Source organism: Giraffa tippelskirchi, chromosome 7, assembly GCF_054371585.1.
Source record: "Giraffa tippelskirchi isolate mGirTip1 chromosome 7, T2T-mGirTip1v1.2.pri, whole genome shotgun sequence".
In the NCBI taxonomy this organism is placed as follows: domain Eukaryota; kingdom Metazoa; phylum Chordata; class Mammalia; order Artiodactyla; family Giraffidae; genus Giraffa; species Giraffa tippelskirchi.
The window spans coordinates 142,515-265,687 of record NC_137281.1 but is presented as its reverse complement, the minus strand read 5'-3'; the positions used below and the strand labels follow the sequence as shown (position 1 = coordinate 265,687).

The following is a 123,173-nucleotide window of genomic DNA, read 5'->3' as shown; positions in this document are numbered from 1 at the left end:
CTCATCTCATCTAGTCCTCGAGGCAGCCGAGAGCCTCCGTCCTCAGCTGGGCCTCCCTCCAGCCCTGTCTCCTTCCTCTGCCTTGCTCCCGAGTTAAGCCTGCTGGAGGCGACCTGGTGGTTGGCAGAGCCGAAATCTGATGCGGGTCTGTCTGATATCTGCACTGGGCAGGTGTAGGAGGGAGGCTAAAAGGAAGGCCTGATTCTGGTGCCTCCATAACACCTGAAACCAGGAGAGCCTCAAAGGGCAGGTAGCAAATGCACCCCCCATGCTGCTCCTGGTAAGAGCCCCGAGTTAAACAGCTCCCCTCAAGTGACTGATTCCCCCCAGAGCCCGCAGTCACCCCAATAAGCCAGTCACACCCTCAGCAGGAGCCAGGGGCCCCCCCAGCCTCTCTTGACTACAAAGCCTGCCTCCTGGTCCCATGGGCACGTGACCCTGCGTGGTGGGAGGTGCTCTCCTCCCCAGGCTGAGATCACCTCCACGTGTTGTGTGTTCAGCCGTCTCGGTAGCCCTACGGCTGGTTGAACAGGAGATAGTTACAACGCTGGGCCCGGGAGCAGGCTGCCCGCCATGGGCGCCACGGCACTCGATGAAGACGCTCCAGAGGCATGTAGGGTACTGCACCCCAAAGCTGCTGAGCAAGGCTGGGGCGGGCGGGGAGAGTAGGGCGCTGGCCTGGGGCACGACTTTGAAGGGACACGACAAACTCAGCCAGCAAGATAGGTAAAGGCTTAATATTCTAAAAAATGAAAATGCACACGTCGTAAAACGTTAAATTTCAGTGTAGAGATTTTTTAGCAGCTTTATGGAGACAGCCCTATGCCATGCAATTCACTCCTTGCAGGTATACAATGCAGTGGTTTTTAGTGTGTTCACAGAGCTGTGCTTCCATCGTCACAGGTTTAGAGCTTGTTCTCACATTACCCAGAGCGCGCATCCCTGGTGGCAGTCCTCCCCCAAGTCTCCTCCCCCCACCCCTGGCAATCACCCATCTCTTTTCTATCTCTGTGGATCTATCGGAGCTGCTTTTTTTTTTTTTGCTGCTGCTGCTAAATAATATGCATTTACACATTTAGCACATTTGGTTTATCCATTCCTAAGTTGTCTGGGCACTGGGTTGTTGGCAGGTTGTCTGCAAGAGTTGGTGTGGACATACGTGTTTATCTCAGGTATAAGATAACCGGGATAACTGACCTTATGCTAACTTCACATGTAACCTTGAGATGACTTGTTTTCTGTTTTGCACTGGGTCTTTGTTATGGTGCGTGAGTTTCTCTCCAATTGTGGCACCTGGGCTCAGTAGTCATGGCATGCATGTTGCCCCAAAGGCACGTGGTGTGGGATCTTAGATCGCCAACTAGGGATCGAACCCCTGTCCCCTGCATTGGCAGGTGGATTCCAATCACTGAGCCACCAGGGAAGCCCTCCATCTTTTTTTTTAAATATCCACAAACATCTGTTGACGTGGACACGATCCTCAGTTCCATTTTACAATGAAGGAAACCAGTGCTCGAGAGGCAAGTGGTTCTAGGCATTGCCCAGGCCACCCGGCCTGGAAGTGGCCAGCTGTCAACCCATGCTGCAGGCTCCGGGACCCACAGACCCAGGTTCCTGTTCAGCATGCGTCCCCCTCCCCCCCCGCCCCTCACGTGGCTCTCCAGGCTCCCAGCACACGCTCTTCTGTTGACGGAGTGGGTGCTAGCCTCTTCTGTCAAGAGGAAATGCAGTGACAGCCTCAGCTGCCAGGGCCCCTTGAACCGGGCCTCACCAGGGGGGTGGCCACAGCTTAACCCCACTTGCTGCACGGCACATGCCCGAGAAATGGACGTATCTGCCGGCGGAGGTGGTTTGGCACAGGAGCCCAGGGACGCCTGAAGAGCCGAGTCCAGCGCAAGACATGGCAGGAGCACCTGACCACAGCGGGGCCGTCACCAGCACTGCTGCCCCTGCTGACGGCAGCCGGCCTGCTGCTCCCGCAGCGCCCCCGAGGGCGCTTCCAGCCCCAAGATGCCATGGCCTCCGTTCTCCAGAAGCCTTGCCTCTGGCCCTTGGCAGAGCGCACCTCACGGTGCTTCTCCCCACACCCTCCAGACCCCGTCCTCGCCTGCAGCCCGGGCCAGCCCCGACAGAGGCCACAGGCAGACTCAGCGTGTTGTCTCCTCCTGGAGTGGCTGCAGCGGGGCGCTGGCTCCTGCCACTCCCCTGGCCTTGTCCAGACAGGGCTGCCCCTCGGGGGGGACCCCACACCTCTGGCTTGTTCCTCATCCACACAGACATCCGTGTACACATCCGGGTTTATTCTCGCTCTGCTGTGTGCCAGGGTCACCCAGCCTGTGAAGCTGGGGATAAGGCCAGGCTCATCCGGGTCTGGGGAGTGGGTGAGGGGACAGGCGGAGGCGGGGACCAGCGTTGGGTCGAGCGCCTTCGGATGTCCTGTGAGCTGATGGGAGGTCAGAGTCTCCAGGCTCCCTCACACACTGCCCGGTATATGTCTGCAGTCAGGGGCCGGAAGGCTCGGGCCTGGTTGTCCAGCACGAACAGGGGGTCAGCGACGACGCTCACGTTGAAGCCCTCGCGCACCAACCGGGACTTCACCAGTTTGAACGTGCCTGTGATCTCCAAGGTGTCCTGTCGGGGGAGAGACTGTAACCTCGACTGCAATCGCCCTGCCGGGCCTCCCACCCACCTGCAGGGCCTCCCACCCACCTGCTCCCTCCACCACCGGAGCTCACCTGGATACGAATGAAATGGGGAGCGGCGTAGGCCGGGAGCGAAGTGCGCACGTGCTGGTACAGCCTCTGCCCGTCGAAGGCCTGGCCGGGCACCAGCTGCACGGCGGCCATGCCTACCTTGCCCTCACACCCTGGGGAGCACGTGCAACCTCAGCACCGCAGCTGCTCTCTCCCGGGTGCGGCGGCTCCCCACCTGGAACAAGCCCCCGCCCCTCCAACAGGGCTGTGCACTCCTCCGCACCTGGCACAGGCACACCGTACACGTTCACTTCCTGCAGGAAGTCCACGAGTGACAGCACACTCTCCACCTCCCGCGTGGACACGTTCTCACCCTTCCACCTGCGGGGTTGGATCGGGTACCTGGGATCAGGGCGCGGGAAAGGAGGCTCCGCCCCTGACCAAGCGCCGCCTCCTGGTCTCTAGGCCCCGGCCTGTCCCGTCCTGAATATGTACGAGGGGTCCGCCCCTGGAAAGGATAGGCCCCGCCTCTTGGCCATAAGTCCCGCCCCCTGGAAGCGGCAGGCCACGCCTCCTTCCCCAAACCCCGCCTCCAGGAACCCATAAGTCCCGCCCCTGGGTAGGAGGGGCCCCCCTCCTGACCACCGAGCCCCGCCTCCTGGTCACTAGGCCCGCCTCCCCTGGGTAGGAGAGGCCCCGCCTCCTTCCCCAAGCCCCGCCCCTCCCCGAATCCACACGTCCATCTCTGAGGAGCCCCGCGGTACCGGAAGGTGTCCCCGAGGCGGTCGCGGAAGTAGAGGAAGCCTTCGTGGTCCATGGCCAGCACGTCCCCGGTGTTGTAGTAAAGGTCGTTCGGGCGCCGCACGTTCTTCACCAGCTTCTTTTCTGACTGCTCCCGGGGCCCGCGGTAGCCCAGGAAAGGTTGGTGACGCAACACCTGGGTCAGCAGGAGTCCCGCCTCCCCTGGGGTAGGAGCGGGAGTCGGGCATTAGCCGTGGCCGAGTGCGTCAGGAGCCCCCCAGGTCGCGGCTCTGCCAGAGAAGAGAAAGACCCAGAAACGGATCCAGAGACAGATACAGGAAATGAGAGTGGTATCAGAGGGTCCCCTTAGAAGAGGAAAAGGCCAACAAGGATGGACAAAGGAGAGACACAAATGGTGATGGGAAGAGAGATTCCGCTGTGACCTTGCCAGGCCCCAGGAGAGAAGACACTCGGAGAAGGTTCAGGACGGGAGTCTGATGCCTGGGAGGATGGGACTTCCACAGAAAGTGCAAGCGAACACCTCAGATGGACACCCAGAGACGCAGCAGAGCCAGAGGTTGAAGCAGAGGAGCTGGCCAGAGCCGACCAGCTGAGAGGGAGAGGAAGGCCCCAGACCGTGGGCAGACAGACCAGGGACTCAGGGCCTGGCTGAGGACTGCAGGCGCCACCACTGGGCATCAGCCACCTCGAGGCTTCGGGTGGCTTGTTCCAGCCACGGAGAAGCCTGTGGCTCTCCCCGCTTCCCACACCCGGGAAGGATCCCCAGCCCCATACCTGGCCTCGCAGGGATGCAGAGGCCCTGAGTGTCCCTCAGAGGCTCCTCTGTCTCCAGGCTGTACTGCACCAGCTCGAAGGGGGACAGCATCTGGGTAGAGGGTGGGAGGCATCAGCAGAGGTCCAGCGCGGCCCCAGTCAGGGCCCCGTCACGCCCGGCAACTCACTCGGAGGAAGCAGCTAGTCTTGCCCTGTGCCCCACAGCGCCCCGGATAGTTGATGAAGCCGACGTTGCCCTCGGTGGAGCCGTACATCTCCCAGATCCGAATGGGGCCGAAGCGCCGCTGGAAGGTCTCCCACACTTCTGCCCGGAGTCCATTGCCAATCGCCAGGCGGACTTTATGTGTCTGGTCCTCTGGCCGCTGCAGGGACACCCCGAGAAGGGTGAGGAGGGGCTGCCCTTGGGTGTGCCCAGGAGCCCTTGTCCAGGAGTGCTACCTGGGAGGTGACGGGGGCCTGTATCTAGGGGATCTGAGTTCATACTTTAGAGTAGTTACCTGGCTGGAGTCTATACCTGGAGAGAGTTACTTGCAGGACTTACCTGAGGAGGATACCTGGGAACCTCACTGGAGGAATACGTAGGGGTGGCCAGAGGCCTCCTATCGGGTCTGACATAAGGGAGACCTCTGGGGTCTTATACAGGGGTGCTTATCTGAAGCTTTTACCTGGGGGCATTTACTGGAGGCCTTAGCAGGAGGGGTTACTTGGGGGGCCTTTACCTGAAGGTAACCTGGGGGAGTGACTTGAAGCTTCATCTTGAGGAGTTATCCGGGGGCCTTACTTGGGTTAGTTACCAGGAACCTTTTCCTGAGGGGTTACCTGGAGATTTTATTTGGAGGGACATTAGGGCTCCCCTGGTGGCTCAGATGGTAAAGAGTCTGCCTGCAATGCAGGAGACTATGGTTCGATCCCTGGGTTGGGAAGACCCCCTGGAGAAGGAAATGGCCACCCACTCCACTATTCTTGCCTGGGAATTCCAAGGACAGAGGAGCCTGGTGGGCTACAGTCCCTGGGGTCACAAAGAGTCGGGCACAACTGAAGGGCTAACACACACTCCTTGAGAGAGTCCCCTGGGGTCCATATGTCATTGATCCATAGGATGAGACCTGCTCAGGTCTAGTGACTTGATCCTGAGCCACAGCCTCTGCTCGCGGAACTTTACATGTTTGATTCTCGCTGCACCCGTGAGGTGTTATTCTGTTTCCCCAAAGAGGACACTGAGGCCGAGAGAGGTGAAGTCACCCCCCACCCCGCAAGATAGCACAGCTGATCCTCAAAGCAGCCATGGTGGGAAACCTTGCGTGGAACCCCCTGTCCCGAGGGCCACTGTGTGAGCCCTGGCCCGAATCGCCCTGAAGCCTTCTCTGGGGTGAGTCGGGCGCTCTGCGCCTCTCACCTGCGGCGTGTTGCACAGGTACCGCAGGATCTCGCCCACGTACTGGATCACAGTCACACCGTGCTGCCGACAGTCGTCCCAGAAGCCGGAGGCAGAGAACTTGGGGGCTAGGACACAGGTCACCCCTGGAAGGGAGGAGAGGACGGGGTTTCAGGTCATGCCTCTGAGCTGCCGTGAGAAGCTGCTCTGACCACCTGGCTGTGGTCCCGGAAGCCCTGGATGGCATCATGCTCATCTCTGTGTCGCTGGCCCAGCCAGGACTGTCCCCATGAGAAGAGCACAGCCTGACCTGAGTCCAGAGCCTGTCTTCAGAATGCGTGGAAAGCTCGGTGCCTGGTACAAAGCAAGCCCTCCTGAATGCGGGCTGTGAGCAGGAATCATTCGTGATTGTGATAAATGTCTTAGGAATGCCTGTCTAGCTGGGCAAATGGATAGTGGGTAGAAGGATGTATGGGTGATGGGGGGCTGGGTTGCTGGATGGATATATGGATGTTTTAAAGGATGGAGATGTGGATCAGTACATCTTAGGGGCCACTACAGTCACTCCATGGAGAAGAGCATGGCAACCCACTCCAGTATTCTTGCCTGGAGAATCCCATGGACAGAGGAGCCTGGTGGGCTACAGTCCATGGGGTCGCAAAGAGTTGGACACGACTTAGCACGCACAGTCACTCCAGGAAAGTGCTGTTTTTCTGATCCCCTCCTCTGCAGCTGGCCGTGTGGATGGCACTCTCCCTACCTAAGCCCTAATCCTCACAAAACCCCGAAAGCTAAATATCATCAGTCCTGCACCCAGAGGGATGATTGCTCGTGTGCTTGGGAAGGTAGCAGGTGTGTGTCTTCTTCGAAGCTGTATCTTGACGGAGGTGAAGTATGATTTCCTGTCTGTGAAAATGGATGCTGGGTCCCTGAGAGCAACAGCTCTGTTGGCAACCCCAAGTGAAATGCCTGGATTTTGGAAAGGGCTTCAAGAGCTGCTAAGACCAGGGGGAGGTTGATAAGGATTTTTCCAATGAAAACGTCCCAATTCTTCTTAGCCTAAGATGGGATACCAGTTTTAAGAAGTCTCAGGTGTGACAAATTAGGAAACGTGCACTGCACCGAAGTTCTTCCCACAAATAATTAAACTGAATCTAAAAACATTGCGGGGATTCCTCTCTGGTGGTCCAGTGGTTAAGAATCCACCTTGCAATGAAGCGGACACAAGTTCAGTCCGTGGTTGGGGATCCCACCTGCCACAGCGCAACTAAGACTGTGGGCTGCAAATAGGGTCTGGGCACCACATCGAAGGCCCCGCAGGACACAACTCAGACCCACTGCAGCCAGATAAATAAATAAAGATTGTTTCAAAATAAATGAAAACACTATGACAACCTGGAGTGGGATGGGGTGGGAGGGGGGAGGGAGGTTCCAGAGGGAGGGGACACACGTATGCGTGTGGCTGATCCATGTGGGCGGATGGCGGGACCGGCACAATATTTTACAGCAAGTACCCTCCAGTTACAAATTCAAAAAAAAAAAGTGAGTCTTTTGTAAAGAGCAAAAAAAAAAAAGTAAAAAGAAAACAAGGACTTCCCTGGTGGCCTAGTGGCTAAGACTGTATGCTCCCAATGCCAGGCGCCCCGGTTTGATCGTTGGTCAGGGAACTGGATCCTGCATGTCACAACTAAGACCTGGTGTGGCCAAAGAAATAAAAACTTTTAAAAATAAATGAAAACATCTCTAGAAGGAATATCTAGTTTTAACAGGAATGTGGGAGGGAGAGGAACAGAGACCAAGCAAGTGCGAACAACACTTGGACTGCAAAAAGACAGCAAGATAATCGGGGTAATTTTTAAAAATATATTTAATCATTTATTTGGCTGCCCTGGGTCTTAGTTGCAGCATGTGGGCTCTAGTTTTCTGACCAGAGATCGAACCTGTGGCCCCTGCAGTGGGAACACAGTCTTAGCCACTGGACTACTAGGGAACTCCTGGGAAATTTTTAACATGAAGTGAGCATCAGATAGTATCCAAGAGTTACTGTTAATTTATCAAGTAAGTGTGATAATCACAGTGGTCACAGGTGTTTTAAGTTCTTACATATTAGAGATACATACTGCAATATTTACAAAGAGAAAGATAGTATCTAGAATCTGCTCCAAAATAATCCAGAAAGAAGGGAGTTCCTATGAAATAAAATTGGCAACATGTTAACAGTTGAGGCTGGGTGAGGACTTCAGAGACTTCATCCAACTATCTGCTCTGCTTTCCTGTATGTTTGAAATGGCTCATGATTTTAAGATTTTTGAAGATTACAAGAGTAAAACGTGAGAGTAAAGGGGAGGTGATAAAACACAGAAGAGCCAACTACTGCTCGTGGCTGGAGCTGGGTGGTGAGCACCTGAGGACTCGTGCAGAAAACTTTAGAAATTTTGATATTTCAATATTTTCCATGTTAAAATTTCAGAAACAACAACAATGGCAACAAAACTGACCAGGCGGTCTGTTCACTGAATTCCGGGCCAGGTGTCTAGGGAGACAACCGGAAGGAAGGCTTGCTGCGGGTTCCCTCACGGGCTCCACCTGGGACACCGCCTGCCAGGAATGACCGACACCCACAGTGGCGCTGCCTACTTCCCGCCCACAGCACAGCCATGAAGGACTCCCCGGGTGTCCAACCCTCTGTCCAGGTAGCCCTGGGGTTCGCTGCCCCTTGTCAAAGATGGGAACCTGGGGTTCCGGGTAACCTATGGGGCTTGTCACCCTGACATCCAGGCTGGGAGTCCTGTGGATTGAGGGGGGACCTCAAAGAAAGAAAGGCTTACCAAGGTCCAGGCAACTGAGGACTCCAAGGACAAGCCCCATGGTGTGGTACAAAGGCAGGACCGTGTAGAGCACGTCATCAGCTGTGACCCCACACAGAGTCAGCATCCCTGCTACCTGCAGCACCCGCTCGTAGGTGAGGATGGCAGGCTTGGGGAGCCCTGGGGAGAAGAGGGGAGAGGGGGGTAGGGCAGGCCGGCAAGCTCAGCGGTTTGAGGCTCTGGAAAGATGGCCAGCGTGGGTGGGTTTTCATCGGCGTTCAGCGGATGAATTCCAAAGGTCAGGGTTTCAGCGTCTGTTTACCGCCCAGAGGCAGGGTTCTGGCACTGACCATTCAAGTAACACTGGCCGTCAATGCCGGGGCCAGGGGTCACAACCCAGGGGCAAGGTGGGTTTCAGAGGCCAAGTTTGAGGGCACAAATCAGGCTTGGGGCCAGTCAGGTCAGCAGGAGAGTTCAGAGGTCGGGCCTGGACGTCAGGGCACACTCACCGGTGGTCCCCGAGGTGTAGATGAACAGGGCTGGGCTTCGCAGCTTGATGTCCGCGCGCAGGTCGGCGGGCACGGGGTCTGAGGGGGCAGCAGCCAGGGCAGCGCCCAGGGCCCCCACCCCAGGCGTAGGGGAGCTGCGGCCCAGGTAGAGGCAGTGGACCTTCTCTGCCTGCAGCTTGGGCAGGACCTCCTCCAGGTTTGCCCGGAGCTCTGCGGGAGTGGTCAGAGGAGGCTTCAGGGGGGGGCCCCCTGCGGTGGGAGGGGCAAGATGTGCCAAGGTCCCCCCTGTGGCCACGGAGGGAGCAGCCGGCCGCGAAGCGCACCTGCCTTACCTGTAATGGGTATTGGGGTGCGTAATGCCCGCAAATAGCCAAGCTGAAGAAAACTCAACAGAACTCTGGTACCCTCAGCATTTCTGTCCAGCAACTGGGTTTGGGTTCTAAGAGCCAGCCCCCACTGGGACCCCCTGGACAGCAGTCCTCCGCCGCCCTCTCCTGCCTGCTGCCCACCCCCTCTGACCCCACCTGTCCTGGGACTCTCACCTGGGTCCACCACCAGCACGCGGGCCCCGGAGCTCAGCACTGCGTGTACCAGGGGCGGCCCACGGCCATGAGGGTTGATCCAGACCACCGGACAGCCCAGCTTGGCCAGCCCCAGCCACAGGCTCAGGGCGGGGAGCGTCTGTGAGGGCAGCACCAGCAGGGCGGTGGGCTCCCGGGCGCGCAGGCCCGCGGCGCTGGCCAGCTCGGCCTTCAGGGCCCAGGCTGCCTGGCAGGCCCTGGTGTCCAGCTCCCGGAAGGTGACTGCGCGGGCCCCTGGCCCGGTGCACACCAGGATTGTGCGGCCCGGCTGCGCCCGGGCGTGCCGCTCAAAGGCGTCCACAAAGGTGTCCGGCGGCTGGTGCCGCATGCGCGCCCAGGTGCGGAGGCCCAGGTGGAGCATCCGGAAGGTGTAGGCCAGGTCGGCCGGAAGCCAGCGGAGCCCGGGCGGTGGCCGTGCTGGCAGCAGGGCCAGTAGTAGGGCCGCAGCCGCCAGGCTCAGCCAGTGGGGTGTCCAGGGGCCCAGCCAGGGCCCTGCCAGCACAGCCAGGCCCAGCAGCGCACCGCAGGCCGGGTCGCCCAGGAGCCAGCGCAGGGCCGGGGCCGCTGCCGCCACCCATGGCGACTGCCCCAGACCCCGCAGCAGCAGCAGCAGCAGCAACAACGAGAAGGCCAGTCGCCTCCAGAGCCCCATGGCACCTGCTCCTAACTCCGGGAAATGTCGAGGAGTGCCCACCTCCGCCTGCGACCCGCCCCTGCTCGGTGACTCACGGGCTGTTGACCGCTGTGCGGGCCCCGGGACTCTGCCCTCCCGCCCTCCTAACCCCAGGTGTTTGTTTGGCTCTGCCCGTTCGTCTGCATGTCGCCGGCCCCTCTGCCCCCATTCCTGCCACTGGGTGCCAGTCTCTTGGGAAACAGGCAGACAGTCCTCTGAACTTCCAGCCAGGCAGGATAGCAAGACAGCTCCGGCGGCCAGCAGACCTCCTGGGAGGCTCCCTGTGCACCGACCTAACCTGACTCCGCGGGAGCTGGGTGGGGGCCAGGGACACAGCAGGTGCTGAATCTGCCCTGAAGACCCGGGTATACGTGCCCCTCCCTGCTGGCCGGCACAGAAGCCCCGGGGTCACAGCACAGGCCGCCCCATCACCCGAATCCGACGTGCTTCATGTCGCAGCGCCTGAGTTCAAACCCGGTCCTGACCCCCCTACCCAGGTGCCCCACTCTGACTCTGCTGTACACCTGGCCTCAGTGGGGACCAGGTTCAGGGTTCAGGAGGCTGAACTTTGCCTGGAATGTGGGTGTGGCGGGAAAGCCTCAGCCTGGGAGCGAAGAAAGGAGCCGCGGGCCTAGGATCCTGACGTGTGGGCCCGCAGGCCACACCTCACGCACACACCCCTGCCCCCCGCTCGGGATAATTTGCAGGCGGTGCCCGGGCCTTGCTCCAGCGATGTGAAGGAGGCCAGCGAGGAGGAGCCTCGAGCTGACCCTGGCTGGCATCTTCAGCAACCCTGGTGGGCAGCCCAAGGGGCTGGGCGCTGGTGTCTGTGCTGCCCCCAGCCCAGCCGGGCACTCGCGACCCTGCAGGCCAGGAGAGTAATTCTGGGGCTCAGGGCCCCGCCTGGTGGTAGCCTGGCCCCAAAGTGAGTAGTTCAACCATCAAGGCCATCAGGACGCGGGAGGGGAAGCCTGAAGGCCAGAGGATCTGCCCTGAAGATCTCTGGGGAGGGACCTTGAAATCTGCATCTTGGGCGGGGGGAGTTGCGGCTTCCAGACGCTAATCAGAGAGAGCTGTCCCCCCCACCCTACAGGAGTGAGGGCTCTAGGGAGCCAGGCGTCTCCTATCAGAGAACAGAGGCATGAGATGGCAAAGCGGCCCATCCTGCAGCGCGCCGCCCAAGGGAGCGCTGCCCAGGCGCACTGCACCCCAACACCCAAGACGGTCACAGACGGCGAGGCACACATGGGCCGGGACTCGCGCTTCTGGGTTTGGACCCCACGGCCCACAGTCCTTTATTACAGAGCAGGGCTCCCGAGGCCGGGCCTCAGTCCGTGGCGATGCCATAGGCGCCAGATGAGGGAGGGGTGGCTCGGGTCGGGGCGCTGGGGACCTCGTAGCCTGGCACGGGGTCCGAGGAGCAGCCCCCACCCCACTCCCTGGAGGTGGGGCGGCGTGAACTGGAGTCGGAGCCATGGCTGAGCCCTAGGTCAGCCTGGAGATGATCCAGTTCTCGGAGGCGGTGGAGTCCCTGACCACCCCCAGCCGGCCGCCACCAGGAAGGCCGTGTACGCAGGAGCGGAGGAACGAAGCAGGCGGGGCTGGGGAACAGGGTGGGCAGGAGCAGGGCCTGCGCTCGGGGACAGCGAGGGCCGGCGGCCGGAAAGCGGCCAAGAGGCCGCAACAGGTGTGACGTCGGCGGTGGACGCGGCCGCCAGCGGAGTGGCAAGGCCAGCCCCACGGGGCGCGGCCAGGCCCCAGGCCCGCATCAGGGCGCGGGGTGCGCGGCCAGGTGGCGCTCCAGCAGGGCGCGGTGCGAGAAGACCTTGCCGCAGGCGGGGCAGGGCGCGCGCTCCGGCCGGTGGGTGCGCATGTGCACGTTCAACGAGCTTTTCTGCGTGAAGCGCTTGGCGCAGACGGCGCACTGGAAGGCGCGCACGCCCGTGTGCGTGACCATGTGCTTGAGCAGGTAGTCACGAAGCGAGAAGGATCTCCAGCACACGGCGCACTGGTGGGGCTTCTCCCCTGCGGGCGACAGGGCGGGAAGCGCGCTCAGGTCAGCTGGGAAGGGGCTTCGGGGCGCTGTGCGGGACCGCGACTCCCCTCCGCACCCAGACGTGTCATTAACCCGGAATCCCCCCACCCGGCAGGGACGGCCCCTCTCCCAGACCCTAATGGTGACACCAGGGTCACTACCTGTCAGTGACTCCCGACTCCAACAGGTAGCCTCCTAGCAGGGAAGCCCGCAGGTCTGGGACATCGTTGCCCATCGAGGCTGACCACTCAGGTCTACCCCCACCTCCAGGGACGAGACCTCCCGCCTCAAACTTCCTGGTGCCGGGCCCGGGGCCGAGCTGGCCCTCCTCCACCTCTGCCACGCCCGGAGAGCCTTCTGAACTCGGGTCACTGGCCGCCGTTCAGGCCCAGCGGCCTCACACTGGGAAGGACCCGGGTATACGTGCCCCTCCCTGCTGGCCGGCACAGAAGCCCCGGGGTCACAGCACAGGCCGCCCCATCACCCGAATCCGAGAGGCGAACCAGGCTGTGCTGACCCTTAGGTCATCGACAGTTCACGAAAGGCCTAACTCCAAATCGAGGGGCCCAGAGGCCCACCCCGGCTCACCCGAGTGGATGAACATGTGCTTGGTGTAGTTTTTCCGAGAGCTGAACGTCTTGTGGCAGTGGCTGCACTCGTAGGCGGGCGGCTCGGCACCCGGGGCGCGCGCGGGAGTGGTCGAGGGGGCCGCGGGGGGCGCGGACGCGGGGGCCGGGGCCTCCCCTAGAGGCGCGCTGGGAGCTGCGTCCGGCTGCAGCGCTGGGTAGAAGGCGGGCGGGGGTGCGGGGGCTGGCCCCGAGGGCGCGGGAGGGGGTTGCGCCGGCGGCCCGGGGGCTCCCAGGTGGAAGGGGAAAAGCGCCACGGGCGGCCCGGGGGTCTTCACGCCAGGTGGGCGGGGCCCCGACAGGACGCAATCGGGAGGGGCAGGGGTCTCGGCCGGACAGCCTTCGGGGGCGGCCTGATCGCCTTCTTGCCAGGCGGAGACGTAGCCGTCGGGGAACACATCCTCAGCGGCCGAGGGCCCCCGGAGGAAGTCCCTGCCGGGCCCGCTGTAATCTGAGAGGCCGGCGCGTACGGGCGGCTCCTCCCGCGTGCCGTCCGCGGCGGCGGGCAGGAAGCCCGCGGCGCAGTCGGGGAAGGCGGGGGGCGCCTGACCCTCCCCCGGGCCGCCGCCCTCGCCGTCCTCGCCGTCGGTCTCGTCGTCGGCCTCCTCGTCGTCGTCGTCCGCGCCGTCGTCCGCGGCCGCGGTCAGCGCGGGGTCGGCGGCCGCGCCCTCCGCCTTGGCGGGCGCGGGGGGCGCGGGCAGCTGCAGGCGCGCCGGCTGGCGCTGCTTGCGAGGGTGCGCGGCGCCGGGGGGGCCCGGGGGCCGCGCCGCCAGCAGGTGCCGCAGGCGGTGGCGCAGCTGCGCGGGCGCCAGCGGCGGCGGCACGGGCGCGGGGGCACCCGGCGCAGGCGCGCGGGCGCGGGCGATGATCTGCGTGCACTCGTCTATGACCGTCTGGATGCGCAGCACCGACGCGGCGGTGAGCACCTGCAGCGCCTCGCCCTGCGCCACCACCAGCGAGCCGCTGTAGAGGAACTCGACGAGCTGGCGCACCGTCTGCGCGGGCACCACCGGCGGCACGCGGATCTCCGAGTGGCCGAGCAGCAGCTTGTCCTGGAAGAAGGGCGAGCCGGCGGCCAGCACGCAGCGGTGGGCGCGCAGCGAGGCCTCTCGGATGCGGACCGTCACGTCACAGAAGTGCCCGCCCAGCCGCTGCCCGTTGAGGGTCTCGAGCAGGGACCGCGAGAAGTTCTGCAGGTGGATGTGGTGCACCGCCTCCGCCGCTGCCGCCATCTGCGCGGGACGGGCGGTGTGAGCAGGGGGACCTCCCCTCGATCTGCACCGGACGGGGCGGAGGGGGGTCAGCCATCCCTTCAGGGGGCCGCACACCCCCAGGCCTCAGGAGCCCCAGCCCTCTCCAGTGCCCCTGGCCCCTCCAAGTCCTGGTTCCCGGCCCAGCAGGACTCCCCTCCCCGCCCCCCTCACCCGCAGCCTCCAGCGCACGGCTGGGAGAGGGCTGGGGACAGCAAAGCTTTGCAGCCCTCCTGGTCGTGCTTACTGCCAGAATGGGGAGACCCAGGGCTCGCCTCCCCTATTTTGCCCTACTGACCCCCTCTCCCCCCAACTCCCATCCATGGTCTCCCCACCTTCTCCTCCAATAGGACATGCTGTGGAGAAGAGGGCAGGGGCCCCTATATAGAACACCCCCTCCCCACCCTGCCAGCTAAGATGCCCACCACTAGGGACTTCTTTTTCATCTCCCCTTGACAGGGCCCTCAACCTTGGAGCATCCAAGACCCTTGCAAACCCAGACCCAAACCCAGAGGTCTGCTGCCTCAGAACCTGGTTATATCAAGTGTATGCACAGGTCTTCGATGGGGTGGGGCTGGCATGAATGGCCTCTGGGTCTAAGGGTGCTCATAGTCACAAAGAGTTGAGAGGAGGTTGGGCGTTAGCCTGGCAGGTGTCCTGAGTGCGCACTAAGTGGCTTCAGTCGTGTCTAACTCTTTGCGACCCCATGGACCGCAGCCCGCCAGGCTCCTCTATCCATGGGAAGATTCTCCAGGCACGAATACTGGAGTGGGTTGCCATGTCCTCCTCCAGGGGATCTTCCCAGCCCAGGGATGAAACCTGGGTCTCTTCTGTCTCCAGTATTGGTAGGCAGGTTCTTTTTTTTTTTTTTTTTCGGCAGGGAGTTTCTTTACCACTAGCGCCACCTGGGAAGCCTGGCAGGTGCCGCTGGAAAGGAGGAAAATACATGGTCTCTGGCTGAGGCGAGCACGTCTAGTGGGAGACACGTCTTGCAGCCTGTACTTCCTGGAATCTTGATGCGACCTATGGGGCACCCATGGGACCCAGGGTGTGGATGTGGCATCGAGAGGGGCCTGTGGACTGCCCAGGGCTGTGTCATTGGTTGGGTGCAGGTGGAGTAGCAGAGACCTCAGGTTCAGCATGGCTGAGCAATATGGACACTTCTTGTCCAACTACGGCCTGGGAATCCCAGCACTGCCCACCCTTAGGCACTGAAAAGGGGAAGGGATTCCCAGGGATCTCTGGGAATCTGAGAAGCTCAGCTACTTCACCGTTAAACAGGCAGCTGCTTGCTGGGCCTCAGTTTCCCCTTTATCAAAGGGATGAGAAACCCTGAGATGGGTCCACTCTGCACCAGTCTGGTTCAGGTGAGACCTCGAAATCGTCGGAGCCTGCTGGGGTCTCAGACTCACCCCCTCTGGCTCCTTACGTCCAAATCGACTTTCCTTTGCTGGGGGCCGTTCATGCTCCCTATCTGACCCCTCGGACCACTTTGCACACCTCCACCAGGTTCCCCCACCTCCCGGTCTATTCCCCACCCGACAGCCAGAGGGAGCCTGTTGAGATCTATTAAGAACAGGTCGGGACCCTCCTTAGCTCTGGTGTCTCTGGGGCGATTCCTTACGCAGGCCAAGTCTACACATGCCGTTACCTCTGCCGCAAGCACCCTGCACCGGCTTTATTCGCCGGCACCTAAAGGACTTCCAGCCTGTGCCCGGGCGAGCCAGTCCATGGGGACTGGCCCTTCCTTTTCCGCCCCGCGCCCCGGCAGGCTCCGATCTCTGCAGGTGCAGCGGAGTCTCGGAACAAAGGCCCACCTTGAGCCGCGGCTCCCAAGCATCCTCGCCGCCGCCCCTTGACCCACGCCGTGCCCCCTGCTCCGAGCACCCTCTCGAGTTCCCTGCGCCATGCCTCGCGCCCCCCCGACCCCAACACCCCGTTCTCCGATCGGCTCCGGCTGCGCCCGCCCCGGCCCGGGCCGACCCGGGTTCCCGCCTCCGCGCCCCGGCCCGCGACATGCCCCCGTCCTGCAGCGCCCCCTCACGTCTGCTGCGAGCGCGCCGAGCTCAGCGCGGGCGCCCCTCCCCTGGCACGCCCCGGCCTCCCCGCCGGCCCTGCGGCAGGGGGATGCTCGCCTGACCCCACCTCCGGCTCCTCCTCAGGCACCAGGCCGGGCGGTGGCCGCCTCCAGCTCACTACCTCCGAGGGCGCACTTCCGGGCCGCGACGCCGGCGGAACCAAAGTCCGCAGCTGCCGCGACGCGGCGAACCACTCGGTCAGAGCACGTTTCCGGTGTTTCCATGGAGACTAGTCGCCGCCGGCAGGTCGCACTTCCGGCCAAAGTCGCAGGGGGCCGGAGCAACCAAGCCCCTTCGCCCTAGCGACGGGGGGCGGGGCCTGCGCTGTCCATCTGTAGGCCACGCCCCTCGCTCGTGCTGCCGGGCCGGAGAAAGCGAGGCGGGGTGAGGCGGGGTGAGGCGGGGTGAGGCGGGGTGAGGCGGGGTGAGGGCGGGAGGGCGGGAGGGCGGTGGACTCGCAAGCCCGGGGGCGGGTCCCGGCAGGTCAAACCCCTCATGTAGATTACGACACCCCAGGCCTCCACCTATGTGGGTCTGGGGCCTGCGAGTGGAACGTGGGAACAGACGGGCACCACCTTGCCCTGGCCCAGGGAGAAGGTGAGGCACCCGGACTCGATGCCCCTACAGCAGGCGCACCTGCCCCAGGGAGGGTTGTGAGGAGGGAATGTTCAGAGTGCTTTCAGGAGGCCACACTCCACGCCAACACTCACAAAATAAAGGCGGTAGAGGCGGTGAGATGGGTCTTGCGTCTAGCTGGGAGGTGGTGAACAGCCAGACTTCAAAGAGGCACTTTAGAGCCCAGAATCTGTGGGAAGAACTGTCCGGGCAGAGGAACAGCCTGGACCCCCGAGGACCTTGAGTTCGGCCTGGCTGTCCAGGGTCCCCCGGGAGCCAGGCCCACTAGATGTGGACCGGCCGGGCCTTAGGCTCTACTCATGGGGGCTGAAGGAAAAGGGAGGTGATGCCTAGACCGCAGTGGACCCCATGCTTTGTGCAGCAGGTTCGGAGTCCAGAGTGGAAGGGGCCGACTTCTCAGCTCCAGTATGAGGATAAGGTCAGAGCCCCTGCCTCCTGCCTTAGGCAGCTACTGATCGGCTGTGTTCAAAGCAGCGAAGGGAGCCCAGGCCCTGAGGAAGCTCATTAAAATCCCAGTCTGAAGGCCTCATTGTCCTTGTTAAGAATCTGAGTCCTCCAACAATGGCCTGCCCAACTCCCTGGATCTCTTCCGTCCAACCTCTCATCCCCGGTGCTGTGCCCACCTCGGCCTGTGAGGCCAGGGGCTCACCTGTGTCCTGTGTCTTGACAGCTGTTGCCACTGCAACCTAAACAGGAGTGGAACTGCCAAAGCTGCACTGGACTGGCCTGATTCCGCAGGATTTGGGGGCATTAAGTGAGAATTCTAATAGTTCATAGTACATAGCAGGTATAATTAAGGTTGCTAATCAGCTGACTAGATAAGGAGATAGTCCTGGATTGTTTGGATGGGCCCTAGGGAATCATAAGGATTCTTTGTTGTTGTTCAGTGGCTAAGTTGTGACTCTTTATGACCCCATGGACTGTAGCATGCCAGGCTTCCCTGTCCTTCACTATCTCCTGGAGTTTGCTCAAACTTATGTCCATCCACTCGGTGATGTCATCCAACCATCTCATCCTCTGTCATCCCCTTCTCCTCTTGCCTTCAATCTTTCCCAGCATCAGGGTCTTTTCCAATGAGTCAGTTCTTCTCATCAGGTGGCCAAATTATTGCAGCTTCAACTTCAGCATCAGTCCTTCCAGTGAATATTCAGGGTTGATTTCCTTTAGGATGGACTGGTTGGATCTCCTTGCAGTCCAAGGGACTCTCAAGAGTCTTCTCCAGCACCACCGTTCAAAATCATCAATTCTTTGGCACTCAGCCTTCTTTATGGTGAAAATCTCACATCCATACATGACTACTGGAAAAACTAAAGCTTTGACTATACAGGCCTTTGTCAGCAAAGTGATTTATCTGCTTTTTAACACGCTGTCTAGGTTTGTCATAGTTTGTCATAAGGGTTCTTAAAGTTAGAACACTTGAAGTAGGAGGAGGACTCCGAGGTTTTGAAGGCAGAGGGCCGTGTGGTGAGGAATGGCCGTGTGGTGGTAGTGGACTCTCGAATCTCAGAAGAGCCCTGGGAGACAGCCAGCAGGAGAACAGGGACCTTGTCCTACAGCCTTATGGAGCTGGCTTTTCTAGCAACCTGACTGAGCTGGGAAGTAGACTCTTCCTGCCACCCAACACACTCATACAGTTTTTGTTTTACTTAATGTTAATTATTTTTTGACTGTGCCGCGTGCCTTGTGGGATCCTAGCTCCCCGACTAGGGATGAAACCAATGCCCCCCACCGTGAGAGCATAGAGCCCTAACTACTTGGCATCCAAGGAAGTTTGCACAGTTTGTGTCAGGAGTCAGAAGCCTCAGCCCCTCCTCCCAGCTCACCCAGGGTCCCCAGTCTCCCTCCAGGTTCCTGCTGTGGCAGCCACCATCCAAGGGGAAACCCAGTGTTCAGGTCTCCAAGCCCAGCCCTATCCTGGTGGACATGAGCTGTGCCAGGTGTGGGATCTCACACGCTTGCAAAGTAATGCTCAAAATTCTCCAAGCTAGGCTTCAACAGTATGTGAACCATGAACTTCCAGATGTTCAAGCTGGATTTAGAAAAGGCAGAGGAACCAGAGATCAAATTGCCAACATCCCTTGGATCATCAAAAAAGCAGGAGAGTTCCAGAAAAATGTCTGCTTTATGGACTACGTCAAAGCCTTTGACTATGTGGATCACGACAAACTGTGGGAAATTCTTCAAGAGATGGGAATACCAGACCCCCTGACCTGCCCCCTGAGAAATCTGTATGCAGGTTAAGAAGCAACAGTTAGAACTGTACCTGGAACAACAGACTGCTTTCCAAATTGGGAAAGGAGTACATTAAGGCTGTATATTGTCCCCCTGCTTATTTAACTTATATGCAGAGTACATCATGCGAAATGCAGGGCTGGAGGAAGCACAAGTTGCAATCAAGACTGCCGGGAGAAATATCAATAACCTCAGATATGCAGATGACGCCACCCTTATGGCAGAAAGCAAAGAAGAACTGAAGAGCCTCTTGATGAGAGTGAAAAAGTTGGCTTAAAGCTCAACATTCAGAAAACTAAGATCATGGCATCTGGTCCCATCACTTCATGGCAAATAGATGGGGAAACAATGGAAACAGTGAGAGACTTTATTTTCTTGGGCTCCATAATCACTGCACATGGTGACTGCAGCCATGAAATGAAAAGATGCTTGCTCCTTGGAAGAAAAGCTATGATCAACCTAGACAGCATATTAAAAAACAGAGACATACAGACATATTAAAAAACAGAGACATACAGACATATTAAAAAACAGAGACATTGCCAACAAAGGTCCATCCAGTCAAAGCTATGGTTTTTCCAATAGCCATGTATGGATGTGAGACTTGGACTATAAAGAAAGCTGAGCACTGAAGATTGGGACTTGAACCCATGATCTTTTAATTAGAATCACTCACCAGGTGTCTGGACTTTCTGAGGCTCAGGTTCTTTGTGTCTCATGACCGGAAGAATTCAGTGGGAGAGAAAGAGGTAGGTAAGAAGTGGATTTATTCAGGGAGAAACACACTCCACAGAGTGTGGGCCTTGGCAGAGGGTGAGTGCAGCCTTGAAATGTGTGTGGTTAGCTTTTATGGGCTGGGTAATTTCATAGGCTAATGAGTGGGAGGATTATTCCAACTATTTTGGGGAAGGGGCAGAGATTTCCAGGAATTGTGTCAGTTCAGTCACTCAGTCGTGTCCGACTCTTTGTGACCCCATGGAGTGCAGCACGCCAGGCCTCCCTGTCCATCACCAACTCCCGGAGTTTACTCAAATTCATGTCCATCTAGTCAGTGATGTCATCCAACCATCTCATCCTTTGTCATCCCCTTCTCCTCCTGCCTTCAGTCTTTCCCAGCATCAGGGTCTTTTCCAATGAGTCAGCTCTTCTCATCAGGTGGCCAAAGTATTGGGAGTTTCACTTCAGCATCAGTCCTTCCAATGAATATTCAGGACTGATTTCCTTTAGGATGGACTGGTTGGATCTCCTTGCAGTCCAAGGGACTCTCAAGAGTCTTCTCCAACACCACAGTTCAAAGCATTGATTCTTTGGTGCTCCTCTTTCTTTACAGTCCAACTCTCACATCCATACATGACTGTTGGAAAAACCATAGCTTTGACTAGATGGACCTTTGTTGGCAAAGTAAAGTCTCTGTTTTTTAATATGCTGTCTAGGTTGATCATAGCTTTCCTTCCAAGGAGCAAGCATCTTTTCATTTCATGGCTGCAGTCACCATGTGCAGTGATTATGGAGCCCAAGAAAATAAAGTCTCTCACTGTTTCCATTGTTTCCCCATCTATTTGCCATGAAGTGATGGGACCAGATGCCATGATCTTAGTTTTCTGAATGTTGAGCTTTAAGCCAACTTTTTCACTCTCATCAAGAGGCTCTTCAGTTCTTCTTTGCTTTCTGCCATAAGGGTGGCGTCATCTGCATATCTGAGGTTATTGATATTTCTCCCGGCAGTCTTGATTGCAACTTGTGCTTCCTCCAGCCCTGCATTTCGCATGATGTACTCTGCATATAAGTTAAATAAGCAGGGGGACAATATACAGCCTTGATGTACTCCTTTCCCAATTTGGAAGCAGTCTGTTGTTCCAGGTACAGTTCTAACTGTTGCTTCTTAACCTGCATACAGATTTCTCAGGGGGCAGGTCAGGGGGTCTGGTATTCCCATCTCTTGAAGAATTTCCCACAGTTTGTCGTGATCCACATAGTCAAAGGCTTTGACGTAGTTCATAAAGCAGAAGTAGATGATTTTCTGGAACTCTCTTGCTTTTTTGATGATCCAAGGGATGTTGGCAGTTTGACCTCTGGTTCCTCTGCCTTTTCTAAATCCCGCTTGAACATCTGGAATTGTGTCAGTGCCCACCTTCTGGTTCTTGATGATCCCCTTGGAACTGTCATGGCGCCTCTGGGTGTGTCATTAGCTTGCTAATGTGTTACAGTACTCACCTGTTACAATACTTACATGTTACAATACTCCTGTGTTACACTGAGTATATACTCAGGATCAGGAACTAGTCAAGTTGCCCCGTCTGCTGTCTTGGACACATGCATCTGGTTCTAACCAGTGTAAGTTCTGCCCTCTATGTTACTCTTGAAATAGTTGTGCGCTTTCCCCTTCCCTCCAGTTTCACATTGTTGCTTCTCCAAGGTCAATGCACCTGGGTCCCCTACTGGGCCCTTGGATTAATTTCCAAAAGTTAAAAAAAGAAAACAAGAAGCACAGAGAACAGTAGAGCTCACAGCGGAGCGCTCGCATTCTCGAGCCACCAGAGTCAAGTGAGAGTCGCTCAGTCGTGTCCGACTCTTTGCGACCCCAATGGACTATACAGTCCGTGGAATTCCCCAGGCCAGAATACTGGAGTGGGTAGCTTTTCCCTTCTCCAGGCGATCTTCCCAACCCAGGGATCAAACCCAGGTCTCCCGCATGGTAGGCGGATTTTTTACCAGCTGAGCCACAAGGGAAGCCCTACAAAGAGTTACGAGGGAAGCCTTTAAAATAAAGCTTGTAGGCACAGGGAGAGCCACTGGGCCTGGCACACCTAGGTGTCTGTCCTGATGGCTTCCTGTTCCGCCCTTGGGTTAATGCATCCCTCGAGGCTAGGTTCAAATGCTTGTTTTAACCAGTGTTCCTCAGTGCCTTCCCCTCCTTTCCGTTGCTCCTCCTTGACCTGAGGCTGGGAGTTCCTGGCACCCTGGCACAGGGACCCAGTACAACCTTTCCTACCTCAGAACACCAAAGTCTCTGATAAATTCTCCATCTCATGTGCACATATGACCCAGTCATTTTTAGTCAATTCACCATTCTGTGGCTCAGCTGGTAGAGAATCCGCCTGAGATGCGGGAGACCTGGGTTCGATCCCTGGGTTGGGAAGATCCCCTGGAGAAGGGAAAGGCTACCCACTCCAGTATTCTGGCCTGGAGAATTCCATGAACTGTATAGTCCATGGGGTCGCAAAGAGTCGGACACGACTGAGCGACTTTCACTTGCGCTTTCTTTAGCATCCTCCTGCTTTAGAACATTTCTCTCACCTCCACTGAGGTCCCTCTGCCCTTGCATGTGCGTCTCTGTTGCCACTCCTGTTCCAGGCAACTGCAGATCTAACGTCACTGTAGACTTGCCTGTGCTGGACATTTCATAGCAGTGAAACCGCACCATATGAGGTTGCCATAGCTTTGGCCGGGCTGCTGTGCCCACCACCCAGATGTTGTGAATTTTGTCTTGTTCGATCGTTCCTTGTTTTCCTTTCAGAAGCTGTGCCCTTGGCCTCAGGTCTGGGGAGCACTTCCCTGCTAATGTGGGTGACTGCTGCTGAACTCCCAGGCCTGCTCTTCCAGCCTGTCTGCTGCTGCGTCCACGGAGGCTGAGGCCCACTGAGCCCGAGTCCCTTCCACTCTGCCCGCTTTGTGTTTAAGATGCTGGCTAACTCTTCTCTTTTTGTTTTATCTTCATTTTAGTTTTCTTGAAGTATAGTTGGTTTATAATGTGTTAATTTCTGGTGTTCAGTAATATATATTACACATATATACATTCTTTTTTATATTCTTTTCCATTATGGTTTAATAGCAGGATATAGAATATAGTTCCCTGTGTAGGACCTTGTTGTTTGCTGATTTCTGATTTAGTTGCTCAGTCATTTCTGACTCTTTCCAACCCCATGGACTGTAGCCCACCAGGCTCCTCTGTCTACAGGATTTCCCAGGCAAGAAGACTGAAGTGAGTTGCCATTTTCTTCTCCAGGGGATCTTCCCGACCCAAGGACCAAACTCGCATCTCCTGCGTTGTCAGGTGGATTCTTTATCACTGAGCCGCCTGGGAAGCTCACCTTGTCGTTTATCCATCCTACAGGTACTAGTTTGTGTCTGCCAATGCAGGAGACGCAAGTTCAGTCCTTGCCTCTCGTACCCTCGGCAACCGCAAGTCTGTCCTCTATGTTTGTGTGTCTGTTTCTGTCCATAGGTAGGTTCACTGCGTCATGTTTTAGCTTCCACGTATAAATGATATCATATGGTATTTGTCTTTCTCTGGTTTACTTATTACAATAATTCCTAGGTCCATCCATGTTGCTGCAAATGGCATGATTCCATTCCTTTTTATGGTCAAGTAATATTCCATTGTATATATGTACCACATCTTCTTTAGCCATTTGTCTGTCAATGGCCATTTAGATTGTTTCCATGTCTTGGCTATTGTAAATAGTGCTTCTGTGACCTCTAGAGTGCATATATCTGTTTTTTTTTGGCCGTGTGGCATGTGGGATCAAGCCTTGCCCCCTGCAGTGGAAGCATGGAATCTTAACCATTGGACAACCAGAAGTACCTGCATATGTCTTTGATTTATGGTTTTGTTCAGATATATGCCCAGGAGTGAGTCTGCTGGGTTACATGGCAACTCTGTTTTTAGTTTTTTGTGGGACCTCCATACTGTTCTCCATAGTGGCTGTACCAACTTGCATTTTCACCAACAGTGTAGGAGGGTTTCCTTTTCTCCTCACCCTCTCCAGCGTTTATTATTTGTAGACTTTCTAATGTAGACTTTCTAATGATGGCCATTCTGACGGGTGTGAGGTGATACCTCACTGTAGTTTTCATTTGCAGTTCTCTAATAATTAGCCATGTTGAGCATCTTCCTGTGCCTGCTGGCCATCTGTATGTCTTCTTTGCTTAACTTTAGGATTCATCTTTTAAAAACGAGGATGGTTTCCTAGCTGCCTGTCTTCGGAAGCTTCCTTACTCCTTAGCGTGTCTCGTCCACATCCCCACGTCACCATTTGTCCACAAACAGCCCTGAAGGCTGGCTTGTTCTTGCCTGGGACCCACTCAGGCTTGCTTAGGTCCTTTGCTCCCTGCTGACCTGGAAGCCTCATCTCTTCTTTTGAAATAAAGGTCATTCACATAACACAAAAATTAACCATTTTAGAGTGAACAATTCAGTGGATTTTAATTTAGTTGTAGTGATGCATAATCACAGCTCCGTTTGATCCCAGAATATTTCCCTCCGATGGCTCCATCTCCCTCCAGCCCCTGGCGATGAATGACCTCCGCTGCATGTTTCTGCGAGTCTGCATATTCTGGGTATTTCACGTAAACGACATTATATTATAGGGTGTCTTTTGTATCTTATTTTTTTTCACTTAGCATGATGTTTTCAAGGTTCATGTTTGCTGGAGCACATACTAGTGCCTTGTTGTTCCTTTTTATGGCTACGACTCCGTTGTATGAAAATACCACGTTTATTTATCCATTCATCAATCAGTGGGCATTTGGGTTGTTTCCACCTTTGAGCATTGTGAATGGTGCTGCTGTGAACAGTGCTCTACCAGGATTTGTTTGAACACCGTTGTCAGTTCCTTTGGATGCAAACGTAGTTAACTGCTGGATCAAAGCGTTAAGTCGATCTTTAGCCACTTGAAGAACTGCCGAATTTTTTTCCAGGATGACTTTACATTCCCACCAGCAAGGTATGAGGGTTCCAATTTCTCCATATCCCTGCCAATACTTGTTATTTTCATTGAAAGAAATGTTTGTTTTATTCATTATTTATTTATTTGGCAGCGCTGGCTATTAGTTGGGGCATGTGGGATCTAGTTCCCTGACCGGAGGTTGAACCCAGGCTCCATACATGGGGAGTTTGGAGTGTTAGCCACTGGCCTACCAGGGAAGTCCTTATTTTAATTGTTTTTTTAAACCATCCCAAGTGGGTGTGAATCAGTATTTCGCCGTGGTTTGACTCGTGTTTCTCTAATGACTAATGATGTTGAATGTCTTTTCATGTGCTTATTCTCCCAGCCCATTTGTATATCTTCTTTGGACCTTCTCTCCTTTTTCTACAGTTGTACTGCTTATTTAACTTATATGCAGAGTACATCATGAGAAATGCTGGACTGGAAGAAACACAAGCTGGAATCAAGATTGCCGGGAGAAATATCAATAACCTCAGATATGCAGATGACACCACCCTTATGGCAGAAAGTGAAGAACTAAAGAGCCTCTTGATGAAAGTGAAAGAGGAGAGTGAAAAAGTTGGCTTAAAGCTCAACGTTCAGAAAACTATGATCATGGCATCTGGTCCCATCACCTCATGGGAAATAGATGGGGAAACAGTGTGAGACTTTTTTTTTTTGGGCTCCAAAATCACTGCTGATGGTGATTGCAGCCATGAAATGAAAAGATGCTTACTCCTTGGAAGGAAGGTTATGACCTACCTAGATAGCATATTGAAAAGCAGAGACATTACTTTGCCAACGAAGGTCCGTCTAGTCAAGGCTATGGTTTTTCCAGTGGTCATGTATGGATGTGAGAGTTGGATGGTGAAGAAAGCTAAGCGCTGAAGAATTGATGCTTTTGAACTGTGGTGTTGGAGAAGACTCTTGAGAGGCCCTTGGACTGCAAGGAGATCCAATCAATCCATCCTAAAGGAGATCAATCCTGGGTGTTCATTGGAAGGACTGATGTTGAAGCTGAAACTCCAATATTTTGGCCACCTCATGCGAAGAGTTGACTCATTGGAAAAGACCCTGATGCTGGGAAAGATTGGGGGCAGGAGGAGAAGGGGACGACAGAAGATGAGATGGTTGGATGGCATCACTGACTCGATGGACATGGGTTTGGGTAGAATCTGGGAGTTGGTGATGGACAGAGAGGCCTGGCGTGCTGCAATTCATGGGGTAGCAAAGAGTCGGACACGACTGAGCGACTGAACTGAACTGAACTGAAGTATAATTTATATGCCATAAAGTACACCCATGGCAGATACACTTCATATTGTGCAGCCATCGCCACAATCCAGTTTTATAACATGTCTCTCTACCTAGAAGCTTCTTTCATGGGAATTCACTGGAAGTCCAGTGATTAAGACACCCTACTTCCACTGCAGGGGTCATGGGTTCAATCCCTGGTCAGGGAACTAAGATCAGCATGCCACATTGTGCGGCCAAAAAAAAGTAGCAAACAGGAGAAACTTCTTTTGTACAGTCTGTGTCCATTTCTGCTTCAGCCTCAGCTAGTCGCTGCTCTGACATCTGGCTGGAGGTTTACAGCCCCCTCAATGAGGACGGGTGGGGGACACTGGATCCGGGCTTCTGGCAGGACCTGCCCCATCCAGATGGCCTCTCTCCCTTCCTCCAGCATCCCCTTCAGCTCCCATGGATGGAAAATGTGATCTAAAGACTTGCTGGGCTTCGGGCCAAATGTTGTTGGCGGGAACCCCTCACAGTGGGCGGGAGATGAGCGCCATCGCATCCCGTGCAGGCTCTCCTGCTGCTGGTCCTAACTGCGCAGAGGCGGCTGGCTCCTCTCAGGCACGTCCCCACCGCCGTTCACCTTGCAGTGTATACGGCATGTATTCGGGCCGGCTCCAGACTCTCATTACTGCCTGGGAAATGATGTTTTCTGAATTCTAGCATTTAATTATCTCATCAAGAACTGGGACCATGTGTTCCCCTGAACCGCAGTTTCCTTTGGGAAGGCAGCATCAGTCTGCATTCTCAGTGAGGAGGTGCTGTAGAAGCAGCACCATGTGGTAGCAGATGGCCCTATTTTTCTGACTCTTTTTTTAAAAAATTTTAAGCTATAACATTTTCAGAAAGACTTTTATTTCCTTTACACAACAGTAAAAATTATATATTACAATGACTGTAATTATATAAAAACCAATGACTGTCACTGACTGACCCACAGTGAATCCACCCTATCTGCAGTTAAGTGAAAGTCGCTCAGTCGTGTCCGACTCTTTGTGACCCCCATGGACTGTAGCCGACCAGGCTCCTCTATCTATGGGATTCTCCAGGCAAGAATACTGGACTGTGTTGCCATTTCCTTCTCCAGGTGACTCTTCTTTTTGAGAACCCTTGGGTTTCCCTGGTAGCTCAGCTGGAAAAGAATCTGCCTGCAATGCAGGAGACCCTGGTTTGATTCCTGGGTCGGGAAGATCTGGTGCAGAAGGGGTAGGCTACCCACTCCAGTGTTCTTGGGCTTCCCTTGTGGCTCAGCTGGTAAAGAATCCAACTGCAATGTGAGAGACCTGGGTTCGATCCCTGAGCTGGGAAGATCCCCTGGAGAAGGGAACAGCTTCCCACTCCAGTTTTCTGGCCTGGAGAATTGCATGGACTGTATGTATAGTCCATGGGGTCGCAAAGAGTCGGACATGACTGAGCGACTTTCACTTAACTGCAGATAGGGTGGATTCACTGTGGGTCAGTCAGTGACAGTCATTGGTTTTTTCGAGGCGCAACTCCTATCATTAGGTTTGGCTTCTGTGTTGTCTTAACAGGTTCCAGCCATCCTTTGGGCACTGACTGTGGTGTAACAAGGTGCTCCACGGGTGCATTTCCACTGCAGGGGCACAGATTCCATCCCTGGTTGGGGAACTAAGTTCCCTCATGTCCCATGGCACGGCCAAATAATAGAGAAAAATAAATAAATACACATAACCAGGTGCTCCAAGCTCACCTGGAGCTTTCCCTGAAATCCTTTGTCCCAGGATCCCTGGTTCCTAACTGCAGAGAAAGAGCTAAAGCTCTGGGCTCTGGATGTCTCCTGTCCATTCCCTCCCTGCCCTCCCTGGGGGCCAGAGATTCCCCAGGACTGTGGGACCCTGGACAACACGGTCTACTCACTGGGATCGGTTTTCCCATCTGTGAAAGGGGGCTGCAGTAGGCAGAAGGGTGGCCCCAAAGATCTATATGACCTAATCCTCGGAAACCACAAGTGTTACCTCATCAGGAAAAAGGATCTTGGCAGTTGCGATTAGAGACCTGGGATTGGGGAAATTATTCTGAGTTATTTGGGTGGACTCTACATGTTAATTCACATACACTTTTATAAGAGCGAGGCAGTTTGTCATCTGTCTTAGTCGGCTCTAGGTACAAAAACAAAATAGTGATACTATAGACCAAGTAACTCAAATGCCAGAAATTTGTTTCTCACAATTCTGGAGGCTGAGAAATTGAAGAACAAGATGCCCACAAGGTAGGTTTCATTCTGAGGCCCCTTCTCTTGCCTTGGAGGAGGCTGCTGTATGGCTTTACAGTCACATGACCTCTTCACTGTGATCACAGCAAGCTGTCTGGTGTCTTTCCCCCCACCTTTTTTTTTTTAAATTTGTTTTTGGCCACTCCTTGTGGCTTGCAAGATCTCAGTGTCCTGACTGAGACTTGAACCAGGACCACGGCAGTGGAAGTCTGGAATTCTAGCCACTAGGACACCAGGGCACTCCCTGCTGTGTCTTCCTAACAGGACCCTTAATAGGACGGTGGCCCAGAACATTGTACAGGAGGGAGTGACCGAAACCATCCCTAAAACATAAATTCAAAAAGTTAACGTTGTTGTCTGAAGAGGCTTCACAAATAGCTGAGAAAAGAAGAGAAGTGAAAGGCAAGGGAGACAGGGAAAGATATACCCAACTGAATGCAGAGTTCCAGAGAACAGCGAGAAGAGATAAGAAAGCCTTCTTAAGTGAATAACGATACAGAGAAATAGAGGAAAACAATAGAATGGTAAAGACTCAAGATCTCTTCAAGAAAATTTGAGATATTAAGGGAACGTTTCATGCAAGGATGGGCATGATAAAGGACAGAAATGGTATGGACTTAACAGAAGTAGCGGAGAAAATGGAGAGGTGGCAAGAAAACACAGAACTGTCTGAAAAAGATCTCAATGACCCAGATAACCATGACGGTGTGGTCATTCACCTAGAGCCAGACATCCTGGAGTGCGCAGTCAAGTGGGCCTTAGGAAGAATTGCTACAAAGGAAGCTAATGGAGGTGATGTAATTCCAGCTGAGCTATTTCAAATCCTAAAAGATGATGAAGTGCTTCACTCAATATGTCAGCAAATTTGGGAAACCCAGCAGTGGCTACAGACTAGAAAAGGTCAGTTTTCATTCCATTCCCAAAGAAGAGCAATGCCAAAGAATGTTCAAACTACTGCCTGACTGCGCTTATTTCAAATGCTTGCAAGGTAATGTTCAAAATCTTTCAAGCTAGGTTTCAGCAGTACGTGAATCTAGAACTTCCAGATGTAGAAATTGGGTTTAGAAAAGGTAGAGGAACCAGAGGTCAAATTGCCAACATTTGTTGGATCATTGAGAAAGCAAGAGAGTTCCAGAAAAATACCTGCTTCATTGACTATGCTAAAGCCTTTGACTGTGTGGATCACACAAACTGTGGAAAATTCTTAAAAAGATGGGACTATCAGACAACTTTACCTGTATCCTGAGAAACATGTGCAGGTCAAGAAGTAACAGTAAGAGCCAGACATGGAAAAATAGGCTTTCCAAATTGGGAAAGGAGTACAACAAGGCTGTATATTGTCACCCTGCTTATTTAACTTATGTGCAGAGTACATCATGCAAAATGCTGGGCTGGATGAATTACAAGCTGGAATCAAGATTGCTGGGAGAAATATCAACAACTTCAGGTATGGAGATGATATTTGGAATGACAGACTAATTACAACTCAAGTAGACAGATCCTTTATTAAACAGGCAGCAGGTAGTACACTTCTGAGACATGGGAGCTGACTGACGTTGAAGGAGTGACCATGATCCCTTTTTGTTGTTCAGTTGCTAAGTCAGGTCTAATTCTTTGCGATCATGAACTGTAGCATGCCAGGCTTCCCCGTCCTTCACCATCCCCAGGAGTTTGCTCAAACTCATGCCCCTTGAGTCAGTGATGCCATCCAACCATCTCATCCTCTGTTGCTCCCTTTCCCTGCCTTCAATCTTTCCCAGCATCAAGGTCTTTTCCAGTGAGTTGGCTCTTTGTATCAGGTGGCCAAAGTATTGGAGCTTCTGTTTCAGCCTCAGTCCTTCCAATGAATATTCAGGGTTGATTTCCTTTAGGATTGCCTGGTTTGATCTTGCAGTCCAAGGGATTCTCAAGAGTCTTCTCCAGCACCATAATTCAAAACGTTAGTTCTTCAGAGCTCAGCCTTCTTTATGGTCCAACTCTCACATCTGTACGTAACTACTGAGAAAACCGGGAAAACCATAGCTTTGCCTATTTGGACCTTTGTCAGCGAAGTGTTGTCTCTGCTTTTAATATGCTTTTAATAAGCTGCCTAGGTTTGTCATTGGCTTCCCTGGACCTCAGTTGGTAAAGGATTCACCTGTAATGCAGGAGACCCCGGTTCGATTCCTGGATCAGGAAGATCCCCTGGAGAAGGGGTAGACTACCCACTCCAGTATTCTTGGGCTTCCCTGGTGGCTCAGACCGTAAAGAATCTGCCTGCAATGCTGGAGACCTGGGTTCAATCCCTGGGTTTGGAGGATCCCCTGGAAGAGGGCATGGCAACCCACTCCTGTGTTCTTGCCTGGAGAATCCCTGTGGACAAAGAAGCCTGGAGGGCTACAGTCCATGCTGTCGCAAAGAGTTGGACACGACTGAGTGACTAATATTTTCACAGTTTCACTTCCAGGTTTGTCATAGCTTTTCTTCCAAGAAGCAATTGTCTTTTAATTTCATGGCTGAAGTCACCATCTGCAATGATTTTGGGGCCCAAGTGAAAAAAGTTTGGTTCTGCCTTACTTTCTTCTTTTTATATCCCTTGTCTCCTCCTCTTGGTTCTGCCCTGTGCAAAAATGCAAAGACGCATATGCTCAAGGCCAATCAGGGAAGGGGGCGTGTCTGGGCACATGCAAAATAGGGCTTTTTACATATTCATATAGGTGGGAGTGGACTGAGAATTTGCAGGCTCTATTGCACATGTCTTTCTCATAATTCAGTCTGTTATAATCAGATGTATGTATGTGTAGAATATTTATGAGCCCTTAATGGTCTCCTAGCTGCCTAAGGTTACTTGAGGACACAGCTGTGCATCAAGGGTGCTTTTGCCAGAGTGGGAGAAGCCTCTGTGGTTAGTTTGTATCCACTCACTGTGTGCAGGAGCTGGAAAAGCCTGTGGTTATTTTTGTAAGGTATCTGTGAGATCTGGGTGTGTCTGGGATGGGGTTTAGAGATCACCTTCCTTGGTTTTTGGCTAGGCCACTCCCTAGTTGCTGATGCCTAACTTCCTACATAACAATACAGTGATACAGCTCTTAATGGCACAAAGTGAGTTCAGTTCAGTCGCTCAGTCATGTCCGACTCTTTGCGACCCCATGAACTGCAGCACGCCAGGCCTCTCTGTCCATCACCAACTCCCGGAGTCTACCCAAACCCATGTTCATCGAGTCGGTGATGCCATCCAACCATCTCATCCTCTGTCGTCCCCTTCTCCTCCCGCCCCCAATCCTACCCAGCATTAGGGTCTTTTCCAATGAGTCAACCCTTTGCATGAGGTGGCCAAAGTATTGGAGTTTCAGCTTCAACATCAGTCCTTCCAATGAACACCCAGGATTGATCTCTTTTAGGATGGATTGATTGGATCTCCTTGCAGTCCAAGGGCCTCTCAAGAGTCTTCTCCAACACCACAGCTCAAAAGCATCAATTCTGCGGCGCTCAGCTTTCTTCACCGTCCAACTCTCACATCCATACATGACCACTGGAAAAACCATAGCCTTGACTAGACGGACCTTCGTTGGCAAAGTAATGTCTCTGCTTTTCAATATGCTATCTAGGTTGGTCATAACCTTCCTTCCAAGGAGTAAGCGTCTCTTAATTTCATGGCTGCAGTCACCATCAGCAGTGATTCTGGAGCCCAAAAAAATAAAGTCTGACACTGTTTCCACTGTTTCCCCATCTATTTCCCATGGAGTGATGGGACCAGATGCCGTGATCTTAGTTTTCTGAACGTTGAGCTTTAAGCCAACTTTTTCACTCTCCTCCTTCACCTTCATCAAGAGGCTCTTTAGTTCTTCTTCACTCTCTGCCATAAGGGTGGTGTCATCTGCATATCTGAGGTTATTGATATTTCTCCTGGCAATCTTGATTCCAGCTTGTGTTTTTTCCAGCCCAGCGTTTCTCATGATGTACTCTGCATATAAGTGAAGAGGAACTTAAAAGCCTCTTGATGAGGGTGAAAAGAGAATGAAAAAGCAGGCTTGAAAATCAACATTCAAAAAACTAAGATCATGGCATCCAGTCCCATCACTTCAAATAGAAGGAGAAAAAGTGGAAACAGTGACAGACTTTATTTTCTTGGGCTCCAAAATCACTGCGGATGAAATTAAAAAACACTTGCTTCTTGGGTGAAAAGCTATGACAGAGCTAGACGGTGAGAGATTTCGACCATAAAGAAGGCTGAGTGCCAAAGAATTGATGCTTTGAAGTTCTAGGGCTGGAGGACTCGTGAGAGTCCCTTGGACAGCAAGGAGATCAAACCAGCCAATTCTCAAGGAAATCAACCCTGAATATTCATTGGAAGGACCAGTGCTGAAGCTGAAGCTCCCCTACTTTGGCCACCTGATTGTAACAGCTAACTCACTGGAAAAGACCCTCAGTGTTTTGCTATCAGAGCTGGTTACCAAGGATGCTCACTGTACATGTGATGTGTATGCTTTTCTCTACATATCATAAGGCTCCATGAAAAGGTTTAAAAGTTCACAGAAACAGAAAATAGATCAGTTGTTGCCACTGGCTGGTTGAAGCAGGAATGAAGAGTGAGTGCTGATGGATTCAGAGTTTCCTTTTGGGGTGATGAACCTGTTCTGGAATTAGATGAACTGGTGGTTGTACAACATTGTGAATGTATGAAATGGCATTGATGTCATACTTCAAAGTAGATAAATTGATGGGTGTGATATGTGAATTTTAACAGTTTTTTTAAAAGAAGGTTTAAAAAGTAATAGAAGGGGCTTCCCTGGTGGCTCAGTGGTAAAGAATCCGCCTGCCAATGCAGAAGACACTCGTTCGATCCCTGGTCCTGGAAGATCCCACATTCTATGGAGCAACTAAGCCTGTGTGCCACAACTATTGAGACTGTGCTCTGCAATAAAATTCACAGCAATGACAAGCCCGAGTGCCGCAACGGGAGAGTAGTCCCGCTTGCAGCAACTAGAAAAACCCCTGTACAGCAATGAAGACTCAGTACAGCCAAAAATAAATAGGTAAGTTTTAAAAAAGTAATAGACCTCAAATCTCATCTTGTAGCCTACAGAACTGGCATCATCTCCAAGCATTTGTCCTTTTACTCACTGACTGACTGCCCTCTGTGTAGCAGGCCCCAGGTGAGTTGCAGCAGACTGAACAGTGATGTAAACAGTTTGGAGCTCCTGTCTTTGTGATTCTCTCCTGTTGAAATGTGAAAGAAGAGGAGGAGCCAACCAGAAAGAGAGGTGGGAGAACATTGTGGGCAGAAGGAAAAGCAAGTGCAAAGGCTATGAGGTGGGAACAAATGGGTCAGCTTGTGTGGCTGGAGCTGAGTGTTGAGATCAGAGGTCAGAAGGGACAGACTCACCAAAATCGGATTGTTATATGCATGGTAAAATACATAAAATTGCCATTTCGACTCTTTTTATGTATATGATTCAGTGGCATTAAGTACATTGATGATGTGCAACTATCACAACCGTCTTGTTCCCAAATGAAACTTGTGAAGATGCAGAAAGAGATCGGAGTGATCCTGCTACAAGACTTCCCCAGGACGTGGCTTTGGGGGTGATACCTGAAGGTTGGAGGTTGAGCCCTGTGCAAGCGTGTGGAGTTTGGGAACTGGAGAGGCAGTAAGGGTGGCTGTCTGCAGGCAGGTACACTGTCTGCAAAACCAGAATATAGTCAATTTCTAGTGGTCCAGGATTGGAAAGGGTGAGATGCTGTAGAGGGTGGCAAGGAACACAGGGGTTAAGGGTGTAAGGTGACACCGGCTTACTGGGGAGTAAGATCATGCCCTGCCATGCTCTTCTGGACAGGCTGGCTCCTCAGGGAGGACTCAGAGGCAGGTTCTGGCCTGGCCTTGCCCTCCTGTAAGCCCACTTCATCGTGCTTCTCTGAGTTTGTCTGAGCCTGATTTCCACTTGAACCTGCCTCCACCGATGCTGTTCTGAAAGAATTGCCGGAGTCTAGTGAAGGGACTGTAACCGGGGCAACCGGAGGACCCAACCTGTCCTGCAACCTCTAGGCACTTCCCATCTCTCCCAGTCACTGCTCCCTCGGTGCCGTGCACTTGCTTCTGCCTGAACTGTTCTGTGCTGTTGGAGAAGACTCCTGAGAGGCCCTTGGACTGCAAGGAGATCCAACCAGTCCATCCTAAAGGAGATCAGTCCTGGGTGTTCATTGGAAGCACTGATGTTGAAGCTGAGACTCCAATGCTTTGGCCACCTGATGCGAAGAGCTGACTCATTGGAAAAGACCCTGATGCTGGGAAAGATTGAGGGCAGGAGGAGAAGGGGACGACAGAGGATGAGATGGCTGGATGGCATCACCGACTCAATGGACATTAGTTTGGGTGAACTCCGGGAGTTGGTGATGGAGAGGGAGGCCTGGCGTGCTGCGGTTCATGGGGTCGCAATGAGAGGGACACGACTGAGCGACTGAACTGAACTGTTCTTCCCCTAGCTGTTAGCGCCAGCCCTGAGTCCCACACTCTTGACCATCATCTAGTTATTTTGACTGTCGGGCCAGGACTGTGGCTCATCCCTACCCCACGCAACCCGGTGATTTTGGGGCCTAGCACAGAGTGCTGGATGGGGTCATGGAAAGTGCTCAGCAAATAATTACTAGAGGATTCTGCGCCTCAGGCAGCGCACGGCCAGCCACCAACTTGCCTTCTCCCTTTTCCTAGGAGGGAAGCGGGGTCTGAGGCCCAGGCCGTGGGGGAGGGCGCGGCCCGCGGGGGGGAGGGGCGGGCGGGCGCTGCGGCGGGAGGGCGGGGCGGGGCCGGGACTGGGGGCCGCGCCCGAGGCCAAACAAAGGCCGGCGCGGAGACAAAGGCCCGCGGCCCCCAGGCCCTGCGGGGGCCAAAGATACCGCCGGCCGGGCAGCACCGGAGGCGCTTCCACCGCCCCCTCCGCGTGCGGACTCCTGGGGAGCCGGGTGGGGGAGGCCGCGCCCCGCTCCCCTGAAGCTTTTGCGGGGTCGGGTCTGGGGGCCGGACGTGCCGGCCCTTCACGTTCTGTGCGTCCTCGCAGAGTAGCCGCCAAGCCTCCTCCCGGACTGGAGGCCGCAGGACCGGGAGCCCCGCGCAGGGACGGAGGCCCACGCCAGGCACAGCTCCTGGGCGCCCGTGCCTCTGGTTCTTCTCTGCCCTGTGACTCCAGACAGATCCCCTCCCAGCGACCTTGCTTTCCTCTCAGGACCCCTCCTCCCCCACTCCAGCGGCAGGCCTGCTCCTTTGCCCCCGGGCCGACAGGGCTCCTCTCCCCCTCAGATCCCGCCCCACCCCCAGCATTCTCCGCCCAGACTCCGCTTCTGACAGGATTCTCACAGAAAGCCCGTGTTTGTCTCCACTAAGGTTCCTCCTCCAGGCCTAGCTTCCCCCACCTGACAGAACTCTCCCAGACACTGCTTCCTTCCTCCGACAGGCATACCCGCCTCCCACGCAGATCCTGCTCCCCGCTGAGGCAGGCTTACCCGCCCTCCAGATCCTGCCTCCCTCCTCGGACGGACCTCCCCACAGACTCTGCTCCCCTCTTCCGTCCGCCCACCCGAAGAGTGTCAAAGCCAGTGCAGTGGCTGGCTAAAAGGCGGTCAGGGGCGCTTGGGGACCAGGCGGAATTTCAGTTTCGCTGCTCTGAGCCCCTTGGGAGCTTAGCTGACTTAGGGTTCAGTGTTTCTCACGTTAAACAATAAAAAGGTTAGGACGCCAGTAAGCGGCCCAGCCACGGGGTGGGGACCCTCGGCTGGACCCTCCTTGGCCAGCATCTCCCCTAGGTCTCGGCCCCGCCCCCTCCTGAGAGCGCCCGGTGACGTAGCTGCGGGCGACCTCTCCGGACGGCCCGAGAGGCGGGGACCCAGGCGGGGCCAGACCACGTGCGCGCCTGCGCAGCAAGCGGCCTGGAGCGGGGACTACAGTAGCGGGCACGCGCCCGGCCGGCGGGTCAGGCTGCGGCGGCGGAGACGCAGCTGCCCGGCCCCTGCCTCAAGAGAGGCGCTGTGAGGGGTGGTGCCGAGGGTGGCGCCGGGGGGTGGGAGAGGCTCGGGGTTGCGCGTGCGTACTCGCGGCCTCGCGTGTCCCGGCCCCGCCTCCGGGCCCGAGGCGCCCAACGCGCCTGCGCGACGGCGTCGGCGCCAGTTATTTCTGTCCCGCCCCCCGACAGTGGCTCTTTCTGCGAGCAGGCGCGCGGGCGAGTGGTTGTGCGCGTGCCGTGTGGCGCTGGTCTGAGCAGCCGCTGAGGAGGCGGCGCAGGCGGCAGCGGCGGCGGCGGCGGGAGAGCGGACAGCGGCCGGGTGAGCTTCGGCAGCGCCCCGCGCGCAGCGGGCGGCGCCCCAGGCTTTGCCTGGCGGCGCTAGGCCTCGCGGCTGAAGCGGCCCAGCCGTTGGCTGCGGGCGCGTCTGCGCCTGCGTGGCGGGCCCCGCGCCCCTCCTCCCTCTTTGGGCGCCCCCGGCGGCGTGTGAATGGCGGCTTTTGCCGCGGCGGCGGCGGCGGCCTCGGTGGCGGCGGCGACGGCCGCCTCCGGCAGCCCGGGTCCGGGTGAGGGCTCGGCGGGCGCCGAGAAGCGCGCCGCCGCCTCCTCGGCCGCGGGCTCCGCATCGGCCTCGGCGGCGGCGTCCGCCTCGGCGTCGTCACCCGCGGGGGGCGGCGGCGAGGCTCTGGAGCTGTTGGAGCACTGCGGCGTGTGTCGGGAGCGCCTGCGGCCGGAGAGGGAACCGCGCCTGCTACCTTGCCTGCACTCGGCCTGCAGCGCGTGCCTTGGGCCCCCGGCGCCTGCAGCCGCCAACAGTTCGGGGGATGGAGGTGCAGCGGGCGACGGTTCTGGTGAGTGCGATCGGGCCGGTGGCGGCCCCTCCCCCACCCTGCAGCCTAGGTTCGGAAGAGGCTCGGGTATTGGGGGTCGATCTCCAGCGTGACTATGGAAGGGGTCATCTGGGTGAGAGGGTCGGGACCGGACAGTGGCCGAAACGGGTGCGGGCTGTGGGTCTTGTATTCGGATGGGGCGAGTGTTTCAAGTTAGGTCAAAGAAGGGTTTGATTGCTTTTCCCGGAGCGGAGGGTTGGCCTAGTATGGGGTGAAAGTTGGCCTCTGTGGAGGATGGGATCACAGTCTGGATGTGAATATGCGGTGATCTTGTTTTCCCCTGTTGTTCGCAGTGGTGGACTGTCCAGTGTGTAAGCAGCAATGTTTCTCCAAAGATATCGTGGAGAATTATTTCATGCGAGACTGTGGCGGTAAGGCCGCCACGGATTCCCAGGATGCGAATCAGGTATGTGTTGCCCAAGCAATTCCTGGAAGGTCTCTGGACGTAGGTAGGAGTCTGCAGCGCAGAGCATAGTACCAGCTCCAGGTTTTACTACGGCTTTAGCAGGTTGTCTAGGCTAAGTAAAGGCATCATCTTACCAGGTTGTGTTTTCTAGGTCTGAATGCAGATGTATCTGGTGGTGCTGTCTTTTCTGACTCTGCCTTTGCTCAGCAGTGCTGCACTAGCTGTGAGGATAATGCCCCAGCCACCAGTTACTGTGTGGAGTGCTCTGAGCCGCTCTGTGAGACGTGTGTGGAGGCGCACCAGCGGGTGAAGTACACCAAGGACCACACCGTGCGCTCCACTGGTAGGCAACACCGAGGGGGCTGCCTTGATTCTTCCTCTACATGTTTCTCCAGCTGCTTCTGATGCTGGTTGCAAATGGTGGTGGAATGTCAGGGAATTTCTGAGGGGGTACCAACTGAAAGGCCTGAGGGCAGAATTAAACAAGGGGGAGGCTGGTGCTCTGGTGGGTTGCCTCTGCCGGTCCAGGGAGAAGGGGAAAAGCCACAGGCAGGGAGTGTGTGGAGTGCAGAGGGGATCTCATGCTGCAGTAGAGGGTGTATCAAGGCTTTGAGGAAGCACTTCAGGGAATCCCCAGGCAGGGAATATGCCTCCAGAGGTGGAGGGATCGCATGTACAGATAGGGAGATGCAGGCTGTTTGGGGAATGGTGTGAGGGATCTAGGCCTGAGATGCCCTGGAATGTCGTTTTAGGCTTTGTAGGAAAAGTGAGGTCTTTGGACCTTGTGTCCTCATAAGCCATGCGGGTCCTCAGAGTGGCACTGACTGGTGAGTGCTCCAAGTGTTCTTATTGTTAGGTCACAGATGTTTCGAAGTCTAACTAGGTACCTTCAGACTTTTCTGTGAACGTGGTGGCAGTTCTTCGGAGAGGGGCTTGGGCTTGGTTTTTAGTCCAGAACTCCCCGTGAATGGTGTTTTGGTAGTCACGCCGTGGCTCCTGCAGCCCAGAGGACAGTTTTGATGGGAAAATCCAGATGGAGGTCGTTGCTGTGAGTCACGAGGAGCCAGGAGGGAAGGGCAGGGGTCTTCAAGGGGGTCCTGGGTTCTAAGCAAAGATCAGGGTGCAGGAGGGGGCTTTACTGGGGGGACTGAGATTTGCCTTCTCTGTATCTTGATGTTTTCACGTCTCCGGCTGGGTGAGTGTAGCATTGAGAGGTGACTGTGGAGGAAGGGGCTGGCTGTTTCCAGCAGTTACCTAATGGCTGCAGATTCTGGGAAGCGGTGGGGGTCACCGTGGTGTATTAGTCTTTGGGGGGTTTTGCTTTGAGCACTTAAGACCCTTTTTCCTGTGTGGGGGCCTGACCCCTCTCTGAGGGTGTTGGTCTGATGTCAACTTTGTCCAGCCTGAGAAGGCTTTGCAAGGCTCCTCGTGGGTTGTTAAGATGGTGTGGTCTCCTTTTACCAGAGAAGAGAGAAGAGGTCTCCAGGCGTGGCTCAGGAGGAAAAGGTACCTGACATGTCTTTAGGTCCTCTTTTGCTTTCTGTCTGAGCCAGAAAGCTCTTGGGTGTGTCTGGATGCCATGGTTGCCAGAGTCCCCTCCCCTGCGGCACAGTCTTTGGAGTGGAGGAGAAAGGGAGCCCAGCAGTGGGGGCTGCAGAGGCGGAGGAGCTCTCTTTGAGTGTCCCCTTGGAGGAGTTTTCAGTAGAGGGAGCAGTGGGGTGGTCGTCAGAGGCCATTGTGCTTACACTTCAAGCTGTCACTCCCAGAAGCGGAAAGAAGGGGAGTGCAGATTTCTTGGTCAAGACTAGGGCAGAGGGTGTTCAGAGCAAGGATTTGGGCCCTTTCCTGTCCACTGCTGTAGGTCCGCTGTGTTTTTTAGCAGATAAGCCAAGGTTGCAGGACAGACATGATGGGAGGCCCCAGTCTGTCTGCTCCTTGAGTTGAGGTGGTGAGGACGAGCTCCTGCTTCATAGACCCCATTTCTCAGGGCCGGCCAAGTCGAGGGACGGTGAGCGCACTGTGTATTGCAATGTGCACAAGCACGAGCCCCTTGTGCTGTTCTGCGAGAGCTGCGACACCCTCACCTGCCGGGATTGCCAGCTCAACGCCCACAAAGACCACCAGTGAGTCCTGAGGCATGGTGGGTGGGTGCTGCCCATTCCCATGCTGGGCGCCCGGGCCCACCTCTGTCTGCCCTCAGGTACCAGTTCCTGGAGGATGCAGTGAGAAACCAGCGCAAGCTCCTGGCCTCATTGGTGAAGCGCCTCGGGGACAAGCATGCAACACTGCAGAAGAACACCAAGGAGGTTCGCAGCTCGTAAGTGTGGAAGCCAGTGTGATGGGGGGGGGGGTCCTGGGGTGAGCACCTGCCTGACTGGCCCTGATCTCACCCTCCGCCCCCCAGGATCCGCCAGGTGTCTGACGTACAGAAGCGCGTGCAAGTGGATGTGAAGATGGCCATCCTGCAGATCATGAAGGAACTGAACAAGCGGGGCCGCGTGCTGGTCAACGACGCCCAGGTACCTCCCATGTGGTGCTTATCTGCTGATAGCTCCCCCTGGCTCTGGTAGCTGCGTCCTGGGGGTTTGGCTCCCTCTGCTGGCCGCTGACGCCCTCCTGGGGTGGGGAGAGGGTCCAGCGCTGTTTCCTCCCTGACCTCTCCTGCTCTCCGCCTGCAGAAGGTAACTGAGGGGCAGCAGGAGCGCCTGGAGCGGCAGCACTGGACCATGACCAAGATACAGAAGCACCAGGAACACATACTGCGCTTTGCCTCGTGGGCTCTGGAGAGTGACAACAACACGGCCCTGCTGCTCTCCAAGAAGCTGGTGTGTGCTGGTGGGCAGCCAGGCAGTGGGTTCCGGGTCAGTACCTCCCGAGGCCCTGGAGCTCTGTCCTCTGCCTCTGTGCTCATGTACCGCCCTCCCCTAGATCTACTTCCAGCTGCACCGGGCCCTTAAGATGATTGTGGACCCCGTGGAGCCCCACGGCGAGATGAAATTTCAGTGGGACCTCAACGCCTGGACCAAGAGTGCAGAGGCCTTTGGTGGGTGTTTGTCTGGCTCTCACTGAAGCCTGCTCTCCGAGGCACTGTGCCTTAAGTTGTTTTACCTCCTTGCTGCAGGCAAGATCGTGGCAGAGCGTCCTGGCACCAACTCCACAGGCCCGGCACCCATGGCCCCACCTCGGGCTCCGGGGCCTTTGAGCAAGCAGGGCTCTGGCAGCAGCCAGGTGAGCATGGGAGGGGGCCGTAGGGGAGGAGAGGGGCCCAAGGCCTGTGGGCCTGTCTGCTGAGGTCCTCTTGCTTTTCCTACAGTCTATGGAGGTGCAGGAAGGCTACGGCTTCGGATCAGGTGAGTGGTTTCTGGCCGGTAGGTGGGAGAAGTCCAGTGTCCTAGGTTCATCCAACCTGTCTCTTTCTGTGTCCTGAGCAGATGACCCTTACTCGAGTGCTGAGCCCCATGTGTCGGGGGTGAAGCGGTGAGTGTGACTGTTCTTTGGTGCATGTAGGGACAGGGTGGTCATGGGGACAGTGGTGCTCAACACCAAGCCATACCCACAGGCCCCGCTCAGGTGACGGCGAGGTGAGTGGCCTCATGCGCAAGGTGCCACGGGTGAGCCTCGAACGCCTGGACTTGGATCTCACGGCTGACAGCCAGCCACCAGTCTTCAAGGTCTTCCCAGGCAGCACCACTGAGGATTACAACCTCATCGTCATTGAGCGAGGTGCCGCCGCCGCCGCTGCTGGCCAGCCTGGGGCTGCGCCCTCGGGGGTCCCTGGGGCCCCTCCCCCGCCTGGAATGGCCATTGTCAAGGTGAGCCTGCTCCAAGCTCCTGTGGCTGGGGCGTGGAGGTCCGCTGTCCTGGCCAGCACCCCACTAAACCGCCCCTCACCTCGCAGGAGGAAGAAACAGAGGCTGCCATTGGAGCTCCGCCTGCTGCCCCCGAGGGCCCTGAGACCAAGCCTGTGTTGATGGCCCTGGGGGAGGGCCCTGGTGCGGAGGGTCCCCGCCTGGCTTCACCCAGTGGCAGCACCAGCTCAGGTCTGGAGGTGGTGGCTCCAGAGGGCACCTCAGCCCCAGCTGGTGGCCCAGGTTCCCTGGATGACAGTGCCACCATCTGCCGTGTCTGCCAGAAGCCAGGTGACCTGGTCATGTGCAACCAGTGCGAATTCTGCTTCCACCTGGACTGCCACCTGCCTGCCCTGCAGGATGTGCCAGGGTGCGAGGCTGTGGAGTCTGCAGGGTGGAGGGCTGGGCCAGGTCCCGTGCAGCCCCTCACCTCCCCGTTTCCTCCAGGGAGGAGTGGAGCTGCTCTCTCTGCCACGTGCTGCCTGACCTGAAGGAAGAGGATGGCAGCCTGAACCTGGATGGGGGGGATAGTACTGGAGTCGTGGCCAAGCTCTCACCAGCCAACCAGCAGGTGGGGGGGGGGGGGGGACACGCATACGCTTGGTTTTCTTGCAGCCGCCAACTCCCTTCTGACTCTGATGTCCGTGTGTTGTCTGCAGAAGTGTGAGCGCGTCCTGCTGGCCCTCTTTTGCCACGAGCCCTGCCGGCCTCTGCACCAGCTGGCTACTGACTCTACCTTCTGCCTGGTGAGTTCTGGGACTTGGGAGGGTGGGAGGTGCAGGGGCTCTTTGGCCTCACCCTCAGCCTGTGGCCTCTGCCTGCAGGATCAGCCTGGTGGCACCCTGGACTTGACCCTTATCCGAGCCCGCCTCCAGGAGAAGCTGTCACCCCCCTACAGCTCCCCGCAGGAGTTTGCCCAGGATGTGGGCCGCATGTTCAAGCAGTTCAACAAGCTGACCGAGGTGAGCCTGTGGGGATGAGGGTGAGTTGGTGGAGGGGAGGCTGGGGGGCAGAGCTAGGACCCATCCATTGTAATCTGCCTGGCAGGACAAGGCCGACGTGCAGTCCATCATTGGCCTGCAGCGCTTCTTTGAGACTCGCATGAATGAGGCCTTCGGGGACACCAAGTTCTCGGCTGTGTTGGTGGAGCCCCCACCGCTGAGCCTGCCTGGTGCTGGCCTGAGTGCCCAGGACCTGTCCAGTGGCCCTGGGGAGGGCCCCTGAGGCTGGGCAGCCCCCGAGCCAGCCCAGCCTGGCTCCGTTCTCTGTGCTGTCACTCCTCCTCCCTCCTTCCTCCTCCCTCCTGTGGCCTGGCTCCCGCTCCTTGGTGGCCCATACCCCAGTCCCTCACGATATGGTTTTTACTTCTGTGGATTTAATAAAAACTTCATCAATTATTCAGGCCTTGGTTGGTGGGGACAGTGGGCCTGGGCCTGGTGTCTGCCCGCCATCAGTCCCTCACCGAAGCCCTCTTGTGCTGAATGGGGTGGGGCACGTGTCTCTAGCCATGTGGTGTCCAGGGAGGGTTATGTGGTGGGCAGGGGGCATCCCCAGGTGCGTGCTGCATCCTGGACTGGGGCAGAACATTTCTTATAACCAGGGAGGGCATCACAGCAAGCTGGGTGGGCTGAGGCTTCCACTGGGCTAAGAAAGTGGGGCACTGTATCCCTGGGGGATAGGCCTGGCCTCCTGGAATTATACTGAGAGGTCTGGGGGAATCGACCATCTTTGGGGGTGCTAGCCTTGAGGCTGAGGCAGGAAGGGTGCTGGACCAGTGTTCACAGCTCACTGTCACCTCCCGAGCCCCGAGGACCTGGTAGGCTTGCCCAGATGAAACAATCCTGGCCCTCTGTCCCACACCCTGACTGACTGGCACATTACCAAGCCTCCTGAGTGACTTCCTAACCCAGCCTGGCTCACGTCAGGCCAGTCGCACAGGCCCAAAACTAGTGTCCAACCTCTTTTATTACAGAAGGTACAATGAAAATGGTGGGCTATCCACTGGCTCCCTGGGGCAGCATGGGCAGTCAGTCCCTTCGAAGGTTCTTGAGTCTCTCCTCCAGGTCTGCGTCTGCGTCCACCAGGGCGGAGGCTGCTGCCTCTGCTTTCTTTCCACTGGCAGCCACACTGAGGGAGCCTCCGGTGGAAGGGAGGTCTGCAGAGAGGGGGGTTTAGGAAGAGCGCCCATGCAGCAGGGAGTAGTGCAGGGAGAAGGAGGTGGTGGCTGGGTCACAGGGTTAACACAGGGCCCAAGGTGTAAACACTCACTTGACAGCTCATCTGTCAGGCTCAACCCCAGTTCATCCAGGACCTGGGCTACAACAGCATCACTAGATAAAGAGAATTCTCATGAGGATCAGGCTCAGATCCAGGCATCCCTCCCCACCCTCCCGCCAGCCGTCTCCGAACCTCTCCTCTTCGTCCTCCTCGTCCCCCATGGCGTCATCGATAGCGTCATTCATCATCTCCTCCTTCATGTCCATGATCTCTGCCTGCCGCTCAAACTCCATCATGATCTTCTGGATCTGGGGCAACTTCAGCTGAAAGGGGGAGGAGGGTGAGTCTGGGCCCAAGGTCAGCAGGGGTGGGGGGGCATGGGGAGAGGCGAACCTGTCTGTTCATGGTGCCCATGGCTTTGGTGACGCCCTTCATAGCTTGTGCCATTGAGTTGTTAGACTTGAGTGTCTGGATCTTGAGGGACACAGCCTGGATGTTGGCCCGCATCAACACAAACTTTCGGACGTACCGCCTGGTGCGCACCAGATCTTTCGCCATGATCCGCACCGCGTCCTGAGGAGGGGACAGGACAGGGAGCGAGCCTTGGGGGTGTGCTCACTGCCACTGCACGTGCCCACTGAGGCCTTCAGGGGCCCTTGGGGACCTGCCCTGGTGCTCACTGCTCCCCCCCGCCCCCATGTGTCTTGGGTCACCACTGCACAGACCCCTCTGTAGGCTTCTCACCTCTCTGGTCCGGGAATCCAGAGGAAAAGTGGGGCCCACCCTTCAGGAATCCTTTTTCCTCCATGTCTAGTCAACACATGTTCCTGAATTTCAGTCCTGGCCAAAGAAAGAGGATCTCCCCCTCCACCTCACACAGGCCCTCACCTCAAGAACCAAATCGTGATTTACATACAAATCACGAGCTCAGCTGTTTCCAAGCTCAGGTGTGACTTCCTCCCCAAAGCTCCTCCTTGCTTTGCCCATCCCAGGAAATTGGCGGCACCTCAAACAAGCTGCTCAGGCCAAAACTCAGCCATCTCCTGCTAGTTGGCCCTCAGGGCAAGTAGATCCCATACCCCATCTATTGAAGTAACTCCTTCAACTCAGCTCTCAGCTCCCACTGTTGCCCACGATTCTAAGTGGTCTGGCATGGGCCACTCTTGAACTTCCTATCACTCCCTCACCAAGCCTCTGCTGTTCTGACACACTTGACACTTCCTGGCTCTTCACAGGGTCACTCAAGGCTCTAATATCAACTCCACAGAGGCAGCAGTTTTGGACTCTGAAACTAAGGAAAGCCCCACTCGAGCCCTTCGTTCCATTTCCCTGGAACACACGTCGGTGTTTTGTCAGCCCCAGGGTCTGACCAAGCGACAGCACCTGGCCCAGAGTCCCAGCCTGTGCCCAATCAAGCTTACCATCTGGCCTTGCTTGGCCATTTTCTTGATGTCCGCGATGATTTTCTTCTCCTGGGTCTCGAGCTTCTGTCGCTCGCGGTCCAGCTCTCGCATGGCCCGGTTCAGGGCGCGCTGGTTCTGCCGCAGCAGCTCCTCTGGCGTCTTGCGCCGCCCAAACAACAGGTCCATGGCCGCAGGAGCCTACCAGTAAGCCTGGGGCTAGCGTGAAACCTGGCTGCAGGGTGGTGTGAGGCACAGCTGGGGTCACATTGTGTATGGGCGGGGACAGACAGGGCTCACAAAACGGAAAAGGGTGAGCAAGGAGAAAACGAATGAATGGAAAGGCGAAAGAGTGGAGCTTGGAGCTTGGGGAGCCCGTCACCCCAGCTCCTCTTACTCCACAGTGCCCCTACGGAGGTTCTGGGCTTCAATCTCCTCCTGACTCTGGGATGAGACCCTAGAATGTCCAATGGAGCTAGGCTGGAGACGACCATGTGTGGATACAGCAGGGGGACGGGCGCGGGGAGAGGGGCTCGGAACCCGGAGCGCCAAGGACAGGTCAGTTGACAGGGTCCCTAACATGAGCTGGAGACCGCAAGTGCTACAGACAGGGTCGATTTGGGGGCTCCGAAGCTGACAGCGCGTGGATGGCATTCAGTTTAGGGCGGGGGTCTTAAATGCTGAGGGAATCTGGCTGCGGAGAATAAGGCTGGGGGGCGCTGGGGACTCCTGTACAGAGGGCGGGATTTTAGGTGATGGGGTGCCTTGTTCACCCAAGAAACGCTTGGGGGCCTTTCGGGGTCTTGAGAACCGAAGGCAAAACAGCAAGGGGACCCAGAAAATAAGGGAGGGTCCCAGGGAGGGGCGAGGCCCTCGAACGCCGCCGCCCACGCGCCCACCCAGGACCCGCGCCCCAGTAGGGGCGACTCACCGGAGTTGGGATGGGGACTCGCTTCCGTTTCCGGGTCACGCTCCTCTCGTTCAGAGCCCTGGAGCGCCCACCAACGACAGCCCCTCGGTTCTGTCGCCTCGGCCGTCACCGCCGTTTCCGGATTAAACCACCTGACGTCACACGCCCCGCTGGCGCCCGGAATGCTGGGCGGGGACAAGAGCGCGCGTGCGCACGCGCCGAGGAACGTGCCGGCCACAAGCGCATGCGCAGCAGCTTCCGTCTCGCTGCCGCAAGCTTGGTATTCCGTAGGTTCAAGTCCAGCCTAAGGGAACGGAGCCCCTGTCCCGTCTTGGGCCCGTGGGCTTGGTGCCCTTTCGGGCCCCTTCCTTCCAGCCACCCGGTGGTCCTGCACCCCACCACGTCACCCACTGTAGAGCCCTGCTCATCCGAGGGACCCAGAACTCGCGCTGATGTTTCCGAACCTCAGGTACCCAGTGGCACCAGGCAGTTTTCCTCATCTGGCAGGAGGGCAGAACAGCAGACGGTGCGGACTTAGTCCCTGTGCCGGCTCACTGGCCGGGAAGCCATTGGTCACTGGATCCTGCCCCTCCCTTGTCCCAGAGTGGGATTCATCTCACCCTGCCCGAGGCCTGGGGCTGGGTTTCCCCCACCAGCACTGCCTCAGGCACCGGGCAGCCTGCTGCACGAGGTGGGGGGGGGGTCCCCTCATACCACCTGTGAACACACAATTCCCACCACTCTTGCTGCAGGAGCCCTGGCGGCCATCACCTGCCCCTCCCACCCCACAAAAGGAAGAGGCGGAGGCCATGCAGTAACATTCCCCTTTAATAGCCTGGTGAGACCTCCAGTGGTGGAGGGGTGGGGTGCCGGGTCCCCAGCCACCCAATCCCCATGGCCACCCACCCCAGAGCCCAGAGTAGGGGGTGGGGCTGGACAGCACCCAGCGGGGGGCTAGACAAGCCAATTCATTTCCCATCGCTGAGCGGGTCGGGGGAGGCAGCGCCGACCTTAATCACATGGTGCTTTAAAAAAAAAAACAACTAGGAGCGGGTAGCAGGGAGGGGTGGCCAGCCAGGGCATGGGATTCCCCCACCGGCCGCCCCATGTCCCCCCACTTGTGGCCCCCAATAAATATCTGCAGGGGACGCCGGGGCTGGTGGCCCTGGCAGGGGTGGGTATGCGCTAGCCCTATTTCAGGCAGCGCTCGAAGTAGGTGGAGCCGATATAGCCACCCCGCATGGAGCGCTGCACATTCTGCTCAAACAGCCTCCGGTTGTTCTGCAGGACCTCGGCGGCTTCCTTGTTCAGTGGGTCTTCAGGGTTGGGCTCCTGTGGCCGGTATGGGGCGGGGGAACGGGGCGGAGGTCAAGAAGCCCAGAAGGCAGAGGGCCAACCTTCCCCAGCTGCCCCCCCACCCCCACCCCTACTCACCAAGAAGAGATACTGCAAGCCATAAATTATGGAGTTTATCGTAAGGACTGGCTTCCAGTCCTCTCTGTGGGCAGAGAGCATCATGATAGGGGCTGGTGAGCGGGCAGCCACCACAGGCCCTGCTGGGACCAGACAGGTCAGGCCCAGGGCATGGGACAGCATGGTCGGGAAATGCTAGCGGGAGGGTGCAGAAAAGCACAGGCCAGGGAGAAAGCCAAGGTCAAGCCATGAGGAAGAAAATGCGGAGCTGAAGAGACAGAGGGACACACAGACCACAAGGGGGAGGGAAGGGAAAGAGACTGACATAGTGCAAGGTCACAAAGGGGGCCTGGCAGGCAGGGCTGGGCAGCGTAGTGGAGGGCCAGTGCCCTCACCTGAGGATGTTGAGGCAGACGTTGCCCTCGAGGTCAATGTTGGGATGATAAACCATCGTCTCGCACTTCACCTTGGGGGGGTCATGCGGGTAACCCTGGCCCACCTGGCTCCAGGAGAAGAGAGGGCAGGTGCATAGGTGCACAGCAGTGCCTGGCTGGGGCCTCAGCTGTTGCTTCCTCAGCCTAGGGAGCCACCCCTGCCCACCTGAGACTCACCTTAAAACTGAACACAAACTTCCCGCTCTTGTAGAAGCCCTGTGAAGGAAGAGGAGAGGAGTCAGAATCCCACTCTGCAAGGCCTGGCAGGTGAACCAGGTATGCCAACTTGAGGTGGTGTCACCTGCTGTGCCTGAGAATCCAGTTAAGCGTGCCCTCACCTCATCAGGACAGATAACCAGCTTGAAGTTGAGGAGGTCGTCTGGATCTGAGAAACTGATGTCACACGTCTTGGGCAGATTCAACTCGTTTATGTCTGGGTTTTCACAGCAGAAAAGGGAAACAGAACGGGAAAGGGAGAGATAGGGGGTGCTCAGAGCAGGTGCCAGCAGAGCCTCCACAGCCTCTCCCAGGACCCCCGGCTCTGTCCTGGGCAGTGGGCCACATCCCCCACCCTCTCCCTGCTCCTTCTGCTTCCCGTCTCCAGGCAGGGTCTCCCGCACCTTTAGAACACCGCAGATGTGCCTGAACTCCTGGCCCAGGGTAAGCTCCAACTCTTCTGAATCCACCGCCCTAAGTCCCCCAGCCCAGCTCCTACATGTTCCCACTCCTATGTTCCCACTCCCACCCCAAGAGCCTCTGACTACCCCAAACCCAGCATCCTGACCGTGACCTCTGCTTTCTAGAGGAGTCTCTACTTGTCTGCCCAGATGCAAGGATCTTATCCCCCTTCCTCACCCTAAATCACCCCCCCCCCAATCCCTGGTCCCCGCTGTCCATACACTCCTCTCTGCTTATCCTAAACTCAGGATCCCATCTGACCTCCAGATCTGTGAGTTCCCAAGCCTCCTACCCGATACTATTCTGACCATGAGATTTCCAGCATCTCTAGCACGATGGTCTAAACCCAACCCTCCTCCTATCTCTATAATCCCTGGCACCCAGTATCCCTCCCTCCTCCTGTCACCCCAAACTGACATGTGATTCCCCCAGACCCACGACACCCAGGCCCCAGAACCTACTTCACCAGGCCTGCCTCTGATTCCCAGTGACTCGAGCGGTAATACATTACATCTCCCACCCCGATCCTCAATCCTCGGCCCCACTGTCCATATCTCCTCTTCCTGTCGTCCAGGTTCCCGTCTGACCCCCAGACTCTCGAGTTCCCGGTCTCCCCCTTCCACTGCCACCCTCAGATTCTCGGTCCCTAGTATCAGACGCCTAGCTTTCCGAATACGCTCAGTGCCCCCTGCTCGGTCCCCCTACCTCCGACCACTTTGGTGATTATATTACCCCACCCCTGGCCCCTCGGCCCCCAGGCCCTGGTCTCCGATCCGCGGCCTCCCCGTTTCTGACACCTTTGACCCCTGGCAGCCGCATTACTCCACACCTGACTCCCGTATCACCCCGAGCCAGGCTCTGACCTCCGACCTCCACTCCCATCCCCCGACTCCCCTTACCCTTCTGGATCCGCAGCTGCGCCGCCGACGCCTTCTTGCTGCTGCCCTTGGTGCCGCCCGCCGACTCCTCCTCCTTCTTCTGCTGCTTCAGCGAGAACAGCTTGATCATCCTGCCGCCGCCGCCGCTGCCGCCGCTGCGGGGCCCGGGACCCCGGCCACCCGGCCCCCCGCCGCCGCCCGCGCCGCCTCCGCCACTCGGACCCGCCGCCGCGGCCTCTTAGGCTGCTGCCGCCGCCCGCCGGGCCTGCCGCGCTGCTCCGCGCCCACCGCGCGGCCCGCGTCGGCTCCCGTAGTCGGCTCCGGCCTGGCCGGGCGCCTCGGGCCCGCTCGGCGGCGCTCGGGCCCGCTCGGCTGTTCTCGGGCTCACTCGGTCCCGCCCCCACCCGCCGCTCCCTCCTCCCCGCCGCCCGCTCCGGCGTCTTCAGGCTCGGCTGCGGACGCGGGGTCCTCAGGCCGTGTCCCTGGGCCTGGTCACTCGCTCTCTTCGCGAGGGCTCTGCGGCTGGAGGCGGAATGGGGAGGCGCGGGCTGCGGTGGCGGTGTACTAGACAGGAGGGCCGGCTTCCGTGGCAGCAGCGGCTTCGGCGCGGAGGTCCGCAACGGCCTCGGGCGCCCCACCGCTTCGGCTATTTCCGTCGCCTGCCCGCTTCGGCTCTTCCCGCCCGGCCTGCGCTATGCGCTTGCGCAGCCGCCGCCACCGCCCCACGTTGCTCCGCGCTGGGACTTGGAGATCGGGCTCCTTCGGCTTGGCTCGGGTATTTCCGTTCGTGCAGGCCGGGCCGGTCATTTCCGGGGACGCCCGCGAGTCCAGGGAGGAGGGGGTGGCGGTGTCGCCGCCATATTTAAGTGGGGCAGATGCGGGCCGCCTCCCTTGCGGGCCCCCGTGCCCACTCGCAGTCGTGCGGACGGCGGCGTAGGGGGGCTAAACGAGGGGCTTGTCCCCAACGGTCACAGACCAACGCAGGGTTAGGGTCAGAGCCTGAGCAAGGCCAGGAGCGTGGCCTAGAGTGCGTGACCCAGAACCTTCGGTGTCCCATCTCAGGCCCAGAGAACCCGCTCGCAGAGAGTCTGGTTGAGGTAAACTAACAAATAAAACGTGTATTGTGTCAGAGGGTAGTATAACACCGTGGACGTTTACACGCGCTCACACACTTGGGCGCAGCCCTCCGCGAGGGTCTAGAATTCCCCCGGCGGCGACCACCGACCTTCCGCCGTCTGCGTGCGCGCGGTGGGCGGAGCCAGCCTCCCCTCCAATCGCAGCTCAGCGCGCCTCGGACGGCGGGAGCAGGCGGCGCGGAGCGGCTCTGCGACTTCAGGCTGTCACCAAGGACACCGTCAGGCGGTGAGCGGCGCCACGAGGGCTGGTCGGGGCGGGGGGCCGGGCCCGCGGGGTGGCCGGGGCTCTGCCCCTCAGCCTTCCCGCGTCCGAATGAGGCTCCTGCCGCACGTCCCATCCCGTCTCTGAGGCGACGTGCCGCCGTCGTCTGGAGCACCGTGGGAGTAGTCTCGGCGGCGCAGTTGGGCCCGCGCTGGTGCTGGGCAGGCTCAGCCCATGGCCGCCTCTTGGTGACCCCGGGCCGATCCTCACCCCCAGAAAGTGACCTCCACCTTTTCGGGCCGTGGCTTGGCGTCCCTGCCGACCCCAGCCTCCCCTTGGGTACCCTCGGTGTCCTTGGGCTCCGTGGTCTCAGATCCCAATCGTGGCTGTGCAGCCGTTCCCTTTCTCCCGCTTGCATTCTCTTTCCGCCATTCCAGAAGCCCCCCTTCAACCCTCTGGTCGTCCTCGCCCCACACTGCCGGCTTCGTTGACTTCTTTGAGAGCTGTGTGCTGGAGAGGTGCTGGGGTGAGGCTGAGCGATCGGAAGCTGCAAGAAACCTCAGGTTTGGGGCCGATGAGATTGCAAACATCCTAGTGTTCTCAGGCCTCAGGCATGACTGGACGCGGAGGACTCTTCCTAACTCAGTTTTCCTCTTTCTCTCTGTTCTCATCCGCTCTACTCTTGGTAATTATTTTTGTACAGGACGTGAGGGTTGATGACCATCCTGCAGTTTCCAACCAAAGTCTCAGGGATGGTTTTTACTGGCCATCCTGGTTCATGTGTCCATCCTCAGGCCAGTTGCTGAGACCCTTCAGCTAAGGTCCCACCTCGGGATAGAGTATTGGTTCCCTGGAGAGGTAACAGTTCAACGGTAGACTCGTGTGATCTTTGACCTTGTGGCCTCCCTACTGTGCAGTGGGGAAGGCTTGATCATGAAACAAAATGCTAAAAAAAGGGGGCCATGGTGTCTGGACTGAGGAGGAGGGGGTGGCCTAAGTGAGGCAGGCGGCTGGGTTGGAGGTGGTGCAGCTAAGCTTGTCACCTTCGTGCTCACTCAAGTGGCAGAGAGGCACAGGTGGTTTGGGTGGTACAGGTGCTTGTGGCCCTTGGGCCTGTCGCCTGTTAGTAGGCAGCACAGGGCTTAACACGTGCAAAGGCCCTGAGGGAAGCTGGGGCCAGTGCTGTGGAAGGACCGGGCAGAGGACTAGGCAGAACCTGATGGGTGAGTTGTGAGGGTGAAAGTGCACCAACGATTGTTAGCCTAGCCTCTGGGTCCTGACACTGGGAAGAAAGGGTCTGTTCAGGGAATGAGGGAGCAGAAGTGGGCAGGGCAGGGAGGCTGAGTGCCGTGGGCCTCCAGGCTGGAGGTGGACGGCTGGAATCAGGTCAGTGCTGATTGGTGGAGACAAGTGGACAGATTCGGGAGGCTGGGGTGCTGATGAGAATAGCTAGATGGATGTGGCATGGGGCAGCCGGCTGGGCTTGGGAGTGGACAGTATGGACTCGGGTACAGACAGTCTGGGGACTGGCTGGCTGGGCACTGTTGTAGCTTTCCTAGAGGACCAGTGCTTAGGTATTCCTCTCCTGGGTTCTTCCTATGGCTCTGGGCAAGTGCTCGTTCTGTCCAGGCCCTCAGTCTTGACGATCTCATGGTAATGCTTGGGTCTTGACCTGTAACCATGTGACTGGATTGCAGAGGTGTCCCTGGCCAGCTGCAGAAATGACCTTTCATGGGTGGCCCTCACGTAGCTGTTCATGTTGACTTCTTCTCAGAGGGCTGTTTTGGGAGGTGGGTCCATGGACTTCTCAAGGATTTGGGTGTGGGGTCCCATCTGGATGTCTCCATGATTTTCACGTTTGTTGTAGTTTTTCCTGTGTGGAATTTCATGTTTTTATGTAGTTGTATCTGCACAGATTTCATGATGAACACAAAGATGACCAAAGATGACTTTTCTTTGTTTCAGATTATAAGTCACACAAGTCATTAAAAAAAAAAAAAAATCCACATTACAGGATTTTATAAAGTTCCGGCAACATTCTTCCAACCTGAGACCACTAGCTATTTGTGTGCCTTCCCTGATCTGATTCTTCAGCCCTTCCCTGTCTTCCTCTTCCCTCTGATTCTACCTATCCCATACCAGGTTTCTCAGAACCCTTTGTGACCAGAGAACTGAGTGCTGTCAAAGGGCCCAGGGGACCCCCCCCCCCAGCCCTGATAGTGCCATACATGAGTGCCCCTGCCTGGGGGAGCGACTGACCTTGCCGGATGTAGTAGATGCCAAGAGTGGCTCTGGTTGTGGCTGGGGCTAGACTAGCAGGGAGGGGGAAGGAGAGGGGTCGAGTTGGGGAGGAAGGGGGGCTGAGGCTGGGGGTGGGCCTTCTCTAGCATGTTGGTAGGAAGCCTCTGGTCCAGGCTGCTTGTCTTTTCCTGATACCAGGGCCCAAGTTTTGTGGGGACCGGGGTGACTCAAAGTGGCAGGTGAAATTCCAGCTACGCTTCTGGAAGGACCGTTCCTGGAACCCTCTAGACCTCTAGACCAAGAGCAGGCTGACACCAGCCTAGGGTGAGGTTTAACTCCCAAGCCAGACCCTGCTGCATGAAGATCCCCTTTTTGGAACTGCCTTTCACCCATGGTCTCTGGTACTTAAGGCATCCAGTTGGGGAGTAGGGGGCCATGTCAAGGCCCCAGCGGTAGGATGGAAGGGGAGGATAGGGCAAAAGCAGCAGTGGCATAGGAAGAGGTGGGAGGGTTCCAGAGGTCCCGCCCTCACGTCTGCAGAACACTGACCTGGAGCTGGCAGTGTCTGTCCACCTTCATGTCAGCAGCTGCTACCAGTGTGTCTTGTGACTAGTTACCAAACACACGTGATGGAGGCCTCCCAGCTGGGGGTGCCCAGGGGTTGTGCCTGGGGCCACGGAAGGAAGAGAACAGCCCACGACGGCACCTCGAGGGCTGGGGGGCCAGCCTGGCCTTGCCGCCAGCTTTGGTTCTCAGACCTGCTGGAGTCTGCGGGAACAGAGGAAAATCTCCTAAGACTGTAGATTCCCACATACAACCTTACAGCTTTTACAGCTAAGGTATGGCTTCCTTGGTTTCATAAACTCAGGCTGGTGGTGGCCTAATGGGCACCCGTTTGATGCTTCAGCACCTGATGATCTTGGCTGGCTGGGAGGGCTGTGCCCTCCAGGTCCTCACCTGGCCGTTGACTTGGCTGGCGGAGATGTGGGTCGAAGGCAAATAGTACAGGACCCCTGCTGTAAGGGGACATCCTGCAGACGTGGGCAGGCCCTGCTGGGGGCCACATCTGCCGGGAGCCCTGGGTCTTGCAGGAGCCATGTGGTTACAGAGAAGGTGGTAGACCTGTATTGTGGGCTGAGAGGGGTCCAGGCAGGTGGGGAGACACTGAGTGGGTGCAGACCCAGACGGAGGGTGTGTGTATTGTTTATTGAGCACCTACTGGGAGCCGGGCCCTAAGAGAGCTGGCTTGTATACACGCGATCACGGGCCTCAGCAGCCCCATGACTTAGGTGTTCCACACACACCCCGCCCCCCAACGGTGGACGACGGTGGGGCCGCGTGCCCCGGCTACTCTGCACTGTGCACCCGCTGGTGCTGAATGAGCTTGGTGCTCTGGTGGAAGCGGCGGCCGCAGTCCTGGCAGGCGAAGGGCTTCTCGCGCCGGTGGGTGCGCTGGTGCTGCGTGAGCGTGGGCCGCTGGCGGAAGGCCTTGCCACACTCGGGGCAGATGTACGGCCGCTCGCCCGTGTGGATGCGCCGGTGCTGAGTGAGGTTGGCGTGCTGCCGGAAGCGCTGGCCGCACTCGGGGCAGGCGAAGGGCCGCTCGCCCGTGTGGATGCGCTGGTGCTCGGTGAGCCGGGAGACCTGCGTGAAGCCTAGGCCGCACTCGCGGCAGCGGTAGGGCTTCTCGCCCGTGTGTGTCCGCTGGTGGCGCGTGAGCTTCAGGCGCTGGGTGAAGCGCTGGCCGCACTCGGGGCAGGAGAAGGGCTTCTCGCCCGTGTGCACGCGCAGGTGCTGCGTGAGCGTGGGCCGCTGGCGGAAGGCCTTGCCGCACTCGGTGCAGGCGAAGGGCCGCTCGCCCGTGTGGATGCGCTGGTGCTGCGTGAGGTTGGAGCGCTGGCGGAAGCTCTGGCCGCACTCGGCGCACCGGAAGGGCCGTTCGCCACTGTGCACGCGCCGGTGCTGCAGTAGCACCGCGCGGCGGCCGAAGCGCTCGCCGCACTCGGCGCAGCCGAAGCACTTGTCGCCCGTGTGCACCGCCTGGTGCTCCAGCAGCACGGCGCGCCGCGCAAAGCTCTGGCGGCACTCGCTGCACGGGAAGGGGCCGGGGGGCTCGGGCGCGCCGGGAGGGGCGGGGGGCGCGGCGCTGGGGCCCGGTGGGTCGCCGTGGATGCGCTGGTGCTGCAGCAGGTTGGAGCGCTGGCGGAAGCTCTGGCCGCACTCGGCGCAGTGAAAGGGCTGCTCGCCCGTGTGCACGCGCCGGTGCTCCTCCAGGCGTGCGCTGCGGACGAAGCCCTGACCGCAGTCGGCGCACACGAAGGGCCGCTCCTCCGTGTGCGTGAGCTGGTGGCGCAGCAGGTGTGAGCTGCGGCTGAAGCTGCGGCCGCACTCGCCGCACACGAAGGGCCGCTCCCCGGTGTGGATCTTCTGGTGCCGCAGCAGGTTGCTGCGCTGGCTGAACACCTTCCCGCACACATCGCAGCGGCCCCCTCGCTCAGCTCCGGCACCTGTGCCGGGGCGCCCCCGAGCCCGGCTGCGACCCCTCGGGGCACGCCAGCTCGCTGCGGCCAGCCCGCGGCCCAGGCCCTGGCGGGCATCCTCCGTAGGGTCCGGCTCACCTCCCAGGTTGCTGGCGAGCACTAGCGCGTGTGAAAAGCCACCTTCGCAGGAGGCTGACTCGAGTCGGCCTGTGAGGCTGGCCACCCCAAGGTCCCAGGGCAGGTGGACGAGCGGGCTCACGATGTCTGGGTCCACAGAGACGCTGTCCATCTGGAGTGTAAACCCTGCATTGCACAAGGGGATCCACTCATTCATGACAGAGAACCCGCAGGTGCCCAGAGACACTCGAGCCCTGGGGAAAGGGTGTGAAATGGAGCAACCTAAAACTGACGAAGGAGGCAGACAGAAGTCACCTGGGCAGGGGCAGGGGTTCTATCTGAGCAGGCTTCCGAAGGCAGTAACGATGGGACAGACAGGTGGAAGACTGAAAACTGGGGACGGGCTTTCCAGGTGTGACGTAAGTTTGCAAAACTGCCTTTCTGGAAGGGCTGTAGTGCAAAGGTGGCCCTTGCACTGGGCAGGTGGGTGATGTTGGTTTCCCACAGATGCAGAGAAGTGGGTGGGTTTGAGGGAGGCTGGAAGTGGAGCGAACAGGCCGGAAATGCAGGCACCAGGACTTCTGTCTGCTGTGCCGTGCCTATGATGCCCGCGGGACTCCCGAGGCACCGCTGAGACCCTGTGCAGCCACTGGGGCACAGGAGTCTGGCCCCGTCTATAGGGAAGTGTGGACATGGTGCTGTGGCATTTACAGGGCGCATGGAGTCCTGGGCCTGCCTGTGATCAGACAGGGGTGGGCGTCTGGCTCAAAGGAGCAGGTTCCAGCCAGGCTGTGAGCACTCCACCCTTAGATGCTGGAGGAGGGAGGAGATGTGAGCATGGTACGGAGGAGGAGGGCGTTACATCAGGGACACAGAGAGAAGAGCAGGGGCTTCAGGGATGACAGAAAATCTATAAGCTGCCAAGGAAATCGCAGATAAATTATACTGCATCAAAGGAAATCATTTGTGCTCAGCAAAACCCCTCAAGAGTCAAAAGATGAATGACAAGCTGAGAAACCCTCCAGAGTCAAGGGACTAATTAACCAAAGTAAGAGCAGCAATCAGTCAACAGGAAAGAATGTGGGCAGAAGACTAGAAAAGGAAAGGAGGTGTCACTGATGCTTAAATTCCCTAAAACATGCTTAGTTCCCCCCATAAGAAAACTGCACGTTAGGGCCATACTCGTCTGCCGTTCCACACCCTCACTCCAGAACCCAAGTGTTTGTCTGCATTGCTGGTGAGCACAGACAGAAGCTGGTGTTGCCAAGTACATCAAATGATAAATTTCCTGTAGGCTAATCCAACAATTCCACTTCTAAGTACTTCTCCACCAGTTGTGTTCCTCCCTGTGTGAAATGACCTGTATAGGAGGGTTCTCAGTTCTAACTGAAAAAGAACTCAAAAGAGTGTCAGTGGGAGCCTGGATGGGTGAACAGGTGTGTCGTGGGGAGCTGTCCCAAGGGGAGGGCGCTCGCTGCTGTGTGTTCAAGCGGGAAGATGCACGAAAAATGTCAGGCTGGGAACAGGGTGAAGATTAAGCCTCCATGTGTGTTTTAAAGACGGCAAATGAGTCTGCATCCATATTTGTGTTTGCTTTCCTGTGCACAGAAGCTTTCTGTCAGTTCAGTTCAGTTGCTCAGTCGTGTCTGACTCTTTGCGACCTCATGAATCGCAGCCAGGCCTCCCTGTCCATCACCAACTCCCTCCTGGAGTCTACCCAAACCCCTGTCCATCAAGTCAGTGATGCCATCCAACCATCTCATCCTCTGTCGTCCCCTTCTCCTCCTGCCCTCAATCTTTCCCAGCATCAGGGTCTTTTCCAGTGAGTCAACTCTTCACATGAGGTGGCCAAAGTATTGGAGTTTCAGCTTCAACATCAGTCCTTCCAATGAGCACCCAGGACTGATCTCCTTTAGGATGGACTGGTTGGATCTCCTTGCAGTCCAAGGGACTCTCAAGAGACTTCTTCAACACCACAGTTCAAAAGCATCAATTCTGCGGCGCTCAGCTTTCTTCACTGTCCAACTCTCACATCCATACGTGACCACAGGAAAAACCATAGCCTTGACTAGACAGACCTTTGTTTGCAAAGTAATGTCTCTGCTTTTAAATATGCCATCTAGGTTGGTCATAACCTTCCTTCCAAGGAGTAAGCATCTTTTAATTTCATGGCTGCAATCACCATCAGCAGTGATTTTGGAGCCCCCCAAAATAAAGTCTTGACACTGTTTCCACTGTTTCCCCATCTATTTCCCATGAAGTGATGGGACCAGATGCCATGATCTTCGTTTTCTGAATGTTGAGCTTTAAGCCAACTTTTTCACTCTCCTCTTTCACTTTCATCAAGAGGCTCTTTAGTTCATCTTCCCTTTCTGCCATAAGGGTGGTGTCATCCGCAAATCTGAGGTTATTGATGTTTCTCCCAGCAATCTTGATTCCAGCTTGTGTTTCTTCCAGCCCAGCGTTTCTCATGATGTACTCTGCACATAAGTTAAATAAGCAGGGTGACAATATACAGCCTTGACGTACTCCTTTTCCTATTTGGAACCAGTCTGTTGTTCCATGTCCAGTTCTAACTGTTGCTTCCTGACCTGCATACAGGTTTCTCAAGAGACAGGTCACATGGTCTGGTATTCCCATCTCTTTCCGAATTTTCCACAGTTTATTGTGATCCACACAGTCAAAGGCTTTGGCATAGTCAATAAAGCAGAAATAGATGTTTTTCTGGAACTCTCTTGCTTTGTCGATGATCCAGCGGATGTTGGCAATTTGATCTCTGGTTCCTCTGCCTTTTCTAAAACCAGCTTGAACATCTGGAAGTTCACGGTTCACATATTGCTGAAGCCTGGCTTGGAGAATTTTGAGCATTACTTTACTAGCGTGTGAGATGAGTGCAGTTGTGCTTTAGTTTGAGCATTCTTTGGCATTGCCTTTCTTTGGGATTGGAATGAAAACTGATCTTTTCCAGTCCTGTGACCACTGCTGAGTTTTCCAGATTTGCTGGCATATCGAGTGCAGCACTTTCACAGCATCACCTTTCAGGATTTGAAATAACTCAACTGGAATTCCATCACCTCCACTAGCTTTGTTCGTAGTGATGCTTTCTAAGGCCCATTTGATTTCACATTCCAGGATGTCTGGCTCTAGGTGAGTGATCACACCATCGTGATTATCTGGGTCGTGAAGATCTTTTTTGTACAGTTCTTCTGTGTCTTCTTGCCACCTCTTCTTAATATCTTCTGCTTCTGTTAGGTCCATACCATTTCTGTCCTTTATCGAGCCCATCTTTGCATGAAATGTTCCCTTGGTATCTCTAATTTCCTTGAAGAGATCTCTAGTCTTTCCTAATCTGTTGTTTTCCTCTATTTCTTTGCATTGATCGCTGAGGAAGGCTTTTCTTGTCTCTCCTTGCTATTCTCTGGAACTCTGCATTCAGATGGGAATATCTTTCCTTTTCTCCTTTGCTTTTTGCTTCTCTTCTTTTCCCAGCTATTTGTAAGGCCTCCTCAGACAGCCATTTTGCTTTTTTGTAAGTCCACACAAAAGACCGGTGCTGCTGGCTGTTGGGGTGCAGAACCTTGTGATTCAAGCAGGGAAGGGGCGCTTCGCTGTATATGCCCTCGGGCCTTTTGAATTTTCTAACGTGAATGCTATCTATTCAGAATGTTCACTGATGAAAATACTGGCTGCACAGACGTTCGGTGGAGGGAAAGGGGAGCAGCCAGGACACCTGGTTCGAAGCCCAAGGTGGCTGAGGGAACCTGTATTTGAAGCAGGGGCCGTGGTTGTCTGTGGGCGAGCGCAGCCCGAGGAAAGAACGGGGCTGCAGAGAAGGGACCCACGGAGGAGCCGTAGGTGGAGCCGCCAGTGTGGCTGGAGAAATCGGAGACTGCGCTGTACTGAGAGGCAGGGGGCGCTAGCTGCCCTGCAGGGCCCTTAGCTGAAGGCTGAGACAGCGGAAGGGGCGGCTGCCAGACCTCCTCTCAGCTTCAGTATGCAGCGCTGACAGAGAGTATGAGAAGCACTTGAAAAATACCTGGGGCAGCTCCAAAGCAAGAAAGGACCGTCCAGAGCTTGTGCACCGTGCTCGAAAGTGCTAAGGCTGTAGAGACGGGGGTGGGGGGGCGCCGAGGCCAGGCTCCACCGTGAAGCTGGGGGTTGAAGACTTGGCCTGGGTGAGCCAGTCCACCCACAGACCTTTGGTGTGGGTGAGCCTGCAGAGGGATCTCCACTGAACGGTTGGGGGCCCAGGTAAGCCTTCCAGTTCAGAGTCACGATGGACTCTGTGGCAGCCTGTCACCCAGGATGACGCTTAGTGCAGGGACAGAAGGGGAGCTCCCCGAGCCGTGAAGGGCAGGCTGTTAGCAGCGCAACCAGCGGGAGCGCTGGCACCTCAGGAAACCAAGCTAGCTAACACATCCAGAAATAACATCAGGTGTGTCCAGGTTCTCAAAGGATGGGTCAGCATCCATGAAGAAAGAATGAGTTTGGGCCCTTTATTGATAAAAACAGCAAATGGGGACTTCTGGGTAATAATAGTATCTATTTAAATTGGTTTCTTGTGAAACAGCATTAAAAACCTCCATAAAGGTTTTGTTTGGGTTTGTTTTCCTCAAGGTATAAAATCCACAAAGATGAAACGGAAAGCAAACAAAGCAACCCCTGCTGATTTCTCCTCCGGATGGCAGACCGCGCCGACAGTGACTGCGCAGCAGCGGGGAAAACGGGAAGAAATCCACCTGCTTGATCTCAAAGGCTCGAAAAGTTCAGGATTCGGAAGAACCAGGTCCCTCTGGCCATGCAGGTACAGGGGCAGGGACACGAGGCGGGCGGGGGAAGCTGACTCAAGCTGAAGCTGGGCTACCTCAGGGAACAGCGCTGGGCCCTCTCTGCACACAATTCTGAGGAAATGGAGGATGCGGGCAGGCACTGCAGTAGCTCTGATTTCTGGATCTCTTCTCCCGTCCCGGCAAAAGGCTGGGTTGAGGGTGTCTGCCAACACTGAGGAAGTCGAGGGGGTAAGTGAAGCCACCCAGGGGACTGAGATGCCAACCTGTCTCCCAGACGGGATGCAGGCAAGAGGCTAGACATGCCTTCTTAGGACACTCAGAGGAAAGAACTGAAGACCCTCACAGCAAGGGCGCCCACCTTGGCGCAGCCCAGCCAGGGTGCCCTATGACTCCTTCAGTGGCATCCATGGTTGCCCCACCCACCCACTCATGTCTCCCAAGAAGTGGGTCTCTGTGGGGAGCAAACGCTTCATCTCTCCCAGCTGCCCTCTCTCACCTGCCAGAGAGGTCACAGAGCACACTGGGAGAAAGCCTGAAGACAAGTCATCATTCGTGGGGCTCCAGAATCACTGCGGATGGTGACTGCAGCCGTGAGATTAACACACAGTTGCTCCTTGGAAGGAAAGCTATGAAAAACCGAGACAGCGTATTAAAAAGCAGAGATACCACTTCGCTGACAAAGGTCCATCTAGTCAAAGCTATGGGTTTTCCAATAGTCATGTATGGATGTGAGAGTTGGAATGTAAAGAAGGCTGAGCACTGAACAATTGATGCTTTTGAACTGTGGTGTTGGAGAAGACTCTTGGAGAGTCCCTGGGACTGCAAGGATCCGACCAGTCCATCCTACAGGAGATCAGTCCTGAATACTCACTGGAAGGACTGAGGCTGAAACTGAAGTTCCAATACTCTGGCCACCTGATTCGAAGAACTGACTCATTGGAAAAGACCCTGATGCTGGGAAAGATTGAAGGCGGGAGGAGAAGGGGATGACAGAGGATGAGATGGCTGGATGGCATCACTGACTGAATGGACATGAATTTGTGCAAACTCCTGGAGATAGTGAAGGACAGGAAAGCCTGGCGTGCTTCAGTCCATGAGGTTGAGAAGTCAGACACAACTTAGCGACTGAACAACAACAAATTATTATCCTCAGAGAAATAATGAAAGATGTTACAACTGTAAGAACAGAAAGTGGTTTAAGTAAGTATTCAGGGAAAGAAGACACTGGTGGGAACTGAAACTCTACTAGCAGATGTGAAAATCTCAAAAGGAGGATCTGGAGGATATACGAAGACATTTTCTGGAAGATAGAGCAGAAAGAAAGGGATGGGAAATTGCAGAGAACAGAACACTGGAGCATTTGTCCTAGAGTCCAAGAACCGAGTAACAGGCATTCTAGAAACAAGAGAACAGAACAATGCAGGGGAAGGAACTCAGAGAAACAATTCAAGCCAGCTTCCCACAATTGAGAAATTGAATTTAAAGTTAAACAGGCTCACCAACAGTGGTGATAAAAAATGTTTTGACCCAGTTTCACAGCAGTTAAGAAAAAAATGTTTGGAGACGGAGTCAATAAAAAGAACTCTTCATCCAGCCCAAATTCAGTGTAATGTGGAGTGTTAGACGAATATGTTAGATATGTTAACACCTCTCAGAACTTTACCTCCCACTCCAGAGTTCACAGGAAGGTCCACCAGAACTCAGGAGTAAATCCAGAAGTGGAGGGGCCCAGGAAATGGGGATGAAGACGAAATGGGGCCTGGACGATTGTGGGCCATCGCAGGCGTGTGACTGAGGTGGGCCGCACAGGGCGTCTGGCCTGAGAGCCTGGGCGGTTGAGTGGGACACTGCGCTGCCTGCCCAGTCCCCACCTGTGTGAAGGCCTCTCCTGTCTGTCCACCCTGCTGACCTGCTGTCCAGTCAGTGGGACGCAGGCCTGGAACCTGGGGGCCATCCAGGATGCCAGGGCTGGGAGAGGAGGTGGGGAACATGAGTCCTGCTCTCAGGAGGGTTTATAGGGCTGGGAGGTTAATGGAGGGCTTGGTTTTGGAGGGCAGGAGATGCTGAAGCAGGCTGACCACTGCAGGGGCTGCCCAGGCAATGCGGGCGCGTAGGTGACGCTGGAGGAAGGGGGCCCTGCCCTGTGTTACTCACCTGGGGAGAAGGGGCCCCCAGCCTCGTCCTGCCGTCGGGCCCCGTGGCGCTGCCTCCAGGAGGAACCCTCAGGCCCAGGCTCACTATGGAGGGAGGCCTGGTCCAGCAGCACGCCCCAGTCCTGAAACCACAGCGGTCACTGCTTGTCTGTGTGGGCAGGCCCACCCAGCCCTGGGGTGGCTGGGCTCCCAGAGCAGAGACTCACCTGGGCCTGGTCGGGGAGCAGAGTGAAAGGGGTCCCCTGCGGGTTGCTTAGAGGCAGAGGATGCAGCGGCTCTGGAGAAGGAGGGTGTGGTCAGGAAGCTCCAGGGTGCCCCACCCTGCTGCCCTCCTCAGTGCGTTGCCAGGTGCCGGGATCCGGTGGAGTGGGACCTGGGGCTGGCGTGTCAAGGGGCTCTTGGGGTCACACAGGAACGCGGTGTGGGGACGTGTCTGGCACCTGCCTGGGAGGCGGAGGAGAGAAGGGCCCCCCCCCAGCACTTGGGCCCCCCCCCAATGCTCCAGTCTGCTATCTGGTCTGCAGCAGTTGGCTAATGCCCCCCTCCCCCCGGCGGATCTCCTTGGGGAGAGGACTCCTGTCTCCCACACACGGAAACCCCAGCAGCCAGCGCCATGTTGACTGAGGACATGGAAGTAACCACAGCTGTGGCAGGCTTGGCCCACAGGGGAGAATGGCCACCACTGGCTGGGCAGGATGCGGGGGCCGCTGAAGCAGTGGGCACACTGCCTGCCCTTACCTGGCTCCTCGGTAACCCCAGACTCCTCTTTCACCCGCAGGCCCAGTGCCGACTGCTCTGTGGCCGGAGGAGGCATCTCCAGCCCAGGTTCTGGAGTCTCAGGTGTGGGCTGAGGGAGGGCTTGGAAGTCGGGGGGCTCCGTCCTCTCCGAGAGCACCTCCTGACCTTGCACCTGGACCGTGACCTGGGCAGGTGCCCCACCGTCAGGAGCTCAGGTAGAGAGCTCCCTGGCCTCCACCCTCTGGGGATCCCAGGAGTCCTGACTCGGCCTCTGAGGACCCACATCCCCCAGAGACTGACAAGGAGGGCAGGGGTGCCCTGCAGTTCCTCTTCTCTGCCAACACCGCCCACCTCCCTCCCCACCCTGCGGCCTGAGTCGTAACTCCAGCTGATGGAGGGCTGGCCTCGGAACCGCGGCTGCCCTGGCACAGGGTCTGCTGCAGGTGACCACTTGCAGACCGCGGGGGACTAGCGTCCTGCTGAGCAGGGCGCCGCCAGGATGAGGCGGAGACCGTACTGTCCCCACCCCGACCCCAGGCCGCTGACTCACCCATCTGCGGGGCCCTCCTGGCTCCCGGCGGAGGCCCTCCACCAGGACCGCGGCCTCCTCAGGGCTGCCTGGGTGTTGTCCCCGCACGCGGGCCTGGATCTCGGGGGGCAGCACGCCCAGGAACTGCTCCAGCACCAGCAGCTCCAGCATCTGCTCCTTGGAGTGCGCCTCGGGCCGCAGCCACTGGCGGCACAGCTCCCGCAGCCGGGCCAGCGCCTCGCCGGGCCCCGCGGCCTCCTCATAGCGGAAGCGCCGGAAGCGCTGCCGTGCCGCCTCTGGGCCCGGATCCCAGGCGGCGGCTTCGCCCTCCTCCTCAGAGTCCTCCAGCTTCACCGTGACGGGCCCCTCTTCTAGGGATGCGCGGCCCGGGAAGCCCAAAGCCGCTGGCCTCATCGGGAAGACCAGGCTGGGGCTCTTAAGGCCAGTGTCCACCCTCAGGGAGGAGCGCGAGGAGGCTCCTGCGATGGGGACAGTGGTGGCGAAGGCTTACTGAGCGCTGGCCTGGGCGTGCTGCTCAGGCCCGAGGCTGCTGCGTGGGGCCGGCCAGCCCTCGCAGAACCCCTCTAGCTGGGCTTGTGCAGTCTCTGGTAACCCCCTGTTGCTGGGCTGTTTCTCAGGCCCAGAAGGCACCTCCTCTGCCAGCTAAACCCCACCCGTCTACACGCACTGCCTGAGCGTGTGCCCTCTCCCTGCAAGAGAGACACCTATACCTACCACACCTGCCGCTGGGCGGCCGCACCGCCGCCACCCGGCCCCCGCCAGCGCCGGCCCATCACTGCGCCATCCGTTCTCTTGCGTGTGCCCCCCAGCGTGGTTTCACAGGGCAGCCCCCCTCCAGCGGCCCCAGCCCACACCTGTGCGAGGCCCACTGTAGGGCACAGCACTCTGACGCCATCCCCCCCTCACCCAGCCCCCTTTTCTGAGCCCCATTATCTCCTCGACCTCCTGACTCAGGTTGGGGTAGCGGGTGATGGCGTTTCAGAGAGGGGTGCCAGGGGCCCCAGACCGCTGGCCTCGGAGCCTGCGAGGAGACCCGGAGATCCTGACCCAGGCTATTTGCCACGTAATCCTGCCATGTCGCTGTGCCACTGTGAACCTCTGCTCCCCATCTGCAAACGGGGGCAAAGCCCGCTCCCCTCGCTCTGCTCTTGCAGCTGGAGGTACGGTGCGGGCTTTGGGAAGAAACCGGAGTTTATTACGTTCGATTTCGAGGCCGCCTGATCCCGTGAGTCTGACCTTGGCTCCTCAAGGCTCCAAGTCGGCCTGAAACCCCAAGGGAAGGCTGGGCCTTTGCGACCCTGCCGAGCTTCCCAAACTACATCGACCAGCAGCCCGGGCGGGCGACTCTTGCCTCAGGGAGCCAGGGCAGATCCGGGTGCCGCCATGGCAACGGGGCGGGGACTCCAGGCTCTGTCGCCGTGGCAACCCGCGGTGATTGCCGCGTCGCGTGCGACAACCCCGGGCCCGTCCGCAGGGAGGGCTAGGCCCCTGCCCCGCGCCCCGCAGTCCCGCAGAGCTGCCGTCCTGGTCCCTGCCCAAACCTTCCCAGCCGAGGGGCCCCCGCCCTCACCTCGGCGCTCAGCGGGCTGCTCCGCTCTCCCGAGCATGCGCACTCGCCGGCCTCCGCTCCCGGCCAGACTATAGCTCCCAGAATGCTCCGCGCAGCAGCGCGAGCGACGCCTCGCGCCCTCCCTCCCCCTCCCCGCCTCAGTTTCCACGCTGCTCCCGCTGTGGTGCTGGGCAGTGTTTTCCCGGACGGTCGGGCCACGCTCGGGGCCGTGTCTCCCCGCTCTCCCAGCCTCACTTCCAAGGCGTCCCGGCACCCGTCAACGAGAGCAAGCTTCTCGGGGAAATGCGCCCAGCACCGCCTTCCGGGCAGCGCCTGCCCCCCAGCAAGTCTCCCTGAATTCTCTACGGGGCTTCCGGGAGTTAGGGCTCTGCACCAATCACGGCCCTCGCCAGGACGCCCTCAGCCCCCGTCTCCATGGCAACTCCCTGCCGAGACTGGGTCCTCCGCCCTGGGGACCGCAAGCGAGCCTCCCATTTTCGCCCCGCAGACAGCCGGGGCCCCGGGCCCGCGCCTGAGCGGTGTGGTCGGTTGGCCTTCCGCGCGCGTGCGCGGCCCGTTGACACTCTTTTGTTGTCATCGGCGGTAGGCGGGCCCCCGGGCGTCTCCACGGTAACCGGTGGGCTGAGCAGGTGGTTTCCAGGGCAACCCTGTGTACCGGCTGGTGTCTGAGAGGATGGGAGAGGTGGGGTGAGGGTAGAGATGCTGAGCGAGCGAGACAGCGAGGAGAGAGTGAAAGTAAGTGAACACATAGTGACAGAGACACAGGCAGGACAGACAGCAGAGAGGGCTTTCTACTCTCAGAGACCTAGATCAGAGAGTCAGGGCTGGTCAGACACGTGTGTCAGAACAGTTAACAAGAGGGAGAGAAATCAGGGCCGGGATGGAGAGGAAAGGAGAGACAAAGGGAGAATCGATTTACAGCGAGACATGCAAGTCGCGAGATTCAAGGGACAGATGAGGATCAGGAGTACAGAAGCGAGAGGAGAGACGGGGACAGAAATTGTAGAGTGAAATGGGTCGCGAGTTTTCAAGGGCTCAGAGACAGGTGACAGCAAGAAGAGAGATGGAGCAGGAGGGACACTTGTTAAGGAAACTTACCCAAAACTTACCAATAAGAGAAAAAGGATGGCTGGGGAGTTCTAGCACCGTCTTTAGTAAGACTGCTTCAGGTTGTCTGATTCCCTAAGCAAAGCAACTCTTGATCAGAGTTCAGATACTGTGACGTTAGATGCTAACTTGTAAATGCTTTCGGTCCAGTAGAGAAGGGTACCCCAAGTTTTTTGGGTTTTTTTAAACCACCCTGTAGGACACTAAGACGCCTGCCCACTCCTGTATGGGCACCGCCAATCCGACTTTGCGCTGTTACTTCAGTGTTCGTTTGTTCTTTCACCTTCTCTGTTGTTTCTTCTCGCTCATCTTCCCCGAACCACCTGTGTCATCCTGATAGTTCCCACCGGAGGTAAATACCCCTTTGACACGTGCTCACTGCGTTTGTTTTTAGCGGTTTCAAAAATTAAAATTTTGACAGTCTGAAGGCAACCATTTCTCCCCGAATGTGGAACAGACAGGAAGAAAGAGAAAACAGTGAGACAGACCCAGGAAAGGAAGGCGGTACAAAGGGTGATGGAAAGAAAGAGACCGGGTCCGGGCTCAGAAGCTCCAGTGGGTGTCTCGGTGAGCTGGGCCCCAACTCATCCCTCATAGGGAGTGTGAGCCTCACCCAGGCCTGGGGATGACCCGCAGAGCGGCTGGTCCAGTCCATGGAAGGCTACTGGGAGTCACAACCAGAGAAATTCTGTGAGTACTGCAGGTGCTGGATAGCGGACAATAGGCCTAGTGTTGACTTTCTTGAAAGAGGAAAGAATCATAAGGAAAGTGTGGCAAAGAGGATATGTGAGATTAAACAGGAAAGCCTGCAGAAGGGAAAGGAAGAAGAAAAAGCATCAAAGGAGTTTGCTGCAGTGGAGGTAGCTGCCCTGAAAGGGTACCAACAGGATTTGAAAAGGTTTGGCTCAGAGTCAGAAATTTCAGAGCCAAGCATATCGTTAGTGACCAATGCTGTTCCATTCATCTCTGCGTCAAAGCAGCAGGAAGACAAAAACAGACCCTTCAAAGGGCAGATGAGCAGAATGAGTTATCTCTGAAGGTTACTCTTTCTATTAATGATCTTATCACAGGAGTACCTCAGTGGGAAAAACCTGAAGGATTTCAAGGAAACTTAAAAAAGCAGCAGTGAAGACTGGGTAGAAGGATTAAGTGAAGATGGTTATACATATTATTTTAACACAGAAAGAGGGGAATGCAGATGGGAAAAACCTGATGATTTCATTCCACACGCTGGCGATCTCTTTTCTAGTAAAGTTAATGAAAAGTTACTTGGTACCCTGGAAGAGTCCAAACTATCAGATTCACGTAGTGACTGATGGGGGAACAGGAAGCAAAAAGGGGAGGGGGAAGGAAAGGTCTCTACAGCAAAAGCTGAAAATAAAGTTTAAGGAAAAGAATAAAAATAGTGATAAAGATACTGAGCCAGAAACAGAAAGAAAAAAAATACCTGAAGGAAGAGTTCATCAGGTCCAAATGAAGAAAAATCCAAAGCTCATTAGAAAAAAATATATGTCAGGGGCTTCCCTGGTGGATCAGTCAGTGGTAAATAATCTGCCTGCCAGTGCAGAAGACTGGATTTGATCCCTGGTCTGGGAAGATCCCGTTTGTTACAGAGAAGCTAAGCCCATGCACTGCAACTATAGAGCCTGTGCTCTAGAGCCCAGGAACACTACTGAAGCCCACAGCCCTGGAGCCCATGCTCCACAACAGAAGTCACCACAATGAGAAGCCCACGCACTGCAACTAGAGAGTAGGCCCCGCTCTCTGCAACGAGAGAAAAGCCTGTGCAGCAACGAAGACCCAGCACAGCCCAAATAAATACAATTAGAAAAAAAATAAAACCCATATGGAGAATGGGGAGAAATTAAACAAGATGTTGAGTCCCATGAGGAGGTAGATTTGGAACTTCAAAGCGCTGAAAATGGTATGTATCAACTTTGGAAGTTGATGTTGGTGGGGAACCCAAAGTGGTCTCCTGAAGTTTGTGCAAACTCATGTCCATTGAGTCAGTGATGCCATCCAACCATCTCATCCTCTGTCGCCCCTTTCTCCTGCTCTCAATCTTACCCAGCCTCAGGGTCTTTTCCAGTGAATTGGCTTTTTGCATCTGGTGGTCAAAGTATTGGAGCTTCAGCTTCAGCATGAATCCTTCCAATTAATATTCACGGTTGATTTCCTTAGGATTGACTGGTTTGATCTTGTAGTCTTAGGGACTCTCAAAAGTCTGTTACTGAAAGAATGTGTGGTGGGTCCATCTCCTCGCTGCTCAAAAGCCAATAAACAGGCCAGCTTGGTAGAAAGGAACGTTTGCTTTATATCAGATGCTGGCAACTTGCGGGGGGGGGGGGTTGGCCTCGGACATCTGTCCAAAGGCGGACTCCTGCCCCCACCCCCACCCCCAATAAGCAGGGGGCAAGAGCTTTTATAGACAGAGGAGGGGGTGGCTACATGCAGAAATCGCACAGTCTTCTCTAACAGTCATCTTCAAGTTGGTCATCAGTGCTCTGACCAACATGATCTTGGTTGTTTTAGGTACAGTTAATCTTCAGTTCTAGGGTCCATTTGTTCCCATTTCTTTGCAGCCAGTTCTTGGAACTGTGGCAGCTCATGTTGTGGGTGTAGTCTGGTCATCAAGTAGTTCTCCCACCTGGTGTTTTGGTATCTATAAGACAGCTCACAGGATATGGCTCAGAATATTATCTATAGCCCTTGAGAAAGAACTGAAGGTCCTTGACTATGCTTAATGAATACATTATTATTATTTAGTCTCCTTTGTTTTAGCATTTCTCTCTTCTCTGATTAAACTTATTCTTTGACTAAAGTTTTGCACAGAACAAAAGGCAGGCACAGGACTTGGGGGTGGGGGTGGGGGTGGGGGTGGGGGTGGGGGGGTGGGGCAAGGACCATATAATCCTGCTCCGTTTCAAGTCTTCTCCCACACCAGAATTCGAAAGTATCAATTCTTCAGCGCTCAGCCTTCTTTATGGTCCCACTTTCACATCCATACGTGAATACTGGAAAAACCATAGCTTTGACTATACGGATCTTTGTCGAATTTTAAACCAGCTTTTCCCTCTCCTCTTTCACTTTCATCAGGAGGCTCTTTAGTTCCTCTTTAATTTCTGCCATTACAGTGGTATCATTGGCATATCTGAGGTTATTGATATTTCTCCAGGCAATCTTGATTCCAGCTTGTGATTTATCCAGCCTGGCATTCCACAGGTTACTAGCATATATATAAGAAAATTACAGCTTATTAAAAACTTCATGAAATAGGAGGAAAAGAAAAGAAAATGACGGAAAGCAGACGGCAGAAAAGACAGGAGGAGGAAATTAATAGGCAAGAAAGCCATCCTTGGACAGACACGGCTTTGAGCTCCCCCGCCTGGACTTAGCGCTGGGCGGGCTCCTCACAGAACTACATTTCCCGGCAGGCCCTGGGCGACCAGCAGGCGCGCCGTGGGGGCGGGACCCACGCGGCCCCCTCCAATACTGGTCGTCGCCCGGCAACCTCCGCCTCCACCGCTAAAGATGAAGGCTGGGCTCGGCCAGCGGCGAATGAGGCCGGAGATGAGGAGGCTCTGCAGCCCCGCCGGCCCAGTTGAGGCAGCTGGCCCATGTCGCGGTCCGGAGGTGAGGGTGGTCGGCCGCGCGGAAGCCGGGGCTCCGGGGGAAGGGCCCGAGGCGCCCATACACTCGGTTCTCGTAGGGGGAAGGGAACGGACGCGCGGGAAAGGGGCCAATGGGAGTCTTCAGTGGCCCCGCCGCCTTCTGGGAAATGTAGTCTCGCGCATCCCTCCACAGCGGGCTTGGGGACTTTCTAGAGGGCGAGGGAGAGAATGTGTGAATATACGGGGGAGTTTAAAATTGTGGGTGAGCAAAAGCTCAACATTCAGAAAACTAAGATCATGGCATCTGGTCCCATCACCTCATGGGAAATAGATGGGGAAACAGTGGAAACAGTGTCAGACTTTATTTTTGGGGGCTCCAAAATCACTGCTGATGGTGATTGCAGCCATGAAATTAAAAGACGCTTACTCCTTGGAAGAAGGATATGACCAACCTAGATAGCATATTGAAAAGCAGAGACATTACTTTGCCAACAAAGGTCCGTCTAGTCAAGGCTATGGTTTTTCCAGTAGTCATGTATGGATGTGAGAGTTGGACGGTGAAGAAAGCTGAGCGCCGAAGAATTGATGCTTTTGAACTGTGGTGTTGGAGAAGACTCTTGAGAGTCCCTTGGACTGCAAGAAGATCCAACCAATCCATCTTAAAGTAGATCAGTCCTGGGTGTTCATTGGAAGCACTGATGTTGAAGCTGAAACTCCAGTAGTTTGGGCACCTCATGCAAAGAGTTGACTCATTGGAAAAGATCCTAATGCTGGGAAGGATTGGGGGCAGGAGGAGAAGGGGACGACAGAGGATGAGATGGTTGGATGGCATCACCGACTCGATGGACATGGGTTTGGGTAGACTCCAGGAGTTGGTGATGGACAGGGAGGCCTGGTGTGCTGCGATTCATGGTGTCACAAAGAGTTGGACACGACTGAGCGACTGAACTGAACTGAGGCGAAGGCATCGATATGGAGAGAGAGGGACGGGCGCGTGACTTGTTTGGAATTCGAGGCCTTTTTCCTGGAAGCCTTCCCCATGCCCACACTTCTGTATGCCAAGTGCAGCCCATGGGTCCCTGGAGGTACTCTTCGTGGGTGCCATAGACACTCCCCAAAACACAAAGACCTGTCAGGCATGTACCTGTCCTTGTTTTTCACACGTATTCCTTCAAAAAACTTTTACTGTTTTGACCAGGTGCTGCTTTCACATGGTTCGAAATGCAAAAGGGACAAAATGAGAAGTTGGCCGCCCTCCAGTGCACTTCATTTGATAAGTTAGCACATGACCGTAGACTGCTTCCAAAGTGCCAGGCTTCCCCGCTAGGGACCCAGGGGAGTACTCTGCAGGCACAGCTCCAGCCCCAAGGCAGTGTGTGATGGATGCATGATAAAGGTGGGGAGGGCTTCTCTGATCAGGTTACCCTTGAGCAGAGACCTGCAGAAGAAGGAATAAGCCCCGCCTATTAGAGGGAAGAGCAGCCTACTGTGGTCCAAAGAGCCACGGTAGCAAAGGCCCTGGGCTGGGGGTGCCCTTAGCCTGCCCTAAGGATGTGGTCAGGAGTAAACAAAGGAGAGGAGGCTTATAGGCCCTTGACAAAGCTGGTGATGACTGTGGCTTTGACTCAAGGTGGGAGGCCTGGGAGGACCCTGAGCAGAAGAGCCATTGGTTTTTTGGGGGGGAGGGCAGCACTTCGCAACTTGTGGGAACCCTAGTTCTCCAGCCAGGGATCAAACCTGTGCCCCCTGAAGTGGAAGTGTGGAGTCTTAACCACTGGGCCTCCAGGGAATTCTCCCGACTTGTGTGGAGAAGTTGGCTGCTGTGTGGAGAGCCACCTTCTCTGTACCCAGGCGCTCCACAGTGGTGGCATGATTTAAGGAAGTTTCCTTCTGTGTTAGTTTCCTGTCATGGCTGTACCATATTACTACAGACTTCAGTGGTTTCAAACAACACAGATTTATTACCTTAGGAGTTTGGAGCTCCGAAATCTGCAGCAGGTCTCCTGGGCTAACATCAGGGCACTGGCAGGGCTGGTTCCTTCTGAAGCTCTAGGTTTCAGGGGTCACATTGCCTTCTCTCTTTTTTTCTCACATTGTCTTCTGAGTGAGTGAAATTTTTTGCATCCTCTTACAAGGATCCCTGATTACGTGTAGGGCCCACTTGGATGACTCAGGATAATCTCTGCCTCTCAAGATTATTATCTTAATCACACCTGTCCCTTTTGCCTTGAAAGGTCATTTACTCATGGTTTCCTGGGATTAGAATGTGGATGTGTTTAGGAGGCTTTATTCAGTCTCTCACTGAGTGAGAAGCATGGAGATGCTCCTGCTCATCAGTGTCTGTGAGGTGGGTCAGGATTTCTAGGCTCTCTTCGCATTCCCTTATGGTTTCAAGAGTTTTGCTGGGGGAAGAGCAAAGTCTCCTGGCAGATGTTTTTGTTTTTTTGGCATGTTCAGCCTCTTCATTTATTTTTTAATTAGAGGATAATTGCAATATTTTGATGGCTTTTGCCAAACATCAACATGAATTGGCCGTAGGTACACATATGTCCCCTCCTTCTTGAATGCCCCCCCCCTCACATCCCTCTAAGTTGTCACCAAGCACCGGCTTTGGGTTCCCTGTGTCTACATCAAACTCCCACTGGCTCTCCATTTCACATATGGTAACGTAGACACTTCAGTGCTATTCTCTTAAATCATCCCACTCTCCTTCCTCCACTGTGTCCAAAAGTCTGTTCTTTATGTCTGTGTCGCCTTTGCTGCCCTCCAGGAGACCTCTTTTTGATCTCATAAATGAAAACTAAGCGAAATGCTCCTCTGGTTGCAAAGAATGCTCAGAAGTGTGTATGCAGTTTGCTTCGCATTAGGGAGAGAAGGGACTGGACCTGCCTCCGAGGCAGTGGTCCGCAAGGCTGCGGGCCCTAGGTCAGAGCATGGGAGGGCCAGGCGGTGGTCTCGGCTGTCTCGGACTCACAGTAACTCCCGTGTGTTCCCCTCTTCAGGCAGAGATGGCATGGCAGGAGAGGCCGAGGGGCCACTGTGGCACGGCGCTGGGTACTGCGGACGGGCAGAGGGAAGAGAGCGTGTTGAGGTGCATGGCTCGGGGAGGCAGCCTGAAGCCCCCCCAGCCGCAGGGCTTGGGGAAGGCACCCCTCGGGATTGGCCTCCGCCACAGTGCCAAGCGGGACCGTAAGTCCATTACCCTGCACGTGAAGCTGGAGGTACTTCGGCGCTTTGAGGAGGGGGAGAAGCTGACGCAGATTGCCCGGGCCCTGGGGCTGGCCACCTCCACGGTCGCCTCTATCCGTGTCAACAAGGACAGGATCCGGGCCAGTTCTCAGGCAGCCACGCCCGTCTGCGCCACGCAGCTCACGCGCTGCCGGGGCGTGCTGATGGGCCGCATGGAGCGCCTGCTGAGCCTGTGGATCGAGGAGCAGAAGCGGCAGAACCTGCCGGTCAGCACGCTGCTCATCCAGGACCAGGCGCGCCGGCTCTTCGCCCAGCTGCAGCACGAGCAGGGCGGCGGCGGCCAGGCCGAGACCTTTGGGGCCAGCAATGGCTGGTTTGCCCGGTTCAAGGTGCGCCACAACGTGCTGCTGACGGACGAGCCCGCCGTGGCCGACGCCCAGGCTGCCGCACGCTACCCGGCAGTGCTGCGCGCCATCCTGGAGGAGGGCTGCTACTCACCGCGGCAGGTCTTCAACGTGGACGAGACAGGCCTGTTCTGGAAGCGGCTGCCTGAGCGCATGCTTCTGGCGCTGGAGGGGACAGCTGGGCCCGGGCCCAAGGCCTCTAAGGACCACCTGACCCTGCTACTCGGTGGCAATGCGGCTGGTGACTTCAAGCTGAAGCCCCTGCTGGTGTACCCCTCTGAGAACCCGCGTGCCCTCAGGGGCTGCTCCAAAGCCAGCCTGCCTGTGGTCTGGCGCTCCAACCGCAACGACTGGTTGACGCCTGTCATCTTCCAGGAGTGGTTTACTAGCTGCTTCTGCCCCGCTGTGGAAAGCTACTGTGCTAGCCACGGCCTCCCACACCGTGCCCTGCTGCTGCTGGACAGCGCGCCCTGCCACCCTGCCCACTTGGGTGGCCTCTCGGCCCACGTGCGAGTCGAGTTCCTGCCCAAGAACACATCCACCCTGATCCAGCCCATGAACCAGGGTGTCATCACCACCTTCAAGGCCCAGTATCTGCGCCGCACACTCAGCCAGCTGGTCCAGGAGACGGGTGGTGCAGACCGGCTCTCCATGTGGGAATTCTGGCGCAGCTACACTGTCATGACCGCTGTGGACAACATCGCTGAGGCCTGGGCGGAGCTGCAGCCTGCCACCATGAACAGTGCCTGGAGGAAGCTCTGGCCCGAGTGCGTGCTGGCTGGTGCTCCCGAGCCCAGCGCCGTACCCCAGCTCCCCTGCAGCATTGTGGCACTAGCCAGCCGCGCAGGCCTGGGGGACGTGGCCGAGGCCGACATTAGCCATCTGCTGCAGGCCCACGGGGAGCCCTCGCCCACCCCCCTGGGTATGGATGGTGGGCATGTCCGTGGCTCTGGGCTGCCCTGCCAGGCTGGGCAGGGCCTGGCCTCTAGAAGACCGGAGTCAGAGGCCACAGGGGGTGCGGAGGCCGAGGATGCAGGTGTGGGTGCGCTGTGCCCCGAGCACCTGGCCCGGGCCCTGTCCCACTTTGCCGCTGGCCTGCGAGTCCTCTCAGAGAACGATCCCAACCGGGAACGCAGCCTGCAGGTGTCCCGGGCTGTCCACTGTACCCTTGCCCACCTCCGGGAGCTGCTCCAGGAAAGGAGGCGACAGGCTCGGGCTGCTGCAGGGCCTCCACAGGCCCCATGACGGTGGCAACAGAAGAGTCGTCAGGAAGCCTGCACTCAGCCCAGATGGGGCCCGTGGAGGGTGGGTGAGTGGCCACGGGCACAGACTCTTTAAATGGACAGACCTCTTTAAATGACCTGTATGATTTGAGGCTTGGGCCTGATTGCAGATGCGCTTTGTCTGATGAGTTTTGTTTCTGGAGGGTAGACCCTGCCACGTGTCACTCGTGGTTTTCATACCTCATGCACGGCCAACTTTGTACAGTGGCACACAGAGCACCAGGCTTGAGGGCGGTGTTTTCTGATTGGCAGATGAGCTGCTGGACCCAGGAGTGCCCACCCATGTCAGAGACACACCCTGTAGAACAGTAGTTGCCAAGCACAGCCCACCAGAGCAGCCTTCCTTGTGGTGAGGGGCCACGGTTGAGACGAGCCTCTCCTGTTTGCCAGCCCTGACTGTCTGTGCCCCACTGTGACTTCCCACCAGTTCTGGATGGGGGCTTCCTACTCTCCTGGCTCACCTTCCATGCCATCCTCACCCCTTTGGGCTTCCATGACTTGTGTTATCTGAGCCTCCACTGCGCCAGAGCCTATGGGCATGTGCGGCTTTTGATACCAGGTATCATTCCTTGCTTTCTTCCCTGGGTTTCTGTGCCGTGGTTGTCTTGGCTTCCCTCTAGCCTCTGAGGCTGAACCTTTTGTCATTTTGATGGTCTCCCAGATCTAGAGCTCTTTGAAAAACCTGTCATTCCTGAGGGTTCAATGGCTTCAACATGCAGCTGGTTCTCCCGTCCCCTTGTTGTTGGTGTTCAGTCTCTGTTGTGTCTGGCTCTTTGTGACCCCTTGGGCTGCAGCACGCAAGGCTTCTCTGTCTGACATCTCCTGGTGCTGTGCGTGCTAAGTCACTTCAGTCATATCCAACTCTTTGCCACCCTATGGATTATAGTCCACCAGCCTCCTCTGTCCATGGGATTCTCCAGGCAAGGATACTGGAGTGGGTTGCCATGCCTTTATCTCCCTGAGTCTGCTCAAAGTCATGTCCATTGAGTTGGTGATGCCATCCAACCATCTCATCCTCTGTCACCCCCTTTCTCCTCCTGCCTTCAGTCTTTCCAAGCATCAGCGTCTTTTTCAAGTGAGTCGGCTCTTTGCATCAGGTGGCCAAAGTATTGGAGCTTCCACTTCAGCATCAGTCCTTCCAATGAATATTCAGGGTTGATTTCCTTTAGAATGGACTGGTTGGATCTCCTTGCAGTCCCAGGGACTCTCAAGAGTCTGCTCCAGCACCACAATTCGAAAGCATCAATTCTTGGGCGCTCAGCCTTCTTTATGGTCCAACTCTCACATCGGTACATGACTACTGGAAAGATGATAGCTTTGACTAGATGGACATATGGACCTTTATCAGCAGAGTGATGTCTGAAGCACACTGGGGTATCTGCCTGAGTCTGCAGACCTACCATGTGGACTGTCAACACAGAGTCTGCAAGGGAAGGCGTTCTTGTACCGCAGCTAGATGAGCCCCAGGTGGTGAGACAGGGCTGTCTGGCCTCGACTCCTTTCAACACAGGTACCTGCATGTGCCCATGTGGGTGCACATGCACGTACACACGCACCTGCATGTACACACACGCCCACATGCACACGCTGACACACCAAGAGTAAAATTGGGAGAGAGCATTCCTGTCACCCGGCTAGCACTTGCGGCGGTGGGCCCGCTGTCACCACACATAAGCAGCCTGAGCCAGGGTGAGGACCAGCCTTCTAGGAGGAAAGGGCAGATGTGACCCCTGTCCGGCTTTCCTGGCAAGAGCAGCAAAAGGGATGGCAAAAAGAGAAGGTGCTTTGCTGAGGAGCCTGGTGACTGACTGGATTAATAAATTACACAAATTATGGGCACTTGTAAGGTGCTGGGTGTGGGGAGACCAGGGTGGGAGAGACTGGTTTCAGAGCTGCCAGTCTAAAGGTGGTCATATTCTGTGTGACAATGGCTATGACGGGCAACTGTTGAGGCACCCAAATCCAGCTGGGGCCAGAGGAGAGGACTGATAGGGAAGGCTTTCTGGGAGGTGGTGCCCAGCTTTTGGAAGCCGGTCATTTCAAAATGCCAGGCATCAGACAGGGACCTGTTGAGGCGGCCCAGCATGGTGTGGCTGGTAAACGCCTGCGGACGGGGAGGCAGGAGCTGCCCCGGTGGAGCTGGAGTGTGGCCCAGCGGCTGGAGGAGACAGGTGACCCGGTGGGAGGAGATGCCACATCCTAACGGAGGGAGGGGTAGAGACGCAGGTGAGGTCGTGAGGCAGGCCATGGCGGAGAGGCCGCGCGCGCGTGGACCCATCGGCTCCTTTCCTCAGAACCAGGGACAGGACCCGACCTCAGCCAAAGCGCAGTGGAGCGCTGGTCTCAGGGCCCTGAAGAACTCCATTCCCCAGCTGCCCCCTGGAAAATGTAGTATCCGCAGCTGGGCTGGGAAGGTCTTGTGACAAGCCAAGGACTACATTTCCCGGCGGGCCTCAGAGGCGGAGCCGGGCTCGCGCCAATTCCACTTCCCGGCGCGGAAGGTTGTCAAAGAGCTGCAGAAGCGTCGGGTTACCCCCACTCACCTCCGCCGGCCAGCGTGCAGTGTCGTGGGGAGGTGGCTGGGTGCTCGGGAGAGGGGGCGAGGGGCGGGGTGGGAACAAGCCTCCGGAAATAGTCCGTGGGGTAGCCAGGAAGCTCCTGGTCCTGGGACCCCAGGGTGTTTGGTCGTCGTTTCTGCACGGCGGCGTTGTTCCACGCCTAGTTCCTGAGGGCAGTGAGTCCGCGGGAGACAGCAGGCGCGTGGGGAAAAGCCCGGGGCAGGGTGTGCAGCTGGCCAGAGGGCGCGGGACAAGAGGGCAGAGGAGCACCAACCGCTCCCTGAGGTCCTCAGCGATTTCCTCGGATCGGCGGCGCGGGGGCTGCTGGGACATGGAGTCCGGCGGGACTGGGCCTGTCCCGGAAGCGAGTCGCGGCCCGGAAGTGATCCGCGAGGAGCTGGGCTCTGGCCGCGCCTCAGGGTCAGTCCTTGTGCATCAGAGGTGGTCGCTGCCTCAGTGGAGTTTCTGGGCCTCCGGCCGGCGGCTCCCATTTCTGTGCACACACTCGGTCAGCTCTTCCGCCCAGCTCTTCCGCCCAGCTCCCCCTAAACGCACCTCCCCTGAGAAGTCTTCCTGGATTTCTGCAGCTCAGGCCACCTCCCTGCTCCCGCTACACCTGTGCGCGTGCCCACCTGAGGTGAGAGTGCAGGCTGGTCGGGGCAGGGTATTCGGGGTTCAGAACCCGGGTGTTTGGGCATTGTTGGACCGGGCGGCCTGGTTCAGGGGAGCCCTGACAAACCCTGTTAAAGCCATGCATTGGCACGGAAAATGATCTGTGTTCTTAAGTTACAGTGGTAGCAAATGACCGGTGGAAAGAAAGAAATTCAGATGCTTTGCAGACGTTACAAAAGGAAAAGCAGATGTCTTCCTCCAATTCCTTTCCCCAGAGTTGCCAGCTGAGGGGTTGCTGGTTTTCAGGATCTTTTGGTGAACACTTAATAGCAGTAGCTCCTGTTTGCTGTTTGGAAATTTTACCATTGAACAGGACCGGGCCCCAAAGGAGCCTGACGTGAAGGAAGGAAGGCCCTCAGGGTAGGCCCCCGCTCTCGCTCTGCCTGTGTGGCTGCTCTCCCTGTCCCCAGCTGCCATCGTGGACTTCTCCCTTCTGTCACTCTTTCCAGTGCCCCACAGACTGCATCCCGCACTCGGTCCCTGGGCTGGGACCCTCCCTGGTCCCTGGGCCTCGGCTGGTTCCCACCGACACCTCTTCTTGGCTGCTAACCGGGTTTTCTGTCACTGAGACACTGCACATGTCCACGCTCCCTCCGCAGGAGCAGCCCTCCTCCTTGGCCCAATCTGGCCTGAACTCCTAAAGGCTTCCCTCCAGGACCCTGTCCCTCACTGTCCTAACCAGGTTCCCAGTGTGAGGTGTTCTCAGCCAGCTGCCCAGTGGCCGGGTTTGGGGATGCTCTCCCTCACGGCAAGTGGCCTTGCAGGGTGTAAGTGGTTGGAGGGGTGTGGGTGGTTCACAGCCCTGATTGGGGGTGTGTGTGTCCCAGGAAGACGGTGCGTGTGGCTGAGTGAAGACTGGGAGGCCAGCTTCCCCACGCCTCACCATGGCAGCCCACTCGGCACCCTTCGGTCAGGAGGAGCTTGTGATCATCAAGATGGAGGAGGACGAGGACGTCCCGTGGGATCCGGAACCGTTCTCCAAGCCTCAGCCCCACCCCCCGCTGCCTGCTCTCGGTTGGGACCCCCGGCTGTGCTTCCGGGGCTTCCGCTATGAGGAGGCCGCGGGGCCCCGCGAGGCGCTGGCCCGGCTCCGGGAGCTGTGCCGCCAGTGGCTGCGGCCCGAGGTGCACTCCAAGGAGCAGATGCTGGAGCTGCTGGTGCTGGAGCAGTTCCTGGGCGTGCTGCCCCCCGACACCCGGGTCTGGGTGGAGTCCCAGTGCCCCGAGAGCGGCGAGGAGGCTGTGGGGCTTGTGGAGGACCTCGCTCGGATGTTTCAGGAGACTGGTGAGCCCCAGGGCCCGGGCTGGGGGCAGGGGAATGTGCAGGGGGACCCAGCCCATGACCCTTGGTCCTGAGTGCCTGCTCGCTGTGCCCCGGCTCTCTGTGTCCTCATCGCTGGGAAGAAGAGTCAGAAGCCGTGACCTGTTTGGAGACTTTCCTCATCTGTGAGCCTCCCAGAGGTGTGAGCCTGTAGTTGGCGTGACATTTCCCCTTCTGAGGGTGCTCTGGGCCTTCTTTCTCTTTTCCTTCTCGGTGAATTCACTGAGTGCATGGCATGTGCCAGCCCTGTGGATCCAGCAGGGAAGGGAGAGAGCGCAAGGTCCTTGGCCTGGTGGAGCCCAGTCTGGTTTGAGAGCTGGACCATGAGACCCTCCAGTCACAAGCAGGGTGTCCTCCTTTGTCTGGAGGGAGTGGAGAAAGCCCGGCCAAGGGTGGCTTTGCGGTTTGTGCGGTATGATGTCTTCACCTGGGTCTGGGTGGGCACTCACACGGCTGAGGAGGTGGCAGCCACTTGGCCCGCAGGAGGGGTAGCCGGTGACGGCCAGCAGTGCCCGTGCCTTTGTGTACTTGTTCACTCACAGTGTCTGTGCGGCCCCTTTGCCTGCTTGGGCCTTTGTATCAAGGGGTGGAAACCATAGCACTTCAACAACAAAACAAAAACTCATCTGTAGTCAGCTGTAACACACGTGTCAAAATACCGTACAGTTCATAGGTTTTAGTACAACCCTCACCCATGTCTAACACCATAGTGTAATCACCTTCAGATGAACTCTGTGCCCAGCAGCAGTCACTCCCCATTCTGCCCTCTCCCAGTGCCTTGGCAGCCACTAACTGCTTGATGTCTCCTGTGTACTTTCTTACTCTGGATGTCTTAGTAAATGGAGTCATACGGTGTGTGGCTTTGAGGATGGGCTTCTTTCATTGAGTGTAATGTTTTCAGCGTTCATGGTGTAGTATGTCAGTATCTCACTCGTTTTTATGCCTTGTCGTATCCAGTTGTATGGTTATAGCACATTCTGTTTATTTAACTGTTAATGGATATTTGGGTTGTTGGTACCTTTTGGCTGTTATGATAAATGCTCATGTGAACTTATGTATACTTTGTTTGTGCAGACAGATGTTTTCATTCAGGGTCCCCAAGACCACCCTTAGGCTTAGTGATTTGCTAGGAACTGCAGGAATCGACAAGACTGTTATAGTCATGGGTGTCGTTTATTACAGTGAAAGGGTGCAGATTAAAGTCAGCAGTGGGAAAAGGTGCCCAGTCTGCGAGACACCAGGCATGAAGTTCCGGAGTCCTGCCCTGCGGGAGCTGTGCGGGTCGTGCTTAGTGCCCCTGGCAGCGATGTGCAGCCGCATGCCTAGGGTGCTGTCCCCCGGGGGGCTTGCCTGCTGTTACCAGGCAGAATCTTCCAAGGGCTTTGAGGTCCCCTACTGGGAGCAGATCAAGGGCCAGACTTGCTGGGAGCGTGCGGGGTTTGGACAGGCTCAGGCCTGCTGACACAGCTCTTTACCGACTACCCAGCTGCAGCCGAAGGAAGCATCTGATGACTGTTTCCTTGGCGTTTCAGTGACTTGGGTTTCAAAGGCCTTGGGGGTACTCTTGAGGTCGCATGTGTGTGTGGGTCAGAAGGGGCTGCCGCCTTCTGTGTGAGTCCGAGGGCAAGCGAGGTCTCATCCAACTCTGAGTCCCCAGCCAGTGTCCAGCCGCACATTGACCTCTGGGTGTCCGACCCCTGTGTCCGCGGGGCGGGGCTGCAGACACTAACGCTCCCCTTCCCCCTCAGCCCTGGTCCAGGCCCCTCCTGAGGACCAACAGCTTGGAGACCTCACAGAGCCGGCCAAGCCCTTCTCGGATGGAGCTCAGGTGAGCTGTGAGTCCTCCACAGTCAGAGATGCCATATCCTGCTGAACTCTGCCCCCAACCCTTCTTCACCCCAGTCCCGGGAAGGTCACCATAAGCAGCTGTGCCCAGCCCCACCTCGCCTCCCACCCCCGGTCCCTCACCCTTGGGCTGGGCCCTGCCTGGCACCCTGGTCCAGGCTCACACCATCATATACAGAGTTGAGTAAGTCCCTTGTATATGAATTTGCCGGTTGCAAACTTTTGAAGATGTGAACATGTGTTTGCATGTCCAGTCATGTAAGTTCACGTGTCTGGGGTACATTGTCACATGCGTGCAAGTTCTACACGGGGTTGTGCGTTTGTGTACTTCACAGTACAGTAGTACAGTATCTTTATTTCAAGCCCAGGATGTCTGGAAGCAAGCGTAAGAGCAGCGGTGATGTAGCTGGTACTACTAAGAAGCGCCATGCGATAACGATGGAAACGAAAGTGAAGATAATTGAGAGAGTGGAGCGAGGTGAAAAGATGACAGATGTCGCTCGTTCGTTTAACTTGAACCGTTCAACCATCGGCACGATCGTCAAGAACAAGGACAAGATCCTGGAACACGTGAAGTCTGCTGTGTCGATGATGTCGACGATCATATCCAAGCGGCGTGGGAAAGCGATGGAGGAGATGGAGAAACTTCTCAGCGTGTGGTTGCAGGACCAGCATCAGCGTCGAGCCCCGCTCAACATAATGCTGATTCAAGAGAAAGCTAAAAGCCTGTATGAAGACCTGAAGAAGAAATACGGGGAAGAATCAGACGGCCCGTCTTTTAACGCCAGCTGTGGCTGGTTTTATCGGTTCAAGGCCAGAGTCAACCTTCACAACGTAAAAGTAAGTGATGAGACAGCGAGTGCAGATATGGCTGCTGCCCAGGAATTTCCCGACATGCTTCGAGAAATTATTGATGAAGGAGCATATTTACCAGAGCAGGTTTTTAATGTGGATGAGACAGGACTGTACTGGAAGAGGATGCCAGACCGAAGTTACATCAGTAAGGAGGAAAAGCTGCTGCCGGGCTACAAAGCAGCAAAGGACAGGCTGACTCTGCTGTTCGGTGGCAATGCCTCCGGTGATATGAAGCTGAAGCCTCTCTTGGTTTACCATTCAGAGAGCCCCAAAGCCCTCCGAAACATAGCCAAGGGCTCTCTCCCTGTTGTGTGGAAGAGTAACCCCAACGCTTGGGTTACGCAGGCTATTTTCCAGGACTGGTTTTTCCACCACTTCATCCCAGAAGTAGAGATATACTGCTTGGAGAAGGATGTCCCATTCAACATTCTTTTGTTGCTTGACAGTGCTCCAGGCCACCCCCTGTTCATGGACGATTTTCATCCCAACGTCAAAGTAGTGCGTCTCCCACCAGATAGTACGCCCCTTATCCAACCCATGGACCAGGGAGTTATATCGACTTTCAAGAAGTATTATTTACGTCACACTTTCCGTCAGGCAGTAAAGGCGAATGATGAGTCAGGAACAACCTTGCGACAATTTTGGAAAGACTATAACATCTACAAGGCCATAAAAAACATTGACTTTGCTTGGCGTGAGGTTACGGCCGGCACCATGAATGGCGTATGGAAGAACCTTTGCCCACAGTTTGTTCATGATTTTCGTGAATTCGAGAAGGTGGATGAGGAGTCCAGAGAGGTTTTCAGCAACTTAGTGACCCTCAGTGAGAAGCTGGAGCTGGATCTGCAGGAGGATGACTTCATTGAACTCCTTGCTGTGCAACACGAGGAGCTCACTAACGAAGACCTGATGGAACTGGAGGCCCAGAGGAAGGACGAGGAGAGACAGGAGGAGGAAGAACGAAGTGAAGAGCTGAGGAGATTCACGACGCAGGACATGGCCAGGGGGTTCTCCCTGTTTGAGGAGGCGCTGTTCGTTTTCGAGGCCCAGGACCCGAATGTGGAACGGTACACGAAGGTTGAGGCAGCTGTTCAGAACGCAATCCAGTGCTACCGTGTCATCTATGATGAGAAAAAAAGAGCCACTGCCCAGACGTCCCTGGATCGGCTTTTAAAGAGGGAGATGGAATTGAATCCAGCAAGGAGCCAGAACCTGTGCCTCAACGTCAGGCCTGAGTGACGTCACCGCCCGCCCTCCGTCTCCTGTTGCTGACGATCCTTCTCTCTGCCACCTCCCCCTCCTCGCCCAGCTCCACCAGTGACTCTTCGTGCCCGTTCACTCCGTGCCCGTCCCTCTAATCAGGGCTTGTGCTCTGCTCCCGTACTTTCTAAGGTGTTAGGCTGTAAGATTAAAGACGCTTTGTTTATTTTGTGTGTTTATTTCTTATGTATTATTTATGTGAAAAGTATTATAAACCTATTATAGTACTCTGTAACCAATACTACATACAGTACTATTATAGTATTATGTAACCAGTACTGTATACAGTGCTATGCAGTACTGTGTAGCCAGTATTATATACAGTGTTATCACAGTACTATGTAGGCAGTACTATATACAGTGCTATCCAGTACTATGTAGGCAGTACTATATACAGTACTATCCAGTACTATGTAGGCAGTACTATATACAGTGCTATCCAGTACTATGTAGGCAGTACTATATACAGTACTATCCACTACTATGTAGGCAGTACTATATACAGTGCTATTGCAGTACTATGTAGACAGTACTATATACGGTACTATCCAGTACTATGTAGCCAGTACTATATGATAGTACTATCATAGTACTATGTAGCCATACTAAATACAGTACTGTTGCAGTACTGTGTAGCCAGTTGTGTTAGTTAGGTACCTAGGCTAACTTTGTTGGACCTACAGAGCTGCTCTTGGAATAGAACTTGTTCTTATGTAGGGGACTTACTATAGTTTAGTAGTTTCTGTTGCACAAAGATAGAAATACAGTGGTCATTATTTATGTCTTGCCATTTTAAAGAAAAATTTAAAATGTAGGTGCATTATATAGTAATTCAGACCTCAGCACAAGTGTATAAAGTGTATGCCTCACACCCAGTCTGCCTCCCAGGAGACGGTCACTGTTGCCCACTGTATGTCCTTTGTCCCTCATGTCCCTCGTGTCCACACGGGCAGTGCACGCGTGGATGTGCGTGAACGTGGGCCGCATAGACGTTTCAAAACAAAGCCCCATCAGCACTCCGCCCCCCACTGCTGTCACTTCATCCGTGCCGGGCTCCCCTCCAGCGGCACAGGCAGCTCCAGCCTTTAGTGGCTCTATTGGAGTCGTCTGCCCAGGCCGACAGGGCATGCTGGCCATTGTTCTCCTCTCATTCTGGGACACACACCATGATCTTGTCTCTGCCCTCTTGGGCTCTTCTGCCCTCTGGGCCTGCCTGTCCTCTGGATGGGACCAGAACATCTCTCTGTGTCAGGGGCTCTTGGGTGTTTGTGATCCTGGTGGGTAACCCAGGGGCTGCCCCATGAAGAAGAACCTGCTCACACGCAGGAAGGAGAGCAGACCAGCCCAGGAGCATGGCCGGGTGAGGGGGAGAGGGGACCCCCACCCCGCCCTCCCCGCCCCGACTGCCATTCCTGGGTGTTCCTGAGACACCGCTGGGCCTGGGAGCACCTGCAGTGGCCTTGCCAGACCTGCCCGAGTCGGGCTCAGCTGGCGTCCTGCCGGCAACTCTGAGACCCCCCGGGGTGCTCCCCGGTCAGGCTCCCATCACCCGTCCCGACTGCGGGGCTGCCTCTGAGCCCTGGGCCGCCCACCGCGCTGTGGAAGGACGCGGGGCCGGGCCGAAGTACGCTGTCTGGGCGGTTTCCCCTGCACGAGCATTTCCTCCATAGAAACAGTCAAACACAGGACATCCCTGGTGGTACAGGGGCTAGGACTCCGCTCTTCCACAGCGGGGAGCTCGGGTTCCACCCCCGGTTGGGGAACTAAGATCCCACATGCCCGGTGGCATGGCCCCAAAACAAGTGAATTAAAAAAACCCCACAACACACCCAGAAACAAAAGCCCCGAGTCCTGACACCCTTAGCGACATGGCTCACGTCTGGTAAGTCAGGGCCCCGGCATGGCAGCCACCGCTGGCCAGCTGGTTCCTCTCCTTTGCCTGGCCGCTGCCAAGCGGGAAGCTGGGGTCATGCGCCATGGCTGCCGTCCCTGGGCCAGGCTCTGACGTCTGGTAATTTCTGTGCTTGGTCCGACATCAGTTTGCGGTGTGTCCTGCCACCCTGGAGGCTTCACTGAGGCCTGCGAGTAGGTGAGATGGGCTGGTGTCCTGGGAGCCAGGGCAGGTGGCGGTGAGTTTTTGGTGAAGTTTCTGTGGTCTGTGGGGCAAGAATCCATCCAGTGGGCAGCGAGCTCCGGCCAGATATGGCCCGGAATCCCCCACCTAGAGCCAGACACCAGCCGGTGACCTCTGACGGTTTTCCCCGGGCGCGTGGGCACTTAGCACCCGAGAATGCAGCTACCCGTTTTACATGGGGTCGGGGCAGGGGCGGCGGCGGTCCCGAAATCGGCGGGCACGGGGCGGGAGCAGAAATATGCTGGAGAGAGCGGTGTGGGCCCGAAGCCCGCCCTGGAGAGGCCGCCGCGTGCGCGCCAGCGCCGGAGCGCCAAGCGGGACCGCAAGGCCATCGACCTGCAGGTGAAGCTCGAGAGAAGCTCAGCGGGATCGGGAGGACCCTAGCGCTGTCCGCCGCCCCCGTGGCTACCATCCGCGGCAAGGACAAGATCCGAGCGAGTTCGCAGGCGTCCACGCCGCGCGCCACCGCCAGGCTGACGCACGGCCGCAGTCTGGTGATGGAGAACACGGAGCGGCTGCTGAGCGTGCGGATCGAGGACCCAAGGAGGCGCGCGGCGCCCGGCAGCGCGGTGCTGGGCCAGGAGAAGGCCCGCAGCCTGCTCGCGGAGCTCAAGCGGGCGCAAGGCGCGGGGCTGGGGCCGAGACCGTCGAGGCCAGCCGTGGCCGGTTGGCGCGCTTAAAGGCGCTTCACGGGCTGCGCGCAGGTGCTGGGCGCCGCTGCAGAGAGTGATCCCAGACGGCGGCAAGGCGGCCCGGCAGGTGTTCCGTGGGGACGAGACCCGGTTGTTTTGGAGGCGGCTGCCTGGCAGGACGGGCCCTTCCGTGGCGGAGACGCCAGACCCCGGGCTCGCAGGCACCCGCTATCTCCTGACCCTGGTGCTCAGCAGCAACGCCGCCGACGGCTTCAAGCTGAAGCCGCTGCTGGTGTTCCTCGCTGAGAACCCGCGCGCTCTCAGGGGCTTCTCCAAGCCCAACCTGCCCGCGCTGCGGCGCTCGCACAGGGGGCCCGGGTCACCAGGAGCCTCTTCCAGAAGGGGCTCTGGGACTTCTGCGCCGCGGTGGAGATGTACTGCGCCCGGCACGCGCTCCCGGCCGTCCCGGGAACCTGGACGACCTCTCCGACGACATGAGCGTGGAGGACCTGCCCACAGACGCCCCAGCCCTCATCCAGCCAGCCAGCCACCCAGGGCCTGGTCGCCACGTTCAAGGCCTGCTCTCTGCGGAGGGTCTTCCACGTCCCGCCGGCGAGGGCCCGGGGCGCGGGCGAGCTCTTGGCGGCCCTGGCCTTCCGGCGGGACTACAGCGTCGTGGACACTGTGGACAACATCTCCGAGGCCTGGGAGGCGGTCTCGCCCGGCAGCCCCAGTGACCCCGCTAGAGGCCGGCTGCGCGCACCGGGAGCTGCTCCCGCAGCCCCGGCCAGACGCGGTGGCGCGGGCGCAGCGCGAGGGCTTCAGGGAGGCGGTGGAGACGGAGGTGCTGGAGCTGCCACAGAGGCAGGGCGCAGAGCCGTCCAGAGAGGAGCTGGCGGGGCTGGAGCGGGAGCAGCAGCCGGGGGAAGGCGAGGACAGCTCGCCGGGCACCTGGCCAAGGCCCAAGCACCCGTGTTCGCTGGCCGGCGGGGCATCAGGGACAACGACCCCCAGCCGGAGCGCAACCCGCGCTGAGTTTGTCCCTCAGCCTCCCTCCCCACCCTCAGCCCCTTCCCTCCGCGCGGGGCCGAAGGGGGAGCCTCAAGGTGGAGAAATGGAAGGAGGGAGTGGGGTGGGGTGGGGTGGGGCAGATCACCGTTCAGTAGAGAGAAGCTCGAGGCAAAGTCAAAGGCTCTGACTTGACTGGAAAGCTTTCTGCATTTGAATGAAGCTATCTGACAAGGGGCCCCGTGGGGAGAGGGTGGGGTGGGGGGGCACACAGACAATAGCCCCTGCCTGCCTGCCGGCCGGCCCGCCTGCCCGGCTGAGGAGGCCCTCTGGTGGCTGCAACTCGATCCCTTCAAGGAAACTTCTGGAGTGACTGCTGTCCAGGGGAATCATCAAAGTTGGCCTGTTTCTGAAAAAGGCCCGAGTCACAGCTATGACAGTTTCTCTGGATCTCTTGACACATGGATTGACCTGCACCCTCCCAACCTGTCAGATCCTTCGGACATGCTTGAAGAGGTCTTTGGCCTCTGCCAGAAAACAAGCCAAGATAAACAAATACGTTTTTGTCTGTTTTTTTGAACAGGGCGAAAACGATGCACGGCCATGGATTGGAGAGAAACCTGCTCCTCTCACACGCCTGAAGGCAGGAAGTTCTCAGCGGGACAGAACCTGCCTTCACTTCTCAGCGGGGACCGGCACGGTCTCCTCGCCCAGCGCGCCCCCAACCCCTAGTCCAGCTCCCCCGTCTCCCCTCGCCAACCTCACCTCCCCCCACCGCCCCCACCACCGAGGGGGGCCCGGGGAGGGATGGCTGTCTCAGCCCCGGTTCTGAGATGTCAGTTGTGAAACCGCCCTAGGCCGAGATGCCAGATGTTGCTGCCCTGCTTCTTCATGTCCGTCTCCGTCAGCCATGCCCCAAAGGCACGTGAAATAATTGACAGCAAATAGCCCACCCAGAAAACACAAAGTGATCCTCCTGAACACAAAACGGACATTTTTATTGATCCACGTTAGAGGTCATTGATATGCCCATTTGATGCATGAATAGTATTCACACAGACTCGATTTCTTTTAGCTTTTCTTGGATGCCCTATCCAGAGAGATCATGTGGGTCAGAAAGCAAAAACAGAACAGAACAAAACACAAAACCACAGCCAAGTCGAGGGAGTGCTGAACCAGAGGAACTCACAAATCCTATGAGGTGACCCAGATTGTGAAGAAGCATTTGTTCTCACGTATTTATGTGGAGGTTTGAAGGGTCTCACGCCAGTGATGCAGATGCCATGTGAATGGTCGGAGATGTTTCTCCATAGGATCTCTTGGCATGTCGCAGGGTGCCAGGTGCAGGGGCACCCTGGGAGGTCCAATCCACTGAAAAGTTGGCATGTGGGGCAGGCACAGAACGTTTTCTTGCAGGGCCGAGCGAGGAGAATTCAGGGGTCCATACCTCCAAGCCCCAAACTTCTTGAAAGGGTTCCACATAGCATTCTGAAAGGCCAGGCGATGGAGGGACCGGGTTCGTGGTTGCAAACGTCTGGCTGTAGGAATTCTTTGTCTTTGGTGACTGTTCACCACGTAGGTCAGGTCATGAGGTTCCTATTCACCTTCAACGGGACACATATTCACAGGAGGAGTGGGGAAAGGAGTGTGGGCTTGCAGTCCACCCTCCTGTTCCCACTGCGCCCCTCCGTGAACTGGAGTTCAAATCTAGATGGGCCTCCGACTGCACACATCGCTGGGTTTACATCATGCCGGTTTGACCTTCGGTTCTCACAAACTGACACTCTTGCTGCTCCTAGAAATGTCCTAGAGAAGAAGACATCGGGTTCCGTATTAGATCAACTTCTTTGACGTGACCCTTTGGAGTCTGTTGCTTTGGCTTCAGATGAAGAATGCTGTGTACATATAGCCTGGCTGGGAAGCTCATCAAAGGATTCCTAAGGATTCCACAAGCCTCAAGGATTCTGTTTACAAAAGGCATTTTCTGGAACCAGGCAACTTGGGAGAACGTGTCACTGGTCTGGAAAAAGGAAGGCAGCTGTCAGATTGTTCAGTGACCTTTGCTCTCTCTCCTTTCACTTGAAAGTTTTCTTCTTTTTTCTCTCCTCCCCCCGCCCCCCACACACCTGAAAGCTTGCCTGACCGTTGTTCCTGGGGAGATGTAATCCCAGGAGACCAGAGGCAAAGTCTCTTTCACACCTAGGGGAAAACGCTAGGAACGGGCCCCCAGTCGTGTGATGTTTCTGTGTCTAAGGATGGCCGATATTCTCCTCCTCTTTTTAGGCGCTCCCCTTCCTCCCCCCGCCACCTTCCCAGTAGTACAGCTGCTTTTCTAGATGGCCTCTATGTCCTCGAACCAATAGGAAAATGGACTTTAGGTTTTGCCACGTCTCCGACCGTTTCTTGGTTTCGTGAGGAGGGCTCGCCCCTCGCCCGCTGCTGTGTCGTGTGTCATGTCGAACTTGGAAAACAGAAACGATGCACACTTCGCTTCTCTCCTTGCTGGTGAATCGAACCTATGGAGGACCCATCGAAACGTCCAAAGGAGAACAAAGGGAGGGAGGGCCGGGTGAAGGAATCCTGAGTGCCTATCATCCCACACCTGGCAGAGCCCATTGATTTCCATCTCCACGTCTGAAAGACGCTTCGGGTCAGTTCAGTTCAGTTCAGTTCAGTCGCTCACTCGTGTTCAGCTCTTTGCGATTCCGTGGGCTGCAGCATGCCAGGCTTCCTTGTCCATCACCCACTCCTGGAGCTCACTCCGACTCACGTCCGTTGAGTCGGTGATGCCGTCCAACCATCTCATCCTCTGTCGTCCCCTTCTCCCGCCTTCGGTCTTTCCCAGCGTCGGGGTCTTTTCCGATGAGTCAGTTCTTTGCGTCAGGTGGCCAAAGGATTGGAGTTTCAGCGTCGGCATTGGTCCTTCCGATGAATATCCAGGACTGATCGCCTTTATTTAGGATGGACTGGTTGGATCTCCTCGCTGTCCGAGGGACTCTCGAGAGTCTTCTCCAACACCACAGTTCAAAAGCATTGATTCGTCGGTGCTCAGCTTTCTTTAGAGTCCAACTCTCACATCCATACGTGACTCCTGGGAAAGCCAAAGCTTTGACGACACGGGCCTTTTTTGGCAAAGTCACGTCTCTGCTTTTGAAGATGCTGTCGAGGTGGATCGTGGCTTTTCTTCCAAGGAGCGAGGGTCTTTTCATTTCCTGGCCACAGTCACCATCTGCAGTGATTTTGGAGCCCCCAGAAAAGAAAGTCTGTCACTCTTTCTGTTGTTTGCCCACCTATCTGCCATGAAGGGATGGGACCGGGTGCCGTGATCTTAGTTTTCTGAAGGCTGCGTTTGAAGCCAACGGTTTCGCGCTCCTCTTTGACTTTTTTCATCCAGAGGCTCATTCGTTCTTCTTTGCTTTCTGACCGACCCGCATACAGATTTCTCAGGAGGCAGGTCAGGGGGTCTGGTATTCCCATGTCTTGAAGAACGTTCCACAGTGTGTGGTGATCCACACAGTCGAAGGCTTTGGCATTGTCAATCAAGCAGAAATCGATGTTTTTCCGGAACTCTCTTGCGGGATCACAGAGCGAGCATCGGACGTGACTTAGCGACGGCATGACAGCCACAACAAATGGGATGGATAAACACAAAAGTTGGTTTCTTTTGGACTGTGGAGCCCACCTCTGTTCTTGTGCGTGCGTGTGTGTGTGTGTGTGTACGAGAGAGAGAGAGAGAGAGAGAGAGGCCTTTGTGGTTCTAAGGCAAGCACTGAGGAGTTAGTCTTTCTTTAACTAACATATTTTCCTTCATTTCAGTTGTGATGGTCAGTGATTTGGATGACGACATTGAGTGTTTCAGGGTAGATGATTTTAGAAGGCTGTGAAGGGACTTCCCTGCCTGATGGTCCAGTGGTGGAGAATCCACCTGCCGATGAGACAGGGGACAGGGTGTTTTCGATCGATCCCTGATCCGGGAAGATGCCACTGGGCTCCGGGAAGGTTCGATACAAACCTACAGAATGGACAATGCCGGGTGTGAAGGCGAGGGCAAACGAGGGGACTCTGGATGAGGAGGACAGACACTGAGGTCTCGGTGTAGATGGGGTGTGGCCAGCACACTCCTCTGGTGCATGGTGTCCCTAGGACCATTGGGGAGCGCGCGCGGGAGGAGCAGGGGACCTAAGGGGACTCTCTGGCCTCTCTGCTCCATTTTGCCCCCGGAACCCTCATCTGCTCAAAGAGAGGATTCATCCTATGGAAAGACAAACCCACATGTGAGTGAACCTCATTTCTGGTTCACTTGGATTCTGAAAGTGTGACGGTGAGATTCACTCAACTCTCTGGGTTTCTGTGCTTCCCGAGATCCCGGCCGACTCACTGGAAGAACACATGAGCCGGATGAGCTCTCGCTCTGCACGGCGGCTCCAGTGTGCACACATTTCAGTAGCTACGGCTTGTGGACATCGCACCGAGAGCCTAACCCCGGTGTTTCAGACGCCTGTGTCCACAATGGGTGACCAGGTCTAACTGCGGGAAGCCCCAAACTTGCCACTGTCTGTTCGATCTGCAGTGACTCTGCAAAGAACAAACGTGCCCGGTCTCGTGACCGATCCCCTTTTCGGAGCCAGCCTGGTGGGTGATCTGTTTTCCAGGCCGCGGGCACGCACTGGCACCGGGGAGTTGTGTTCCTCCTCCTCTCTGCCCCCACCCTCCGCCCCACATATGTGTCGATACCACACATACACACGTCCATATCTTCTCTGTCCCCTCCTCCGTGGGCACCCCGTGGAGACTCCGTGGAGTTGCTGGGTTGGGTCGAATGGGGAATCTTTGGTGGAGTGTTCTGAGGGATCATAGGACTCTTTTCCCTAGGGATGTGGTTTCTCTCTCTGTGAGGCGCCAGGTGATGAGATCTGATATCTCTGAGTCTGCCAACATTTTCTTAGCCGCAGAAGGGACGCGTTCGATCGATCAGGAGCCACTGTCTTCTGATTTCTCGAACTTGCTGTCGCGATTCCAGCTCCTGGGCCTTTCCCCTGCGAACATCTTTGTCCAGGTAAATGCCCGGGGGTGCTTCCGTGAGTTCGCCCCCCACCCCCAGCAGCCCCAGCCCAGCCCAGCCCTGCCATTGATTGGTTGTCTACCTTGTACTTCTGTGTGTCTGTCTGTTCTACCTTTATTTTGAATGAAGGTGTCTGTTCTGGCCTCCGGCCAACTTCACTCATTGGGGGTTGTTTCTCTTTTGGAGATTGAGTTGTCTGACGCCTTGATCAGTTTTGGACAGAAAAGCCCCTTTTGCAATATGCTTGCCCTTTCTCCATGCCATGCTGGCACCCAGCCCCCTCAGACACACTCCTGCAGCCTCCTTCCCCATGGGCAGGACAGTGCTGACCTAGGAATGTGTTTGCAAGGCTCGCAGAGTGCGGGCAGACACCCGGCCCTGACTCGGGAATTGAGGTCCTGGGAGCAGGCCGGGAGGTCTGGCATCTGAGGAGCCACACACTTGCTGCGTCAGAGGCCTGAAAACCCACTCTCTGGGGCTGCCTTTTCTGCCTCCAAGGAAGATAGCATCCCCAGCTGCCTGCAGGCTGAGAGTCACCCCAAGCTGGGAAGCGCTGGCTGGGAGGTCATTTTTCAGTGGCAATGGCCCCTGGGGCCCCGCGCCCAGGGAGGGCTCCCACACTCCCAGGGAACTTCAAGGCAACGTCCACACGGATGTTGTGTCAAGTTTGCTCTGCAGGACAGGGCTTGCGAGCCTAGGCCTGTCTGCACCATGTTCGGATCCTGCAGGCAGAACACCCTGGGTGCCCACCTGGGTCCTGGGCCTAGGGGCCCAAACTGGCATTGTTCTCCTGGGGAGCCCTAACTCGGGGTGGCCCAGCAACTGCTTGCAAAGGCATCCCGTTGCTGTTTGCCTCCTTCTGCCAGAGCTAGCTTTGCTCCCTGCTTCGGCATGTGGCAAGCCAGGGGCCGGCCCGCCACGGCTCGCTGGGGGCCCATGGGAGGTGCCAGGTGCCCTCAGCCAGGTGAACCCAGCATGGCCCCCGGCCCCCTCAGGTGCACTCCTGCAGCCTCCTTCCCCATGGGCAGGACCGCGCTGACCTAGGAATGTGTTTGCAAGGGTCCCAGAGTGCGGGCAGACACCCAGGCCTGACTTGGGAATCGAGGCCCTGGGGGCAGGGCCGGAGGTCTGGCGTCTTAGGAGCCACACACTTGCTGCGTGAAAGAGGCTTGAAAACCCACTCTCTGGGGCTGCCTTTCCTACCTCCAAGGAAGAGAGCGTCCCCAGAAGCCTGGGGGCTGAGAGTCACCACTGGCTGGGAAGTGCTGGCTGGGAGGTCATTTTTCAATGGCAATGGTCCCTGAGGCCCTGCACCCAGGGAGGGCTCCCACACTCCCAGGGAACGTCAAGGCCACCTCCACATGGCTGTTCTGTCACATTTGCTCTGCAGAAGAGAGCTGGTGAATCTAGGTCTGCCTGCACCGTGCTCAGCTCCTGCGGGCAGAACACCTTGGGTGCCCACCTGGAGCCCGGGCCTAGGGGTTGAAAGTCGCATGTTTTTCCCGGGGAGCCCTAACATGGGGCGGCCCAGCAACTGCTTGCAAAGGCATCCCGTTGCTGTTTTCTTCCTTCTGCCAGAGCTACTTTTGCTCCCCGCTTCAGGTTTTTGAAAGCCAGGGGCTGGCCCACCATCTGGTGCCAGATGACCCCAGCATGGCACCCGGGCCCTCAGACACACTCCCGCAGCCTCCTTCCCCATGGGCAGGACCGCACTGACCTAGAAATGTGTTTGCAAGGCTCAGAAAGTGCAGGGTAACACACGGCCCTGACTTGGGAATTGTGGCCCTCGGAGCAGGCTTGGAGGTCTCACCTCTTAGGAGCCAAACCCCTGCTGCGAGGAGAGCCCTGAAAACACATTCTCTCGCCTGCCTTTCCTTCCTTCAAGGTAGATAGCTTTCCCAGTCTCTTGCGTGCTGAGAGTCACACAGGGCTGGAACGCTCTTGCTTTAACGTCATTATTCAGTGGCAATAGCCCCCGAGGCCCTACGCCTAGGTCGGGCTCCCACACTCACAGGCAAATGAAAGTGACATCCAAATGAGTCAGCTCTTTGCATCAAGTGGCCAAAGTATTGGAGTTTCAGGTTCATATGAGTCCTTCCAATGTATATTCAGGCCTGATTTCCTTTAGGATGGAGTGGTTGGGTCTCCTTGTAGTCTAAGCGACCTTCGAGCATGTTCTCCAACACCACAGTTCAAAAGCATCAAATCTTTGGCGGTCAACTTTCTTTATAGTCCAACTTTCACATCCATACATAACACATGTACAAACCATAGCCTTGACTAGACGGAACTTTGTTGGCAAAGTAAAATCTCTGCTTTTTAATATGCTGTCTAGTTTGGTCATTACTTTCTTTCCAAGTCATAAGCATTTTTTTGGAGAAGGCACTGGCAACCCACTCCAGTACTCTTGCCCAGAAAATCCCATGGACGGAGGAGCCTGGTAGGCTGCAGTCCATGGGGTCGCTAAGAGTCGGACATGACTGAGAGACTTCACTTTCACTTTTCACTCTCATGCATTGGAGAAGGAAATGGAAACCCACTCCAGTGTTCTTGCCTGGAGAATCCCAGGGACGAGGGAGCCTGGTGGGCTGCCATCTATGGGGTCGCACAGCGTCGGACACGACTGAAGCGACTTAGCAGCAGCAGTAGCAGCAGCAAGCATCTTTTAATTTCATGGCTGCAGTCACCATCTGCAGTGATTTCCGAGCCCCCCAAAATAAAGTCTGCCACTGTTTCCACTGTTTTCCCATCTATTTACCATGAAGTGATGAGGCCAGATGCAATGATTTTAGTTTTCTGAATGCTGAGCTTTAAGCCAACTTTTTCACTCTCCTCTTTCACTTTCATCAAGAGGCTCTGTAGTTCTTCCCTTTCTGCCATAAGGGTGGTGTCATCTGTATATGTGAGATTATTGATATTTCTCCCAGCAATCTTGATTCCAGCTTGTGCTTCATCCAGCCCAGCGGTTCTCACGATGTACTCTGCATATAAGTTAAATAAGCAGGGTGACAATACAGCCTTGACATATTCCTTTTCCTATTTGGAACCAGTCTGTTGTTCTATGTCTAGTTCTAATCTGATCTGCATACAGATTTCTCAAGAGACAGGTCAGATGGTCTGGTATTCCCATCTCTTTCAGAATTTTCCCCAGTTTATTGTGATCCACACAGTCAAAGGCTTTGGCATAGTCAATAAAGTAGAAATAGATGTTTTTCTGGAACTCTCTTGCTTTTTCCTTGATCCAGTGGATGTTGGCAATTTGATCTCTGGTTCCTCTGCCTTTTCTAAATCCAGCTTGAACATCTGGAAGTTCGCAGTTCACGTATCGTTGAAGCCTGGCTTGGAGAATTTTGAGCATTACTTTACTAGCGTGTGAGATGAGTGCAATTGTGCAGCAGTTTGAACATTCTTTGTCATTGCCTTTCTTTGGGACTGGAATGAAAACTGACCTAACAACCTAGATATTTTCAGTTGCATATGCTAAAAGAACCAGCTTTGCAGTTTCCAAGAAAAAAAAAGTTTCATTTTAACCAATTTTCTCTGAAGTCCAAGGAATATCATGGCCATCCTGCATCAAAAAGTCATCTTTCCTTTATGTAGTCATAGTTTCATGCCTAAATTATAGACCAAATAGTGCTCAAATTGACTCTGATACCAGGGGCAGATCAGCTGATAAAAAGCTTGGATTGTCCCTCTGGAGGGAAGTGAGACCTTGGTCCCATCAGAAGAATCTGAGGGCTTAAGGGAATTTGCAGGAGTGGGGAAAGCTTGGTCCATCCTACATGTACCATAATCTTAAATAATGCTTATTTACTTTACTGAAGTAAAAAAAAGATTATAAAAACAAATATAAATCATGGAAAGGTAAAGAAATTCATAATCTGTGATCGAAAGCTGCATTCTAAGAAAACTGTGTTCTCTTAACCTAAAGAGTAGACCAAATTCCTGTCTAATACCAGCTTACCAGATAACAAACAAAAAAAATTGTTTACGGGTAAGCTTAGAAAAGTCTTTTCCATATACTTTGATGTAGCAGTATTTTTGCAAAGGCATCCATGTGAAACCATAGGAGATGTGTTTAAAACCTGATTAAATTGAAATTGAGAAAGTAATCTGGTCATTGCTGTGACTTGAAACACTTTAATATGATAACTAGAATTATAACTGACAGCATTTTACCAGAACATATCAGATTTTCATGAATGTCACATAATTTCTAGGATATCTATATTAGTATCATCAACCATACAATGTAACTTGAGAAGATTAATCAGTCCTTCTGACACTTCCCATGTAGTTTAACACGCCAAATGAACTCAGGTTGTTTCATATCTCTCTTTGGGAGGTCTCAGGGGCCCTCTGAAGCATCCCAAAGTTAGCTAGATGTCAATTATTTAGGAAGGTTTGTTCATAAATATCAAAAGGGTTTATAGCAGTCAGGTAGGATCACATAAGTCACTGTGAAACAATACTTATCCACTTAGCCAAAGTTAACAAAAGATTTCAAAAGTAAACCTAGAACAGATCACTTAAGAGGTAAAGAAACTTAAAATCCATTAGCAAAGGCAGTTCAGCATCTCAAGAAAACTTGTACTACGCACAAAGCTCTTTTCTGGGGGACCACTTTCCATAAAACCTCCTTATCCCTTTCTGTACCCATTCCTTTGCTTCTCCCATCCTGAAACTGCCACCTGTAAGACAGAACTACTTCTTTTTCCTTCATATAGTGCGATTTCATTCCTCATACCTTCTTTAATAACAAGACATACATTTTCCTTAAGCAACCAAGAATTGACTTTTATATTGGCATTCTATAGATTGGTGAACATACGTATCAGTGATACTATCTAAAAAAATTTTGCTTCTTATAGTGAACATTTTAGGATGGCACCAGACACTATTCATGGATAGTCAAAAATGTCTTTAGTTTCTGTGTAAGAGGAAGGTCCTGTCAAGTAGTAAATGTTTCAGAACCTTAATTTATTTGGAAATGACCTAGCTATTCAATACACTGTCATCACTTAGTTTAGCACAACGATAGAAATTCAGATAACCAAAATCTGGAGAAACTATGGTAAGTTCAGTTCAGTTGCTCAGTCGTGTCTGACTCTTTGTGACCCCATGGACTGCAGGATGCCAGGCTTCCCTGTCCATCACCAACTCCCGGGGCTTGCTCAAACTCAAGTCCATCGAGTCAGTGATGCCATCCAACCATCTTATCCTCTGTCGTCCCCTTCTCCTCTGCCTTCAATCGAACTATTATAGACAGATATTTAAAAATATAATTATTTTTAATAGTTTATCTAAAAGCTCATATCGCATTTACATTTTTCAGTTTTTTTTTGTTTTTGTTTTTAGAGGTACGTTCTTTGTTGACAAGCTTGTGACAGACATAACAATATAGCAATATTTAACTTATAATAACCCTAGGCACTATAAAAATTTTATGCTTAATATTAATTACTCTTAGACATGTTGATATTAGAGTAGCAAAAAAACCCCCAAAACTAGATATTTAATATTGACTATTTCCCAGTTCACATGAATCTAAAATTCATTTAGGTCAATTTTTTCTTGTATTTAGAACTGTTTGATTTGTAAGGGCTTCCTTTTCTTTAGATTATTTAAATAAGAACTCACAACTTCAGCAATATTATCAAAAAAACAGAAGACTCACACTGAGACATACATAAATCCACACAGACAGAGATCTTCTAGTTTTCCGCCTAAGATTTAAAATATCTCTTTGACCTCCTTTTTTTCGGGGCGGAGGGGCTTGAAGTTCTCATTTGCCCAAGGCTGAGATCTCAGGCAAAGTGGGCAGTGTTTTTCAAGGAAAGGGTTAACTTCAAGCTTTGCCCTAGGCAGGCCTTTTAAACAAGCTAATTGTTTTTAATTGCATATGCGAAAGAACCAGGTTTACAGTTTCCGAGAATTTTTTTTTTTTATTTTAACCAATTTTCTCTGGTTCTATAGAATATCATGGCCATCCTAGGTCAGGTCATCTTTCCTTTCTGTAGTCATAGTTTCATCCCTGAATTATAGACAGATCAGCGGATAGAAAGCTCGGGCCGTCTTGGTGGGGTGGATTTGCTCACGGATGGATGTCACCTGGCGGCAGTAGCGAGGCCCGCGGGCCTCTCCTGGGAGCGGGCGTGTGGGCGGAGCACACCTGGCCGCGTCGGGGGCGGAGCGCGCCTCCTCCGAGCTCCTAGGCAGTGGGTCCCGGGTCTCAGGGGTCTCCATTGCGGCTGCGAACGCCCATTTCGTGGGCTCCTGGGTCCCCGTCAATCGGCATCCAGTGAGCGGAGCGGGGGGTGCGGACCACAGGTAAGGGAACTGCGGCTCTGGCGCGGGGCGGAGCAGGGAACCACGTATTCCGCCCTCTCTGTTGGCACAGTCGGGAGCCCCCTAACCTGGCGGTCGCAGAAAGGCCTCTCCATTGGGGTCAAGGCCTTTACCACTTTACCCCGTCGCCTAAAGCTCAGACCGGCGCGGTTTTCCCAAGCAGCCTAGTGCCTGCAGCGAGGTCCCCAGGAAGTCCAAGGGATTTATCCTGCCTGGTGATTTCACCTGCTGGCACTCCACAACCCTTCCTCTGGCCGGCTGGCCCAGCCCTGCTTCCGGCGGTTTGCAGCCCAGCGGGCCCTTGACCACCTTCTGGGATGGGAAAGGGAAGGGTCCACGAATTGCACACTAGAAACTTAGTAGGGTGCATGGATTTAAAAGCCTAGTGGCCACCCAGGCGGAAAAGAAGGGAGGAGGGCAGCTTGCTGCCCTTTCATGGTGGAATCTGTGGCTGTCCTGCTGAGAGGGGGCCTTTCCATGGGGACCCTGTGCAATAACTGTGGTGTTTTGGAACTGAATAATTAGAACGTGTAAAATCTTTTAATTATGTTATGCTTTAATTAAAAAAACAAGCTCCAAGTTTTTTGCAAATCGAGGTCTAAAAATTGAAGGCCTATTTTCCTTCCACTGTGGCATTCTATGAAGAAATGTGCGTTCTTTAAAGAAAAGAGTCAGGAAACTGAGGGAAACAGAAAACCCAGAGGTGCCCCTGTAGTTTGGTGACGGCCTTAGGAGGTCATTTGTAAATGCTGCTGGCTCTCGGGAGGCAGTCTCTTCCCGTGGCTGATGGGCACAGAGCTCTGCAGGCTTGTCCTTCGCATGGATGTTCTTGTTTGTGGAAATCCAGCTCGGAGCCATCTCCTGACGTGTAAGAATTTCCCCGACTAGACCCCTAGGCAAATCCCGCAGGGCCAGGGACTCCTTCCTTCATTGTATTTGTTTGTTTGACTGAAAAGCAGCAATACCATATTTTTCTTTAAATCTGGTCTATCATCCGGGCCTTGGAGTAATATTTCCCATCCCTCTCAATAGGCTTGGGTTCCAGGATTGAATTATAGTCAGTTGTCCATGATTTTACAAATGAGGAAACTGAGACCCAGAGAGGGTGGAGGACGGTCCAAGGGAGAGTGGGATATCCTTCCAGGAACTCTGGCTCCTGGGTTTTTAATGAGCTTCCTACCCAGCATGGTCATTAATTGGCAAGTGTTGACCTTGAGAATAAACTATTGGTGGAAGTGTAGAAGGCTTTTTTAAAGAACGTGCCTACCAGCTGTGCATCTTATGGAGTATTTTCATTGTACTCCCCAACCCTTGGAATGTACTGGGCACAGGGCAGATGCTTCATCATTTTTATTGAATAAGTTCAGTTTCACACAATTAGATCCATAGTGTCAGCAACACTATGAGGTATATTAGAACAGTGATCGTCACAGTTGGTGCTTCACAGATTAGTAAAGAAAGAGAACTTTTTCTTAGGAAGACTGTAACAGAATTGCTAAGTTTTAAGTTTATCCCACAAGGATATTAAAAAAAAATGAATCAAATCTCTCCGATCATCACCAAGGCTACCGGAGGTCTGTTGAGGACCACATGCCAGGGAGGTTCTACCTCTTGGGACACCTCTGCTTCAGCATCTCCCTCAGCCAGCAGCCTGGGACAGCTGAGTACCCATGAAGTTCCTTCCTTGACCTCGGGAGTTTTTCTGGAAGACGATTTTTTGACAGACAGGGTGGGGGAAGGTTTTGGGATGTTTCAAGTGCCGTCCGTTTACCGTGCGCTCTGTTTCTATTTCTGTTCCCTGGTGGCTCAGTTGGCAAAGAGTCTGCCTGCAACGCAGAGACCCGAGTTCAATCCCTGGGTCGGGAAGATCTCCTGGAGAAGGAAACGACAGCCCACTCCAGTATTCTTGCCTGAAGAATTCAATGGACTGAGGAGTCTTGTGGGCTACAGTCCATAGGGTCACAAAGGGTTGGACACAGCTGAGTGACCGAACACTTGTTTCTATTATTATTTCATCAGCTCCACCTCAGATCATCAGGCATCAGATCCTAGAGGTTGGGGCCCCTGCTTTAGTTCCCTCTTTCATCTTCTACACAGCTCCAGCCTGCTTCCACCTGCAGAACTGCCTGCTGGGCTTCTCTGAATGTGACTCAGAGTCCCCTTCCCTCACTTCCTTTTCTCTGAGTCCCTTCTCCTAGCTGGGTTTCCCTGATCTCCATTTAGGCACTTTTGCCCCAGGTGGTGCTAGTGGTAAAGAACCTACCTGCCAAGGCAGGAATTGGATCCCTGGGTTGGGAAGATCCCCTGGAGGAGGGCACGGCAACGCACTCCAGGATCCTTGCCTGGAAAATTCCCCTGGACAGAGGAGCCAGCAGGCTCCGACAGTCAGACGTGACTGAAGCGACTTAGCACAGCACCCCGGAGGGCCTTTGAACTGCAGGCTCATGTGATTGTTGTGGCTCCTTGGAGTCCCTCGTCATTCCACGTGTGTGGAAGGACATCCTGGTATCTTTAAGTTTTTAACTATTATGACTAGAGCTCTCGTACATTACTTGATGCTAGTTTTTATTTCCCAGTTTTGCAAAGCAGTTGTCTAAATACAAGAGATACACTTCTTGGATCCTGAGGTGAGACTGCTTAGATGTGGAGAAAAGTGCCGCTGCCTCCAAAGTTGACCGCACCTGCCTTCCCCAGCGTCCTGAGGGCGCTCTTGTGTGCTTATTCACTGTCTGTCTTCTTTGGCCGGGGGTGTATTCAATCTTTACCAAATTTTAGAGGTCGTTTGGTATAATTTGAGTCAGATCCTTTTTCAGATACGTGTTTTGGAAATGGCACTAGTGGTGAAGAACCCATTTGCAAATACAGGAGACATGGGAGATGCGGGTTTGACCCCTTGGCTGGGAGGATCCCCTGGAGGAGGGTGTGGCAACCCACTCAGTGTTCTTGCCTGGAGAACCCCCTGGACAGAGGAGCCTGGCAGGTTACAGTCCATAGGGTCACAGAGTCAGACACGACTGAAGTAACTGAGCGTACACACAGGGTGTGCTCCGTCTGTTGGTTTCTCAATAAGGTCTTCCGTAGAGTAGACATTTTTAATTTTATAAAGTCCACATTATTTTTTCTTTTGTTGATAGACTTTTATTAAGTTATTTTTTGTTTTATTTTTCTTTTTGGCTGCACTGAGTCTTTGTTATGCCCGGGCCTTTTCTAGTTGTGGTCGTGGGGCTGCTCCTAGTTACGGTATGTGGGCTTCCCTTGGAAGTGGCCTCTCTTGCTGTGGAGCATGGGCTTCTAGGCTCTTGGGCTCAGTAGAAAATATTTTAAAAATATTTTTTCCTGATGCATGAGTATAGGATATTTTTCTTTTCTGTTTTCAATTTCTTTATCAATGCCCTATAGTTTTCTGATTATAGGTCTTTTATGTCTTTGGTTAAATTTATTCCTAGATAGTTTTTTTTTCTTGAATTGTGAATGGGATTGTTCTCTTATTCTTTTTGATGGTTTGTTTATTCATGTATAGAAACAAAATCGATTTGTGTGTATTCCATTTGTTTTTGCTGAATTTATCTTTTAACATATTTTTTGAAATAATGTAAAAGATTGTGAAGCTAAAATCTCACTGCTTCCCCTGCAATCCAGATCATCCACAGGACCCACGACTTAGTGGCTACTAACACCCTTTTCCCACGATGCCTCTTAATGCTAATACCATATGGACTCCTACAAGGGAAATAAGTGTCACAACTTTGGTTGAACTTGGTCTGGTAAGTCTTGGCCTCTATAACAAAGTCTGATGCCTGTATTACCTGAGTTCTTGAATGGTATTGTCATGGTTGTTTTGAAAAGTAACTCAGTTTCCACTAATTTAAAATGTACAGAAAGCTTTTAATAATGGCAGAAAGTACTCATATTTGCAAATTCACACAAAATGTTCAGTGTGTTTTACCCAAAACAGTGACACTCTCCTGAGGAGCCAGCACCTAGCGCCCCCATGAGGAAAGCATGAATTCTGTGTTATGGTTTAATACTCAGGCCGCTTCCACCGTCACCTGCTGCCCCAACTGTGTGAAGATACCTTTTTCCATCCTGATCCAGTTTTCTTTTCCTGGAACCATTACTGAGTTTTCCCCTCGTTTGGACAGCCTTGATGGATTTAAAGCAGATTAGATGAATATGGGATCTGGGTGGCCTATTATGGTATGGCTTTTCTCACTAAGGACGTTTTTAATATTCATTTATGTTGTAACAATTATGACCACTACACTTTTTTCTCATTGTCATTAAAAATACAAAACGTGGCATTAACCATTTAATTCATTTTAAGTATGTAGTTTTGTGATGTTAATTACTTTCACATGGTTGCACAAATAAGTTAAATAATGTGTGTACCTTGTGTGTGCATGGGAGATACTCATATACATATATGAAGTGAAGTGAAGTTGCTTAGTCGTGTCCAACTCTTTGCGACCCCATGGACTGTATATACACACACACAGCCACACACCACAGCCACACACACACATGTTTATCCATTCATCAGCTGTTGGACAGGTAGGTTGCTTTCACATCTTTGCTGTTGTGAATAGTGCTGCTATGAACATAGTGGTGAATGTGTCTTTTTGAATTATAGCTTTGCCTGGATATATGCCCAGGAGTGGGATTGCTAATTCATATGGCAACTTTTTAGTTTTTTGAGGATCCTCCATACTGTTTTCCACAGTGGCTGCATCAGTTCCCACCAACAGTGTAGGAGATTTCATTTTCTCCACCCCCTCACCAGCATTTGTTATTTGTAGACATTTTATTGACGACATTCTGATGACTATGAGGTGATACCTCATTGTGGTTTTGATTTGTATTGCTTTAATAATCAGCGTGTGAAGTGTCTATTTACGTGCCTGTTGATCAACTGTATGTCTTCTTTGGAGAAACGTCTATTTAGACCTGCCCATTTTTAAATTTTTTTTTTTGAGATGCATGTGCTGTTTGTGTATTTTGGAAATTAGACCTTTTTGGTGGCATCATTTGCAAACACTTTTCCCCAACAATTAGTACAGGTGCTGGGACAACCAGATCCCACATGCAAAAGAATAAAGTTGGACCCCTACCTCCCTGACTATACAAAATCAACTTAAAATGGATCAAAAGCCTAGATATGAGAACCAAAATTATACACCCCATAGAAGAAAACATGAGAGAAAAACTTCACGACTTTGGATTTGGCCATGATTTCTTAGATCTGCTACCAAAACCACAAACAACAAAAGACAAAAGAGATGAATTAGACTTCTTCAAAACAAAAGTTGTTGTGCACAAATGGAGTAAGGAAAAAATCCACCATCCAAAATGGCACAAGATGTTTGCAGATCATGCACCTGATAAAGGTCTGTAGCCTACAAGCCGAGACCCCGCTGGCCCAGGGGGTGCCTGTGGGGCCCCTCCCGTCCCAGGTGATAAGGGGGTTTCAGGCCCACAACACCCTTGGGCTGGACACTGGTCATTCTCAGCACCCTCAAGGAGTGTGTGCTGGAAGGTTTTGAGCACAGTTCCTTCTCATCACTGCCCTCAAAGACTGGAGGCTTCACCCTGTCTCCAGAAGAACACAGAATCTTTGCAAATCTTTGAGAACCAAGGGATCATCCTTCACTTTCTTGAAAAGTGCATCTTACTTCATAGCAGGGACCTTTTCCGATGTGGCTCCCGTGGTGTTCTCCCACCTTCTTCATTTCTCTGAAAGCGGCCAGGGCAGTTTGGGTGTCTCCAGTCCCCACACCAAGTGACAAGGCCAGGAGGCCAGGTCCTGGTGGTCCTTACGTTCCCTGGATCCTAACTCAGACTCGCAGGCTGAGATTGAACATGGATGCCCCTGCTTCTCCATCAAGAATTCTCATCTCCTCACCTTCTCTTTTCCTTTTCAGTTTCAGATCTACCTGACATCACCACTCACAGTTGCTGAAGAGCCCAGAGATTTCTCCTGAAGGAAATGTTCTGAGAGATTCAGAGGGATAAATAAAGAATGCAGATGATTCCTACCTCGTGCTGATGCCTAGAGGGTGAGGAGAGTGAGAGTTTTCTCATGAGAATTGTAAAATCCTCCAAGTAATAGATCATTGGGGGCGTCCTTTGTCTTCCTGCTCATTCTAATAATGTTCCTGAATTTTAATTCAGTAAAAATTTATCTTATAAATATGCCAAGGGGGAGACCCATTTAAAAATGTTACTGAAGTAACTCCAAGGTTTTTACAACAAATAGGGACACAGAACCTGAGGTCAGACACTGGCTGAGAGATTCCCACCCTGAGCCACTGTCCATTGGAGGGTGGAATGGCCATGACCATCCTCCGGTAGGTAAGCCTCCTCAGGCACATCCTATGTGGGACCACCGCATCACAGAATCTTAGATTGGCCAATGGCAGGCAGCTGGCGAGAGATGAGGAAAACAGAACGCTGCCCAGCAGCCTGGGACAACTCCTGGGCAAGGACTTAGTAAGGGTCAGCGTCAGGCCATTAGTTCCAGCCAGCATCAGGGCCTTAGAGACAGTGTCAGGACCTTGGAGATAACTTGATGGCCTTAGCAAGAGTCAGTTAAGGCTGTTCATTAGGGACACTTCAGAGACTTTATTAGGGACATACTCAGGGCCTTGGTTATGGGCAGATTCAGAGGGATATTTAGTGACAGCATAGACTATAAGGGACAGCATCAAGGCCTAAGCTACGGACAGTGTCAAGGCTTCAGGTAAGGTTGTTCCTTAGGGATATCTCAGGGCTTTCAATAGGACCAGCGTCAGGGCTGTAGTTAGAACCAGTGTCAGGGCATTAGTTAGTGACAAAATCAGGGTGTTACTTAGGGAAAAAGTCAGGTCATTATTATTGACAGTGTCAGGGCCTTTGTGAGGCGGAGGTTCTTAACCTTATGAAGGAACAGGATCAGAGAAACAGGACCATTGTCAAGTCATGAGTTAGGGCCACAATTAGGGTGTTATATAGGGAAAGAGTTAGGTTATTAATGACAGTGTCTGGGCCTTAGGTAGAGTCCTCATCAAGACCTTAGTTAGGAAGAGCTTCAGTTCAGTTCAGTCGCTCAGTCGTGTCCAACATTTTGTGACCCCATGGACTGCAGCAGGCCAGGCTTCCCTGTCCATCACCAACTCCCAGAGCTGGCTCAAATTCATGTCCGAGTCAGTGATGCCATCCAACCATCTCATCCTCTATCATCCCCTTCTCCTGCCTTCAATCTTTCCCAGAATCAGGGTCTTTTCAAATAAGTCAGTTCTTTCCAACAGGTGGCCAAAGTATTGGAGCTTCAGCTTCAGCATCTGTCCTTCCAATCAGGACTGATTTCCTTTAGGATGGACTCGTTGGATCTCCTTGCAGTCCAAGGGACTCTCAAGAGTCTTCTCCAACACCACAGTTCAAAAGCATCAATTTTTCAGTGCTCAGTTTTCTTTATAGTCCAACTCTCACATCCATACATGATTACTGGAAAAACCATAGCTTTGACTAGATGGACCTTGGTCAGCAAAGTAATGTCTCTGCTTTTTAACATGCTGTCTAGTTTGGTCATAGCTTTTCTTCCAAGGAGCAAGGGTCTTTGAATTTCATGGCTGCAGTCACCATCTGCAGTGATTTTGGAGCCCAAGAAAAGAAAGTCTCTCACTGTTTCAATTGTTTCCCCATCTATTTGCCATGAAGTGATGGGACCAGATGCCATGATCTTATTTTTCTGAATGTTGAGTTTTAAGCCAACTTTTTCACTCTCCTCTTTCACATTCATCAAGAGGCTCTTTAGTTCTTGTTTGCTTTCTGCTATAAGGCTGGTGTTGTTGTGTATCTGAGGTTATTGTTACTTCTTCTGGCAGTCTTGATTCCAGCTTGTTCTTCATCCAGCCTGGCATTTCCCATGATGTACTCTGCATAGAAGTTAAATAAGCCAGGTGATGATATACAGCCTTGACATATTCCTTTCCTGATTTGGAACCAGTCTGTTGTTCCATGTCCAGTTCTAACTGTTGATTCTTGACCTGCTTACAGATTTCTCAGGAGGCAGGTCACGTGGTCTGGTATTCCCATCTGTTTAAGAATTTTCCACAGTTTGTTGTGATCCGCACAGTCAAAGACTTTGGTGTAGTCAATAAAACAGTAGTCGATATTTTTCTGGAACTCTCTTGCTTTTTTGATGATCCAATAGATGTTGGCAATTTGACCTCTGGTTCCCTACCTTTTCCAAATTCCGCTTGAACATCTGGACATTCATGGTTCACGTACTGTTGAAGCATGGCTTAGAGAATTTTGAGCATTACTTTGCTAGCATGTGAGATGAGTGCAATTGTGATAGAATTCCAGTTGAGCTATTTCAAATCCTAAAAGATGATGCTGTGAAAGTGCTACACTCAATTTGTCAGCAAATTTGGAAAACTCAACAGTGGCCACAGGACTGGAAAATGTCAGTTTTCATTCCAATCACAGAGAAAGGCAATGCCAAAGAATGCTCAAACTACCGCAAAGAGTCGGACAGGACTGAGCAACTGAACTGATCTGAACTTGAACATTCTTTGGCATTTCCTAGTCCTGTGGTCACTGCTGACCTGAATGTCTAGTGGTTTTCCCTACTTTCTTAAATTTAAGTCTGAATTTGGCAATAAGGAGTTGATGATCTGAGCCACAGTCTTATGGCTCAGTTTATGATCTGAGCTCCCAGTCTTGTTTTGCTGACTGTATAGTGCTTCTCCATCTTTGGCTGCAAAGGATATAATCAATCTGATTTCAGTATTAACCATAGAGTCTTCTCTTGTGTTGTTGGAAGAGGGTGTTTGCTATGACCAGTGTGTTTTCTTGGCAAAACTCTGTTGGCAGGGCAAAGGATAACAGGAAGAGCATCAGAGACTCAGATGCAGCAGCAGGACATGAGTTAGGGCCAGCAACAGGGCCTTACTTAGGGACCTTGTTAGGACCTCAGAGATAACTTCATGGCCTGAGTAAGAGATAGTTCAGGCTGTTAGATGCACTTCAGTGACTTTCTTAGGGACATAGTCAGGGCCTTAGTAATAGGATCAGGGTGTTATTTTGTGACAGCTTAGGCTATAAGGGGCAGTATCATGGCCTCAATTAGGGGCAGTTAGGGACAGGCTTAGGGCCTTCATAAAGCATAGTTCAGGCCTTAGCTAGGCGCAGTGTCTGGGGCTTAGTTAAAGACAGTTTCAAGGCTTCAGTTAGAGATAACTTGAGGGCCTTAAAGAAGTTCAGGCTGTTACTTAGCAGCATCTCAGGACCTCAATAGGGCCAGCGTCAGGTTCATAGTTGTGACCAGTGTCAGGGTGTTAGTTAGGGACAGCATCAGAGACCTACTTCAGTACATATTCAGGGCCTTAGTTACGGACAGGATCATGGCAAAAGTAGGGATATTGAAGGCTATTAGGGACACCATCAGGGCATTAGGATGAGTCTGAGGGTGTTATTTAGAGGCAAAATGAGGATGTTAGTTAGGGAAAGAGTCAGAAGATTGGTTACAGACAGTACCAGCCCCTCAGGTAGAGACTCCTTCAATCCTTAGTGCCCTGAAGTGAGGGAGAGCATCAGGGGCGCATCTTCAGTGCCTGAGAGAGGGAGCGCATCAGGCCGTCACTTAAATACAGCATTAAGGGCTTAATGAGGGAGAGCGTCAGGGCCTCAGAGAAAATTTGAAGACCTTAGTAAAAGACACTTTAGACCATTTGTCCCAGGGATATTGTCAGGGTGCTTGTTACAACCAGCATCAGGGCCTTAGTTAGGGGGAGAGTTAAGAGGACAGTTTGGGAAAGCTCAGGCCGTCATGGACAGCTGAGGGCCATAGTTAGTGTAGGGTCAGGGCCTGGTAGTGAAATCGAGTGGACCCTGAGGGGCTCCTGGGCCCAGAAGCCTTTCCCATGTTCCCTGTTTCTTTGTTGGGAATAGACTCCCGGCTCCATGACCTACCCTGAGCTCCGAAGGGCAGATTGGAAGAGGTGCTAATCAGGGGAGGGAGGGGATGCAGAGAAAAGCAAAGAGCACTCAAGAAAGCATATTTTGTCTTGGGTCAGGGTGCTGTTTCTGTCAAAAGGGATACACATAAAAATATCTCTAAAATTTTTACCCAACTAAACATCCTCTCAGGACAGAGAGGCCTGGCATGCTGCAATTCATGGGGTCGCAAAGAGTCAGACATGACTGAGCGACTGAACTGAACTGAAACATCCTCTCCAGCAAAATGGAAAATTGTAGCATTCTTCATTCCAGAGAAGCTCACCAAGGGACCACCTGAGGTCAGGTGAAGGGAGTTCAGGCCCTGTACACACCCTAATCCTTACAACTCTGCCCTTTAACCATTGCTATAAAGTGAAAGTCACTCAGTCCGACTCTTTGTGATCCCATGGACTATACAATCCATGGAATTCTCCAGACCAGAATAGTGGAGTGTGTAGCCATCCCCTTCTTCAGGGCATCTTCCCAACCCAGAGATCAAATCCAGGTCTCCCGCATTGTAGGTGGATTCTGCACCAGCCGAGCCACCGGGGAAGCCCAAGAATAATAAAGTGGGTAGCCTATCCCTTCTCCAGGGAGTCTTCCCAACCCAAGAATTGAACCGGGGTCTCCTGCGTTACACGCAGATTATTCACCAGCTGAGCTACCAGGGAAGCCCATAGCTATAAAACTCCTCAGCAAATTCTCCTGCCTTGGGGCAGTTCTTGAGGGCATGAGTTTTCTGTGTCCCTCTTTGCTAGCAAAGCAGTATAGCTATGCTTTTCTACTTCACCTGAAACTCTATCTCTGAGATTCGGTTTAGCACAGGTGTACAGAGGTGGTGTTTTGGGATCAGATTTGGTGCTCACTGTCGGGCTGACTTGGGGATGGCCCCTGTGGGTCCTCTGACTTGATCAGATGCTCCAAGATTTTCTCCATACCAGCCTCTTTCAAGAGTGGAAGGTTGGAGAATTCCATTAGAGGGCAGATCACCTGGCATTCTTGACTGGAAAGGCCGAGACCGAGTCATACCCCATCTGGCAATTGGAACTCCAGGGCAGGAGCAGACAGCGAAGAGGGGCTGCCCTAGCCGCTGCCAAGACCAACTCTGCCTTGAGGACAATCCTCTCTTTATCCTGTCTGGACTGTTCCAAATGTCCTACTCCAAGGAATTACTCTGGGAAACTAGGAAAGTCGCACTTGGGATGTTTCAAGAACTCAGACTGTGTGATAACTCGCTGGCATGCACTCTGTGTTTCTGTAGACGTAGGATAATCTTGGTTCCCGTTTTGGTGGTTGTTCATTCCAGGAAATCTCATCTGGAAGGTGCTTCTGAGTTCCTTTGCTTTGAAGTGATCTGTATTTGTGTTTGAAATAACTTCACTCTGTTTATGTAGGTATTGTATGGCATATTTGAACAGTTCTTTTAGAGTCAGGCCCAAGTGAGGACCAGAGACAGGGTTGAAAGTGTAGTCAGGTCCAGAGTAAGGGCATAGCGAGGACCAGAGTCAGGTCGTAGTGAGGTCCAGAGACATGAAATAGTGAGGACCAGAAGTGGGCCGGTGAGAGGACCATTGGCAGGCGACGAGAGGGGACCAGCGGCGGGCCGTCGAGAGAAACTGGCGACCCGATTCTGGCCGATGAGAGGACCTGGGGGGGACCCACGGAGAGAACCTGGGCGCGGGGTGGGGGTGGTCCGCAGAGAGGACCCTGAGGGGAGCAGTCAAGCGGACCTGGGGTGGGGAGTCGTAAGTGGACGAGCGGCGGCGCACGGGGTCTGCGGAGAGGACCTTAAGGGGGCCGTCAAAAGGGCATAGAGAGAGGAAAGAAGTCAGGGCCGGTCACAGGCAGCGTCAGGTCCTAGAGAGAAAAGACGTCAGCGAGCAGTGAGAGGCCGTGTCAGTCCTAGAGAGGAAAAGACGTCAAGGATCAGTGAGAGGCAGCGTCACGTCCTAGAGAGAAAGACCGCAGGGATCAGTGAGAGGCAGCGTCGGGTCCTAGAGGGGGCGACCTCAGGGTCAGCGAGAGGCGGTGACAGCTCCTAGAGAGGACGACCTCAGGGATCAGTGAGAGGCGGCATCTGGTCCTAGAGAGGATGACCGCAGAGATCAGTGAGAGGCGGCGTCCGATCCTAGAGAGGACGACCTCAGGGATCAGTGAGAGGCGGCGACAGCTCCTAGAGAGGATGACCTCAGGGATCAGTGAGAGGCGGCGTCTGGTCCTAGAGAGAAAGACCTCAGGAATCAGAGGCGGCATCTGGTCCTAGAGAGGAAAGACGTCACGGAGCGGTGAGAAGTGGCGTTAGGTCCTAGAGAGGAAGGACGTCATGGATTATTGAGAAACGGCGTCAGGTCCTAGAGAGGAAAGACGTCAGGGAGCCGTGACAGGCCGTGTCAGTCCTAGAGAGAAAAGACGTTAGGGATCAGTGAGAGGCAGCGTCACGTCCTAGAGGGGATGCCCTCAGGGCTCAGTGAGAGGCGGTGACAGCTCCTAGAGAGGACGACCTCAGGGATCAGTGAGAGGCGGCGTCTGGTCCTAGAGAGGAAAGACGTCACGGAGCGGTGAGAGGCGGCGTCCGATCCTAGAGAGGACGACCTCAGGGATCAGTGAGAGGCGGCGTCTGGTCCTAGAGAGGAAAGACGTCACGGGGCCGTGAGAGCGGCGTCACGTCCTAGAGAGGAAAGACGTCACGGAGCAGTGAGAGGCGGCGTCAGATCCTAGAGAGGAAAGACCTCAGGGATCAGTGAGAGGCGGCATCCTGTCCTAGAGAGGAAAGGCGTCACGGACCAGTGAGAGGTGGCGTCAGGTCCTAGAGAGGAAAGACGTCAGGGATCACTGAGAGGCGGCGTCAGGTCCTAGAGAGGAAAGACGTCAGGGATCAGTGAGTGGCGGCATTTGGTCCTAGAGAGGACGACCTCAGGGATCAGTGAGAGGCGGCGTCCAGTCCTAGAGAGGACGACCTCAGAGATCAGTGAGAGGCGGCGTCCGGTCCTAGAGACGAAACACGTCGCAGAAAGACGTCATGGATCATTGAGAGACGGCGTCAGGTCCTAGAGAGGAAAGCCGTCACGGACCAGTGAGAGGTGGCGTGAGCACCTAGAGAGGAAAAACGTCAGGGAGCAGTGAGAGGTGGCGTCCGGTCCTAGAGAGGAAAGACGTCACGGACCAGTGAGAAGTGGCGTGACGTCCTAGAGAGGAAAGACGTCAGGGATCAGTGAGAGGTGGCGTCATGTCTTGGCGAGGACGACCTCAGGGATCAGTGAGACACCCCCCCCCCCCCAATCAGGTCCTAGAGAGGACGACCTCAGAGACCAGTGAGAGGCGGCGTCAGGTCCTAGAGAGGAAACACGTCACGGACCAGTGAGAAGTGGCGTGACGTCCTAGAGAGGACGACCTCAGGGATCAGTGAGAGAACCGCCCCCTCCCCAATCAGGTCCTAGAGAGGACGACCTCAGGAATCAGTGAGAGGTGGCGTCCGGTCCTAGAGACGAGAGACGTCACGTCCTAGAAGGGAAGCACGTCGCAGAAAGACGCCATGGATCATTGAGAGACGGCGTCAGGTCCTAGAGAGGAAAGGCATCACGGACCAGTGAGAAGTGGCGTGAGGTCCTAGAGAGGACGACCTCAGTGATCAGTGAGAGGCGGCGTCCAGTCCTAGAGAGGAAAGACGTCACGGAGCTGTGAGAGGCGGCGTCAAGTCCTAGAGAGGAAAGGCCTCGCAGAAAGACCGCATGGATCATTGAGAGACGGCATCCGGTCCTAGAGAGGAAAGGCGTCACGGAGCAGTGAGAGGTGGCGTGACGTCCTAGAGAGGACGGCCTCAGGGATCAGTGAGAGGCGGAGTCAGGTTCTAGACAGGAAAGACGTCCCCGACCAGTGAGAGGCGGCCTCACGTCCTAGAGAGGAAAGTGTGGGTCACGACCTGGGGACTAAACAACAAAGAGATACTCATAAGCAAAACTCTTAAGGTTGCTATTGCAGGGAATGGCCACAAGGCGGCAGGATTCTTTCATGCCCTGTTGTGATTCCTTGGAAATGAAAGCTTTCGAGTTTTAACTCAGGACTGTAATTTAATACGGAACGTACCTGAAGAAACACCCAAAAGCCTGTGGGTTCTTCCTGAACATTCTTACTTATTTGTTTTAATTGTTTTATTTATTGGCCATGCGATGCGGCTTGTGGGATCTTTAGTTCCCCGCCGAAGAATCGAACCTTCGCCCTCTGCATTGGAAGTACAGAATCTTAACCAGTAAACTGCAAGGAAGTCCCCCTGGGCATTCTTTTTTTAAATGAACCTTTATTTTATATTGTAGTAACACTGATATACTATGTGTTGTTGGTGGCAGGTGAACCGAGTGTATTTTCTATTTTGTTGTTCAGTCGCCAAGTCATGTCTGACTCTTTTTGTAGGAGTGTTCCTTTTTCGCCAGACCCTGTTACACTGGTAAAACATCTATTTGTGTGTACATAAGTGTACATAATTATAAATGTCTAGGCACATAGATATATAAATTTCTATGTGCATAGATATATAGATATATAAATACCTTGATACACAGAGACATAAATATCTATATACATAGACATATAAATACCTATGTACATATAGACATAAATCTCTGTACATGCAGATATAAATTATTATAGATACATATAGATATTTATATACATAGACATATAAATATCTGTATACATGGAAGATGGTTACACAGTGGAAAATGCAAGAGACAACCTTATAGACAAAATAAGTGATACAGATAGTGGCATTTATAAGAGCATCCTAGGAGAGAGAAACGTAAACAATTTCAAACAAAGAGAACAAAGATTCCTGTAACTAGTTTTAATCTGGTGGCAATAAACCAAGTCCACAGGGGAGTCAGTAGATGATGGCAAATTCTGGAAGGGTCAGATAGTGAAAACAAGTTCAATGTGTCATCTTTGTTTACAAAGTATACCTCATCAATTTATGGATTCATACCTGTTGATACCTCCTTAAGTATGTATCATGCTATATATATCCTCACATGCCCACATCCAAACTGTTTCATCTCAAATCACTTCAAGCATAATTCCAACTTATTGCAACTCTAGTTAGTCAATTGTTGCAATTTCACAAAAAAGGCACATTGTGATTCTTTCGTATAGACCAGTAAAGGCTAGGATTTCTGTCTAATGTTTTTTTAGAGGCCCTAGGAATCATTGAAAATTTCAACTCTTCTCCCTGCTTCACCTTGTTCTGATTCAACTGACATGGGAAAAGCTATGGAAAGAGTGTTTAATATAATCTGAACTCACCAGGTATCTATTATTTGGTATACATGAAGATCTGAGTAGACTTGGATGGATAAAAAAAAAATATTGTGAATGTAGAACTTAATTAGAAATTGCGGGAGTCATTTGACCAGAGAACAATCACAATGGATCAACTTTATCTCCCACACCCAGGAGGACAAGTTTATCTTGGTAATAACATCAGCAACTGAGGAGTTAAAGTGTTATCACTGTGAAGAATGATTATGAAAAGAAATCTATGAAATATTTAGAACACAATTTTCCAAGAGGCTTTAAATTTCAGGTAACTGTTTTATTATTTGACATCTTGAGTGGATTACAGACTCTGTGTAAGTTTTACAGACTGTTCAAAGTAACATTCTATTCCATCTTGGAATGAATACATCACCTTTTGATTCAGGCCCTTGTGACACACTTAATCAGACTCAGAGACAATCTATGTTGGAGAGTGCTCTCCAATTTGTGTATACCAGCTGCAGATCTGACAAGAAACAGTTACTCTCACGTGGTTGTTGCTGTTCAGTTGCTAAGCTGTGTCTGACTCTTTGTCACCCCATGGACTGCAGCACGCCAGGAATCCCTGTCCTTCACCATCTCCTGGAGATTGCTCAAACTGCTGTCCATTGAATTGGTGATGCCATCCAACCATCTCTTCCTCTGTCATCCCCTTCTCCATTTGCCTTCAGTCTTTCCCAGCATCATGGTCTTTTCCAGTGGGTCAGCTCTGCACATCAGGTGGCCAAAGGATGGGAGCTTTGGTTTCAGCATCAGTCCTTCCTATGAATATTCAGGACTGATTTCCTTTAGGATGGACTTGTTTGATCTCCTTGCAGTTCAAGGGACTCTCAAGAGTCTTCTGCAGCACCACAGTTCGAAAGCATCAGTTCTTCGGTGCTCTGCCTTCTTTGTGGTCCAACTCTCACATCCATACATGACTCCTGCAAAACCCAGCAGCTTTTACTCTCACATATGGGACATCAAATTTGCTTTCACATATTGCCTGCTATGTTTAGACTCTCGGTTCATACTTCATGTAACCATGTAGTGTTGTATTTAAATCCAATTTGAAACAAAGCTTTAAGAATGTTTTGCCTAGGGACTCGCGCCGCGGCCGCGGAGACGTGAAGGCCTCCTCGCTGCGCCCCCCCTCCCCCCGCCAGCCCCCCGGGTCCGCGCTCGACCTCGCAGTCCGCTCCCCCGGCCCCCATGGAGAAGACGGAGCTGATCCAGAAGGCCAAGCTGGCCGAGCAGGCCGAGCGCTACGACGACATGGCCACCTGCATGAAGGCCGTGACGGAGCAGGGCGCCGAGCTGTCCAACGAGGAGCGCAACCTGCTGTCGGTGGCCTACAAGAACGTGGTCGGGGGCCGCCGGTCCGCCTGGAGGGTCATCTCTAGCATCGAGCAGAAGACCGACACCTCGGACAAGAAGTTGCAGCTGATCAAGGACTACCGGGAGAAAGTGGAGTCCGAGCTGAGGTCCATCTGCACCACGGTCCTGGAATTGTTGGATAAGTATTTAATAGCCAATGCAACTCATCCGGAGAGTAAGGTCTTCTATCTGAAAATGAAGGGAGATTACTTCCGGTACCTTGCTGAAGTTGCTTGTGGTGATGATCGGAAGCAAACGATAGATAATTCCCAAGGAGCGTACCAAGAGGCTTTCGATATAAGCAAGAAAGAGATGCAACCCACACACCCTATCCGGCTGGGGCTGGCTCTTAACTTTTCTGTGTTCTACTATGAGATCCTCAATAACCCAGAACTGGCCTGCACACTGGCTAAAACGGCTTTTGATGAGGCTATTGCAGAACTCGACACACCGAATGAAGACTCGTACAAAGACAGCACCCTCATCATGCAGCTGCTGAGAGACAACCTCACATTATGGACATCAGACAGTGCAGGAGACGAATGTGATGCGGCAGAAGGGGCAGAAAACTAAGTGCATACAGGGTGTCATCTTTCTTCCCCTTGAAACCTTTTTACTCATCTCCATTCCTTATTCCATTTGGATTTCCTATAGCAAAGAAGCCCATTCATGTGTATGGAATCAACTGTTTATAGTCTTTTCACACTGCAGCTTTGGGAAAACTCCATTCCTTGATTTGTGTTTGTCTTAGCCTTCCTGGGGTGCAGTTACTGCTGTAGAAAAGTATTAATAGCTTCATTTCATACAAACATAAGTAACTTCCAAACACTTATGTAGAGGACTAAAAATGTATCTGGTATTTAAGTAATCTGAACCAGTTCTGCAAGTGACTGTGTTTTGTATTATTGTGAAGATATGAAAATGTAGCTAATTACAATTAAAGAGTGTTCTACATAACTTATTAATTTCTACATTCCCTCCCTTACTCTTCTTCAGAAATTTCCTTTCAGTAAGCAGCTTTTCCATCTTCTTAATGTATTCCTTTTTAGTAGGAATCCAGAAGTATTAGATTGAATGGAAAAGCATTTGACATTTTGGGGCTGGGGGATCACAGATTAAAATGCCTCCTGTATCATATGTGATGGAGGTCTTATGTATCTGTGACAACAGGGAGTTTCCTTATTCACTCTTCATTTGCTGCTGTTTAAGTTGACAACTTCCCTTCCCAATAAAAACTCACTTACACCTGCTGCCTTTGTAGTTCTGGTATTCACTTTACTATGTAATAGAAGTAGCATGTTGCTGCCAGAATACAAGCATTGCTTTTGGCAAATTAAAGTGCGTGTCAGTTCTTAATACACTAGAAAGGGGGAAAAAAAGCACACAGTCCAGTCTAAAACATTAGTACTTTTCCATGCAGATTTGTGCACATGTGAGAGGGTGTCCAGTTTGTCTAGTGATTGTTATTTAGAGAGTTGGACCACTATTGTATGTTGCTAATCATTGACTGTAGTCCCAAAAAAGCCTTGTGAAAATGTTATGCCCTATGTAACAGCAGAGTAACATAAAATAAAATTACATTTTATAAACCAAAAAAAAAAAAAAAAAGAATGTTTTGCCTACTAGTAGCGTTCTATTTTCACCAGCACCTCTTACCTTGGTGTGACATCTCCAAACCCAGAAATTCTTACATGTTGATATGAAGATCAATTTCATTTTAGCAGAGTTTGAACAGAGAAGTGAAAAAATCAGGATGCCTATTTTGTCAGATTTCTCCAGGCAGAAAATGGAAGCTTGTTGCTGTTCAGTCACTCAGTCATGTCCAACTCTTTGCGACCCCATAGATTTCAGCACGCTGGGCTTCCCTGTCCTTCACCATCTCCCCGAGTTTGCTCAAACTCATGTCCATTAGGTCGGTGATGCCACCATCCAACCATCTCGTCCTCTGTCGTCCCCTCTTCTTTCACCCTCAGTCTTTCAAACTGAAACTGTTAGAAGGCAGAGTTCATGCAGCTTATGGGCTCCTCGACTCAATCTTTTTGCAGGAATTTTCTGATGTAATTTTTCAAGTGTGACCTTTCCTTCATATAATAACAAATAAACAGAATTAGAAGAAACTAATTTGAAAGGATGGATTGTTTCTACCCTGACAATCTGAACACAAAGGAACCAGTGGGAACTGCAAAGATCTGGGGGCCAGGCTTTTAAGAATATTTTAGGTTGGCAAATACTAACTAATATGCTTTCAATTTCAACAATTTTTATTCTGATAAAGAATACCCTTTTCTAGAAGGCTTCCAGTGTGGCTACCTCCTCCTGGAAGCCTTGGGTGATGGAATCAGGGCACTTTCTGTCTGTCTGTACAGGACCCTGGGCTCAACTCTAAGAAATCCCTGGATCTCCCCTGGATCCTGACCACCATTTGCCCAAAGACACTGGTAACGGTTTGGTTTTGCCTGTTGAAGTGTTTAATGACAAAGGTTCTTTCAGTTTCCTGATGTGGGTGACATGTGGAGCCCAGTGATGGTTTTTTCTTTAAGAAACTTACTTGCTAATTCCCACATGAGGGTGAGGCCCCTGTCCAATGATGAGAGACCTTGCATGTGCGTGACTTGTGCCTCCAGGGAGAGCAACCTTATGCTAGTTTAAACCTGACCACGTTCTGTCTACATGGTAGATTGAGACCTCCCTAAGTCTTGTCTAGGGGCTTCCCTGGTGGCTGAGATGGTAAAGAATCTGCATGCAGTGCAGGAGACCTGGGTTTGATCTCTGGATCGGGAAGATCCCCTGGAGAAGGGAATGGCAACCGACTCCAGTATTCTTGCCTGGAGAATCCCCTGGACAGAGGAGGCTGGAGGGCTACAGTCCATGTGGTCACAAACAGTCAGACATGTCTGAATGACGAACACCTTGACTTTTCAATCCCGTCTGCACTGATTATGTTTAGACAAGACCGCGTGCTTTCTACAGTGATTCCATGTCTTGCCTATTGAAATAGTGTGAGAATATTGACACAGACCGTGTTCTGTGTGCACTAGGACGTGGAGAGCTGGGTGCAGACTGGGCCTTTCCTCTGTCCTGGAAAACTCCGTGCCTGTGTCTGAATGTCAGTGCTCAGAGGCCTGGGGTCTGGAGCTGAGGTGGGCTCCTCTGGGTAACGTGCCCTCCTCTGAGTGGGGTTCCGTGGCCCTCGCAGGGGTCAGGGCTGCAGTAGGGCTCTTAGTCTTTCCTCCTGCCAGGTTCATCTGCCCTGGGGCGCACGGAGACACCTCAGGTGGGCTACCTGGTAATTAGTCCCATTTTCCAGCACATTCAGTTTGAGTAGGAAGGCAGGGTCACCTGGTAAATTGATTCCAGGGTACTGGGATGAGGCAGAAAACCAACGGGCAGCAGGTGAGGTTGCTATGGTGATCGCCTTCCGGTCTGCCGTCCCTGCTCAGCAGAGACCAGACCTGCCCCTCGTCTCCTAGCCCCACGCCCGGTGTGTTTTCTCAATACCTCAGTGGGAAAACGAAGGACCGAGCCTGCTGGAACCAAGGTAGTGTCTTCAACATTATTGTGACAGCTGTAAAAACAGTATCAGACAGAACCGAAGGGCGGGAGGGGAGGACTTCCCTGGGACAAGTGTGGGGAGGGGAGACCCTACGCTTCTTTCTACCATCCCAGGAGGTTCCAGGAACCCACTCGTTTCCGCCTTAGGGGCCCAGCCAGCAGAGACCTGGTGTCCTAACCAAGAGTCACGCGACCCCAGATGCAGGGTCCGGGGATTGTGTGTGTCTCACCCCATCCACGTGGGTCCGGATCCCGTACTTGGAGACCCTGTGTTTGCTCCTGCCCCTCGGAGATTCCCAACATCTGAAATGAGGGTGTTGCCCTGATTAACCTGTGGTCCTTTTTCTTCTCTTCATCTTAGGACATTCACATGAGGTCAGGCACCTTTGAATGGGTTGCTGCTCTGTGTTCTGCTGAGTGAAAACCTTTGGTGGTGTCATATTAATGTCATAGCATATCACATATCTAATCTATAGGGTCGCCACTGTCTGGGGTTCCCCAGATGGATTTCAGGTAATTTAATTTTTATTTTCTATTGGAGTCAAGTTGACTTCCATTGTTTTGTTAGTTTTAGCGGTACAGGAGCTTAATTTGATTTTACATATAATCGTATCTATTCTTTTTCCATTTTTTCCCTCGTATTATAGATGATTACAGTCTGTTCAGTAGAGTTCCCTGTTCTATTCCCTAGGTCCTATTTGATTATTAATTTGTTAGATATTAGTGTGTATAGTTAATCCTAAACTCTTAATTATCCCTTCTTTCTAACTTTCTTTTGATAAACATAGTTTGATTTTCTCAGGCTGTGAAGTCTGTTTTGTATATTAAGTCATTGGTATGAATTTATAGATTGCACCTGTAAGTGATATCTCACATGTTTATCTTTCTCTCTGAGTTCCCTCACTTACTGTGGTGATTTCTTAGTCCATCCATGCTGCTGACAGCATCCTTATTTTATTCTGTTTTATGGTTGAGTAGTATTCCAGTGTATAGATGTACCCCCTAGTCTTCATTATTCTGTCAGTGGACCTTTTGGTGGATTCCTTGTCTTGCCTATTGAAATAGTGCTGCCCTGAAAATCAAGGGGTGTGTGTCATTTTGGGTGGTGATTTTCTATGGATCTCTTCTTCCCTTGTGGCTCAGCTGGTAAAGAATCCGCCTGCAATGAGGGAGACTTGGGTTTGATCCCTGGGATCGGAAGATCCCCTGGAGAAGGGAAAGGCTACCCACTCCAGTGTTCTGGCCTAGTGAATTCCATGGACTGTATAGTCCATGGGGTTGCAAAGGGTCAGACACGACTGAGCTAATTTCTCTTCACTTTCTCTGGACCTAAGCCCATGAGTGGGATTTCAGGATCATATGATACCTCTATGTCTTGTGTTTCTTGGAAGCTCCATACTGTTTTCCATAGTGGCTTCACCATTTACATTCTCAAAAAGCTTGTAGGAGGATTTCATTTTATGTATATTCTTTGCAGATCTTTTATTTTATTTATTTATTTTATCTTTATTTTTTGTAGATCATTTTGATGATGGCCATTGTGGCCAGCGTGAGGTGATACCTTATGGTAGTTCTGATTGGCATTGATGATTGGTGTGGAGTATCTTTCCATGTGCTTTTATTATTTTATACTTTATGAGTACAATTTACCTCTTGAAAATGGCTTCTTGAATCTCGGCCCTGTTTGGAATTCTTTTCTGATGAAATACCCTGGGACATTTCTTGAGGGCAGATGTCATTTAAAGCCCTGTCAAATTTGTGACTATTTAGACCCCTTCAGCACCTATTTTATGGCTTGCCTGCTCGCTTAGTGGTAAAAGAATCCACCTGCAATGCAGGAGACTTTCAGGAGACCTGGGCTCAATCCCCTGGAGAAGGAAATGGCAAACCACTCCAGTATTCTTGCCTAGAGACTCCCATGGACAAAGGAGCCTGGCCGGCTACAGTCCATGGGGTTGCAAAGAGTCGGACACGACTGAGCAACTAAACAACAACAACTGCACCAGTTTTGACATGTACATCTTGGTCTGTACCAGCTAATTACTCCCCCACCCCCTGCCTCCTTTCCATACATTTCTGAGTCTGTGAATCTGTTTGCCTATTGTAATGATGTTCATTTGTATCCATTTTTAGATTCCACAGAAGTGATACCCTCTATTATCTGACTTTCCCTTTCTCAGTTATTTCACTTAGTTTGATCTCCTCTAGTTTCTTCCCTGTAACTGGAAATGGCATTATTTCATCCTTCTTTATGTCTGAGCAATATTGCATTGTGTATATGTGCCTCATTCTCTGTGTCCGTCTGTCTGTCCTTGCTCACTGAAGTCGCTCCCTTGTCTTGACTGTGGTACCCGGCGCTGCCGTGATCTGTGGAGTGCAGGTGTCTTTTAAAATTTTGCATTTTTTTCTGGATCTCCTTCTAGGTGTTGGATTTCTGGGTCACTGGGTACTTCTGTGTTTAGTTTTTAAAAGAACTGCCATAATGTTCTCCCTAATTGGTGTACCGATTTACATTCCCACCAACAGTGTAGCAGGGTTTCTTTCTCTCCACACCCTCTGCAGAATTTATTGTTGTAGGTCTTTGATGTGGCCATTCTGACCAATGTGAGGTGATGCCTCATTCTACATTTGATTTGCCTTTCTCAAAGAACTAGTGATGCTGAGCATCTTTTCGTGTGCTTTATGACCGTCTCTATGACTTCTTTAGAGAAACATGCATTTGGACCTTTGGCTGATTTTTTTGTTGAGTTTTTTTTTTTTTTTTTTTTTTAGCTGAGGTGTACTAATAATTTGTATGTGTTGGAGAGAAAGTTCTTGTGAAATCAACCCTGAATATTCATTGGAAGTGGAAGGACTGAAGCTGAAGCGCCAATCTTTTGGCCACCTGAGGCAAAGAGTCGACTCATTGGAAAAGACCCTGATGCTAGAAAAGATTGAGGATGGGAGGAGAAGGGGCAGCAGAGGATGAGATGGTTGGATGGCTTTACCCACTCGACAGACATGAGTTTGAGCAAACTCCCAGGGATAGTGAGGGACAAGGAAGCCTAGCGTGCTGCAGCCCATGGGGTCACAAAGAGTCAGACGTGACTTAGCAACTGAACAACTACAAAAACCTGGATCTTCCTGAATATTAACTGCCTAGCAATTCAGCTTGCATTTAATATTCAGCTGCACAATATGAAAAGACAAAAAGATATGACACTGAAAAATGAACTCCCCTAGTTGGTAGGTGCCCAATGTGCTACTGGAGAAGAGTGAAGAAGTAAATCCAGAAGGAATGAAAAGGCTAAGTCAAAACGGAAACAGCTGTGGGTGTGTCTGGGGGTGGAAGTAAAGTCCGATGCTGTAAAGAGCAATATTGCATAGGAACCTGGAATGTTAGGTCTATGAATCCAGGTAAATTAGATGTGGTCAAGAAGGAGATGGCAAGAGTGAACATTAACATTTGAGGAATAAGTGAACTAAGATGGATGGGAATGAGTGAATTTAATTCAGATGACCATTGTATCCACTACTGTGGGCAAGAATCCCTTAGAAGAAATGGAGTAGCCCTGATAGTCAACAAAAGAATGTGAAATGCAGTACTTGGCTGCAGTCTCAAAAACAACAGAATGATTTCTGTTCATTTCCAAGGCAATTCATTCAATATCAAAGTAATCCAAGTCTATGCCCCAACCTCTAATACTGAAGAAGCTGAAATACTGAGCCTATGAAGACCTACAAGACCTCCCAGAACTAACACCAAAAAAAGATGTCCTTTTCATCATAGGGACTGGAATGCAAGTTATCTATGAAATCTCTACTTCCCCCCACCCCTTTTTTATGCCTTAGAAGGTAGAGCAGAGTGGTGAGCATCAGGTCCTTGTGAGTTATTTATGTCAGATACACTTTTCTGTGAATATGAACAGGAGGATAGGGGATAAATTTTATGAATTATCTCTTAGAGACAAAGATTTCTGTGTATATGTTGAAGGAAGGAATGAAGGAAGGAAGGCAGAGGATTTTCCTTGTGGATTACTTGTTACATATATTGATTTCTTGTCAATTTAGGTATGGACCTCCTAATGCATCCCTCCCTTCACTTCAATTTTTTCGTGGAACCATTTGTTTGATTTGAATTCTCAGAGTCTCTTTCAGAATTGGAAATTTGTTGACTTGCACATCTATTTTTTAGTTTACCTGGACAATACCTCATACACCATGTTCTACCTCTGCCTTAGTGTATGATCCTTCAAGCTCCATCCCTGTGACTACCAGTGTTATAATTCTCTAACTTCAGCAGCAGTTTTATATGAGTGAGAAATAGTCTACCGTATACATGTAGCACATCTTGTTATTCAGTTGCTCAGTCGTGTCCGACTCTTTGTGACTCCATGGACCGCAGCATGCCAGGCTTCCATGTCCAT

The 123,173-nt window shown here is 53.8% G+C and overlaps 6 protein-coding genes, 5 long non-coding RNA genes and 2 pseudogenes across 24 annotated transcripts; 7 read left to right on the top strand and 6 right to left on the bottom strand.

The window, feature by feature from the left end:
* Nucleotides 1-2,279: 2,279 nt before the first annotated feature.
* Nucleotides 2,280-10,709, bottom strand: SLC27A5 (solute carrier family 27 member 5). 2 transcript variants are annotated; one of them, XM_081512065.1, is made up of 10 exons: nucleotides 9,463-10,709; nucleotides 8,921-9,130; nucleotides 8,433-8,591; nucleotides 5,626-5,750; nucleotides 4,397-4,591; nucleotides 4,230-4,320; nucleotides 3,458-3,656; nucleotides 2,977-3,074; nucleotides 2,736-2,866; nucleotides 2,280-2,631 (listed from the first exon to the last, which is right to left on the bottom strand). In XM_081512065.1, exons 1-10 carry the CDS (start codon nucleotides 10,151-10,153, stop codon nucleotides 2,455-2,457), a joined length of 2,076 nt encoding a protein of 691 aa, XP_081368191.1. In that variant the 5' UTR covers nucleotides 10,154-10,709; the 3' UTR covers nucleotides 2,280-2,454. The 2 variants fall into 2 exon arrangements, with proteins under 2 accessions (XP_081368191.1, XP_081368192.1); XM_081512066.1 differs by having other exon boundaries at nucleotides 8,921-9,131; nucleotides 9,716-10,153.
* On the top strand, nucleotides 3,440-9,312 carry LOC145514395 (uncharacterized). Its single transcript, XR_014060122.1, has 2 exons — nucleotides 3,440-4,613; nucleotides 8,075-9,312. It is a non-coding gene; the product is annotated as an uncharacterized LOC145514395 (long non-coding RNA).
* Nucleotides 10,710-11,437: 728 nt separating the features above from the next.
* On the bottom strand, nucleotides 11,438-16,279 carry ZBTB45 (zinc finger and BTB domain containing 45). 4 transcript variants are annotated; one of them, XR_014060098.1, is made up of 3 exons: nucleotides 16,231-16,279; nucleotides 12,371-14,110; nucleotides 11,438-12,199 (listed from the first exon to the last, which is right to left on the bottom strand). XR_014060098.1 is itself a non-coding variant. In XM_081512089.1 (3 exons), exons 2-3 carry the CDS (start codon nucleotides 14,065-14,067, stop codon nucleotides 11,943-11,945), a joined length of 1,527 nt encoding a protein of 508 aa, XP_081368215.1. In that variant the 5' UTR covers nucleotides 14,068-14,110; nucleotides 16,231-16,279; the 3' UTR covers nucleotides 11,438-11,942. The 4 variants fall into 4 exon arrangements, 3 of the variants coding, with proteins under 3 accessions (XP_081368215.1, XP_081368214.1, XP_081368216.1); XM_081512089.1 differs by having other exon boundaries at nucleotides 12,798-14,110; XM_081512088.1 differs by having other exon boundaries at nucleotides 12,798-14,067.
* A 240-nt stretch (nucleotides 16,280-16,519) lies between these two features.
* LOC145514398 (uncharacterized) lies at nucleotides 16,520-27,718 on the top strand. Its single transcript, XR_014060125.1, has 3 exons — nucleotides 16,520-16,547; nucleotides 25,130-26,932; nucleotides 27,506-27,718. It is a non-coding gene; the product is annotated as an uncharacterized LOC145514398 (long non-coding RNA).
* Nucleotides 27,719-31,648: 3,930 nt separating this feature from the next.
* On the top strand, nucleotides 31,649-35,017 carry LOC145514402 (uncharacterized). Its single transcript, XR_014060128.1, has 2 exons — nucleotides 31,649-31,823; nucleotides 32,189-35,017. It is a non-coding gene; the product is annotated as an uncharacterized LOC145514402 (long non-coding RNA).
* A 1,689-nt stretch (nucleotides 35,018-36,706) lies between these two features.
* Nucleotides 36,707-42,779, top strand: TRIM28 (tripartite motif containing 28). 8 transcript variants are annotated; one of them, XM_081512015.1, is made up of 18 exons: nucleotides 36,707-37,089; nucleotides 37,422-37,534; nucleotides 37,745-37,877; nucleotides 38,999-39,040; nucleotides 39,522-39,657; nucleotides 39,735-39,851; nucleotides 39,939-40,053; nucleotides 40,213-40,359; nucleotides 40,463-40,577; nucleotides 40,656-40,762; nucleotides 40,848-40,884; nucleotides 40,966-41,011; nucleotides 41,094-41,346; nucleotides 41,433-41,752; nucleotides 41,830-41,953; nucleotides 42,042-42,128; nucleotides 42,207-42,344; nucleotides 42,430-42,779. In XM_081512015.1, exons 1-18 carry the CDS (start codon nucleotides 36,729-36,731, stop codon nucleotides 42,604-42,606), a joined length of 2,568 nt encoding a protein of 855 aa, XP_081368141.1. In that variant the 5' UTR covers nucleotides 36,707-36,728; the 3' UTR covers nucleotides 42,607-42,779. The 8 variants fall into 8 exon arrangements, with proteins under 8 accessions (XP_081368141.1, XP_081368140.1, XP_081368139.1 ...); XM_081512014.1 differs by having other exon boundaries at nucleotides 40,963-41,011; XM_081512013.1 differs by having other exon boundaries at nucleotides 37,742-37,877.
* A 550-nt stretch (nucleotides 42,780-43,329) lies between these two features.
* CHMP2A (charged multivesicular body protein 2A) lies at nucleotides 43,330-46,040 on the bottom strand. 2 transcript variants are annotated; one of them, XM_081512125.1, is made up of 6 exons: nucleotides 45,931-46,040; nucleotides 45,021-45,234; nucleotides 43,993-44,172; nucleotides 43,792-43,922; nucleotides 43,651-43,712; nucleotides 43,330-43,537 (listed from the first exon to the last, which is right to left on the bottom strand). In XM_081512125.1, the coding sequence occupies exons 2-6, from the start codon at nucleotides 45,186-45,188 to the stop codon at nucleotides 43,410-43,412; spliced, it is 669 nt and encodes a 222-aa protein (XP_081368251.1). In that variant the 5' UTR covers nucleotides 45,189-45,234; nucleotides 45,931-46,040; the 3' UTR covers nucleotides 43,330-43,409. The 2 variants fall into 2 exon arrangements, with proteins under 2 accessions (XP_081368251.1, XP_081368252.1); XM_081512126.1 differs by having other exon boundaries at nucleotides 45,021-45,200.
* Nucleotides 46,041-46,719: 679 nt separating this feature from the next.
* UBE2M (ubiquitin conjugating enzyme E2 M) lies at nucleotides 46,720-49,610 on the bottom strand. The gene is made up of 6 exons (XM_081512130.1): nucleotides 49,334-49,610; nucleotides 48,095-48,189; nucleotides 47,934-47,972; nucleotides 47,718-47,821; nucleotides 47,344-47,407; nucleotides 46,720-47,241 (listed from the first exon to the last, which is right to left on the bottom strand). The coding sequence occupies exons 1-6, from the start codon at nucleotides 49,440-49,442 to the stop codon at nucleotides 47,101-47,103; spliced, it is 552 nt and encodes a 183-aa protein (XP_081368256.1). The 5' UTR covers nucleotides 49,443-49,610; the 3' UTR covers nucleotides 46,720-47,100.
* Nucleotides 49,611-54,078: 4,468 nt separating this feature from the next.
* MZF1 (myeloid zinc finger 1) lies at nucleotides 54,079-65,330 on the bottom strand. The gene is made up of 6 exons (XM_081512058.1): nucleotides 65,290-65,330; nucleotides 63,720-64,177; nucleotides 63,170-63,353; nucleotides 62,638-62,708; nucleotides 62,433-62,553; nucleotides 54,079-55,674 (listed from the first exon to the last, which is right to left on the bottom strand). Exons 1-6 carry the CDS (start codon nucleotides 65,324-65,326, stop codon nucleotides 54,239-54,241), a joined length of 2,307 nt encoding a protein of 768 aa, XP_081368184.1. The 5' UTR covers nucleotides 65,327-65,330; the 3' UTR covers nucleotides 54,079-54,238.
* A 1,719-nt stretch (nucleotides 65,331-67,049) lies between these two features.
* On the top strand, nucleotides 67,050-68,375 carry LOC145514902 (WW domain-binding protein 4 pseudogene; annotated as a pseudogene).
* A 3,570-nt stretch (nucleotides 68,376-71,945) lies between these two features.
* LOC145514388 (uncharacterized) lies at nucleotides 71,946-77,744 on the bottom strand. The gene is made up of 2 exons (XR_014060113.1): nucleotides 73,210-77,744; nucleotides 71,946-73,064 (listed from the first exon to the last, which is right to left on the bottom strand). It is a non-coding gene; the product is annotated as an uncharacterized LOC145514388 (long non-coding RNA).
* Nucleotides 77,745-98,305: 20,561 nt separating this feature from the next.
* Nucleotides 98,306-104,609, top strand: LOC145514392 (uncharacterized). The gene is made up of 3 exons (XR_014060117.1): nucleotides 98,306-98,559; nucleotides 100,388-102,341; nucleotides 104,496-104,609. It is a non-coding gene; the product is annotated as an uncharacterized LOC145514392 (long non-coding RNA).
* Nucleotides 104,610-110,706: 6,097 nt separating this feature from the next.
* Nucleotides 110,707-116,463, top strand: LOC145514382 (14-3-3 protein theta pseudogene; annotated as a pseudogene). The gene has a single exon (XR_014060111.1). The product of XR_014060111.1 is annotated as a 14-3-3 protein theta pseudogene (transcript).
* Nucleotides 116,464-123,173: the final 6,710 nt, after the last annotated feature.

Coding starts and splice junctions, on each gene's coding strand:
- SLC27A5 (XM_081512065.1), bottom strand. CDS start 10,153: ATGGGGCTCTGGAGGCGACTGGCCTTCTCGTTGTTGCTGCTGCTGCTG. Junction 9,131..9,462: donor CGTGCTGGTGGTGGACCCAG/GTGAGAGTCCCA, acceptor CCACTCCCGCAG/AGCTCCGGGCAAACCTGGAG. Junction 3,657..4,229: donor CTGCATCCCTGCGAGGCCAG/GTATGGGGCTGG, acceptor CTCCTACCCCAG/GGGAGGCGGGACTCCTGCTG.
- ZBTB45 (XM_081512089.1), bottom strand. CDS start 14,067: ATGGCGGCAGCGGCGGAGGCGGTGCACCACATCCACCTGCAGAACTTC. Junction 12,200..12,797: donor GCACATGTTCATCCACTCGG/GTGAGCCGGGGT, acceptor TGTCGCCCGCAG/GGGAGAAGCCCCACCAGTGC.
- TRIM28 (XM_081512012.1), top strand. CDS start 36,729: ATGGCGGCTTTTGCCGCGGCGGCGGCGGCGGCCTCGGTGGCGGCGGCG. Junction 37,090..37,421: donor TGCAGCGGGCGACGGTTCTG/GTGAGTGCGATC, acceptor TGTTGTTCGCAG/TGGTGGACTGTCCAGTGTGT. Junction 40,763..40,847: donor AGGGCTCTGGCAGCAGCCAG/GTGAGCATGGGA, acceptor CTTTTCCTACAG/TCTATGGAGGTGCAGGAAGG.
- CHMP2A (XM_081512125.1), bottom strand. CDS start 45,188: ATGGACCTGTTGTTTGGGCGGCGCAAGACGCCAGAGGAGCTGCTGCGG. Junction 44,173..45,020: donor TGGCCAAGCAAGGCCAGATG/GTAAGCTTGATT, acceptor TCCCCTCCTCAG/GACGCGGTGCGGATCATGGC. Junction 43,923..43,992: donor TGGGCACCATGAACAGACAG/GTTCGCCTCTCC, acceptor TCCCCCTTTCAG/CTGAAGTTGCCCCAGATCCA.
- UBE2M (XM_081512130.1), bottom strand. CDS start 49,442: ATGATCAAGCTGTTCTCGCTGAAGCAGCAGAAGAAGGAGGAGGAGTCG. Junction 48,190..49,333: donor GCAGCTGCGGATCCAGAAGG/GTAAGGGGAGTC, acceptor GTGAAAACCCAG/ACATAAACGAGTTGAATCTG. Junction 47,822..47,933: donor AGTTTGTGTTCAGTTTTAAG/GTGAGTCTCAGG, acceptor TCCTGGAGCCAG/GTGGGCCAGGGTTACCCGCA.
- MZF1 (XM_081512058.1), bottom strand. CDS start 65,326: ATGCTCGGGAGAGCGGAGCAGCCCGCTGAGCGCCGAG. Junction 62,709..63,169: donor TGGGGTTACCGAGGAGCCAG/GTAAGGGCAGGC, acceptor CTCCTTCTCCAG/AGCCGCTGCATCCTCTGCCT. Junction 55,675..62,432: donor TGGGGGCCCCTTCTCCCCAG/GTGAGTAACACA, acceptor TGTGCAATGCAG/GGTTTACACTCCAGATGGAC.